Here is a 144179-nt window from a genome sequence, read left to right on the forward strand (position 1 = left end):
AGATCACCTGACTAACTATAGTCATATAAAAAAAATGGGTGTGCTTTAACTTCTTTTGTGTAATATTAATATTAATATATAATTTATATATAATGAAACATCCACCATTGTGAGTCTATGGACAAAGTATGATTGTCATATGAGGTGGCTTTGATGATCGGGTTAGGTTCATTGCATGCCATCGTACCCCAACTGCATGGATCAGTGGATTGTCTGGTCCAGACACAATAACTTACAAGCCTCCGTCAAATGGCTGGAATTTTGAAGAGTGCTTGATTCACCTAACCTTATAGAATTATCCCATATTCTTAGCCTCAACTTGAACAACTTCTTCATACTTGTATATGACTCATTCATTCTACAGGACTTGGCTTCATAAATATGGACAAAATCTTGTGGCTTTTTCCTCTCTGCTGGGGTCTTGGAAAGTGAGAGATTTGTGCAGGTGTGTGTGGGTTATCTCCCCTTGTTGGTGCTATGGAGACAACATGGTGGCGGCCTGCCTATCAGTTATGGTTATTTGTATATATTGTTCCTGCACAGCAGTTATTGAATTATTTTCTGGGTGTTTGCTATGTGATACGAACCCTTCAAGAGGTGCATGATTCAGAGTATTGTATATATGGGAACATGATGATAAAACTTACCAATAAACCATAATCAATATTTCCATGTGTTTTGTTCTTGAGCAGAATCGGCAATCAATGCTTACAATATAGAAATGAGACATAAAAGAAACAAATGGTCGAACAGATTTATTACGTTCCACTTTCTGTGGTACAAACAAGCATATTGTGGACAGGAATTCACGTTCTTTTAGAGACCAGATGCTTTTGGAGTGAGTGAGGTTTTAGCATCATTACAGCCTGTCACCACAAGGCTACATCACTGCATCATGCTTTTGGACCTTTTAGTAGTTGATCATATACACTAGGAAAGATAAAAAAAAAATTCTGTTTTTAATTTTTTTTCACATAAATGATGATATACTGTTAACAGGCTTTCAAAATCAAGTATACTACCCAAAAGAAATATAGAACACCCGAGTTTTGCATCTGGCTATAGTTAATCTGCCATGGCTGTGGGTACTGCAACACAAAGTCTTCCAGTAGTGAGTGTTCCTTAACTTGTTTTGAGTAGTATAAATCTATTAAGAACACAAGTTTAGTCGACAAAGATATAATTGTCACACCAACATACATGTGACCAGAAGATCGGTTCTGTCCTGATGTCCGTACCAGCATCACTACCGACTAGTCTGGCCAGTCAGATCATGTGTAAGCAAGACCTGTTGTGTCCTGATGTCCGTACCGGCATAACTACCGACTTGTCTGGCCAGTCAGATCATGTGTCAGCAAGACCTGTTCTGTCCTGATGTCCGTACTGGCATAACTACCGACTAGTCTGGCCAGTCAGATTATGTGTCAGCAAGACCTGTTGTGTCCTGATGTCCGTACCGGCATAACTACCGACTAGTCTGGCCAGTCAGATTATGTGTCAGCAAGACATTATGATTATTTCTTAATGTCACAATTGCATGCTTTCAGGAGCTCCCATCTACTGAACTCTCCATGTCTGGTTCATCTGTCTTGTCTTCTTTTAGAATCTGCAACAACCAGTCCATCAGTGCAATGCCTTACATGACCACTGGCAGGTACATGTAGGTATTGTTACCACTGTCATGGCAAAACGTAGGGTAGTCATTCTGAATAATTTGGCAACAGCATCTGCACGGATCCAATCATCTTGGGTGGCTGACTGGAGAGGTTCGGGTCGTGCTATTTATCAACTGCAGCCATTTTGACCACTGGAACCTGTTTTGGGTCTGTGTCTTCAGATCCTATGCCTCGGGCAATATCCTCACCTTGATTGACGTGTCTTGCTGAAACAGGGACAATGAATCAATCTAAAATCAGATAACTTCTTTCATAGGCATTTAGAAGTTGGAGTACTAAGTAAGGATAAGAATTTATGGATGAACAACTTCTTTATTACAATTATGAGAGACGTTTCGGTGTAGGTTCTAACACCGTTATCAAGCAAGTGACACTTGCTTGATAACGGTGTTAGAACCTACACCGAAATGTGACACTTGCTTCATAACGGTGTTAGAACCTACACTGAAATGTGACACTTGCTTAATAATGGTGTTAGAACCTACACCGAAATGTTGCTCATAATTGTAATAAAGAACTAATTGTACTAAAATCAGATCTAAGTTCTCGCTAGCACTAAACAAAGTTCTGAGGACATCCCATTCAGGTCGCATAAGAACGACCGTTCATCCGACTAATCAGAGCGTCTCTTACCAGATCAGGACATGACTGTTAGGATGAGCTTTGTAATCATGCAACCTAGAAAAGATTAAAACAGGGTGACAGTCTGTATGGCTGATGATGTCAATCTTGTGTCAATCTCTTGTTTCAATATTGTTACAAACATTTGAAACGGAGGAGACTTTCCATCTCCAGTGGGAAGCTCTGCCATAGAATCTCAGCCATCGATAAGATATTACAGAATTTCCTCTTCAGTTTTCAAATTTTGAATCAATATCTTTCAAAGTGCTGTCTGGAACAGAAGTTGGCTGTTTGAAACTAGTGCTGCAGAGCTAGAGAAAGCTGCTTCTGATTGGCTATTATTTACTTCTTGCTACAGTCATTTCATTGATCGGTCAAAGTTTGCGTAATGTCGTTCTGACAAGGGATGCCTTCATATCTTTGTGTAGCAGTAGGGAGAACTAAGTTCTGACTAAAATGATATGGATGATGTTATGTAACATTGTTACATTTTGTTAAGGAATGACCATTTAATATTTGCGTGGGTTATGGTGCTGTGATTTTATTTCAAATGCTGTTTCCAGATTACAATTTTATTCTCTGAATGGAGGAACCATTTTTGTGTCAAACCAACAACACTTTTTTTTAAAGAAATCCAGTGTTAATTTAACTAAGGCAAAATTATACTTTCTCAGGGAATTCTTTCTTTCTCTCTTTCTCACTCAGTCCCTCTTCCATATTATCAAATGGTCTAAAAAAACCTGCTCAGCAGATTAGAGGCCATCTAAAAACTTGCTCTTCATTGTGAATCACATACAATGAAATGGTGGTCAGATATCAGCACGCACAAATGACAGGAACATTGAGGCTGCCCTGGGAATTGCCTGATTTACATAGAGATTACGACACGAGAGTCTTGTCACTAAGGGTGAAACGATACACCGATATTCCGATGCATCGCGATACTTGACCCACGATACGATATACGATAAACGTGGGCCCATTTATCGATACGCCACGATACGGAACGCAACTCTCAAGTACAGCGTTTCCTCGCTATTGTGCCTTTCAATAAACCGCAAACTTGGTTATAGCGCGCGGTAACGCATGGCTCCCCAAAACATACTTACATTTTTAATAAGCTCAGGTTTTAAACCGACAGATGTTTTTCCCCATCTCATTAAACATTATCAGCTGATCCCCGCAAGCACATAACAATGGAAATACAAGTCAGCAAATCCGAACTGAAGTACGCAATTCAATACCATTATTATACTATCTTGTTATTAAAACGTGTTCATTATATATCTGGACTTGTGTTTGTAGTATATTTTATTAATTTTACTCAAAATTTCATTTAATATTGTTTTCATTAAGTTAGGTGAAATCGTGTGTGAAGAGATACAGCAACCACGGTCAGATTACCGCTTTTGACGCATTGAAACGAAATTTATTTGCTAGAGAATGGATACATATATGAAAAAATGCCCTACTTTGACTCGTCAATCGTCATATTTGTGGCAATTTGGCTAATATATGTCAACATAACGTTTTCGCAATCGAAATACATGTAGCACGGGAAGTCCCTAGGATGACTGGTCAAATTGTTCCATACGTAAAAATATCCTGCAACAGCAATCACCAGTTCCAAAATGCTACACTTGTGGTGCTTATAATTTTAAATATATATATAGTAAAAGCTGCAACTAAGGTAACACGATATTGAATATATTATTCCTGATAAAACAAAAAAATCAGATACAATTTCTTCGACCATTGCATCAAAATTCTTTGACGTTGTATCACTGGTGGAGCACATTAATTATTTTCTGGTGTTTGAACTTTGAATTGTTTTTAAGGAAAGTTAGAGAAAGTTCCACTTTGAAGCTGAACAACTTCAGTAATCTTGTTATTATAAAATAATTTTGACTGTTCCAAAATCATGAAAGGTTCAAACTTGACATGCTTTAAGTCTTGTTTTTTTTTTATCATTGCGTATCGAGATACGTATCGTATCGTGACCAGAATATCGAGATGCGTATCGTATCGTGACCTTCCTGTATCGTTGCAGCCCTACTTGTCACATACCATATATCATACCAGTTGTGGGCATGAGTTAATGAACACCCTAGCTCAAGATCAGACTACAGTCTCTACCAAAGAAAATCCTAATGAGTGAGTGAGTATGGTTTTATGCCGCTTTTAGCAATATTCCAGCAATATCACGGCAGGGGACACCAGAAATGGGCTTCACACATTGTACCCATGTCGCGCATCGAACCCGGGTTTTCAGCATGACAAGCAAACACTTTAACCACTACGCTACCCGACCGCCCCTAAAATCCTAATGACAAATTTTGATTGAAATAAATACCTTCATGCTGATGAATGACATCAAATGCTCACTTGCTTCACTTGATGCTTGGAGAGTTAGTACACAACTGAAAGGAAAGAAATATATTCTCATAATGCAGTTGTATAAATTAATCTCTTTACATGGTTAAGCAAGTTACTTGCCCAATATTTCAACCTCCCCTACCTACATTGTATGCAACATAACATCTACAAGTAACACTGACATCTGTCGAGTTTGCAAAGAATGAAGTCATGCATTGAGAATTAACATCTTTCAGGCCTTGTCCAACAAAGCGATCTTGTCCTACAGAAGATGTCTACGTTGATAAACTGTTCAGTTCTTGTAATTTAGTTTAATCATATCTTTACTTAACAAAAAAAAGTTAGCGATCATGAATATTTTTGGGGGCATTTTTTTTGTAGTGAGGTCTACATATATTTCATAAAAAATATCTCTAAAAATATCCATGATCCCTAACTTTTTTGTTCAGTATATATATTGCAGTCTCTTCACTATACCACCATACTCACACCTAAACAATAACAAATGAACACTAAACGTCTGTAACATACAACAAGAGATCAAAGCAGTCACTTACTCCGACTTCTGCATCACAACAAAGTAAGCATGTTTCATGATTAGTTCGTGAGTTCCAAATTAACGTCACATCGGCAATATTTCAGCCATATCGCTCATGATTAAAACATAACATTCAGTATCATACAAATAACTCTCCTTAATTCTTATCGCGCATCATAACTCAATTTTGCTAAGGATATGTGCCGCTCATCACTAAATATACTATTCAAAAAAGTCAAGTGTCACCCATTTCTTTCATTTTACCATAATTAATCTGTCATGGCATGACAGATTAACTACAGTATTATGAAAGGATTGGGGATCCTTAATTTCTTTAAAGTAGTTTATGTCCTCTATAAATCCTGATCTGACAAACATGAGGTCACTCCGTATGTCACAATCAATGTCAAGCGTGTCCTCAATGAGGTCGTCGTGTTCTACGACTATCGTAAGCTGTTGTCAAGACGTAGGAATAATAAGGACACTTAATTTCTTTAAGGAATAGGGGGCACGGGTGGCCCAGTCGTCTAAAGCACCGCGATTCGCTGTGCCAAAGCTGCGTCCCTTGGGCATGCCAGAAACCTATGATTGTGGGTTCAAATCCTTGTTCATCCCGATTATCTTTCTAGGTTTGTCAGCACCATACCCGTGCTCGTGGGTTTCACCGAAGTGGTAAACATCTGAGAAATGCATCAGTTCGGGCTTTCCTCCCATATTAAACTGACAAGCCACGATATAACTGGAATACTGTTAAAAGCGGCATTATACCCAACTCACTCGCTCACTCTTTAAGAAATGCTCAGTTTACAACCCAAGAAAAGTAGGCACAAAAATTGCCATGATTGCCAGACATATCTGATGTTAGAATCACTGAAGATCATAAAAATAGCATCATATTTCCAGCATGAAGTTCCAAGTATGTTTCATTCAATGCTTCAGCTAATTCTGACTGATCTAACATTAATTGATTGGTTATCCTTAGCAAAGATTGAGTAACATGACTGATCTCCTAGTCATCACACAGTATCAATACATCAAGTTTTCCATTATTTCACATGTCACATTTTTCTTGCGAAGAGAGAAATCATCCGACAATACAATGCTGACGTCACAGAACATATTGTTTCTAAAATATAGTTAAGTTATTTGAAGTTTGTACATTTTGCCTATTAAATATCACATTGCTAATCAGCTAATATAATATATAATCAACTTCTGAATGTGTCGCATTGGGACTTTTTGCACATCTGAATTATGCATGTTAATCTAATTAATATAAACAGGGAATAATATTTTGCGAAAATGAATGCATGTCTTTGGTCCTATTGCAGAGGAATTTCAGTTACTGATCATGAAAATAAGGTACAAAGTATCAGAAGGCTACCAAAAGATATAAATATATAGTTAAAGGGATGTCTTCCAAAACTCAGTGTCAGCAGAAAGACGAAGTGTCTTGCTACAGCAAGCAACAATCCACTGTCACTTGCTCACAATTTCTCTCCCCAACAAGAAAATTCCCTGAGTGAAACAACACATGGACTACCCGTGAAGCAGTCAGTTACTCGGTCGTCCTCCGTGTTGTCCTGCTGCTGATGTCAGTTGCTCCTTGTCCTCGCTGTCAGTAACACCGTCGTCAACATCTTCTCGCGTTACACGTACTTCTATATCTATACGATTTAACAGGTACTTTCTGCTGATGGTAGCATAAAGTCAATACATGTTTTCAACATGCTGACTTTAAGAGGAACTACATTTTCTTCACTGGAACACTAATGACTATGATGACATTTGACTTGTCTTCAAACCTATGTCTACATTCCTAGATTTATCAAGGCAAACTGATAAACTAACAGCTAATGTCTTACACTTACACAGTGCCATTTAAAGGACATTTATCCCAAGAGGAAATTTGACTGTGATTTGTGAACCAGTACTATTGTACAGCGACTGGTTCAGTGATCTTTCCTGTGGGACAGTTCTATTGTACAACTACTGGTCCAGTGATCTGTGGGACAGTACTATGGTACAGCTACTGGTCCAGTAATCTGTGGGACAGTTCTAGTGTACAACTACTGGTCCAGTGATCTGTGGGACAGTACTATTGTACAACTACTGGTCCAGTAATCTGTGGGACAGTACTATTGTACAACTACTGGTCCAGTAATCTGTGGGACAGTTCTATTATACAGCTATTCGTCCAGTGATCTTTCCAATGGGACAGTACTATTGTACAACTACTGGTCTACTGATCTGTGGGACAGTTCTATTGTACAGCTACTGGTCCAGTGATCTGTGGGACAGTACTATTGTACAGCTACTGGTCCAGTGATCTGTGGGATAGTTCTATTGTACAACTACTGGTCCACTGATCTGTGGGACAGTTCTATTGTACAACTACTGGTCCAGTGATCTGTGGGACAGTACTATTGTACAACTACTGGTCCAGTGATCTGTGGGACAGTTCTATTGTACAGCTACTGGTCCAGTGATCTGTGGGACAGTTCTATTGTACAGCTATTAGTCCAGTGATCTTTACTGTGGGACAGTACTATTGTACAGCTACTGGTCCAGTGATTTGTGGTACAGTACTATTGTACAGCTACTGGTCCAGTGATATGTGGGATAGTTCTATTGTACAACTACTGGTCCACTGATCTGTGGGACAGTACTATTGTACAGCTACTGGTCCAGTGATCTGTGGGACAGTTCTATTGTACAACTACTGGTCCAGTAATCTGTGGGACAGTTCTAGTGTACAACTACTGGTCCAGTAATCTGTGGGACAGTTCTATTATACAGCTACTGGTCCAGTGATCTGTGGGACAGTACTATTGTACAGCTACTGGTCCAGTGATCTGTGGGACAGTTCTATTGTACAGCTACTGGTCCAGTGACCTGTGGGACAGTACTATAGTACAGCTACTGGTTCAGTGATCTGTGGGACAGTACTATTATACAGCTACTGGTCCAGTGATTTCTGGGACAGTTCTATTGTACAGCTACTGGTCCAGTGATCTGTGGGACAGTTCTATTGTACAGCTACTGGTCCAGTGACCTGTGGGACAGTTCTATTGTACAACTACTGGTCCAGCGATTTTTACTGTGAGACAGTTCTATTGTACAGCTACTGGTCCAGTGATCTTTACTGTGGGACAGTTCTATTATACAGCTACTGGTCCAGTGACCTTTGGGACAGTTCTATTATACAGATACTGGTCCAGTGACCTTTGGGACAGTTCTATTATACAGATACTGGTCCAGTGACCTTTGGGACAGTTCTATTGTACAGCTACCGGTCCAGTGATCTTTACTGTGGGACAGTTCTATTATACAGCTACTGGTCCAGTGATCTTTACTGTGGGACAAGGCCCCGTTTCACAAAGCCACCATTACGCTACGACTGTCAAATGTCTGTTAAAGATAATAACATACAGTCACAGTGGTACAGCGGTACACAAGTTGTCTGTGCTGGTGATTTATTCTGCCCTGTAATATCCAAGAGATTTTGTACTGTGATATGGACAGAGGGAGACAAGCATGTGGTACTAGGGACCTATTCTGCCATGGGCTCTCCAACTGTTGTAAATCTGTTAAAGTCTACATGACAGTCGTAGCGGTACAATCGGTTGTGAAATGGAGCCCTGCACTACCATACAGCTGGTGACCCACTGATCTTTACTGAGGGACAGTATCACTCTACAGCTAATGTCTTTTACCCAAAGATCTTACACTGTCCTGGCAACACACGTCAAGAAAGGTCAGCCATATTCCAGCTATATGACGGTGGTCTGTAAATAATCGAGTCTGGACCAGACAATCCAGTGATTGATATCATGAGCATCAATCCACGCAATTGGGATATGATGACATGCATCAACCAAGTCAGCAAGCCTGACCACCCAATCCCGTTAGTCGCCTCTTATGACAAGCATTGTCCCGTCAAGAAAGGAGTCAAGTTAAGATGTCACTGAAGCAGTCAGATTCTTTATCACATTTATTATCTCTTTAGAAAGGATTTTACATGACAATAGTTTAACATGCGACAACACTATGCCAAGTATGCATGATAAGATGACTTCTACATTAAGACAAACTGGACAAAGGGCGAGGTGTGCGGCTCTAAAACTCATGTATTGATAAACAATAAAAGCAATGAGGCATTAAGTGAGACAGAAAATAGCTGTTAGTACCTCCAGCCCCAAAACAACATTCCTACACAGAACAATTAACACCATAATGAAAAACAATGATTTATGAATAAAAGTATATGTCAACACTGTTCTTGTTGTAAATCCCTTTGCTTCTAGGACACAACCAGAGCAATCCTGGTGGGACAATGAGAACTTAGACTTCCAAAAACTCATTATTTGTTGTGATCATGTCCACCTGACGTAATAGGTTTAGCTGTCAAATGGGTAGAAAATTACAAATATGTTCAACATGTTCAATGTCTGAGCTGTTATTAACCTACAACTCAGGGTGAAAACAACCAAAATAACGTTTGAACAAGAACGGGTTCACAGATGTTAAACAGTCAACCAAACACGTGAATGTCACAACTATTGACAAAGGTGATCTCGGGCTATTTGTCGAAAATGTTCACAGTTATCAGGTCAGTACTGTGATTGGTCAATTGTTTTCCGTTTTCACTGTCAAGTGTTCTGTGATTGGTCGACTTCTCAAAGTCACAGGCGCATGTCTGTTCGTTGGTGACGTCCGTTTCAAGGTCAGTCAACTGTTAAGAAATTGACATGGTATTAACATTGACATACTTGTTCACAGATCATGAAAATGGCCACTGCAAGGCTGAAGAAAAACATTATTTTCACGTACCAGGTAATCAGAGAAAGCAGCCAGCATTAAAGCAGTTTTACTTATTTCTAAAATTTGACATCCATGTAGGATATTAGGCGCGAAATAGCGCCACAAAAAATTTAGAAGTCACTACATGTGATCCAATTGTTGTAATTTCCTTAGCCTTATCATTAGATTTTCATCCCATCTCGCATGGTCAGAGCCGTCTGAACCTGGCTACCAGTGCAGTTGCTTTCTTGTGGACATTCAGCACCAGACCTGCACGCATGGGCATTAATATAAGAGGTGATTGTCTACGGCCTGCGTCAGTGTGGGTTTCAAGTTTTAACCTGTGAAGCTGACCCGTTGTGTCAAGATGTAAATGAATTAAAAACACCACATACAAGCTGGGAAATCTATTCTACCTCGGGATCTCCATGGGATTCACTTAGCATCACACTTCCTCAATAGAGGGACATTTTCAGAACTGGGACCTTTTCAGTTTTGGGATCTCCATTGGATTCATTTTGCATCACACTTCCTCAATAGAGGGACATTTTCAGTAGTGGGGACCTTTTCAGTCTCTGGATCTCCATGGGATTCACTTTGCATTCACTTCCTCGACAGAGTGACATTTTCAGTACTGGGGACCTATTGTACCTCGGGATCTCCATAGGATTCACTTTGCACTACACTTCCTCGACAGCTGGACACACATTTTCAGTACTGGGAACCTATTCTGCCCTGTAATATATATGTGACTGCCATTATGGTATGTAGCCTGGACCAAGGGAGACAAGCATGTGATATGGGACCTATACTACCCTGGGACCTATACTACCCTGGGACCTATTCTACCCCGTGACCTTATGGGATTCAACATGACCTGACTGGCGGAAAAAGTCCCCCTAACAGATATCTCACAACACTTTAAACAATAGTGGTTGAAACCAGATCCCACAATTCCATTCAATAGTTCTAATAATTTTATCCCAATCCAATCAATAAGCAGTGTAGTTTTCAAATATCTAACTATGTCAAGAGGAGTGAGTGAGTGATGACAGCTAAATGCTCATGAGAAATGTCCCAGCTATTCACAGAGAGACCTATGAAGATAGATGAAAATCTAATGACCTCCTCCCACTGGCCGACAGATCAACAAGGCAAACACTGCTAGTGAGGCTCGGGACTGGGAGACAGGGAGTGAGGGAACCTGCCACCAATGTCCTCACACTAGTTACCAGTCATCATCACCAAGAAAACATGTTAGGAAAGTTCAATAGAAAATCCTTTCAGACACACAAAAGAAGATTTTAATTATTGTTTTGTTGAAGACATGAACTTGAAAGACAAAGATCAAAGTGTCTGTGGTAATTGTTAAGTCACACGTCAAGGCTAGACATTGCTCCCAGGGATTCAAAAATGCTTGTAAATATCATTGTTGACCGTCATCAAAGTTTTGCCAGTACAAACATGCCAACAGCTGTAATAACCTACATCCATATTTCTCAAATGCACATTTTGTATTTACCCTGAAAACCAGCAATTTCAACGAAAGTTTCTGTCAATTTTACCCTCTAACTGTTTGATTGGCATTCTAGACGTAGGCGAGTTTGTATCTTAATTTTAGCCCCCATTCAGCATTAACTATCAGTGAGTGTGTGAGTTTGACTTTACGCCGCTTTCAGCAATATTCCAGCAATATCACAGCAGGGACACCGGAAATGGCCTTCACACATTGTACCCATGTCGGGAATCGAACCCGAGTCTTCAGCGTGACAAGTGAACACTTTAACCACTAGGCTAACTATCAGTAGAGGAAGCATGTACAGTGTGCAACTTTAGTATGTGTGGCCCATTAGTTCAAAGCCAGGTCTAGTAAACTGTCTTTTAGTTTCGTAAACTAAGCTAATGAAAGTCAATACATCAATGGGATAATCTACCGGCAAAACAATGTCAAGTGACAAATTCCGGGTTTAAGACTCAAAGATTGATGGCACAGAGAGCATCTAACATCATCAAGGACTTTTGAACCCCTGCTGCAATAACCCAGAATGATAGTATCCCTCCAGACTCGCAATAACCCATCCCTCTCACCTTGCAACACGCCCACATCAGTATCTGGCTTTCTTCGCTGGCCCCTCCCCTGCTCCCTCGTTCTTGGGGGGCTCGGCCTCTAGCACCTTGAGCCTCTGTCCAGTGAGGTGCTGACCGTGCAGCACCTGGATAGCCTTCATAGCGGCCTCCTTGCTGCCAAACTTGGCGTAACCATAGTTACGTCCTGATAGAGATACACAGTTTACATTGGTATGGTATAGACAACAACTGTAGCATGGAGCAGCATTCAGATGCACAAATATTACAAGTGAGAGAAATTTATAAAAACTTTTTGTAGCAATAGTTTTGCAAGGTCTCAAACGTCTGTGACAATCTAATGAGTGATTGAGTATGTTTTTTGGCGCTTTTAGCAATAATCCAACAATATCTTGGCGGGGGATACCAGAAATGGGCTTCACAAATTGTACACATGTCAGGCTTCACAAATTGTACCCATGTCGAACCCGGGTCGAACCCGGGTCTTCGGCGTGATGAGCGGACAGTGTGCGTGGCTCATCACACAAATGAGCACAACATTCAGTCCAGTGTTTGAATTCAGCACCCGCCTGTAGATAGATCCATAGATCGTAGGCCCATAGTATGAGGGTGATATATGGTTCCTAATGTACAGCCTCTTAACATACTTCACAACTTACACATTAATTTCTATAGCTAGCACAATCACTCCCTGTCGATATTTTACATAACCACTCTACACTTCAAGCTAGTTTCTGTGTAGTTTGAAGGATTGCACTAGCATACGTTCTAAGAACATGCAGGGCCGAGGTCATCATAAAGCAACATGTGGCGATACATGGAAGGCGTCACATCTCAACAAAAACAATAACAATCAACCGAAGATATTTTGCAGAAAGGCTGCAGCTTCTAAAGTCTGTGGTTCCTGATAGCGTCCTGGCAATTTGAATTGTTGAGCAAGTGATTACCACTTGAATTAGTCATGAGTGAGTGAGTATGGTTTACGCCACTTTTAGCAATATTCCAGCAATATCAGAGCGGAGGACACCAGGAATGGGCTTCACATATTGTACCCACATCGGGAATCGAACCCGCGTCTTTAGCGTGACGAGCAAACGCTTTAACCACTAGGCTACCCGAACGCCCCGAATTAGTCATGAAGAAACAGTGCAAGCTAAGGACTGGTACATAACAAAATCATTTTTTGAAAACTGAAAGAGACCACCTACCTGCCAGCAAGTAAACATCAATCAGATTGCCAAATCTGCAGAAGGCATCTCGCAGAATCTTCTCAGATACAGACGAGGGCTGACATACGATGAACAGCCTCTGTGCTACGGGCGTGTCTTCTGGTTGGAGGGGTTTGGGAGGGGGAAGGGCGATGTTGCAGTACCCCACCCTCTCCATGGAGCTCTCGGCATTGAGGACCTGGTGTGGGTTGATCCCGGCCTTCTCCAGCAACATGGCCGCCTACAATAGTCAGTGTTACCATGGTAACATTATGCTCACATGATATAGTACCAATACACAGATGTTATGCAGCACTGGTCGTACAAAACAACCTTAGCGCTACGACTGTGGTCAGTCTATGTGAAGGTATGAGAGTTACCATCACCTTAGCGCTAAGATCGCTTTGTACAACAGCACCCTTGCATATAAAATTATCAGTTTTCAAGGGTAAGATCCACAGACCAGAGTGAGTGAGTGAGTGAGTGAGTGAGTGAGTAATGAGTGAGGTGAGGTGAAATTGGGTTTAACATCGCGTCCAAGATGAGGAGTGAGTGAGTGAGTGAGTGAGTGAGTGAGTGAGTGAGTGAGTTGGGTTTATCGCCACTTGTAACAGCATTCCAGTCATGTAATGGAGTGTCAGGTTGTTGGAGGAAAGCCTGAAATGATGCAGGTCTCCAACGTTTACCACTTTGGTGGAACCCACGAGAACAGGTGTGGTGCTGACAGACATGGAAACCTCATCAGGGCGAACCAGGTTTTGAACACACTATCATGGGTTTCTGTCGTGTGCAAGGAATGCAACTCTACACAGGAAAATGCAGTGCCTAACGACTGGGTCTCTCATGCCCCAAGAGCAAATACTGGTAGATCTTTACTACTGCCATATGTGTTGTGTGTCGAGTCATATCTCTCATGTCGTAGGTAGTCTAATACTGACCTGATGTCGGACATCGGGGCCATCTCTTGACCTTGACCTAAAGGAACAGAAACGAATATGAGGAGAATGTTTTGGAGGACAAATCGTGTTTCACTGATACAACACCAACAGGGAGGGATTGTTATTAGCCGGTATGTTTGGTAACTTGGTATTTTTATCATACCTGTATCAACGTTTTTCTTGTCAACTGACTCACCCTGAAAAACTGTTTCCTGGGGATCCCCCTCCATCAGCAAAGGACACTCGGAGCTGACTGCCAATAGGGTACTCGAAGCCGTCCAGCTTGTCCCGGGCGTAGGATGCACACTGGGGGTTGGAGTAGCGTGCATACCCAATACCTGCAACACAGGGATATATAGTACCGTACAGTACCTGCGACACTGGGATATTTAGTAGTGTACAGTATCTGCAACAGAGATGTATAGTACTGTACACTATCTGCAACACAGGGATATATGGTATGGTTTTGTACCATGTACCTGCAACACTGGGATATATAGTACCGTACAGTACCTGTGACACAGGGATACATAATACTGTACAATGCCTCCAACACAGGTGATATATAGTACTGTGCAACACCTGCAACACAGGATATATGGATGTATTCAATACGTCTACATTTGAAATGTTTTACCTGTTGCAAAAAGTTATAGTAATCAAAACCAGGGAGGCTCCCAAAATATCGCAATTTGCAGAACAACGATTGCCCTACCTGTTGACTCATTGAAGTCACAGTACTCCAGTCCGGGGACAAGGCTGAAGAGCACGGACAGGTAGCGCTGGGGCAGACCTATCGCAGCAACGATCTGCAGCTTGACGCACGGTGATGAGATGGGGTAGTTGTCCAGGATGTCAAGCGGACCCATCTGATTTGGCGTCATCGTGACTGCGGAGGAAAGATTCTGTCTAAGCTAGTCCATTTTGGCATGTTTGGTGGGAGTACCAATATCAAAGCACCGGGTAATTGGCATCCCACATTTAACCCTAGGCAGAGTCTAAATTGGGCACTATTAAATATGGTTCGAGATGGGTGGCACTTGGAACATAATACAAACAGTTATTTCAAATAATTCTTCACATCCTAACATCTGCGCAATACAGTGAAATTTTCATGTTCAAGTCTGCAGATTAAGAATATCTAATTGTAATTTCATGCTTAGATGTTTCAATCAATTAGTCAATAAAAGATGTTATATCCTAAAAACTGGGCAATGAGAGAACTAAATTACACTAATATTATACCAAATTTAGACTAGTAACAAAGTTCCCGAGGTCATTTACTGACATAATATGCAACTCCACCCAAAGGGAAAAGCCCATCTACTCACAGTCTCGTCCTCCAAGAGGTCCACCAAGACCACCACCGAGACCACCTCCAAGACCACCGCCAACACCACCTCCAAGACCACCGCCTAGACCACCGCCTAGACCTCCGCCTAGACCGCCTAGACCACCCATACCGCCGCCATGCCCGCCTCCATGCCCACCTCCATGACCGCCGCCATGACCTCCGCCGTGCCCACCATGATCTCGATGGTCACGATGGCCTCCACCACCGCCATGTCGGTTGTAGCTGCCGCCACCATAGTCATCATCGTACGACCTCTTCGACCCTGCCATAAGAAAAAATACATGTGAAAACTACTTTTATCGTTCCACCATGGTGATCATTGTAAGGCTCTATTAACCCAGAAATACAACAAACAGTTCTAAGAAGTCTTACTTCATATATATATCATGCCACATTGTGGCTATCAGAGAGTGGGTGAATAGTGCCACAGCAAGCAATGTTTCAGCTATATCACAGCAGTCTGCATATAATCAAATCTGCACCAGACAAATCATATCATGGCACAAGCATCAAGATCCGCATCATCAGGGTACATGGACAAGCATCAAGATCCACATCATCAGGGTATATAGACAAGCATCAAGATCCACATCATCAGGGTACATGATCAAGCACTGAGATCCACATCATCAGGGTATATAGACAAGCATCAAGATCCACATCATCAGGGTATATAGACAAGCATCAAGATCCACATCATCAGGGTACATGATCAAGCATCAAGATCCACATCATCAGGGTATATAGACAAGCATCAAGATCCACATCATCAGGGTACATGAACAAGCATCAAGATCCACATCATCAGGGTACATGAACAAGCATCAAGATCCACATCATCAGGGTATATAGACAAGCATCAAGATCCACATCATCAGGGTATATAGACAAGCATCAAGATCCACATCAACAGGGTATATAGACAAGCATCAAGATCCACATCATCAGGGTATATGGACAAGCATCAAGATCCACATCATCAGGGTACATGAACAAGCATCAAGATCCACATCATTTGGATACATGAACAAACATCAAGATCCATGTAATAACGGTACATGAACAAGCATCAAGATCCATGTAATAACGGTACATGAACAAGCATCAAGATCCACATCATCAGGGTACATGGACAAGCATCAAGATCTGACTTTAATGTGATTGGCCAGCAGATATATGACATATGAAAGGCAGGTGGCTACATTGTCCATACATGAGTTTGTTCATTGTTTAAACAACCCACTCAGCAATATTCCAGCTGTATGACTGTGACCTGTATATCATCCAGTCTGGACCAGAAAATCCAGTCACTGATTTAATGAGCACCAGGGTATGTTGAAGTCAATGAGCCTGATTACTGGATCCACACAGTAGCCTATAATTCCAGGCACAGGTTGTAGGAGACCAACTCTAACACGGAATCCCCACGGGGCTTCTTCAAGCATGCTGATACCATATTTTTTGAGTATAGTTTAAAAAAAAAACAGCTGGGTAGAAAAGGGGTGTTCATAATACACGCCATAATGAGTTTTGAAGTTTCTTTCCCCAAACGCAAAGTCATTACCATGAGCATGTAACACCGGCAATAGGTCAACAAATCCATACTGAAGTACGCAAATCAATCGCATAATTACACTGTCTGGTTATAAAAAGTGTTCACTGCATATCTGGACTAACGTTTGTAACTTATTTCATTAATTTTATTCAAAATTCCTTTTAATATTGTTAAAATTAATTTAGGCGAAATCGTGTGTGAAGCAATTGGAAAATCGCACAACTCACTATTATTAACCACAACCACGGTCAGATTACAGCTATTGATGCCTTGAAACAAACTTCAGTTGACAGTGAATAAATACATATATCATAAATGCCATACTTCCACTCGTTAAAAAGTGATATTTGTTGTAGTTTGATGATTCTATGTCAACATGTAGTCCTCGCGATAACGTGCGCGGGAACCTCGATGGTGACTGGTCAGATTGTTCCATGAAAAAAAAAAATAACTAGCAAAAGCGATCAGCTATGCTGACGGTTATCATTATTTGGAATATATTCAGTAAAAGCCGCAACTAAAATAACAAGATACTGGAATCTTAATCCCTGGATGTAAAACAATGCCTAGCAGAAAAAAAATACAATTTAAACGGTAAATCAACATGTCTGGTGATATTTTATCTCAAATTTCAAATTTGTACCGACCAAGTTTCTTATCACCCGTTCGCTTACAGGAATTCGCTAAAGGGGTACGATGTAATTTTTTTTCTGTGCATAAGAAATTTGTTTTCCAAAATACTGAATCCACTAGAGGGGGGTGCGCATAACAGTTGGGTACACACATTACTCAAGAAAATACGGTATTTGACACAAGCAATGCAAGTGTTTGTGATAACCCACCTCTGTTCTGGTCATAGTAGAATTCTGGGTCGTCCATCTCTCGGACGCCTTTGGGGCGGGGAGGTTCTGCAAACATTGCCTTGTAACCTACACATGAAAATGTTCAAAATGAGTTTTGTTTGTTTGCTGTTTAACGCCAATCATGCCAACATTCAAATATGCTAAATTACACAATGACAAATTCAGAAATTGCAAAAAATTCTAATCTTAATCAAATTCCCATTTTTATAATGTTAAACATATACCCATAACATACACAATGGGTAAATTGACCACAATAGACACATACCCTATCTGGAACATGCTACAAGCATGCTTACATGTGATAAATAGAGTGCAACTGCAACCTGTATTATCATTATAATAATCATTATCATTCTCAGTCATATTATGATAAAGTAAGAATCTTCTGATTGGCATTTGAAAATGTGGGCCCACTTCCACAAAGCAATCTTAGCACTACGACTATTGTAAGCCTATGTTAAAGTATGGGAGTTACAATCATCTTCGCGCTAAGATCGCTTTGTGCACGTGGGCCCTGGACTGTGCCTTCTGTACTGTGTATGTGTCATGGGAATTATCTCCCTTTGGATATGTAAAAAGATGTGGGAGAATAACTCAGTTATTCTTAATTATGTTTAAAGAAATGCAAGTTAATTATCAGTGATGAGGGTGTAACCCAGGTCTTACTCTTGTCACATTCCTCGAAGGCCTTGGCTGCATGATAGGGACGGAAATACTTGACATAGCCAAAACCTTTACTTTCACCGCCCTTGTTCCGGAGAACATTCACATAGTCAATGTCTCCATATTGCTGAAACAAAACAGGAAAGTTTACAATCTGAGTGAGTGAGTGAGTGAGTGAGTGAGTGAGTGAGTGAGTGAGTGAGTGAGTCATAACCACAGCACTTGCAATATATACTTGTAATATAGCAGTTTGGACAAGTGGTCAAACGTGTGATCACACAGAGGTATGATGTCACACTATCAGACAGGTTACGATGTCAAGCATGTCAGCATTGCATTCAATGCAATAATGTTAAACTAAGGCCTCTCTCTACCATTTATCTACATATTGGTCCTGTTATTAGTGAACTGCAAGTCACCTCCGCCATAAGTTATAACTACAATGACTTGAATTGGGAAATGTTTAATTCCTATTTGGGAATTTGTAATGACATTTGCTGCATACAAGGACCTAACATGGCCTCTGATTAGATCCAGATAATTCCCTGGATCCGCATCACTGTGGTATGATGACACTCAATCAACAAGGACACATTTTGCAATGGTAACCTATTCTGCCCCAGAATCCCAACAGGGAGACAAGCATGATGTAATGGGGACCTATTCTGCCCCAGTATCCCAACAGGAAGACAAGCATGACGTAATGGGGACCTATTCTGCCCCAGAATCCCAACAGGAAGACAAGCATGACGTAATGGGGACCTATTCTGCCCAGAATCCCAACAGGAAGACAAGCATGACGTAATGGGGACCTATTCTGCCCCAGAATCCAAACAGGAAGACAAGCATGACGTAACGGGGACCTATTCTGCCCCAGAATCCCAACAGGGAGACAAGTATGACGTAATGGGGACCTATTCTGTACCAGAATCCCAACAGGGTGACCCGCATGGCGTAATGGGGACCTATTCTGCACCAGAATCCCAACAGGGAGACAAGTATGACGTAATGGGGACCTATTCTGCTCCAGAATCCCAACAGGAAGACAAGCATGACGTAATGGGGACCTATTCTGCCCCAGAATCCCAACAGGGAGACAAGTATGACGTAATGGGGACCTATTCTGCACCAAAATCCCAACAGGGAGACCCGCATGGCGTAATGGGGACCTATTCTACCAGGGAGACAAGTGTTGGGTTTGAGGGATCCATCCTACTCAGGAATCCCCAACTCTCCCTCCTACATCATGATGTGACCAAGTGTATGCAACCCTGCCAACTCACGCTGAACTCTGTCCGCAGGTCATCTTCTTTGAAGGATTTTGGAATAACAACAAATAATCGAAGAATTCTCTCCTCCTCTTTGGGGTCGCGAATAGATCCTTCTCTTTTACTATTTGCAATGACAACCTGAAAGATAAGAAAACAAAGTAAACATCTTGAAAACTGGACATATTATGACATAGGTAACTAGAACATTGAAAACATCTCGAGCTCACAAAGAAACCTACAGCAAAGAGATGCAAATATCTCGTTGCAGCACCTTGAACTGGTGGGCCATCAATAGCATCTGAGTCCTTCAGACAAGATTCCCTAAGAAAAACTGCATAACTTATTAGCTTGACTATGTAACAACAATCATAAGATATGTTCTTCCTTATAGCTTTATTTATCAATTATGAAAGATAGTAAGTATGGTAAGTAAAGTGAGTGAGTGGGTCAGTTGGGTTACTCAGGGTTAGAAACTAACAGTTTTTATCCTCTAGTCCTTATAATGATAACATATAGCAAAACCCTTAAAATGGGCCAATTCCTACTAGTCCTTAGGATACCTTTACTAATGGGTAGTTTGGTAAGGACTACAGGACTAGTGCCAATTTCTAACGCTGGTTACTATTGCTTTGAACAGTATTTTATGTTCTATCACTGCATGTCAGTTTGACAAGGGAGGAAAGCCCGAAGTGATCCAAACCACTTTGATGAAACCCACAAGCACCTAGAAACAGAATCAGGGCGAACTAGGATACAAACCGACGACCATAGGTTTCTGGCGTTCCCAAGGGATGCAACTCTGAACAGCATATTGCTGCACTTAAGACGACTGGGTCACCATTGCCACCTGGGCCCCGTTCCACAAAGGGATCTTAGCACTACAATTGTAGTAAGTCAGTGTTAAAGAATGGGAGTTACGATCGACTTAGCGCTAAAATCACATTGTGGAACGGGGCCCTGGTAAGTAAAGACAATATTTTGTATTTCCTACCTTGAGTGGTCGAGGCTGCCCCTCTATGTTTCTTCCATTCATCTCCTCCATCGCCAAGGCTGCTTCCGAAGTACGACTGAATGTGATGTAGGCAATTCCTGCAGACAAGAGTGAGTGAGTATGGTTTTACGCCGCTTTTAGCAATATTCCAGCAATATCACGGCGGGGGACACCAGAAATGGGCTTCACACATTGTACCCATGTCGGGAATCAAACCCGGACGATCGAACGCTTTAACCACTAGGCTACCCGACCGTCCCTTGCAGATAAGAAAAACATTACCGGTACTCCTTTACTTCTAGTTCTAGTAATAATGCATAATTTTTATAAAAAGGTGAAACCATGATAAACATTGCCTTGGAGGCTGACGAGAGTTTTATACAGAGTACTTGTTAACCACTGTTAACTACCTTTTATGTTCATAAAACCAATAAGAATTTGACGAGGTATATTTGGTATTAAAGGTCATGGAATGTCCGGTTATCTAAGATATTTGTGATCCTAACTAAAGTAACTGAACCTGACCACCCGATCCATTTGGTCACCTCATACGATCAGCATAGGTTGCAGAGCTCCAGATAAGCTGCGTATCTGCGTAAAATACGCATCAGAAATGCAGATATACGCAGTAAATAAAATCCAAGTGTATCAAATACATAACGAATATTACAGGAAGGCTACAAAAATAAAACTTGTTCGTATCATCAAAATATTGTGAAGTAACCCTGCATATTCGATTAGCGAATCAGCAAATTATGAAATCATAAACGGGCATTCCGTCAACCTTGCCAAACTCCACGATGACAGTTACATCATAATCATTTGCCATCACACTTTCTTGTGGAAGTATCGTGGTATTTTTGAGTCCTATAAAGCTCTCTAACCCACATGACACCAGTTTGCAGGGACTAGATAAATAGTGTTGTTAAATATTTTACTTAAATACCCACATGTGTAAAAACTAGTGGGTAACAGAAATTTGAATACCCAGATAGAATTACTAATACCCAATGATTTTAAAATGCATGGGTAAAATACCCACAACACCGAAATCTTATCTGGAGCTCTGGGTTGGTAGGGACCAATTCTAACCCGGAATTCCCACAGACACAATGGAAAGGAAATACTTGTGTGAAGTTAAAAAACTAAAAGTTGTGAAAACATAATTTGAAAACTACAAGTATTGTGTATGCCTACAATGTTGGTACATACCCAAAGGTTCCACTGGATATTACAACCAAAGAATTCCCAAGGTATCCAATTTATGCTCTAGTGGCCCCAGTTGTTTTTTTTGACGTTTTCCCAATGTAAGGGTAAATTGACGTTTTGGTGTTTTTGTCAATGTATATAATAAAACTACACTATATTTTATCTCATTTTTATGAGATTGCAAATCTGATAACAAACATGACAAAAGCTCACAATTGGAATACCTACAGGGGTTCCTTTTACGCATCATTAGTTTTTACAATGATATATTATGACCATTTGATGATTTCGTGATAGCACAGTACATATGTAAACAGGATAAGATATGGTCTTATTTTTGGATATTTAACATAAAAGAGAGGGGTGTTGTTCTTCTTACACCATGTTTAGGTATTCTAACTTTGAAATGCAAACAGTGAAGCTAAACTTTTCCACATATCAAAGTCATCATGGTCATATCATGCATATGGCACAAATATAAACATAAAATCTCCATACCCTCATCAAAATCACATTACACTTGTAAATTTGGAGGACTTTAGAACATGTTAACATTAGTGAAATTCATATTAAAAGTCTGTTTCCATATCATCTGACTCATAATTACTAAATTAGACTGACATCATATTAAGGCAAGTCAAAACTATCATTATTATTAGTTTGTTGTTTAACGCCTCACTCAGCAATATTACACCTTTATGACGGAGATCTGTAAATAATGGAGTCTGGACCAGACATTCCAGATATTGTCATCATGAGCATCAATCTACACAATCGGTATACGATGACATGCATCAACCAAGTCAGCGAGCCTGACCATCCAATCCCGTTAGTCGCCTCTTACGACAAGCATAGTTGCCTTTTATGGGAAGCATGGGTTGCTGAAGACCTATTCTACTCCAGATCTTCACGGAACGCAAGTCAATACATCTAGGTACTTAGTGAGTGAATCATGTTCCGGGGTGTGAAACCACACAGAGTGAGTGACTTCTAGTTCTAAGGAAAATAAAAGTGTAATCGTAACATTTTAACGCATGCTGGACAGATTACATTTTCACTCAAGCTACCGACATAGAAGGTGTACACACCTTCAGCATGTTCAGAATATCAATTTGTGAAGAGATACAAACATCACACTTTTTGATAATTATGTGTGATACTTTGTGTAGCCAGGTCCACTTTATAGTCACAACACACATCACTTGAATTCAATGTCTGTTTTTTTAGTAGAATTACTTATAAGAATTTGTGAATTACAGGGTTAGATAAGGGCGGCAGTTCACTAGCCTGCCTCTGACAAGAAGACTTGGAATATCTTGAGGCAGAAAGTAATTCAAGCGGCGTGCTTGGTGAGGGATGTTTTATCAAAAAAAACTCGGCCAGGCAATAACAACCGAAATGTGAATCTTAGTTTGTGGGAAACGGAATAAGGAAAATATGATGAAAACTTAGATTCCACTTGCTCACACAGTCAACCTTGCCTGCAACATATCATAACCAATGTTTCATGAGATTTACCAGATAATGATTTGCAGCAGCATTAACTTACATGCTAAGCTGGTAGTGAACCATTAAATATATAATTTTACTGCAATGCATGTACCAGTACTTTAATTAGAAAGGAAATCTGTCAAATACACTTAACAATATTAAAATATTCAAGTATCTGTACGATAACATAACAGCCAACATGTTCCATAATGAAAACTAAGCATTAACATGATTAAAGCTTCTTGAAGTCTTCTTCTTTATGGGTCCTGGTTTCAGTGAAATAAGTCAACACATTAGCTCCAACTATATTAACCAGGTTAACCATGATAATGTTAATGAAATAGGAACATATAAATTTCAATTTGGGATTTTTTTAATGTACATTTGATGTAGACTTAGGGCCAAAACAGGCCTAGATAAATCCCTGTCTTCTCCACTTTCATTATCCAACATCTATACTGGCTGATACAACAAGGATACAATCATGACAATAGAACCTTGGGAACAAGGTGTTATAAAGATGTCCACGATATTCTGTAAATTGCAATTGCACTGACGAAGGTAGGAAAGTATTTTTAAGAACGTTAAGAAGGCGTGAATAGTAGAAAATTTGTAGCTGCCATTGGATATCAAATAGTGAAAGTGAAGCACTAGGCCTGCATGATCATGACGATATCGCAGCTATTTCTTACGATCGATGCCGATACAATGAACCCATTCTTTCTGCAATTCGTCTTCAAATTCTAGTGCAAGGAAGAACGCAGAAAAAACCATATGACTTCTAAATGACACATTCATAGATATGGAAACTGAGAAAATGTTTATTTCCAGGGAATTATCATTTTAGCATAAAGATTTATCTTCTATTAATGGTTTGACGGAGTTATCTGCCCTTTGTCGTGGTCTCATGCGAAGTGTTTTCTGCAGTTTCATACCTTTTTCTTCATTTGTGCGCCTATCTTTCACGATCCAAAGGTCCTTGATAGTTCCATATGTAGCAAAAGTTTTCTTAAGCATTTCATCTGTGGCGCCTTTGCCACACATGATAAACAAACGCGTATTTGGTGCATCTTCGTGGTTGTACGCCATCTTGGACATTTAGTGGCTTGAGTAATGTGTAACGGTAATTACCAATAACAAAATATCTGGAAGGTTTAGATAATAAAGCACAATACCGTAGTCTATAAAGCGTTATTATTTTTATTCGAAGAGCTATCGTCTCTTGAGTGTATCTTTTAATTATATAAACAAACAATGATAGCAAAAATATATTTTAAACAAGAGCACAAACAGATTACTCCCAACCACGTGATCTATTAGACGCTGAGCTAAAAATAGCCCTAAACACGGAAACGCGTTCATTGATATATAACATCAACAAGATCATCGCATTCTGCTTCTGAACAGGTAGCGTATCTAACTAATTTAGTTTCATTATACATTTTCTCAGGACATTCTCACACTTATTCAGGAAAAATACATTTCTCTCGTTGAATATGTCATAGATCTAGTCAGTAACCAGGAATTGATCGTGTTCCCAGGAATACGTTGCTGTGCACGACAATTTTTTTTTATCCCATCAAAGATGTAGATCTATATAGATCTATATACGTCTTTGGACCCCTGTATCCCATTTCGGCCGTGTAGGATACACCATCGGCCTATAAAAAATATTTGGGATGTGTTTGTGCCGTCACCAACATGTTTTCTGATATGCATAACGGGTTAATGCTCCAAGAAAATCTCCGCCCTTAGGAGTACTTGGATCGATTAAGTTTCTGGGATGGACTGTCTTTTTCGTTTGTTTGTTTAGAATGGTCACGTCACCCGGAATGGGGACAATTTTGATATTGCTGACTGGTTTTCGTCTTGGGAGAAATGTGAGCATGCATTCACGTTTCTCCCAAAGAAACAAGCAAACAGACTCACAGTTTAAGATAAATATACATACACACACATATAGTGTAATAACAATGTGTAATCACACATATTAAAAAAAAACCCAAAGAAACACACACAAAAATATATATATTTATATATATATATTCATTTTTTATAAGGTCACGATATAGTTGTAAGTAGAAATGCTCGTCCACCTCATTTACATATACGACTGATGAACTGACTGAATAAAGATTGAAATGATATTATAGACCGTGTATAGATCAACAATGTTGATAAATATATGTGTGAATGCGGAGATGAATTGCGTGCTTACACATGCGAATGTAGGGACACTGATAGTGTTTATGTGGATAACAATATGTGAATATTGTCTGTTTATGTGATCAATTATTGTTAGTTTTCATCATTCTTTTTTCTGTATGTATCATGCACATGGTGTCAACGAAATATTGTGCCGTTTAAGCCAGTTTGGTGGCCTTTTGACGCCGTGCCGGTTTTGTCAGATCCATTTATAGCATACAGTTTAGTGAATTTCGCACTCTGAATGTTCTTATTTGAATTATTATACGGACAGTGTGAAACACTGTACTGTGAATATTGCACTTCATCGTTTCTAAATTATTCAATTTTTTTCATCCATGAATTCAATTTATTGTTTCTGAAGCAAATTTTGCTTCAAGACCCTGATAAGGAACTCTTTGTCCTTGAATTTAAAACTTTGTATTAATTGTGCTTCCTGGCCCGCTTTGGTTGAAAGTCACATGGAGACCGAGACGATTTAGAGATTTGTTTGTTTCACGAAATGTTTCACCTACATGTATATAGTTTGTCGTTCATGGTCTACGTTTTCAAAGTAACACAGGCTCGCTGACTTGGTTGATACATGTCATCGATCCCAATTGCGTGGATCGATGCTCATGCTATCAATCACTGGAGTGTCTGATCCAGACTCGATTACTTACAGACCGCCTTCATATAGCTGGAATAATGCTGAGTGCGGCGTTAAACAACAAACAAACAAACGTTGGACGACCTATGATGTAGGCGACTTTGGTAGTATTGGCACATTCGTGTAAGATAAGTAAATATCTATATCATATCATCCTAAGTTATTCAGTGTATTATGGCTACATTCTGTTATGATAAATACAATGGACCTAATAGCTATGCTAAAATGGATTGGACGTCTATTTTTAGCGTCTTTCCATTCCAATGGGGCAGAAAACCAAGAAAGGGTAGCGTATCGGCCCAGGGTATATATAGCAAAATAGAATCGAGATGTGTATATGACATGCTTGAAGCTATGTCTATCAAAATAGAATCGAGATATTTATATGACGTGATCGAAGGTATATATATATATAATATATTGAATCGGGATATGTGTATCACATGTTTGTAGCAATGTATATCAAAATAGAATCGAGCTATGTGTATCACATGCTTGTAGCAATGTATATCAAAATAGAATCGAGATATTTATTTGGCCTGGTTATAGATATTATGACTTGTTCCCGTCGGTGTATGTCTGAAGAAGTGTCGAGGTGACGTTAAATCATGACTGACTCTCAAACTCTCATGGATAATAAAACGAGGATGATGTCATATTAATGTGTTTATTTTGTTCAGGTCCAATGGCGTCGCTGACGGAGCAACTAAGAAACTGCAAGCTAAAGAAAGTAACAGAACCCATTAAAGATTTCTCCAGTCCCAAAACAGCCGGCTACATTACTCAAGAGGAGATAACTCTCTACCAAAACTCTGTCCTTGATGTTAATACTGAGAAATGGATGCACATTCTTAAAGAGCTGACCTTTCCGACAGAGTTATGTCCCTTGAAAATCGAAGAAGCGAGACTCTTTGTACAAATATTTGAAGACTGCTACAGGAATCTTGATTCTGAACAGATCTGTGACGTCAACTGGAGAGATACGTTAACGCCAGACGGAAAAATAATAATTGAAGACGTCACTCAGCGTTTGGAATCGGTCATGAACAAATTTACAGCAAGAGATGGTTTTGCGTTTGTGAAGACGTCAAGCAGAAGCGCCAAGGATGCACCGATGGTCCAACGACGATTCAAAGATGTGTATCATAAGTATTTAATGGAATTACCAGAAGACGAACAGAAAAATGAAAATATCCAAATCACGTGCCTTCTCAAAGCTGGATTTGAAGGCCTCAAAGTTAAAACTGCAGAAGAAGTGGTTGATATGATCTTGAGGAGTGAACGTATCTACCAAGATATGTTGCTAGCTCTGGAAATCAAAGGCAGATTTGAAGAGAACTTTGTCGTGAGGAAATTCGTTGATATTGATGTTGATATGGAGTTTAGGGGTTTTGTGTTCGGGGGAGAGCTTGTAGCCTTGTCGCAGTACAACTATCTGATTTTCTCGCAGAGGCTCCTAGACACGAGGGACCATCTCAAGGATATTCTTTGCAAATATTTTAATGACAAGGTACGCCCGATGATGAAAGAAGGGGAATTTCCAACAGCATACATAATCGATTTTGCAGTTTGTGATAACGGTAAGCACTCACACATATACAAACGCTGTTCGGTCTTGCATTATCGGTTCATGTCCGGATCAACCTATTGTGAGATGGAATACCGGATTCCCATCTAATATGCTAAGCGCCCATGGTCTTTGTCACTTTCGGTGTTCCTCCCACCTGAAGACGAAACGCTGTGATATAATTGTTATAGTGTTCAATGCAGCGTTGATATTATATTACACCGAAAAGTGTTGTCGAAGGATGTATTAGAGCCCAAGGGATGAATGTGGTTGAAATTCTGGCAAAACGATCAAGGCAACCACCAGCAGATCATTTTAAGTCTAAGGGACGCAACTCTGCTTAGAGAATTGCGAAATTAGACCATTTATCCATCCGTGATCGCTGGTTCAAACCGGACCACTGGGATCAATAGGGTTGTCACATTCTGTCGGTGGCGTGAGGTAATATGGGTGAAACATCGCTTTCAAGACTGCTTCCCTTATACAGCGACTTGGATACCCGTGAACATCCGGGTTAGAATAGGTCTTCAGCAACCCATGCTTGCCGTAAAACGACTATGCTTGTCGTAATAGGCGCTTAACGGGTGGTCAGGCTCGCTGACTTGATTGGTGCGTGTCATATCCCAATTGCGTGGATCGATGCTCATGATGTCAATCACTGGATTGCCTGGCCCAGATTCGATAATTTACAGCTTATTTACGTCATATAGCTCGAATACTGCTGAGTGCGGCATTAAACAACAAAGAACAAAAACACACAAACACGTATATGGCGCTGTTGCGGCTTCTTGTCATTGTCCGGATAAATTACGGCTTAATAGAGCTTGTCCACTGAGATACCATGCTGCATTTTAACATGGATGCCCTAATCAGACACAATATAAGGACTCCGAGACGGCCTGTCCTCTTTTTATTCCGTTAATGCCAGACAGATGAACAACTAACAAGTACCATCAATTAACGTCTTTTGGTATGACGCGGCCAGTGCCGGGGGCAGTGGACAGAGCCTCCGATCGTTCGCTTTCCAGAAAGACGGTCTATCCATGACACCCAGGAGGCGGTCTCATTCTGTCAGTGAATCTAGCCGGGTGTATAAATAGTGTGTGTGTTTTTTTATCTTACCTTCATTAAGATACTTGTTTCTGTTGGTTATTGAATGGACATTTTTTCCCATGTACCCCGCTAACAGATAAGGTTTTACTTTCATATACCCCGCTAGGAAATGCCGAAGCTCTTACTTTTGCGAATACAGTAATATCATTCAATTATCTGACAAGTGAACACCTATCAAATGCAGTATAGCGGATCTAATCGAGAATATCTGATTGTAATGCAAGGGCGATAACTATGGTCGTGTTTACATCGTTTGCTAGATATCAACGGTTCGCGAACAATACTGACGAAGACATGTTAGATACATGGGCGACAATTATGCCGTTAAGTCCACACAGGCCCTTCTGTTGCTTAAATAATTCTAGATCAATTAATATGGCGAGTGTCAGAATTGCAGTATCTTAATATATCTTGCGTAAAGATAATTTGGAGAGTGCATTTCTGACACTCATACTATATTAATTGATCTAGAAATCCACTGTACCAGACACTACACACCCACTAAAGTACACCATGCTATGACTGTTTTCTGTGTTATCCAGGTGACAAGCTGTGGGTGATCGAGATTAACCCTTTCGCCGAGACGACGGACGGCGGCTTGTTCAGTTGGCAGCACGAGCGCCATCTGTTGGAGGGAAAAGAAGGATTTCAGTTCCGGATTGTGGAGCGACCTAAACCTGGGGCCAAGGCTATGTTACCCCAGAGCGTCAAGGCGTTGTTAAAATAGAGGGAGGGTGTGGAACTGGGACCAAGGCGTTGTTGAAATAGAGGGAGGGGTGTGGAACTGGGGCCAAGGCTATGTTACCCCAGAAAGTCAAGGCGTTGTTGAAATAGAGGGAGGGTGTAGAACTGGGACCAAGGCGTTGTTGAAATAGAGGGAGGGTGTAGAACTGGGACCAAGGCGTTGCTGAAATAGAGGGAGGGTGTAGAACTGGGACCAAGGCGTTGTTGAAATAGAGGGAGGGTGTAGAACTGGGACCACGGCGTTGTTGAAATAGAGGGAGGGGTGTGGAACTGGGACAAAGGCTATGTTACCCCAGAAAGTCAAGGCGTTGTTGAAATAGAGGGAGGGTGTAGAACTGGGACCACGGCGTTGTTGAAATAGAGGGAGGGGTGTGGAACTCGGACCAAGGCGTTGTTGAAATAGAGGGAGGGGTGTGGAACTCGTACCAAGGCGTTGTTGAAATATAGGGAGGGGTGTGGAACTCGGACTAATGTGTTGTTACACCAGAATGTCAAGGCGTTGATGAAATGGGGGGAGGGGTGTGGAACTGGGGCTAAGTCCACGTTACCACCGGAGCATCAAGGCGTTGCTAAAGCGCAGGTGGGTGTGGTCAATGGGGCCAAGACTATGCTACCCCAAGGCAATGTTGAAGTGAACATTGTATGGATTGCTGACTGTAGTATTGTGTTAATGTTTCATGGTATATTTTGTATCTTTTGTACATCTGATGTAACTCCACCGTCCCAGCTTCCAGCTCTGTGTGTTTGCCAGTATATTGTCCTGCACTTTTCACGAATATTAACCAATTATTCAGATCTGAAATATTAGTTTTATATTTCCTTTATGAGATGACAATAAAACGGGTATTTTCACAGACTGTAGCCTTGTTATAATTCAATAAGTCAATTAATTAAGGAAGTGATTTTTTTAACGCTCCGGTCAGTAATATTCCACTTACCTTATTCGACGTAATAAGCGCCCACGGCGATATTTGTTAATATATTGGCTAGTGAACAATCCCAATTAGCATCCCTTCCGATTGATCAATGTACACAAGACTTATTTATTCGTGTATAATACGCACTTGTGTGTTATATGCACCCTTACTTATGGGCAATTAAATTCTGGGAAAATATATCTGTCGTATATAAACATTTCAGGCTGTCGGCATAAACCGCGAAATTTATCTTTCAACTCTATTCTAATAAGAGCCCCAAATATCTAATTTTGAGAGCGTCCTGGGCGCATATTACGTCGAATACGGTATATCAAAACGATCTGTATCGTAAAGATCCAGATGAGATTGTGTCTTTCAGCACCCCATGCTTGTCTAAGAAGTGACTAACGGTGGTGGTCAGGCACGCTGACTTGGTTGATGCATGTCATCGTATCCTATATAATCCGTAGATCGATGCTCATGATGTCAATATTGCTGCAATATTGCCAAGCACGGCGTAAAACAAAACACAAATTATTTGATGTATGTATGTGGGCGTGCGTGCGTGCATAAATACTCGCGCGCAGACAGCACCAAAAGGTGGATCGAACCAGTGTAGTTTATTCATCGCGGTGGTTGGTGCATATGCCCCGTTCGACATGTCAACCACCGGGTCACATGACCTTTCAAAGGTTTCGTGGGCGGATATTAAAGACTAGGCTTCGGAGCTTTACACCTCTATCGTATGCTTGTCGTAAGACATTCGTCACCACTCGCCTCTTTCCGTAACCTGCAAGAATCGCTATTCGGCTTGTCCCGGAATAACACGAGTTGGTCACGAATGGTCATAAGAGACGACTAACGGGATCGGGTGGTCAGACCCGCTGGTTGATGCATGTCATCGTATCCTAATTGTGTGGATCGATGCTCATTATGTCACTGTACAATCACTATATTGTCTGGTCCAGATTCGATTATTTACAGACCGCCGTCATACAATTGTAATATTGCTGAATTCGGCGTTAAACAACAAACAAACAAACAAACAAACAAAACAAACAACAATTTTCTTTTACCGGGCAGTTTAAATGCGGTATACATTATTTATCTAAACAAGAAATTCAAACGAGAAACAAATCTCTACTTGAACCACTATGCGAATATTACTGTAAATACCGGTGAATGTGTTAGCCGACAGCGAGGACTACCGACACACGCTGTATCGATCTCAAGAACCGCTCCGTTCCATGCAGACTTGGTTGATGCCACGAGAACGATGTTGCCTGTGTGGAATTCGCCGCGATACAAGCTGCTCCTTGCACACATTGACTGTAGAAGTTACACATAGAGATGTAGGAGCATGTCTCGCATATGGGAGCGGACATTATATTGTATATATTTATCGATTGTAAAATCAAATAACTGAAATTTCTCATTGTGACAGAACCGTCACGCCATTCTTTGGATCAGGCAGCAGTCGGTGGTGCAGTATGTAGAGGGGGGTAACTTTCCATTCCTGAATAATAATAGAGAGAGAGAGAATAATGTTTATCATAGTGTCACATGTTATATACACTTAATACTAAAACACGTACACGAACAATACAATATGACATCCGACCAGGTATGGCCTACGAGACACTTAGACATAAAAGCAAATTATAACGTCATGATCTGGATAAGGTAAAATAAGACATATACTAACACAATGTTTAAAATTAAGGTTGGGTTATGAACACGCACGCACGCTCGCACGCACACGCCAAATTACTTATAAAGTCACGCACGCAATCATACACAAACACGTAGATACCCCCACACACATCACACACACAAATACATGCACACACAAACGCACACACACACACACACACATACCATACGTACATTATACCACACACACCATACGTACATTATACCACACACACTCACGCACACCATACGTACATTATACGCACCCCACACACACGCACGCACACACCCACACGTACACATACACCATACGTACATTATAGGGGGGGGGGGGGGGGTCTTACACAAGCATTGGCAAGTTTACATGGAATATGTTCTTGGTAGTGCACCTCCACACACACACATGTTTGCACTGCATGTATGGTTCATATGCTGAGTGAGTGAGTATGGTTTTACGCCGCTTTTAGCAATATTCCAGCAATATCACGGCGGGGGACACCAGTAATGGGTTTCACTTATTGTACCCATGTCGGGAATCGAACCCGGGTGTTCGGCGTGACGAGCGAACGCTTTAACCACTAGGCTACCCGAACGCCCCTCATATGCTATGATCTTACGTCCCTATTGTATCGTTGCATGGTCCTAAATGGGACCTATAAACATGTGTTTACTACTTGTAGTTAAAGAAGCCGATGTTGTGTTTACATAAATTCATCTCGGTATGCGAAAAAGCTTAAAGTGTTCATTCATATGAGCTAATTTATCTTTAAGTTAGACTAACATCTAGTCTCTGAAATGAGTTGTTAAATTATCTTTAAATAAATATCATAAAAAGTAGCCTATGAGACTTTCTTCGTTTTCAGTACTGATGCTGCAGTAATCTAGACTTGCCCACTATTACTTGCATGAAACACGGAGACTGTCTTTATATTTGGCTGTTTTGACTTATATTTCCATAACTCTTTTGACAAGTTCCCTTGAATTAATCCTGCTTCGCGGAAAGTGATTTTCTCAATGGTCTTGTTTTGGGGTTCAGACCGATCTTCTGTGTAACATCCTTCAGACTTGTATATTCATGTATATAGTTGGCATATATCAGTTGGTCAGGTATAGAGTTGTTCATGGAAACATCCAGAATTGGGCGATTGATAGTGAAAACATATTAATGAAAAGGTTTTAATGTTTTTAACCAAAACATTTAAACCATTATAAACCATTATCATCTAACAAGCAATAGGGGCTTAACTTTGGAAAACAATTTGGGAAAAACGATAAGAATTTGTCTTATTGTCCAATAATATTTATCACGTGCCAGTTCAACACCGCAGATGGATTTGATTTTGAAAATTTCCCATTTGTTTCATTCATACCATGGATAATTATTTTCTGAAAGATTTCTCAGACACAATGGTACCTGACCACGATGACATGTTTACGGTACCATTGTTATCAAACTAACTGTAAATGCATGTGAAATAAACATGTGTAAGAAAAATACTTCAATTTTGCGAATAAGACAAGAGAAAAATCCGTCGTTTCGTTTCTCGCCATGATGTAATCTGAGGGGCAACAGAAAGTATATCGATTTTGTTTTTCATTTAATTTGAATTTGAATTTGAAAATAATCTATGGCCGGGGAATTTGGTGTAAAAATATGTTGGTTCAATAAAGACGGGGGTAAGAAATGAACTTACAAGCCTATGACCTATACACTGTTGGTAATGTAAACTTGCACCGAAAAAGCAAATTTATTGATTTTAAAAGATAAGATGTCTACGATACCCACCAGTAGCTGTGTATAATGCGAAAACATATTTTTTAATTTTTATTTTTTTAATCAAATTATATTTTTTTAAATAAACCATCTATAAGTTTTTTTGAGTGCTCTCTAAGCGCCAGTACAGTTAAATTCTTGGATGACTAAGATATTTTCAACTGAAAATGAAACATAAGATAAAATCAGCTGACAGGTAGAGTTTATTTGGCTCCTCAGTCTATATACTCACCCGATCCAGGAAATATTACCTACTACTAGCACAGAGTTGTTAGCAACTATGACCTGCTACTAGTAGGTACAAAGACGGTCTCTACGTCTCTGGAGACTAACATTTACTGCTAGTACTAGCTAACGGCAAAGGAGCATGTCTAAAATGATTTTCATTGGTCAACGAGTCTACGTCGACGGTATGCAGGCCAGGCTCTGTCTCAACAGAAAAATAAATAGATTACCGCAGAGCAACTTCAGCCTGTAACCAGCTAGCTTTCTAGATGTAGAAGTAGCTTCGTAATGGTGAAATGCGCCATGCAAACCTTTCGACCACCATTCCAGTATGTTCCCAGTCACCAGGAATTACAAATAGAATCTACATTATCATGAAGAAAATTATACAGTAACCATTGACAATTACATCACCAGCTTTTCACATGACCTCGTCATGCATCATCATCCGCCGCCATTTTGTGTAAGGTCACGTCATTTGTTCCACTCAACCTAGGCCAAGTTTAGACTAGTTAATTGTGTCTTTTCTCTAAATAGAGCACAACAAACGTGGGTGTTTTCATAACAATAAATACTCTTCAATATTCCTACCATTGCCACAAATGGGAACGTAATGTCGTGCGTGTTTTCTACAGGTAGCCTTGCATTCTTTGCGTCCCTAGAAACAACGTCGACGTGCACAAGCAAGGTCACGCATCATAAATGCCGTTTATTCTAAAAGAAAGAGTGCTTTACCGAAACAGTATGTCCTACAGTACCACCTATCGTATATTGTATTGGAGTTGTTGCCTGGTATCAAGCGCCCATGTTTTGACGCGAATCACTTGCATCCAAAGACGATTGGGTCACGTTCCTTTTCAGAATCGCTCGTTTCTTCTAGTCCAACTGGTAGTAATTACTAGTAATTAGTACTTACATATATATACTATTATATGTCGTATTTTGTTTACATTTCAGCAGTATGCATCGGAGGCAGGAAATTTATTCAAGCTCTGAAGTCCCAAACAACTGAAAATGCTCCAAAACACCATCACGTGACCCTGGTATTCTCAAAGTGCTGATGAAAGTGTTTGTTTTGTAGGCCTAAATTTTTGTTGATAGTAGAGAGGCTGATTGATAGACTTTATAACAAGTCATGATCAACATTCCCCAACTGTTAGTTAATTACACTGGTCAGTCTACATCTGTATTGTTTCTTTGCAACCTCTGTCAACAAACTCAAATTTATCCATTTATACCTGAATAATTGTGTTGTCATATTTTAAGATTATGACTAGGCCTACAGCATCTAACTAACTGTAATCCTCTGATAACTAAATGTCTGAAGGCAAAATACCATTTTATTGATGAATATACCTCCATTTAACTCATACAATTTAGTGTAGGGTGTAATGTTGGAATGTTTTTGTTGACAGTAGCAGACACTACATCTGCCTATGAACAATGGACAGAACTGAGAATACCATATCATGAACCGTAGTGAACACTGCTGGCAACATCCTGTTTTAGTAAGTATAATTGAATCCCCAATTATAATGTCATTGTACATACAAAAAATGACATAGTGTTGTTTTTAAATAGTGATCTGTTTGGCAGTGTTTTATATATTGTATATTTTTCATTTCACTTTGTCTACTGGCCTGCATTTGTCCTTGTCATTTTCCTGTTATTTCTGATACATTCCAAAATAAGATTTGTCTGTACAGTACCAGTACACTTTAATAAGGACTAAGAGCAAATGTGCCTATTTCTCAGTGTTTTAGACAATTTGTGTTGTACCCAAATAGAGGGAATATTGTTACTGTAGTTCTTGTTATTGTCTTGGTGGCAAGTGCCACATGATCATGGGCACTACTTCAGCATGTTTAGTTATACACATTTACCAGTGAAGATCAGGGTCAGAATTGGTCTTCAGCAAACCATGCTTGCTTTAAGAGGCGACTATCCTTGTCATAAGAGGCGACTAACGTGATTGAGGGGTCAGGCTCAGAGACCATGTTGATGCATGTCATCGTATCCCATTGGCATGGATTGATGCCCACGATGTCATTTACTGGATTGTCAGGTCCAGATTTGATTATTTACAGGCAGCTGTCAAAGCACGAATATTGCTTAGTACAGCATTAAACAACAAACAAACAAAGTTATACAGTTCAATTTTTAAATAATCTTATACTCTAGTATTATAATGTGCTATTTTTATTGATTATTATGAATACAGACTGTTTGTATCAGTTTGTAAGAGACACAAACCAAGGTTCCCACAACTATCTGCACATGCTTTGTCGTAACACAATTAATACGGTATCTTCAGGTTATGTATGTTTGTAAAATGTGCTAGAAAGTGTCCACTTTAGTTGTAAAATCAGTATCTTCCTCACAACAGAGCTAATGTGCACTACCTTGTTGTGGTATTTTCTGTTGAACTCGTCTCTGTCTTTCTCAAGTTATGTTTGTGCAAGGTGCCTACCTGGTGTATTGATAATATTACCTGACAAGAGTCAAGTTTGCTCATCATATTCTGAAATACGTGTCTCCAATCTAATAGAAATGGGAAAAGTAATACAAGCGAGTCACCATCATTTTAACCGATGCTAGGGTTGTCAGCATAAAGTATATGTTTTTTTATTAATATTATAAATATTAAAACTCTTTGCACCTGAATTGGAAGAATTGAACATTATAAGAAAACTGCTATGTTCCTTTTCAGCTGACAGGCTGTTTGTGGAAGATGTAAGGTCAAGTGCTAGGGCCCCCTGTTTAGTTTAGACCTACATTGTAAATGTTTGCACTAGACCATGCACTACAGGGCTTACCCAAACCTCTTAAAACTGGGGACAAATTTACTTTCTAATCTTAAAAATATCATCTTGATTCTCTAATCATACTGTTAAAATTATGTTTTACGTACTTATCTAATCTCTCTGGAATTCCTAATCCAATTAGATAGTAATGTCCAATATTTTTTAATATATTTGCAGATAACAAATTGCTATAGACTAATAAGGCAACTGCTATATTATATTCTGACTCTTTACTGGACTCACCAGACTCTGCACTGTATACTACTGAACACAATGAAGTATCAACGTCTTTTGCACGAGGTTCTGTTGTGTGTATTTCAATAACTTGCACATTTATGAACTTTAACCTTAATGTAATCCTTGAATCCATTGATGCTTTATTTTTACATTTCTTTAATAACCTACAATTGTTATGAAGCTGTCATTTTTTGTGTGGTTCCAGGAATAAAGTCACCAGAAATGTATTCAAAATTTTTATCTGAGTTTGAGTATGACCAACATGGCAGATATGTTTAAAATGTTGTTTTCTTCCACTTCTCAGACATATAAGTTATTGTACCGTAAGTCATCTATAGTGTAAAAACATGTTGATTCATTTGTTTGCATATTTAGCTATTCCAGAACTGTTAGATGATATTAAATTGCTGTAGAAGGAATTTATTTCCATCTATAATGTCATTATGGTATACCAGTGTGTATGACAATTGTTTTGAAATTCATCAATATCTTCAAATATGATCTATTGTATCCAGTGACTGACATGTTAGAAAGAAGGAAGTTAGGCAGCACCCAATCAGAGAGAGTACCATTAGACACATGTGATCAAGTCCAATTCAACACATTGCCCTTATGTATGATGGTCACTGTCAAATGTTTTTCATGGATCTCTGTGTTTGAAAACCAACTCATCCTGATAATAGGTTTCTGATTATATTGCCTATTAACTTACACAAGATACACAATTTTGAGTAATAAACAGTTGAATGTAGAAATCTGTTAATGTTGACAGGAAGAGAACAGTCATTATCTTAGGGTTATGTTGAATATCATTAACATGATTAAGGCTTTAATGACTTATTGATAAATAAGAAATATACACAGCAAATTCTGTCATTGTCATTGTAGTATTTGTCTATACTATTACTTAAACACTACATTAATAGCCATAATCACATTCAATTACAGGGATCGATTTCTCTACATACAAGCCCCACCAGTGCAGGTAAACACATTGCTGGGTCCACTTGCACAGAACAATTTTAGCACTTCAATTATTGTAAATCCTTAAGATCACGATCTTAGGCTTCGGCTACAATCACTGTCCAACTGATCAAAGGGATTGTAGGCTATGATCATTGTAAGCTACAAGCGAAACTTACAATTGGTCCAAACCAGTCTTAAGTAGCTAAGATCGTTGTGGTCCCTGAATAAACTTGACAAAATGGCGTGCAGGACCTCATCTAATTCACATAAATATTCTGCCTTATGTTCAAATATTGCCTCGTTATTTTGTTAACTTTATGATTCAAATCAACACTTTAATTTAAGATTTAACGTCAGAAATATCGTTAATTGCAATGGTGAACCACTTAACTATTGAATCGATAGCTAAAAGTAAAAGTACTCTACCCACCGGACTCAATGCTGAAAGAAGTGGGAAACAACATACCTTTTCACTAATCAAGGGAAGGATAAAAAGTTGTATGCAAGCGATTAGTAACGTCCGTGACCTTTTCGATAACTCAAGGGCAGCTAATCATAGTTTATACTCTAGATGAGAGTGGTTTTCCTTTGTGTAAGCATGTAGCGTAGAATCTACCTTGCCCAGTGTATTAATGTTGTAGAATCGCTGAGCTCCCCCTGTTATTCTTTTCGGTCCCATTCGTGTCAGTTATTTTGTCTTTAGTTCATCATTAAATTAATCTACAAATAAATATTAGATGAAGTCAAACATGTTTAAATCTAAAATCGAGTTGGCAGGGGACGAGGGATTTTAAAATCTGAATTAAAAAGAAAAGAAAAGTATTTATTAAACAAGCAAATACACATGATGAGACATTTGAAATTTGTGTAAAATTTCCCATAAATAGCAAAAGTAAAATTTACACCTTCTTAAAATAATTATCAATATAATTAATACCAAGTGAATGTATATTAAACAACTGCTTTCTCGAAACATTATTCATTATTATTATTTCCCATGCATTCTTGAAATCCTGCGTCTTCCTGTGTTTTGAAAAGGTACTCATAACATCCTTTGTCACAGCAACGAAATGAAAGCATGAAGGATATATTTAGGATTTTACGAAAAGCTCCCCCATGTTATGTTATTAGGAAATATTTTTAGTATTATTTATTTTAATTTTCATAATGATTGTGTCACTAAATAATATATTTATTCGTATTTCAATACTTTTGATAAAAAAACATGAGTAGGTATTTCTCAAGTTGAAACAGATAACAATTCCTAAATCATGACACTATTAATGCCAACAAAAATATATGCCATCATTCTAGTAATCGTTTCCTTCAAATTATTGGCACCTTTCTTGAAACTGTGCAAGGTGCCATGGAGGGAGGTACATGTTGTGTCGTGAACAGTTCCACTTATTGTATACGCAGGCAACTGTAGACAGGAGTCAAGTTTAAGATATTTGTACCTCCACCGTTGAAGATTTCAATCTTAGATGAGCCGTCTTACAATCACACTAAGATGGGTTTGTGCAAGTGGAATAGGACAATTGTATGGTGATTGTAAAATTGATTGTAGCCGCCTAAGATCGATTGTAACTAAGATTGTTCTGTGCAAGTAGGCCCAGGTGTCGGTAACTATTAGGTGAGGTTAGGTCGCACCCAGTGCAGGTAACATTTCCAACCATAAGTGGAAAACTGAATTCTTTTAGAACTGGCTGCAAGTCTTTTCGAATCCAGGAAACAAAAGTTCATGAAAATAGTGAAATACACAGGTGGTCTGAATGCATTGAACTTGCAGGACTCTTCACAATTACCACTAGAACAGTCACTCATGAGGTTACAATCACAACAGACACTTTGAGACTTCTGTTTAAGGTTGTTTACTCGATATCATGATATGAAAAGGCATGTACAGATTCACGTCAAAATAAATTCTAGAGCACATTCTCAAGGGTTTTTTTTCTTTGAATTTATTTAAAATTCAAAATAACAGAAAATTTTGGTGGTGCAACCTGCTTAGTTCACTTTGTTGCACCTGGTGCAGGTGGTAAGACAGAAAAAAATGAAATCGTACCCTGAATTATAGACCAAGGCCCCGATGACTATGACTATGGAGTAGCATTGATTATCATCGTCATATTTTTTATTTCAGTTGGCTGACAACAGCATCTCTCCTGATCAAGTGAAAAGGAATCCTATGACACCGCTTGATCTTTGTCTGACATGGAAATCTGCAAATCAAATAAGGTGGAAGAATAACATCTGGTTAAAAAATTTATGTGGAAAAGTAAGTTGTTCTTTTACATTTTGGGTAAGATTAAACTTCCAAATTTCATCAGGGGTTTGAAAATTAAAGGATGATAAATTCCTCATGGCTTGTTGTGTGTTATTTATCCACTGTTTCCTTTTTTTGGACTTTTATTTTTATAAAATATACATTAAATGTAAAACTAGGCAAAAAGTCAGCAAAATCAGTCAAAATCAAGAAGGTCCGAAATCGCAAACATAACTGCATTGAGGTGGGTGTCTGAGTTGAAGCAAATATTGATCTGAACAATAATCTGTCAGCAGGTCAAAAATCACCCACGTAACTGCTGTTATCTGAACACAGTTCAGGTTTGAGATTCACCATGAACTTTTCAGGTATTGAGGGGTTGTGGGGTCCAAAAGTCATCTGAAAATGATTGAACACATGAATAATGGACAAGAAATTTAAATTACAACATAAAATAGAATGGTCATGTGTGTAAAGACATATCATGTTCAATGGTCACTTTCAAATTTATCTTCCTTTTAAGGTGGTCGAAAATAACATGGCTGCGGATATAACGACACATAACATAGACCAATGTTGATATATGTTGGTTAGTTGCTTGTTATTGTAACAAGATGACAGTGATAATATCTAGATTCTAAATATGGCCACCATGTCAACCATATTGAATTTGTCGTCCATGCTAAATTATATTACATTGTACTTTGGGGCATAGTATTATTTTTTTAACTGCTGTTACTTTAACTGCACATACTTCACATGTGCCCCCTTATCTACATTTACTGCATTTTCGTTTAGTCCTTTTGGTTTTATGCATATACCGGTAAATTGGAGTGATGAATGGAAAATATCAACACTGTAAATGGTGACACAGGAGTGTATTAAATGTAATGAATTGATCTAAGTGTTAAAATGAAAATGATATTGAGAAAACAGCCACATAATAAAATATATAAGTACCCTTTATCAGAGCGGCAAATCAGTTCTAGAAATGTGAATTTTATTGGGATTCCAAACTGTATATTTGTTCAAGATAAGGATTTGAAATATCTGATGTTGGTTCTTTTTGTAATGTTGCAACATAAACATAAATACAGTCATCCCTTGCTAAAACACCCTTCATGAAATACCACAGATTGGCTTAAACTTCAGGTAAAATACATGGGTCCCATACATTTAAATACTTCCCCCACAAACACATTTATAGGTCATCGGAAATAGCATATCAACAAATCTGCTCTGAAATTATGCAAGTTAGTCCTGTTGTAAGGATGCACAGATGTTCTTGAGAAGTGTTCATTGTATACATCTAGACTTAGGACATGTGTTTGCAATCTATTTGATTAAGTTTAGTCATATTTTTTATTTGAAACACTATGTGCTTCTTAAAACACTTGCCTTCAACTATTTGTTCTTATGTTTTTGATCATGCAACTTTCTATGTACTTATTGGGTTGGAATTATCAAAAGGGTAGCAGTTTTGGGGCACCATTGTTGAGAAATATGCCAGAAAATAAATCTTGAAAGTGTGCTTTCACTAATTGTTGTTAATAAAGTGTATAAATGGGCTGAGAAATGTGTGAATTTGAAATATTTGAAATATTTTATTTAAGGTTTGAGATAAAATGCAAATTTTACAGTATTTTAACAGAGCTCCAGATAAGATTTTTGATTCAGTTTTTTGTGGTTTCAGATATCTGCTTTAAAGTGATGTCATGAACTGGATGCTGCACTCTTGATTCCAACACTAATATTGTCATGACCAAATGTTAAAGTTCATATTCAGCAAGTTGAAGATAACTGACACCATCTTTAAGTATAAGTTTCACAAATATGATATTCAGAAGTTTTTTGTTTTCACTACTGATGTATATATAGTATAAAAAAATGGATTTCTGTATAGAATAGAATAAAGTATTGGAATACATGTGATACTAGTTGTGTTTCCGTCACCACAATCTCACTAAAATCAGACCTTAGTTCTCGCTACCACTAAACAAAGACCTGAAGAAATCCCATTAGGAGTCACGTCAGAACGACCTTTCATTCGACCAATCAGAGCGTCGCTTACCAGATCATGAAAGTGACAGTCAGAATGTGATTTCTAATCATACAACCTCGAAAACTTTATCACAGGGTATTCCGAAAGATAGTTACAGGTTTAACGACTGATCATATTCTGGATTTGAACCCATGACCAGTACATCAAGTTCCATCAACCATGACAATTGGGACACCTGTGCACCCAAGTTTCTCTCACTCTACTTCAGCAAAATTGCAGTACCATAAAGGCAGAAATTAATAAGTAGGGTCTGTGTGACTAATAAAGCAGTTTCTTGTCACTTTTCGGCCCAGTTTTATATCACAATTAGATATATATTGGGTAGGAACACTAACCCTACAACCTTACGATTCTTGTTCTTTTGAGATTCCTGCTGCGTCTGATTCAAGAATAATCCAGTTTTACATCACTGTCGGACATACATTGGGAAGAAGCCCAAACCCAAGCACCTCACGATTCATGTTTCTGTTGAGATACGATAACATCAGCGTCTGTATCAGAAATAACCCAGTTTTACATCACTGTCGGACATATATTAAGTAGAAACCTTAACCCTAGCACCTTATCATTCATGTCACTGTCGGACATATACTGAGTAGAAAACCTAACCCTAGCACCTTATCATTCATGTTTCTGTTAAGATACGAGAACATCAGCGTCTGTATCAGGAATAATCCAGTTTTACATCACTGTCGGACATATATTGGGTAGAAACCTTAACCCTAGAACCTCATGATAAATATTTGTTGAGATTTCATAACATCAGCGTCTGTATCGGGAATAATCCAGTTTTACATCACTGTCGGACATATATTGGGTAGAAACCTTGACCCTAGAACCTCATGATAAATATTTGTTGAGATTTCATAACATCAGCGTCTGATTCAAGAATAATCCAGTTTTACATCACTGTCGGACATGTATTGAGTGGAAACCCTAACCCTTGAACCTCATGATTCTTGTTTCTGTAGAAATTTCGTGACATCTGCGTCTGATTCAAGAATAATCCAGTTTTACATCACTGTCGGACATGTATTGAGTGGAAACCCTAACCCTTGAACCTCGTGATTCTTGTTTCTGTAGAAATTTCGTGACATCTGCGTCTGATTCAAGAATAATCCAGTTTTACATCACTGTCGGACATGTATTGAGTGGAAACCCTAACCCTTGAACCTCATGATTCTTGTTTCTGTAGAAATTTCGTGACATCTGCGTCTGATTCAAGAATAATCCAGTTTTACATCACTGTCGGACATGTATTGAGTGGAAACCCTAACCCTTGAACCTCATGATTCTTGTTTCTGTAGAAATTTCGTGACATCTGCGTCTGATTCAAGAATAATCCAGTTTTACATCACTGTCGGACATGTATTGAGTGGAAACCCTAACCCTTGAACCTCATGATTCTTGTTTCTGTAGAAATTTCGTGACATCTGCGTCTGATTCAAGAATAATCCAGTTTTACATCACTGTCGGACATGTATTGGGTAGAAACTCTAACCCTAGCACCTCATGATTCATGAAATACGATAACATCAGCGTCTGTATCAGGAATAACCCAGTTTAACATCACCGTCGGACATATATTGGGCAGAAACCCTAACCCTAGAACCATGTGATTCATGTTTCTGTTTATATTTAGCGACAATAGCGTCTGATTCAAGAATAATCCAGTTTTACATCACTGTCGGACATGTATTGGGTAGAAACTCTAACCCTAGCACCTCATGATTCATGAAATACGATAACATCAGAGTCTGTATCAGGAATAACCCAGTTTAACATCACCGTCGGACATATATTGGGCAGAAACCCTAACCCTAGAACCATGTGATTCATGTTTCTGTTTATATTTAGCGACAATAGCGTCTGATTCAAGAATAACGCAGCTTTATGTCACTGTCGGATATATATTGGGTAGTAACCATTACCAAAGCACCTCGCGATTCATGTTTCTGTTGAGATAATATGGTGACATCATAATTTGGGACTGTCTAACTTACCATCTGTTTTGATGTAAAATCATAATCTGTAGCATTGATTGCCAGGATTGTAATGTAAGCTGTATCAAGGCCGCTGGTAAATGTATTGTGGACAAGGCAAATCAGTGGCTGACAAGATCAGCAAAACCCATGCCATTGGGCACATTAACACAATCAGCCATTTGACATGTCGTTCGGTGATGAATACATGACCACATTCATGCCTACATAATACTGTTTATCCTTGTCATAATCAATCAACTACAAACAAAATTCATCATTTTGCTAGTTCTTTATTGTTGAGGAAACAATAAACATAAATGTAACACATGAAAAGAGTTTTGCCTCAAAATGCTGAAAACAGTGTAAGTGAAGAAATTCCATGCACAGTATATTTGTAAGATGCTAAAATCACCATATATGATAATTGATATTATGAATGAAAAAAACACACCTCACATTATGAAACAATATATAATATGAATCATATGTTTAGATGTACAGTACTGTCCATGAGTATAGGGAGAAACACTGTCCCTCCACACAGTAGCGAACTGATGCTACTCCCTGCTGATCTTTTCACTACTCAGGATGTCAATGCTGACTTCAACACAGAACTCTTCTTCTCAACACTTCTTCTTTCCAGAAACGTACAGGGCATAGTTGCTCTCCCTTCTCAAAGCACACTGTATTGGGAGCTGTATATGTAGTTTAGCGTTGGTGTAAACTGATACCATCAAGTTTCATTACAGCATGGTAGTTGCCCTGAAAAGGTTGAAAATATTCACATAAGTGATGTCATCACCATTGATTGAACATTTTTCATGGAAAAATAACTTATGATTTAACTTCAATATAAATAAATCCACATAGTACACCTTATTTTTACATTTACATAAATCAGTGACATTGTTAAACCCAATATAATGAAAAACAAGCCCCTCCCATTCTATTATCAGCCAATCAGGAAACAGTTGACCGTTTGTGGGTATAGCATACATTTATTTTAGGTTCATGGCAACATCAAGTTAAGTTCCATTTAAAATGCCTGTAAAGATATTATAGTTTAATATCATGTTGTCTCACTTAAATTCAAAACTTAATGGGAAGTTATAATTTGCAGTTATCTCAACTGGCAAGGAATGTTTCTCAAGCCAGTTAAATGTGTCCAGGATACAAAATTAAGATGGTGTTTTTACCACAAATATTTTCTTGAAGAAAAATGAAAATATCTGATGATAATTTGTGTACTTTTTGTAATTCACATCCAGAAACTGATATGCATTTATTTTTTGGTAAAAGATTTCTGGCTTCTGGACACAGACTCATAATTTGTATCTGGATATTCGTGTGAAGGAAAATGTGATAACAGATGATAATTTGATCTGATTTTGTTATTTTCAAAGTATGTAAGTGTAAGGTTCTTAAAATACAACCAACATTTTGTGAGGGAGATAACTGATACAGTTAGACATGAATTTCGAAAAAATATATACTTCAACAAAAACCTGCAAAACAAATTTTATACACAGTATACTGACTCCGAGTGGACCATTCCTTCTTTTAGCCCTTACTACCGAGAGCAAGACAGGGTAACAACAAGTACCATCCTTTAACGTCTTTTGGAATGATGCTTCAAGGGATCAAATTTCTGACCTTCCGCTCTCCGAGCAGACACTCTACTAGTACACCATAGAGGCAGTCAATCAGACTTGGAATTTGATGAATTTCAATGAGTTAAGGTAACTAAGTTGACAATCCATCAGTTTATTGTTATTTTCTGAGAACTAACAATCAACAGTACTTTTCTTATGTTCACCATTTTGTTACTTATGTTCATTAGTGTAGAAAATTCTGGACGGGAAGCATTTTATCTGGACAGGAATATTTGCAAAGTTGCCCTTGCGGGAATTTTATACGCTGCTGTTACATAGCGACACACTTAACATCAAATCACAATTCTGACATCATTGCTGGGATGATTCATGCCAAGTTTCAGCTTCACAGGCTTTGTCGCTCTAGAGGAGATGTTGAAAGTGTAATCGTTAACGACATACATACCAGCAGAAAAAGGTAACTTTTCTTAATAAAAAGTCCAACAAAACTCAATCTCATCAAAATCAGATCTTAGTTCTCGCTACCGCTAAAAAATGATCTGAGGACATCCCATTATGGGTCACGTCAGCATGACCTTTCATCCAACCAATCAGAGCGTCACTTACCAGATCCTGAAAGTGACAGTCAAAATGTGTTTTCTAATCATGAATCCTCGAAATATTTAACAGAGGGTATTCCGAACGACAGTTACAGGTTTTATGATTATATCCATAGAATTTAGGCCATCTATAAGTCATTCCAGAATGTTGTTTTGGTCAGTTTTAAATTTATTTAATCGAGAATACGTCAAAATATGTTTCGAGGCGTAGTCGCCAGTTTGAAACTAGTGCAGTAAAGCTCGAGATAGCTACCTTCTGATTGGCAAATGTCAATTTCAGTCATTTCATTGGTCGGTCAATGATCGCGAAAGGTCGTTCCTACGTGACCCGTAATGGGATGTCCTCAGATCTTTGGTTAGCGGTAGCGAAAACTAAGATCAGATTTTAATGAGATTGGACAAAACTAAGTTTAATCTGAAATTAAATAATGCATCTTTCAATATGCATATTGATGAAGACATCTCCTCAGTTTTAAGGTCGTGATTCACAATTTGCATGCAAATGTTTATGGACTGCACATAATTTGTGTGTTTGCATGTTAGTTGGGAGCAAGGTATTTACACACGATTTCATAATGTAAACAGCAAACAATGATTGTTTAGCTCTCTGGGTCTAATAAAATCTTTTTTCTTTTTGTTCAACTGTAATTAAAAATGCTGTCACGGCTTGATGACATGTTGCAAACACGAAATGCGCAAAACGAAGTTGCCAAACATTTTTAATGTTCATCGAATCAAAAATAACATCTGCCACATTAATAATCGGACAATTCTTGGGTTAAGACGAATTAGTGGCAGAACTGTACATTACCGGTTGAGAGAGCACAACATCCGGTCCCAACATTCAGCAATATGCCTAATTTTGCTTACACAGGACTATCAGTCACACTTGGTGTAGACAGCATCTGAGGTTCAGAAGAAAAACAGGGACAGTACACTGTTCACAAATGAGTGAGGGTTTCATCTGAACAGCTCTGATGGTCGTGCAAAGGTCTACATGCATACTGGAGAATGTTTTAGCAACTCTTGCATTACTTATCATAATCAGTTTTGGGGTGGAACTGAAATGGTATGGGGTGGCATCACAACTCATGGGAAAACACGACTCATCATTGTTATGAGGACATCGATTGAGATCATGTTCTTGCCTTTGTGCACATGCAGGGACGTAATGTCATGTTGCAGCAGGATAGTGCCCGCCTACAAGTTGCACCCCTCTTTAGGGCGTATCTCTCCATCTCCAATTACCAGGAATGGATCTTGTCAATGAATTTGTTATGATAAAACATTGATGAGACAAAAGACCAAATATTATGTTGTAATTTACAATAACATAACATTTACACTACTTAATACACAGCAGTTACTTTTTTCCATTAGTATAGATGAACACAGCCATGACATAAGTTTATTTGAACCTTCGCTTTGTGTACCGGTAAGCTACAAGTGATCATCATCATTTCTACAAAGTTAAGTTTCAGCTTCTTGGAGAGTGTAGTTTCTCTTTTTTTAATTTCATTCTTAATTGTTTTTCAAAAAGCAATTTCAGCCCCTCCATTTCTCCAATTTGAATCCCCACCATTGGAGAATTGATTCCAACCAAATATGGTTGATATCTATCTCTTAGTTCCAGAGAGGAAGTCGTTTAAAGCAATATAGCCAAATTACTCCTATTTGGCCCCGCCACCCAGCCCTTTGGGGGGTCAGCCCTCTCCATTTGTACAATTTTTAATCCCCAGCATTGGAGAATTCTTCCAACCAAATATGGTTGATATCTATCTCTTAGTTCCAATAAAGAAGTTGTTTAAAGCAATATAGCCAAATTACTCCTATTCCGCCTTGCCACCCAGCCCTTTGGGAGGTCAGCCCCACCATTTGTACAATTTTGAATCCTCACCACCAAGGGATGCTTCCAGTCAAATTTCGTTAATTGTCAATTTGTGGTCAAATGAAGAAGTTTTTAGAAAAAATCGTTGACATACGGACGACGGACCCCACAGTATGGCATAAGCTCACCTTGGTGAGCTAATAGTTGTGTCAGGATGACAAACATCAGACAAGCAGGCCATGTTGTTTGTATTCAAAAAGTATTTTGTTTTATTTTGTATATTTGTCTTATCTGGAAAAATAGTCTATGCTATATTACAACCAGTTTGTTTAACGTTTCGAGGCGATCAATGTTACCTTTGTTGGGTGCAACTGGACCAAACAAGCTATTTACACCAGGCTTCTTGTAACTGGACAGTGAAACCTGTGAACATGGTATGCGAAGAATGAAAATCTTCATAAGAATAAACACAACACATGACACCACAGAACTGAATGAACAAATTGTAAAATAAAACACTGGGACAACCATATAACTTAATCCGAGTCCCATTTTGGTGCTACACATGCCAGGTGTCATTAAGTTTTAGTTTCCTTGGTTTCTGAGAAGAAAGTTCTTAAAGTTGAACAAATCAGAATTGGAAGCTACAAAAATACCTTTGCAAATGAAGGTTAAAAAAGTGTAATAAACATCCATCAACCTCTCCATGACAACATTGCTAAGGTTATCTAGGATAAACAAAAATATGCCTCACTACGAACCGTTTAAATGGGCCTGAAACTGATCAGAATTTATTTTTAGGGAATTAAATACTGGTAAAGGTCATCATAAATAGATTAACAAGATTATGCAGAAATAAGTAACAAATGTTCAGATACACCAAATGATATGAATATTTAATAATGATTGACAAATGAGGAAAAACGAGTGAATTGTTTATGACCACTTAAATTAATGGTGCTTGGTCCAGGCAGGCAAGAGGTTGATAGCACTAACAGCTATCCATGTAATTGGGGTGTCATGTCACCAAATCAGCCAAAACTGACATTCCATATAGTTGCCCTTTGGGAATGTTAAGAATCAAATTCTGTGACTACGTTTTTGAGACTGAATTACTTGGATCATGTCCGTAACAATCCAAACAGTGTTAGTATACCTGTAATCTAGATACAAGGGTGCATGCAAAGGGTATGACCATGGCATGATAATCTGAATCTGAAATCTGAAAAGAACAGTAGATCTATTTTATACCATTGTTGGAGTGCATAATAACATACATATATAACCAATCATAGCTTCACTTCCCAAAAGATTCATAGGAAACATTGCAAGTACAAGGTTATTACACTGACTGGTACATTCCATTATTAGGACACAAAAAGGTGAAAGATGATGGCATGACCAAATGGAACATATGATCACTGAAACATAGCACATTGGAGATTGCAATATAGTATTACAGCCTGTTAAATGAATAACACTATGATACATGAGTACCTGGTCAAAATAACATTCAATATGGCTGCAATGTCGTCACCCCAAAAAATCACAGACACAGTTTACCAGATTCAACCTAATGGAGGCCAGATGTGCCCATTGTATTGGTGCCATTAAACTGACTCATGTAACGGAGCTCCAGATAACTTTTTGAGCAATTCAGTTTTTACTTTAGGGTTTCTATTTTAATTGGGTTATTACATTTTTCATTGGGTAACCAATATTTTTTCACTCATGTATTCATCACTCTCTTGGGTCTTTCCCAAAATTAGTGAACATTTTAAGATTTCAAAAAATGAAATAATGTTCTAAATACATAGGTTTGACTCAGAAAGTAAATTAGCTTGTAATTGTGTTTCAGCAATTAGCTCCTTTGTATGCATGCTGAAAAAGCTTCGTTGGGTATTTATGCGAGCTGTTTTAATAATTTGAGTTTTTCATTTAATGCATGCATTTCTGTACACAAGTTAATGGAAAGTAATTGGGTTTAAATAATTTTGGGGGGTATTTTACACAAATACGCTGCTTATCTGTAGCTCTGATGTAATAAATTTCCCTTCATTACCTTTTGGCTGTCTCCTCACATGACTGACAGAAATACTGTTCGAACAAACTACCCTGGGTATAGGTGTTAAAATTGCATCTGTAGCTTCCCTGTACTTTTTCACGGAATATATTATTACAACAAAAAGGCAATACAAGGGTATAGAAAATAAGCAAAAGAAACAAAACTATTTATCTACAGAACAGACTTTCTCACAGCATCTTGACCAATTAAAAGGATGACAGTATATGCAAGAAGACAAATTCACCATTATCCCCTAAATACTAAATACTTGCTATGGAAACTAAATATCCCAAATTATCAAAAGGCACCAGTTCAACAATAGACCTATCTATGTGCCATCCTTGTTAAGGAAATATTGTAAGTTTTTTTTAATCTGCCCAGAAAGAAGCACTACCCTCATTTTCAGTATGAGTCAAAGTTGTGGCATCTCAAAATATCAATTTTTAAAATGTCCTAAACTACCAAAAGGCACCAGTTCAACACTAGACCTATCTATGTTCCATGCTTGTTAAGGAAATATTGTTAAAAAAAATTAATCTGCATAGAAAGGAGCACTACCCTCATTTTCAGTATGAGTCAAAGTTGTGGCATCTCAAAATATTAATTTTTTTAAAATCCTAAACTATCAAAAGGCACCAGTTCACCACTAGACCGATCTGTGTGTCAAGTTTGGTGAAGAAATATTGTAGATTTTTAAGGTATGTTCCAAGAACGATCACTACCCTCATATTTCAGTCAAAGTTGTTGCCATGGAAACTAAAAAGATACATTTTACAAAAATCCAAAACTATCAACAGGCACCAGGTCACCACTAGGCCTATCCATGTACCATGATTGGTGAAGAAAATAGTAATTTTTTTTCAAAATCTTACACAGAAGTATGAATGCAAGGACTGACCATGTCCATTTTAATACCCCCGCAAAACATGTTGTGGGGGATAATAATTGGTAATGAAATGAGTCAAAGAACACATTCATCATGGCTGCAGCAGCACATGAAGACAAAATGTTGCAGTTCCAAATATAAGAATAACTTGCAAAATATGACCCTGTTGTTGGGTTTACCAAATAATTACTGTATATCAAATTTCATAACGTAAATGCAGAAGTGGCTTTCTAAAGGGTGAAAAGTATATGTTCAATATGGTTGCCATGTCTAGACAGCTTGAAGTTGTACTGGCATCATGTTAGTGGGATCAAATACACAAAATCTCAGCTTATTGAAAATATGATTTTCAGAGAAGATATTGAAAACACAAACAAACTTCATAAGGTATGTGAAAGTTTAAGGCCATAGAAGGCACAGGTAATACAGTCATCCAAGAAGCCACCTCAATTTGCTGGGCAGAGTTGCATCCCTGTCTGTCTCACAGTCCTTGAACCATATTATTTTCCCTTCCGCCCAGCCCATCTCACTGGGTCTACTTTTAAACAAAAATGAAAATAAAATGTTTCTATCAATATTTTACATTTTCAGAGACTAAGCTGCATCCCTTTCATATGCCAGAAATCTATGACAATGGGTTCAAATCCAATAATTACCATGATTATTTTCCTTGGTTTGTGAGCACCATTTCCACGCAGGTGGGTCTCATCAAGTGGTAAATATCTAAGATGTTCCTCCCAGATCAAGCAAAAAATACACCAATGTAAACCCCATAACACATATCAAGTTTCATAATGCCACATCTGAATTTGCTGTGTAATATGCAAAAGTGATATTTTGTAAATGGCCTCATGTTTTAGAATATCATTGCTGAGATTTCAGTTTCATATGCCTTGTAGATTCAGAGGAGGTTTTGAAAGTGTACAAGTTAGTTATGGACAGATGACAGATAATGCACCATGACATAAGCTCATTTGACTTCAAATTGGATATTCCTGTATTCATGATAGCCTGTAGTTTGATTACAGTATACCAACTCACACCTCATAACTTAATAAATGGCCTAAGGTCTGAGGGAAAGTAATACTTTCACAATTGCCATAATCAGGTCAGCGAGTTTGCATAGTGAATGGTTGTAATAATATAAATTCCCAACATGTATAGGGGTAGAATACAACATACCTGATTTCCTACAAGGGTTGCACCTCAAATGTCCTGAATGTGGCAGGACACAGCCCACTTGGATACCCTGGGAATAAAAAAATGAGTAAATTGGTACTGATATCTTGACATATTGGTTGCAAAGGGAGGTAATCAATGATACATGTATAGTTTACTATAAATTTGCCGGATGCACAATAATCTTTATGATCCTTTATTAACCTCATATGTCTACATATTCCCTCAGTGTTCATCATAACAACAATAACAACAACAACAAACAAAAAAGAGGGCATGTAGACTAGTGAATTAGAGCGTGGGCCTTATCTCACAATGGAGCGAACGCCAGAAATGGACCTCACTTTGAACCCAGAACCCAGACCTTTCAGCAAAACAAGTTAATTAACACTAATAATCTAGATGAGATTTGATGCTTCCCAGTTGATATATCTATGTTAGTCCTACACTCATTCTGGGCCTACAGACATAGGATACAAACATGCGTCATGTGCAGGGTCAGCAGGCACGTTGACGTTCTCCATCTCAGTATCTGAAAATAAAAAGTACCATAGTGAATGGTTGTAGACTGTAAATAATGTTTGCACAAAGACTAGATAACATTATGACCAACGAACAAGTAAGAACAGATAAACAAAAAGCAAGATCTAACCGATAAATGTTTGATCGAAAACCGATCGCTATGCCGGCCAAGGGGGATAACTCTTTCTGACCACGTCGGGACGAATTTTCCAAAGACAAACTTTAACCTTGTTTGCCAATATATTTTGTAACGATCAGTTCTTATAAATATGTGTAGTTCTATCAAACAAATACACATACAATGGCATGTATGAATGAAAACCGTAACGATCTTCTATTAAGACCAGATTGATATATCTATAGATCTATCTATTGGTTGTTAAAATTGTAATTAGGTGATGTATAAAATATATATACCGTATGAAGATACTAAATCTAAGTCTAGCCTATCTAGACCGGAGATAAAAACAACAACAAAATGATGACATCCTACCATCTGCTGAATGCTGTGTTCGACACTGCATGTTCCAATATGGCGTGAAATGCGCCCCTGTGAACATACATCCTAATATGGTTATGCTATTTAATTGTTACTGTTAGTTAGTACTAGCAGTAAATGTTAGTCTCCAGAGACGTAGAGACCGTCTTTGTACCTACTAGTAACAGGTCATATTTGCTAACAACTCTGTGCTAGTAGTAGGTAATATTTCCTGGATCGGGTGATATACTTGTCCTCTGGAAACGGTCGATTGTATATTTTATATTTTCTAACAATGTCTCTGGTTGTTTCGTTTGAGTGCTGTCTTTGTTACATTTTATCAAAAGTACTGATCAGGTCTTCATATTTGCATGGAAGACTTTTCTCCCCACATATTTTTGCTTGAATGATTTCATAACTCGATGGAAAGATTCAATTCAAACATGAAATGCGATGCAGACAAAAACTGATACAAATTAACCTTCGTGACACTGTTTAAATGTTTATGCTTGTGAGGGGGCCGCCACAATTAGTCAGCTTCTCCAGTGACTTGGGAGATAACAGAGGCTTGTGAAGCACCTACCCTCTTCAGCCCAGTACCCCCGGGCGTGGTTAAGCGCGGCATCCGGCTCCCCCCACCCCCGCTTCCCCCAACGACCGCCTTGCACTACCGTCACATAGCCTGTTCGGATACAATACTGTTACTTGGTGTTTTTTATTGTTTGCATTTACTCCTACGCCTTCCGAATATTTGGATTTTTAAAACTTTTTAAACTTTATTTGTATTTTATTATCTTGGTTGTTTTATCCATCGTATTCCTTTTTTTATTAGTTTAATTTTATTTTTACATCTTTGAATAATTATTTATGCGGGGGTAAGTCGATTCATTTAAAGAAATTGAGTCATTTCACCACTTAACAAAAACAAAACCCAAAACAGTATGCAATAAAAGGACTTTATGAGGTTTATTTGAGTCGAGAAAATACGCCGTGCAATATGAACCCTGGGATGAACCGGAGAGAGTGATACCAACCCACCCCTAACCCTCCTTCCCCCATAAAAAAACATACAACAAAACAAAACCTGATATGCTCAGTAGAATATCTTTGTGTGTTTGTTGTGTGCGAACACCTTTGATTGTTTGTGCCCGAATGTTTTTGTTTGTGTGCGAATATCTTTGTTGTGTACAAATATCTTTGCTGTGTGCGAATTTCTTTGTTTGTTTGTGTGCGAATTTCTTTGTTTGTTTGTGTGCGAATATCTTTGTTGTGTGCGAATTTCTTTGTTTGTGTGCAAATATCTTTGTTTGTGTGTTTGTTGTGTGCGAATATCTTTGTTGTGTGGGAATATCTCTATTTTGTGAGAATTTCTTTGTTTGTGTGTTTGTTGTGTGCGAGTATCTTTGCTTGTTGTGTGAGAGTATCTTTGCTTGTTGTGTGCGAATATCTTTGTTTGGGTGTGAATATTTGTGTTTGTTTATGTGTGAATATCTTTGTGTGCGAATATCTTCTTTTTTTCAAGTGAGAATATTTTGTTTGTTTCTGTGCGACTATCTTTGTTGTGTGCGACTATCTTTGTTGTTTACGAATGTCTTTGTTGTGTGCGAATTTCTTTGTTTGTGTGCGACTATCTGTTTGTTGGGTGCGAATATCTTTGTTTTTGTGTTTGTTGTGTGCGAATATTTTTGTTTGTTTGTGTGCAAATATCTTTGTTGTGTGCGAATTTCTTTGTTTATTTGTGTGCGAATATCTTTGTGTGTTTGTTGTGTGCGAATATCTGTTTGTTGTGTGCGAATATCTTTGTTTGTGTGCGAATATCTTTGTTTGTTTGTGTGCAAATATCTTTGTTGTGCGGGAATATATTTGTTTGTATGCGAATATCTGTTTGTTGTGTGCGAAAATCTTTGTTTGTTTGTGTGCAAATATCTTTGTTTGTTGTTAGGGAATATATTTGTTGTATCTTTGATGAATGGGATTTAACGTCGCGTTCAAGAGAATACCCAACTCAGACACAGTATACTGACTCCTTGTTTTAGCCTCTTAGCCTCCCTGCAATATATATCTGCAACAGGGAGATCACAAAGATATCCCTACCACGTTCTGGGATCCGTGAAGATGCGGGGTAGAATAGGTCTTCAGCAACCCATGCTTGTCGTAAAAGGCGACTATGCTTGTCGTAAGAGGCGATTAACGGGATCGGGTGGTCAGGCTCGCTGACTTGGTTGATGCATCGTATCCCAGTTGCGTTGATCGATGCTCATGATGTCAATTACTGGATTGTCTGGTCCAGACTCGATTATTTACAGACCGCCGTCATATAGCTGGAATATTGCTGAGTGTGGTGTTAAACGAAAAACAAACAAATAATAAACCTTCTCGCATTTCGGCACATAAGCTCGGCACATAGAATGTATACTAGTCAAAAGAAGTTAAAGAACATCCGATTCTCTCATATGAATATGGTTAATCTGTCATGCAATATAGAATTTACGAAAATTTGCATCTGTTTCAATAAATCGTTCATGGATGTAAATTGTATTGATATTCATCATCATGTTCTTGTATAGTTATGCAACTGGTACGCTGACGTTGTGAGAATCAGGCAGTTCAATAAAGATGTAAGATACGTTTCTTTATAAATCATTTTCGTCATCTGTAAGAGACGACCGTTTAATCATCAAAGCGCGGGTTTAAATGTTTTTTTGAAACTAAGCTCGGTCTACCTAATTTGCCAAATCCCAGTTTCTTGTCAGGCACTGGTGCTACCTATAATCTAAAATGCTGGGCATTGGATTTAATTTAAAAAATAAAAACGTTATGAAAAGCAACTAGGCTGGCTTGTCGTCAGATACTCTTTGATAGATGTATGTAATAGCTCCTATGATCAAACACAAAAGCATCGAATAACCATTTCATGTGGGTTTTTTAAAAAAAAATTAGCCACTAGCAAACATGGGTGCATATTTTCTTTTGCCTGGCAGTATATAACGATGTGGTTGACTGTTAATACTGAGATGTCCAACACGAAATGAGACTTTGCATTACCTTAACGCCGATTTGATCAATGATATTGGCATGTCTGTATTGCATAATCATATTTTGTCAATGCCGTCTTAATTAAGTGTCAGATTGCCATGTTGCCGTATCATTGTCATATAACAATATTCCCTCGTAAGAGAGGAGGCGTCCTTCACAGGATCCCGTGATAATCATATCGCCCCCACCGGCACGCCCCCAACTGTCACACACATTGGTCAAGGCACGTGGCGCTGCTTGACCTTCGCCACCATGATGCGATGTAAGGAGCTGTCTCGTTATCGCTAACAAAACAGCGACATGAGCGTCGAGTGTCATATATTGTTCCGTGCAATGGTTGTGACATCTTCACAATAAAGGTGAAGGTTAACGCGTTGTTCGCGTTAATTGAGGACGTAACGGTACTATTGAGGTGTCCTTACTTGACGATGTCAATACGTAGATACGATGCACAGTGGACTGGTTTTAGATGATGTTGTTAGAAGAAAAGTATTAAACAATTCGAGATAAAAAAAATAATATTTTGGACTTTAATTTGGAATTTATCTTGAGGGAAAAGCTAGATTGATGCAACTATGTCAGGCAGATGACTAAAACCCTCTGTTTCAGAACAAGCCAACACTTGGTCGAACATGAAATATTATCTGTGTGCGTCACCAAGAAATATTCTGACGTGAAACTAGTAATGGGAAGATTTTGCTATTGGTTGGACCAGGACTGATTGTTAAAGTTATATGTTGAACACCAGTGTCTAACTGCCATTGCTGCAATAGTGACCATACCATAATCTTTTACACACTCACTCTGACATCTGTGCGTATAAAGATATGGCAGTATCTACACATTTTTAATAAAACAATAGTTTTTATATCAAACTATAACTTAATTTGTTTTAGAAAAGAATAGGTATAGCAAGCAAAAGAACGTCAATATAGTATCGGCAGTAATTTTAGCTTCGTGTTGCTAGTATTGGAACTGATTGACTGGTGCTAATTAGCTTGGTACCAACATTACTGGTGTTCGTAACTTTGTTCTGTTAACGCTGGCTATGCCTGAAAGTCATGCCACTGCACTGTAAACTCCGGGGCTCCTAATCTAAAGTCGATTTCTTTTCGGGTCAGAAGATCGACCCCCCCAAAAAAACAAAACAACCAAACCCCCCCCCAAAAAAACAACAACAACAACAAAAACAACAACAAAGCAACAACAACAAAACAACAACAAACAAGCAACAAGAAACAAAACAAGGAAACTAAAAAAAACAAAATACGATTTTATGATATACACAACTTCGTTTGGTGCCCAGTGATGGATATAGAGAATCTCACACGAGTTGATAAAAGTGGAAAAAAATCCGAGGCTTGCCGAGGATTTTTGCCACTTTTATCAACGAGTGTTGATATATTTGATATCAAAAGACACTCGGGTGAGATTTTATTTATCATCCAACATCATTCTTTCAACTTTTTCAATTTGTAGACAGTAATTAGCAGTGTCTTCAGTGTAAAAAGTACTGCAAAAAGCTTCAGTAGCAGAGCCATTAGTGATGTCATTTGATTGTGACGTCATGGTAACCAGTGACGTCACAATGGTCTGCAAAGCATTGTGATGTAATTTCATTGCAGCGATATCTACAGTGTAGATATCGCTTCATCTCATCCAAGCGATATCTCCTGTGGGAGCCAGTTTTGGATGATAAATATACTAGCCACACAAAGAAACTGTGCATACAACAAAATCATATTCACAGTTTCTTTTGGGCCCGTTATTTGTTGCAGGTAGGACAATGTTTGCTATGCATAAATAATATTGTCTGCAATAAATGATATGACATGACATAACATCAAGTATGACTAAAATCAATGACAGTTAGAGGGATTGTGTTCAGTAACAACAAATATCCGTTTCATCACTTTGATGAAACCCACGAACACAGGTATGGTTCTGACAAACCTAGAAACATAATCAGGCTGAATCTGGGATTCGAACCAGGAAAAGTTGCAGCTGGAAAGAATGTGTATAACACTAAGAGACGGGCCACATAAATATACTCATTTGTTTCTCAAAACTTTCTAAATAAATCGGTATAGGTTGGTTGAATTTTACTTTGATTATTCCCCAGCCACCTCATCTTCAAAACTGTATTGTAAGATAACAATGGCATGCAATGAAGATCCTGATTTGCAAAATCACGCCAGTTTTTCCGGTTATGATAACGTGTCTCGGCTGAGTGCAGGCTGAGCTGAGGGGGACTGTGAGTGAGTGAGTTGGGATTAACGCCGCTTTTAACAGTATTCCAGTTATGTCACAGCATGCAAGCTTAATGTGGCAGGAAAGCCCGAAGTGATGCAGGTCTCAAACGTTTACCACTTCGGTGAAACCCACGAGCACGGTATAGTGCTGACAAACCTAGAAACATAATCGGGGCGAACCGGGATATGAACCCACAATCATAGGATTCTGGCGTGCCCAAGGGACGCAACTCTGCACAGCGAATCGCGGCGCCTTAGACGACTGGGCCACCCGTGCCCCCGGAGGGCCTTAGAATGAAATGGGGCTGACAGTTTTATTACATACATGCTCTTGGGTTTGGAAGAAAGGGGCGGATCTTTTGTCACACACTTTGGAAACTGTACTTACGAGACATTTGGATCCAGCAAACAAATCTGTAAATGAATGAGTGAATGAATGTTGATTTACGCCGCAGTCAGCAATAATTCGTCTTTATCACAGCGTCCTGTCAATAATAAAGTCTGGACCAAACAAACCATCAATTGTATCATCATCCTTTATTGTCCAGTGTAACATATCACATTATATCAGTATGTGTGTGTACCCCTTAATGTCGACGATACTGCAATACTGGCTAGAAATAAGGAAGATTTACTAAAGACGCTAAATGCCTTTGAACAATTACTGTAACTTACATGTATGGAAACGTAGAATAAATAAGGCAAATTGTAAAATACTTATATTTGTTGGACGCAAGACGGATTATTAATCTTCTTTTTTTTACGAACAACATATGTCTGGAAAACATATATTCGTGTAACTATATCTAGGTATTATTTAGACAGTTTATTCAGTAATTTAGGCATCAAGGCCAATAGTACAATGCAGATTGGATATTAACATTTGTCACGTGATGTACATGATTAGATTATAAATCAAGTTACACATTTCTCATTTTAAAGAGATGTTTTAAGAATACAGAAACAGCATGGATTATATCAGGATTTTCAGAGTTTAGCAGATTTATCATTAACTGACGGTCTTTAAAAGTACCTTGCAACATAGGGAGGAATTTACACCTTAAATGGGAACTCGTTTCACATATAAGTAAGACATGGTACCCATCCTCTACTTCTCCGGATGAAAAATTTGTACAAATAGAGTTCACAATATCAGTACATAGTTGTGATGAACAGAGTTATCAGCTTTTGGTCAAGGATTCTATCAGCTTTTGGTCAAGGATTCTATCAGCTTTAAGTCAAGGATTCTACCAGCTTTTGGTCAAGGTTTCTATCAGCTTTAAGTCAAGGATTCTATCAGCTTTTGGTCAAGGATTCTATCAGCTTTTGGTCAAGGATTCTATCAGCTTTTGGTCAAGGATTCTTACTGATAATTATTGGCAACTGTCATCCATTGTTTTTTAGATGCTATTTAAACATCCCCATATTCATTACATCAATAATAAATGACTAAATATCACCAAACATATTGCATTGTCTGTAAATCCTCTGCAATGGCGGGTCAAAGAGGGTGGGGGCGCTTTTTAACAAATGTACCCCCACCCCACCCCACCCAAACAGTCTTGCTTGACAACGGCATAAGGATCTGTACCGAAACGTCGCCTTTACAGTATTAAAGAAGTTGTTATCCATAAATTGTGTCTACTTTGTCCCACCCAAACAATTAAAAAATGTTACCTACCATGATAACATATTGAATGTGTTGTTAAAGTAAATTAATAATGGTTTTCATATGGTGTTTGTGATTTTTTCCCGCACCTCTCAGTGTGTTATCACGTATAGCCTTGCGGTGAATAAGCGCTACGTTCTGCCATTCTTTTATGATATTTATTAAAACATAATGGAGATAAGGTGCATTGGTAGTCGAGGATGTGGTAGCCTGAACAACGATGTGGTGGCACGAGGACGTGCAGTCAGCCACGTGACACATTGTGACAACATGATCTCGTCATTTCTTTAAAAAAAAATTATTATTATTTTTTTAAATCTGCTCTGCTGGAAACTACAACTTTAAAACACAATTTGTTACACGAAAAAAAATGAGAAAAACCGCTAATTTTTTAACACCATGAGTCAGGTCGTTAGAGGGGAGGATCTCTCTAAGTACTTGATAACAGTACTGAAAACACATACGTTTCCTTATTATTCCATGCAAATGCTTCCAACAGATTTTCTGGCGCGTGCCATAAAGAAAATTTCCTGTCAAATTTCGGCTGACCAGATTATCTCAATACCAAGGTGACACCATGCCAGCGCGAACGTAGCGCGTGGCCATCTCAGAGCGAGGCGCATCCGTAGTCCCTCAGCGGTTTGCCCCCACCCCGGGGTCCCCACGCCCTACCGTTTGTAAGAGGATTTGGCTGAAAAGTGTTGTAACAAAATGGGGGACAATTGTCCTCGTGTTTAGGAACACTAGTAGACACCTTGGGGCGAGCGATAAAGACCTTTTCATACACAGAACATCTTGATCGGACAGAGGGGATTTGAAAGCCGTCGGGCAGGGATTGGCGGCATAATTAGCATCCAGTTGGTATTGACATGTTGTGATGGGGAGAGAGTGCATCTGTATATAAAGCAGACTCGGGCTGCTTGATCAATTACAAGGAATATTGGTTTGTTGGCATTTAAGTCCATTACAGGGCTCAATAGCTTTGAGAAGACCTGGAATTAGTGCGAGTCAGCTGATCGTCACACACAGATCCACTGTTTGGAAGGAAGTCTTTGATAGGCATAGGGAGGCTTGGAAGGAGTAAAGCTTTGAAAGTAGATACTGAATTTTTTTTTTCATCTGAACTTTTACATTTCTACCTGCACATCTGAACAGTTTGGGTTTGGACACAGTGGTGAACCAGCTTTAATTATTTTGTAGTTATATTTCGAGACTTTCTTAATCCAAGTACCATGATGGCTCAGTCGTGTTCGTACTACGTGCAACCCGAGGTGAACGCCCTCGACGGCGAGGACAACTACAACAACTACAGCTACGACGATGGTTACACCCAGTACAACCCCGACACCCCCGACTACCCAGCATGCGCTTACGCCGCGCGTAACCCCCGGGAGATTGGCGAGGGGGGATACGATGATGAAAATATGTGTCTCTCCCAGGGGCCGGGGATGCAGCCCGATTCACCCCCCTTCCAGAGATATGCGGCCAATGTACGCGAACGCAAACGCATGTTGAATATCAACTCTGCTTTTGAGGAACTCAGACTGCACGTTCCGACATTTCCGTTCGAGAAGCGCCTGTCTAAGATAGACACCCTCCGACTCGCCATTGCCTACATAGCCCTACTTAGGGACATCCTAATGTCACGTGCGGACCCCCTGGAGTTCGTCGAGAAAAGTCTGAGACAAGGGACGGACGGACACAGCGAGGCAATATGGAACACGAGCGGTAAATACAGTTTTAACTTACATAATTCAAATTAATGGCATATAATTAGAGTGAGTGAGTGAGTATGGTTTTACGCCGCTTTAGCAATATTCCAGCAATATCACGGCGGGGGACACCAGAAATGGGCTTCACACATTGTACCCATGTCGAGAATCGAACCCCGGTCTTCGTCGTGACGAGCGAACGCTTAAACCACTAGGCTACCCGACCGCCCCCGCCTATAATAGAGAGTTTACTTTGTTACTTAATAGTTAAATTTAGTAAACTATAATATGGTTTATTGAAGTGTTTCTTAATCTGTAAATTTGAAGAGCGATGGGGCCAAGTGATTACAAAGTTTGCTCGTTACGCCGAATGCCCGGGTTGGAATCTCATAATGGCAAAAATGGTGATGCCCATTTCTGATGTGATAGTGATGTAATATTACCAAAAGCGGCGTAAAACAATTCTCACTCAGTCTGTATTGGTTCGTTATATAAATAGACCTGAATAAGAAATCGGAACCTCTTTCAATGCTATTACAAAATATCACTGTCACCTACAGTAGCATATGTATACTAAACTTCAGGACAAAAGAAAATATACACCCATGTTTGAAGGTGGCTTAAATGAAACAATGAGGACATGGTTATTCGATGGAAATGTATGTGATACAGGTATCGTAGTTGTTTTAGAACTTAAGTCTGCAGTGTTTCGGCGACAGTTTTCAGCCACGTATAACGTTTTTATAACGTTTGTAATTTCTTTTGTAAAATCCAATTTTCAAATGCAGATTTTCTTTAGTAATTGCCAGGCAGTTTTAAGAAATATCGCTTTCACCGCAAGTAGCATTTCTATATTACTCCATTAGAATGTTTTTTGAATATTGAAAGATACCTTTGGTAAAGGATCGATAACACCTTCATGAATATACTTTTTTTTCAAAATGTAGTTAAACAAAAACTAAATAACTTTACTTACATTGCACGAGACGATTGCCCATATAGTGTTTTGTTTCTGCATTTATCTTAGTATTTCATCAGCGTTTATATTCTCATATGCTATTTCAGTTATACGAGGTATTACCCCTGCTGATCATTGGTCATGTTAAATGTCAACACTGTATACGTAAATCTTTAAAATATGTTCGTATGTATAAGTCAATTAATTTAATACATGTTTATACATGCTGATAATGCCCATGTTTACCTGTGTTCTACATAAATCAGAAATGAGACTTGTTGTTTGTGGTATCCCCCGTGAGGTCATTGACACACGTGACAGGGAAGTAAACAAATTATCTCACTCACAATAATACTTATTAATTTTTCTCAAATATATCTCTATAAAAATTACTGATATTACAAATGGTAAAATCAAAGCACCTACTCTATTAAGCTTAAATTACCAGTATCCTTAAAACTCAAACTTATTTTCTTTTCTTGTAAAAACGTTTCACCACTTTACTCTATCCAAAATACATGGATAAAATCGAATAAAAATAAAAATGAAGATTCTAAACACACACGGAAATGGAGCACATTCTGATTTCTCTTGCATTCGGTAGTAGAGAATTACATCCCTCAATGGTAGTCTACATCTGATAATGTTTATATCCATTTTATCAAGTGAAAGGGATATGTATTACTACATATTCAAAATTAATTAAGATTTTTTCCTACCATTAAAACGCCAAATAGAGCATCTCAAGCACACCTGTACATTCGGTTGTTTCTGTGTTAAACAGCTTTAAATATATCTTTTTTGATCAATTATAACAAAATATTTAAGTAAGTAAGTTAACTAGGCAAAATGGGCGATTTTATTAAGTGAAAGGTATATGTATTGCTACAGATACAAACTTGATTAAGTTTTTGTCCTATCATTTATACACTGCATAAATATGGTAATAAATGAAGTACTTAGATTACATTATGTACTTTATGTCTTCATCGAGTGAATATAATTACATAAAATTAACACATGATAGGGCAACAGCAATCTTCTAAGATGCTTTAAAAAATCGACACGTATATCTTCTAAACGAGTCACTATATACCACGCTAAAAAAATAACGAAAATCCTTCTCCTGCCCCTGAAGTGTATAGAATATATCCCCTATGTCGTGCACATTACTCTCTTGTGCAACAGCTCTATATATGCAGTGGAAAATTCGTATTTCAGCAATTTTAATAATAGGAATCTGTAGATGTGTATTGTGTTTCGTAAGACATTCAACAAACAGGCAGTGAATGATTTAGTCAAACTATTTGAAGAAGATCGGTGTAATACCTGAACATTAAATATACAAAAAACGCGTCTAAACTGTATACATGTGACTGTTTTAGATCAAACATACACCTTCAGTAAACATATAATTTTAAATTATATAGCTAAGTTATTTTATTACTGGGTTTGCGGATTGGCCGATGCACAATTTTCCAAATGTGGCATAAAATTAATATTTTGTGTTTTTTGTCGGGCCGAATGTGTTCACATATTTCAGTCATGAAAAAACTTCAAAGCACATGGGTACAGGAAGGAACATGGCGTTTTTTATGCGATCACTTACAATAATATCTGAATTATTTCTTTTTTATATTTCAGTCACCGAATAATATTATTTGTTAACTATAACATTTTTAAAAAGTAATAGAAAAGGAATCCATAGGATATCAAAATCATATTAAATATATATATTAAAGGTTTCATTTACTTCTACTAACAAAAATATATTCAGGGTTTTACACGACCAAGAAATGTGCGTCCAGACAAAAAACTTTTGTGCGTGTCAAGGTATCGACGCACAATAATACTGCTTGTACCAATTTTTTACACGATATATAAAGGTCATGTAATCACAATAATTATCAAATGTCACAGTACTCTTCACCAATTCATTACTTTACAAGACCCTAACATATGTATTTTCTGTAACTAAGGACTCTTGAAATGTATTATCGGGGGTCCTCTGGACCTCTAGTTTTGTAAGGTAAAAACACATGATATTATTTTTGCTTTTTATTTATTTATTGATTACCCAAATCGATAAGTATCGTTTAATATGGTTCAGTTTTATGTTTTTCAAATTTAACATTTAAATATTAAAAGTGTCTCCAAATAAAATTTTATAAAATCAGTTGTTATAGTGACATAGCTTATGTTTTATTCATCATCCGGTTTGAATTATAATCGTGTGTTTCCTTGTTGTTTAACGCCGCACTCAGCAATATTCCAGCTAAATGTATATAACGCGTTCCAATCAATAAATATATCAACGACAGACATCTATGCACTAAAATAATAAGGAGAATTGTGACCAGATGAAAATTAAGTTTTCATCATAAACGAATATTACATACGACTGAATTTGTCTGACCTCGAAGTTATTTGTTAGTACAGACCCGTGTTTCAATTATATCCTTCTGTTTGAAGAGAAGTGAGACGAAAGTGAGACAAAATATGTGATCAATGTTCTACGGTGGCCCAAACGGGACATGGAGTCTGTTTTTCCATATTTTGATATTTCACTTACTTTTATCGTAACCTTTAGCAAATTAACACAATTTGTCATACAAATATGTAATAAATCATGTTTAAAAACAACCGAAAACATGGAAAATGTACTTTCAAGTAGCTATTGAGTTGCTGAAATGTGTAGCGAAAATGTCAAAAACTAAATTGGAAATGTCAAAAACCAAAACGAAAATGTCAAAAACTAAAATGAAACCACAGAAAACTATTTCCACCGCGGTGATAATATTTCCACCGCAGTGTAAATAGTTTCCACCGCGGTGATAATATTTACACCGCAGTGTAAATAGTTTTCACCGCGGTGGAAATAGTTTTCTGTATTTTCATTTTAGTTTTTGACATTTTCGTTTTTGTTTTTTGACATTTTCATTTTAGTTTTTGACATTTTCGTTTCACTTTTCTGCGATTCAATATCTTCTTTACACATGATTTGTCACATATTTGTAAGACAAATCGTGTTAATTTGCAAAAGGTAACGACAAAAGTAAGTGAAATATCAAAATATGGAAAAACAGACTCCATGTCCCTTATGGGCCACCGTAATGTGCCATGCTTTGCACACAATCCATGTATGTCCGTGGTAGAAAACAATAAAGGCTTATGAAACAATCTACCTTTTATTCAACCTTTATTCTCATAGTGACCACACACGGTGATACAATAGCACAGATAACATACCCGCTATGTGTTACATAAACCAGATGACAAGGCGGTATGACGGAAAACACGAGGAACTGTTTCGTTTCGACAGTATTAAATTGCAAGTGTATAGATTTAGAAAAAAAATTCAGTGCCTTTTAATTACGGTGAACACAAAAATTGTTTTTATTTTCATAATAACATTTTTTTAAATATACTGATCTTTCACTTTCGAGGGCGTTAGATTTAAACAGAGAATGAAATTCGTCTCCAATATGTGTTGAATTGCAGGGACGGCACGTTCTCTCCTCACGGGAGAAACCATGCATTCTGTCAGATTCCAGCTGGATTAAGGTTTGGTGTTCTAAAAGTGAAATACAGGAAATGAAATCATTTTTGGGAGATGTGAATATTTTTCGAGGGCTGCGAATTGTTAAAGAAGAATTGACCGTCAAGTACTGTTCCACGTTTGGAAGAACTGGTCTTTCAATGCTATATCTATATTTGATGAAATCCATGAGGTGTTTAAGTCCTGGGGCGTATGGAATATGAATGGATAAATATTAAATCAACGACATCCATCTACACTTCATTGTAATTGGCCGGGTGAAAATGTATTTTTTAACCATAGACGAACATTTTCATAACATATTCATATACGTATAATGTATTAGATATTGATATCTTTATCTTTTCGTACATGGATAGGCCACCTGTCTATTTTAAATACAAAATTATATTAATGTGCTGTGCTGTGCACACGATATGCATGTACAATGGCTGTCCGGAAACCACGCCTACAGGTCAATAGTTACGTGAAACGAAATATATACTTGATAAAAGCTTCATTTATCCGGAAATTCGGATTCGGATCCGGATCCGGATCCGGACACTGAATTTCAATAACCATCAGTGAGAAATACACATTATTGTGTCCGACTTTCCGGACAACGGCCACGCTGGTAGGAGGCTTCTGATACAAAACACAGCTTATCCCAACACACTAAAATCAGGCATATAAACATAAACTGGTATATATCATGCATTATATATACACTGTATTTATATATCGACCGTTAAACCCTGAAATAGGTAGTGGTATTAAGTACATTATATATTCATGTTTTAACATTGTACAGTGGAGACATCAGAGTGGGCAAGTACACCGCCGGGTCACACTTGAAAACTGCATCTGACATTATCAAACATTACATTCGGCTGAAAACAGTCACCGATACACTGCAAACTTAAGGCCCTAAACGGGAAATCGTCTCATGCAATATAAACAAAGTTATTTTGCTTTTGTTTAACTGCATTTTGAAAAAAATATATATATTCAAAGTCAAAGTCAAAAGTAGTTTTATTTTTACAAAGGTCTACGGCCCATATACGAGAGATATTTGCGCATGTAGACACAATCATAAATGTTACACATTGGGATATACACGTTGTTTGATTAATTCATTTCTTTTGGCTAATGCATGTTTAATATATAGAGAAAGATTTAATATATGAGATTCATTCTTTGTCGTCAGAATAACTACAAAGGCGTGTATGGGTGACATTGCTATAAAATAATCTTTCATATATTTCTTTCGGAGATCATTGTAAAATTTCATGAAGGCGTTATCGATCCTTTACCAAAGGTATCGTTCAAAATTTTAAAAACCGCGTTTTTATGGAGTAATATAGATATGCTACTTGCGGTGACAGCGATATTTTGTTTTAAACTGCCTGGCAATAACTAAATAAAGTATACCTATGAAAATTGGACTTGACCAAAAAAATTACAGCCGTTATAAAAACGTTAAACTAGGCTTAAAACAGTCGCCGAAACACTGCAGACTTTAGTTCCAAAACAACTATGAAACCCATGTCAAATACATCACAATCGAATTACCATTTCCTCTGTGTTTCATTTTTAGCCACCATGAAACATGAGTTGAAATAAGAATAAAAATAAAATGATATCTTTAGCTGTCAGTCTAATGAAAGAGAGAAAAGAAATCAAAAACGTTATTTTTTAATGAAAGCCAAAGTCTCTTCCTTTTCTATTATGAACTGCTTAGAAGGGAATTTTATAATTGAAATAAGTACCAACAAAAAACAATATTCTCATTATTTTTAACGTATACGTCATTTTGGGTTGGCTGATCTGTAAAGTAACTAAACGCCTTTTCATAAATATTACAAAAAATCATATCCCACGTTTCCTTTGATTGATTTACAAGTGGCTTTAGTATATAATAACTGGTAAGATAATATTTTAAATAAAGAATTTGTCTCAGGTTTTGATTTCTCCACGCAACAGAGATTTTTAATTTATTGCTTGGGCATCCAAATATTCAAGCACCTCCTTCGTGGATAACACTGTGTGTGTCAGTACACTGTGACGGGTACGGTTTTCACGTTAAAACTGCGGAAGGTATATCTCAGGGGGGCTAGCACGTCGCTGTATGAGTGCAACAACCTTGAACGCGACGTAAACTCTATTTCACCTTACCTCCAAATCCAAGATATTCCTTCTTCCATTCACTCATACACCATTTCTCTCCTCAGATCTCACCGCGCGGCTGTCGTGGGTGAAGTGGGAGAGCCTTGGAGTGCGACGCCGGCCCTTCCTTTCGTCCCTCCCCTCAACAGCTCGAGGCACCCCCGGGGAGGACTGATGACTGCCAGGGTACAATACTGAGGGGTGTGCGTGGGAAGACATGATACTGGGAACAAAGTCGCTGCAACGTGTGGAGAGATTCTCCACTGAAACCTCATAGCTCTTGTTTTCATGATACAATTGTATATATACTCACCGCCAAAAGAAACGCGAACCATAGAAACATATAGAGAAGTATGATCGTTAAGACTGAGTTAGTGAGTGAGTGTTTATGCCGCTTTTAGCAATATTCCAGCAATATCACGGCGGGGGACACCAGAAATGGGCTTCATACATTGTTCCCATGTCGGGAATCGAACCCGGGTCTTCGGCGTGACGAGCGAACGCTTTAACCACTAGGCTACCCGACCGCCCCTGAACGTTAAGAAGTGATGTTTCCAATGTGTAACAATTGATGACAAAACTAACAATCAGTCACCTGTTACTACAGTGTCTTTATTCTTATCGCGATATGATGCACGTGATTTCCAAACTTTACACGCTAATCCTGCACCAGACAAATAGAGCATCTCGAGTCATGGTTCAATGACGTCACACGTGACGCGTTCGTGACGTCGGTTCACACAACACACATCGCTTGTGCGTCGAACCAATCTAATATCTCTTGAATATGAGTAATTCTTCATATATTATCCAACATGTATGGTATTCGCGTTTCTTTTGTCGGTGAGTATATATCAACTTGCTCTCGTCGCTACATGGCTGAAATAATACCGATGCGACGTTAACTTTTAACTCACTCACTCACTTCTCATAGCTCCTTTAAACATATGAATCCTGACGGGGTTTAGCTTGGAGGAAAAGCTATGTACTGAAAAGAAGAGGTTGAATTCAACAAAATTCAAAATGTAAAATCACATACCGTGTTTATGTGTGTGTGTGCGCGCGTGCGTGTGTGATTGTGTAAGAACTGCTGGTGTACCGTCAACAACACGTGCGTGGAACAAACAAGAGGTTCTCGTTGCCAGCACGATCAAATATAAGTGCCAAAGACCCATGGATTCTCTAGAACTCTTCGAGGCCTCCACGCCATGACCTGCGCGTGCAACACGTGACATCCGTGACCAACTCGTGTCATTCCGAGACATGCCGTCTTGCAGATTACGGAAAGGTGCACGTTTTGACGAATGATCATGTATTTCATTTTTTTTAAAACATTCTTATGTGGTTGCAGAATATGCACACACCCCTCTCGTCCCTTGTTGCCGGGGAGCATTGTGGCGATGGGAAAATAATTAACTTGCGTGTGTTCTCAGTGTCTTCGACACTAGTTTCAGTCTGACTTTGTTATTTTTTGAATGAAAGGACGGAAAATTACGAAAATAATGCCGCTGATTTTGATCCGAACTGAGTCTCGGTTCAACCGTCAGCCAAAGCCAGAGACCGTTCACGCATCGTTCTTATAGGTCGGTCCTAACTGGGACCCGCTGAGGATTTGAGACAGTCCTAGCGCTATCACTTCGTTGAACTGGAGCCGGAAATGAAGATGTCAGGTTGAGAGAATGTTTATCAGTGATCTCAATTAACAAGTGCAATATATTTTGAATTAAGTGTTCTTTTTTTAATTATTATTTTATTTTTATTTGTTTCCCAGTACACAAAATGTTCATTCAATTTGTTGATGCATGTGGATATTTATTGCAATTGTTAAATAAATACTTACAATGATTGTGCGTCCCAACTTGATTCGTGTGTAAGAGTGTGTGACAGTGTTGTCACTACCCTGAGTGTACAGTACATTCACCCTGTGCACCCACTCATCCGACAGTAGGAGACCAGATGGGGAAAACACATATACCCAAAATATGTGGTGTCACCCTGGGCAAGTGACTTAGTTCAAGTGTGCATCTGTTCACCCACACTTTGTCCTGAACCACGCCTTGTCTGGACCCTCACACTTTGTCCTAACCCCCACACCTTGACCTGACCACAACCTTGTCCTGGCCCCTACACTTTGTCCTGACCCCTACACCTTGTCCTGGCCCCCATATCTTGTCCTGACCCCCACATCTTGTCCTGACCCCCACACCTTGTCCTGACCACAACCTTATTCTGACCACACCTTGTCCTGGCCCCCACACCTTGTCCTGGCCCCAATATCTTGTCCTGACACCCACACCTTGTCCTGACCCCTAGGAGAATCACACCTAACAATGAGGCTAGTTGTGTGTTATCACACCCCATCCAAACAGAACATTGATATGTTTGTTGTTTATTTGAAACTTGTTTGAAGCTGCACACAGCAATATCTCTGCTATATGACAAATAATTAAGACTGGACCAGACAATCCGGTGACTGACATCATGATTCAAGCTATTGGAATAGATGACATGCAATCAACCGAGTCGCCAAACCTGATCCATTCAGTTGCCTGTAACAAGCATAGGTTGTTGAGGTTGGTTGGTTGGTTTGTTGTTTTACACGCACTCAGCAATATTCCAGCTATATGATGGTGGTCTGTAAATAATCGAGTCTGGACCCTTGTCCTGGCCCCTACACTTTGTCCTGACCCCTACACCTTGTCCTGGCCCCCATATCTTGTCCTGACCCCCACATCTTGTCCTGACCCCCACACCTTGTCCTGACCACAACCACAATCCAGTCATTGACATCATGAGCTTCGATCCACACAATTAGGATATGATGACGTGCATCAACCAAGTCACCGAGTCTGACCATCCGATTCCAGTTCGTCACCTCTTACGACAAGCACAGTTGCCTTTATCGGCAAGCAGAGTCGTCTCTTACGACAAGCATAATCGCCGTTTACGGCCAGCACAGTCGCCTTTTATGTCAAGCATGGGTTGCTGAAGGCCACTGCTTTAGTCTGGCCCATTTTATTTACAGGAAAATGGTGATACTGGTATATCTGGAATATTGGTTACTACAGCATTAAAGTGTGTGTTTCTAGTTGTCTAAAGCCTCACTCAGCAATATTCCAGCTAGATGACAGTGGCTTTTCACACCAACAATGTGGAAGTTAACAAAAACAATAACAATGCAGAATAATAATTGTTATTCTTTATTTACAAGGTTTTATTTATCAGAATAAATATCACATTTTCACACATAGAAGTATTCATACCTTCATTGAAATATCAAGCAGGACATATTCCCACAGTAACATTGTGCTCCATATATCAGTCCCAGACGATTGTTCCGGATCGCACGGAAACGATTTGCAAACTACGTGACTTACCACAGAATTGCAGAAAACTCTCGGAATGCCTTTTTTTAAAATCAATCAATACACTATTTTTCATTATTTTCAACCTTTTCTACAGAATTTTGCACTCGAGTGATGCCCAACCGTGCGATTGATACACAGAAAAATATGAATCCTACAATACAAATTTGTTTATAAATATTTCTCACTTTTAAACGTTCTTATGACTACATAAAGTTGACATATTAAACCAAACCTGAATGTCTAAAAGCAAGAGATTAACATTTGAAAATAGAATAAACAATTTCGTATTAACTTTTTTTATGGGAAATGGTTGTTTTTTTGGCAGAAATTTGATAAATTTACTGTAGAATTTGTCTGGGACTGATATACAACAAAAGAAGACCTTTGTTTCCATCAACACAATTCTGCACAACAAGTTGTGTAACATAGATACAGGTAATATCACTTAAGTGGTATCAAACAAGGATCTAAAATCAAAAATAGAAACACTGATATGTGAAAACAATGTGTCTCACCATAGTACATTCTCGAATATCCAGTTATATGATGGCGGTCTGTATATAATAGAGTCTGGGCCAGACAATCCAGTGATTGGCATGATGAGCATTGATCTATGCAATTGCGATATGATGACATGCTTCAACCAAGTCAGCGAGTCTGACCACCCGATCCCTTTAATCGCCTCTTACAGCAGCATTGGTTGGTGTGAATAGGTCCAGGTGAGGTGAGGTGAAATTGGGTTTAACGTCGCGTCCAAGATTATTGCACTTATATTGCGACGTGCATGCATGTGTTGTGGCTGCTTGTACTAGTCCGGACTGATGCCAATTTATAGTGCTAGCACACTGAGATACCATGCCGCAGTTTAACATGAATACCCCACTCAGACACAGTATATTGTCTCAGAGCCGACCAATTCTTGTTTTAGCCCCTTAATGCTGAGCGCCAGACAGGGTAGCAACAAGTACCATCTTTTAACGTCTTTAGGAATGACGCGGCCGGGGAACAAACCCCAACCTTCTGCTCTCTGGGCAGGCGCTCTACCACTAGACCACGGAGGCGGTCGAATAGGTCCAGGTATTGATAGAGATACAACATACAGGACAATAGAGGGTGATGATAGTTTGGGCACAAAATGACCATCAATACCTAAAATAATGTATCAAAACAAAAATAAATTAGACAATACCTTTTCAACCACATGTTCTGTTGTTTGTCAACAATGGTAACATAGTAATACAAAATCCATAATAATATTCAGTTAGAAACTAGATTAAATTTGTTGTCAGTGTACAACCATTCAAAAGACATATCAGGCATGTTTTTTATCATTTAGTTAAAAGAAAATAACACTAAAGAAAAAAGCCCAAATGGTAAGTGGAGGGGATTAACCCCTTGACTCGACATGTCATCCTTCTACATACTCACTTCAATTTTTCAACAATGTGACATATTTTCAAGAGATCACACATTAAATGTCCTAACATACTGACACACTTTGAAAATGCATATTTACTTTTTTGTCATATTTAGCCAAATGTCCCTCGTTCAATGTGTTTCGAGATGTACTGCCAAATTGTTTTCTTGTCATTAAATTGAGTTAAAAGTCAGTGTGTTTCATGATATTCGTCCTTATGGTTTTGGAAACTTTTCAGGGCAACAAACAGCATGGCTGATAACAGCACAAACATGTGTTCTTGCAAAAAGTCGCAAAGAAAATCATAGACGAGGCCAAATTGAAACGAGGGACATTTTGCTAAATATGACAAAAAAGTAAATATACATTTTCAAAGTGAATTGGCCTCGTCTATGATTTTTTTTGCGACTTTTTTATATTTTATTGTTACATGGTCCTGTGGTTCTTGTAAGATGGAATACCAAGAATAGACCTGTCAAATATCAAAGAGAAATATCAAGATGCAGAAATAATATGTATTTGACAATTTAGCATCCAAAATAGTCCTATTCATGTTTTGGATGAGCTTAACATGACATTTCAGTCAGTAGTACTAGTCCTATCAATATCTAACGATGAGAAAATAACCTCATACATGACCCTCTATTAAAACTGTGCTTGAGACTCTTCAAAAAGTAAGCAGTGAGTCGTGATCTCTCCGGGTTTCAACAGCCAAGTGAGACCCTGCAGATAATCAAGGTCACTATTTGTGTTAACGCCAGAATATAACACCACACCACAGAGGGAGGGATGTTCCTCGCATGCACCTTACATCTTTCATCTAGAACTCACTCTCAGCACCAGAGGTACCTGGCAGCCCAGAAATAAGGTGACGGTTGTTCTTAATCTCCAAGCATACATATCAAAGTACCTGTCTCCCATCTTCCCGAGGCAAGAGAGTTAACTGACTTTAAAAGTCCAGTTTCCACCCTTGCTGAACTAGGCTGGAATTCCTAGGCTCGATTGTAGTGCCACCAGTGGCTATTACGAGTTATGTCCATTCTATGCCTCTCCCATATGGACCAATCAGATTCCACCTCTCGTATCACATGCATTTGCTTCAAACAAAATGGTGGCGCCCAGTCAAGACGAGCTGATCGACCATCAAGATCTGTTTTGTGATAAAACGGTTCTTATTTCGCGACGTACATCAAATCACGTGAGCACCTTGATTAAAAACATGAAAAGATTTGGAAAATATCTGTTGACGAGTTGGCGATGCACATGCTTTGCAAATCCTGCAATCGACCGAACTCTGCATGACAGTTTACGAACCAGATTTTGATTTCGGTTCGCGATTTTGATTGGACTATGCATAGACTCGTTAGTCCAGCCAAAATCTAACTCCATAATCCCAGCCTAGTTTGGGAAGATGCTCGTCTCCTGGCATTGTGCAAGGTTTGTTCCCACTGTGCCGGCACATAATTCAGATTAACAAAAATTAATCAAGTTAATCCGGATTATCCGTCATGCCTTTCTGCACTGCCGGCACCAGCCAGGTACTTATTAGTTATGATGAAAAGTGTTCACGAAATCTGTTCACAAATGTCAAGGATGAACTTACGTGATATGATTTAATGTGTCATCTGTAATTGTGAAAAATTAATTTACTTGAAGGAATTCTTTTTTTCAAACATGTGTAAAGGAGTAAGAACATCAAGAAGTACATCATTGCTTCATTTCATAATGGCAAATGTACAGGTGAATGTTCAGTTTATTCCAAATTCTCAAGGTGGTCAGAGCCTTTGTTACCAAGGTCATAGATTTAGGGTTAAAAGTAGACGAGCTGCCAAGGTACACTGGAGATGTTGCAAGGCCTCACAATCCTCCAACAGAAAGTTGAAGCTCTCGACCTAGAACTTCGGCCCAGATCTGTGTTTACAGACTTTGAGAAGGCAGCACTGAATGCTGTGAAACATGTGTTTGCCTGTGAACTTATAGGTTGCTTTTTTCATTTCCGACAGGCAGTTTGGCGCAATGCTCGGAGCTGTGGTCTGCAAACTGCCTTTGTAAACAGTCCCGATGTTAACCTTTTGGTGAGACGAGCATCAGCCCTCCCTCTCCTCAGACCTGGTGCTATAGATGACAATTGGTGTCATGCCTTAGAATCAGCCAACACCAAACATGCTACCATCCTGTAATTTGCTGATTATGTTCATCGACTGAACAGTGGGTCGAGGGAGAGGATAGAAATATTTGGAACCATTTCGACAACTTGGGTCCAAGAACCACTAACCATGTAGAGGGGTGGCACTCCAGAATCAACAAAATGAAAACCAACCGTCCCGACTTTTACTGATTAATCAGTTTGATTCAATCTGAACAAACGATGACGGAAACCAATTGGTTTATCCTAACTTCCGTCATCGTTTGTTCAGAAAACAACCCAAAAAGAAGCAGTACCGCCAACTGGAACATGAACTTGATCGTCTAAAAATGTGCCTGGTTTCTGGGAATTTTAAGAAATTCATAAATTGTGTTCAGTGCTCCTTTTCCATTGGACCAGAACTTGCCGGCACGATAATCCTCATTTTAATCCTTCTATTGTTAAAGGGTAGATCAGCTAAAATGAAAAGGGAAAAGATAGGACCGCAAGACAACAAAAACGGAATGATCTAGAATATTCTCAGAAAAAAACTGTGAGAGATAACTTCTAGGAAGCACAAAACTGAATGATCCAGAATATTCTCAGAAAGAAACTGTGAGAGAGACAACTTTTCATTGCAAATCCTACTTGTGGTGGATACTAAGGTAACTTGATAACTACTCTGTAACTTTCCAAAAACAAGTCGTGCAAAATTATCCGTGAAACTAGCATTCGTTTCCTTGTCCAATTTCTTTTCAAAAAGATTTTTAAAAATAATTTCTTTTTAAATTACAAAATATCAAAAGGCACCACTTCAGTATGTGACTGATAGATTCGCCAAGTTTCGATCATATACACTGATGCCCCAGAAAAGGAAATGATTACGGACAGACAGACGGACAGACAGACTGGCTGATCACTATATCCCCCCGCATTATATGCCGGGGGGATAAAATGGTAAATTTATAACATTTTTCACTAATATGATTTTATTTCACTTAATATACTTAAATCCTTGCCAATTTGTACATGCATATTGTTTTACTAGGTAACCAGCATGTATAATGACTACAAGTTCCTGGTACAGCACTACAGAAACTCCATACAGGGGTGAAAGGAGGAGTGAGTAGAGGAGTGAGACGGATCTCATCTGAGGGTCAGGCAGATCTAAACAGAGGAGGAAGGAATTGGTGAACCGAGACATGACTTGACCCAGATGAGGCGGATCTTGTCTACCGGCGAAGTAAATATCAACAGTGGCTTGATAAGAAGTGACTTGACCCAGATGAGGCAGATCCTGTCTGGATTTACTGCAAATACGACACTTCCAATAAAAAATAACACTATTTTTATTTTATTTCAGTACCATTATATATCATTGGGTGTGTCTTGACCAAATCACCAGTCGATTCCAAGAAAACGTGTGTACAGCTGATTGCTGTTTCCAGCTTAGTTTACGAGAAAATACACAAGGTAATCTTAATCCCTGGACATAAAACAATGCCTAGCAGAACAAAACATACTATTAAACGGTAAATCAACACGTCCGGTGATTTTTTATCTCAAATTCACCCGTTCGTTTGACGGACTTCGCTGAAGGGGTACGGTGTATTTTCGAGTTACGCAAACAACTGGCAGAACGGGGCGTGAGGGTACCAAATAATTGGCCAAGGAAAAGCTTGCTGCAGTTGTTACAAGAAAATCAACAACAACGGCCAGTAGCAGCGATGGTGACCTCGTCTGACAGTTACGGTCCGAGTGCCATTTCGTCTCCGGCGGCTACACTTCCAGGGGTGGTCGAAGCCAGCATATATCACAACAGTAATCCAGATGCCCTCGTTAGTGGGACCACGCTACCCAACAGTGTCGTGTCGGACTTCGTGGATAATGGTACCAATTCCGTGTCGCCTGTACCTGTTAGTGTTGCCAGTTTACAACGTGAACGTGCCGAGTTAAAAAACATGATAGCGAGCATGACCAGTCATCACACAGTGCCAACCGATCACGTGGCTACAAGCCTACCGGATCACCACAGCCATGATGTGCCATCGGATTCTTTGCCCCACATTCACTCTGTCGCTCCCGCGCTCAAGAAGAAGATCAAAGACGGCAAGTATTGCAACCTGGCTTTGTTATTGATACCCAACCAAGACACTCTAGATGCAAGAATGGCCGAATATGATGGCAATGTATAGCAATTAACAGAGGATGCTAGGCTAAATCGCACTCTTACTCTAGCAGAATTCATCCAGGCCTTTGGCATTCATAAGGACATTCTTTGCAACACCAATAATGCAAAACGTAAATAATTGGACGGACATGAACAAACTGTCATTGAACTGGCCATCCAGTTACACCTACATGTTAAAACTACAATAGATGGCATTATTACAATGTCAGTTCCTATACCATGTACATTGTACAATATCTGGAATCATGGCTTCCTTTATCAAGAGAAAAAGCTGTGAAGACTGTGGAAAGCGACACAAAGGCACTTGTCCGAGTACAGAACCTGAACCTCCATCTCAAGACAGCTCTGACAATAATGAGGAGGTATACTTTGATGAAGATGAGATCGACGATATGCTTCAGAGTTTTCAGCCGAGAAAACCTCAGCAAGCTGAATCCTCTCAACCTGCCTCACCGGAAGTGAAACCATTTTTTAAGGCACTCATCTTATGGACATGATTCTTCCTCTGCATTTGGCAGTCTGTATTTTACATTTCCTCAAATGCCACCGCAGTCCTTCTGCAATAACTTCATGCCCTTCTCACATTACAAGTTCCTTGCTGTTGTAGTACCGATGTTCCCAAGTACTATTTTCCTGTTCAAGAAATTACTCAGAATTGACGACAATAACTTTTCCCACTATGTTGTATGCCCAGCATGCTATAGCATATATAGATATTCTGAGTGTGTTTCTGTTTTCGAAGGAGAAGAAGTCAGTATGACTTGTCCAAACGTCTCCCAACCTAATCACCCAATGAGACATTATCGCCAGCCTTGTGGTGCACGACTGTTACAAAGTATATGACCCTTTCCTCTGGCAAGAAGAAGCTTGTACCACATAAGAACTATTATTTTAAATCTCTGAAAGATTCACTTTTTAACTTTTTATCAAGACCTGGTTTTGAGGAGAAATGTGAACAATGGCGTGACAGGGTCGTTAGTGATGGTACTTTGTATGATGTGTATGACGGTCGTATCTGGAAGAGATTCAGTGAGAAGAGAAACTATGGCCTTATGCTTAATTTAGACTGGTTTCAGCCATTCAAACACGTCAAATACTCTGTAGGTGTAATGTATTTAGTCATCCTCAATCTACCTCGAGAAGAACGTTACAAACGTGAGAATGTCATCATTGTTGGTATTATACCGCACATGAAGAAAGAACCCCCTACAAACAGTTTTGTACAACCTTTAGTTGATGAGCTTCTTGAAGCATGGACAGTAGGTTTTTCATTCAACTCTAAGATATTTCGCTTGGCCTTAATGTGCATTGGATGTGATATCCCTGCTTGCCAAAAGTTATGTGGCTTTCTGGGACATGCAGCCGTCAAAGGGTGTTCTCGGTGCAAGAAGTTCGGCAAAAGAGAATACAGCTGTTTTGACAGAACTCAGTGGATACCTCGCACCCATGAACAGCATATACGAGAAATCAGACACATCACAAGTGCCAGAACCAAGACAGATAGAGAAGCACTTGCGAGTTCGTATGGAACAAGATACTCCGTCTTGTCTGAGCTACCATACCTTGATCTGATCAAAATGTCTGTTGTGGACCCTATGCACAATTTGTATCTGGGGACATCAAAACATTTTGCATGTATGGAGAGACACTGGTGTACTCACTGACTAGGACTTGGAGGCTATCCAAGCAAAGGTGGATGCAGTTAACTGTCCAAGTGACATTTGTCGCATCCCACATAAGATTTCCTCCGGTTTTGCAGGGTTTAGTGCAGACCAGTTTAAAAACTGGACTTTACTGTTTTCTGTGTATGCACTGAAGGATGTTATTTCTGACGATCATTTAGAATGTTTGAGAAATTTTGTATTGACCTGTAGATATTTGTGTTGCCGAGTATTAACTTAAAATGACATAAAAATGGCAGATTTATTACTGATGTGCTTCAGTGAGAATTTTGAGCGATTATATGGCAGCGACAGAGTTACCCCTAACATGCACTTGCATGGTCATCTCATTGAGTGTGTTCAGGACCCATTTACTCGTTTTGGCTGTTCAGTTTTGAACGGTTTAATGGTATGCTGGGCGACTATACAACTAACATGAAAAGCGTAGAACTGCAGCTGATGAGACGATTCGTAAGCCATTCACATCTCCTTGGATTGGTCTTAGATGACGAGTTTCACTTTGGAGACAGCCTTGAGCGGATCATCACCACTGTTACAGCTAACATGAAAGTGGGTACTCTTGGCAAGATTAATTCAAGTGAATGCTTGCAGCTTCGACAGATGTCATCCTGACTTCATCACATTGAAACCCTTCAGTGGACTCACATTGACAGGTTCATGTATTCAAAATACAAAGTCCTTGGCCTCACTGAAAATGATGAACACTGCCTTCAAGAAAAGTACAAAGCCCTCTATGGCGAAACAGTTGAGACTTTGCCGGCCGTTAGGGAAATAAAAACTCTGTATCTTGGATCAGAAGTCTTTGGATCTGCCAAGTCTCAAAGTGTGAGATCTTCTTCCACACTGCCTACTGGACAGACGGGGATGGGAATATTGGTTGGGGGGTTTCTCCGAGACCTGGAAAGGTATTGAGATACCTTCAGCACTCAGCAAAAGATGACGGCATGGAAAGGAGACACATCCTTGCAGAAGTTCAATCGTATCGAGAACTTGAAGAAAAACTAAAAAACCATTGTGGTCGACCAGTGGAAGACTGGCACTCTTCGATGTATGTTGACTCTGGTCCATCTTCGTTTATGCCGATTCAACAAATTAATCCCCCCGACAAAATGTATGGTAACGGCTGAACGTAGAAAAGTAACTAAAGATGGATCCTTGTCAAAATGTATGGTAAAGGCTGAACATGAATTTTTAGCAAGAGACAATGTTTCCCGACTTCGGACATGCTCTCTGTGAGAACAAAACATGTATTGCTGAAGCCCTGTGCAAACATGAGAGTATATACCCCTCTTTAAAAAGTAGAAGAACATGAAACAGTGACTAAGTGATAGATCAAAGCTAAGTGTTGAAGACCGACATCGTTAGCAAGATTATTTGTTTGTAAAACTTCACACCACAACACTTCCTATAGTTTGCATGTGACTCACACACTAGCGCCACACACGAGCAAAGCGTGTCATTCCTGACTTCCTGACACATTCAAGGAAGGTTGATTAATCTCTGTGGACCATTATTTCTGTCAATGTTATTGATTCCGCTTATCATACAGTTATCTTACTCCATTGTTTGTGTATGTACTAGAAATTGGGGGGTCTACAATAAGCAGAGCATCTACGGTCTATTAGCATGATGGAAACTGGCAGAAGTCAGCGTGCTGTGGCCCAAACCACACATACTTCCATCATCCTGGCAAACACAGGCAATATGTTATCCTTGATGTGAGCAAAGTGCAATCTATATTTAATAACATTTTCCTCATTCCATTTCCACACAAACTAATTTGCGCATTTTGGTTGTTATTACCTAACTCTGTAATTCACCAACCCTTCATGTCAATATTCTATGAATAAACAGACATTAAATGGAAGTGATGTGTGTGTTCTAACTATAAGGTGGACTTGGCTACATTGACATCAAGACACAAGCATAATTATTCCAATACACTGCGATATAGAAGACAGGCCAATACCCATCACTATTGATCACAATAATACATTTTGACACCCTACAAAGTCTAACATATAATTTTGATATCAGATACACTTTATTCCATACAATTACAGTGGTCACCGTTTGTGACGTCAAAGGAAACAGCTGATCACGTTTTTGCAAATGGCGAACGGAATAACTCGCCGTTACAGTTGTTTATTTGCCTCTTTCAATAAAGGTAGATACTTGTTCACGATCAATTTATGAACTTTGCAAAACGTACGTAATAACTACTGGCGATTTCATCTGTGGATTATATATTATAGCTGTGGATTCCATATATTGTTACATGTAAAGATTGTGGAGTTTATGAAGAACGATAAACTTTGAACATTCAATTGAAAACTTATTATCGAAGTATTTACATGCATAACATTTTTTTAATAACAACATTGGCGTATAATAATAACTTTATTGATAATTAATAACAAAAATGGCTCTAGTCGTGGCAACTTCGAAACTTTTGGGAAGTTGTAATCTATCGGACCGTCATTCAGGTGATGTTTCTGACAGATCACGATCTGAAAATACTATCATGAAAGTGTATCCCGTGGATAAGCCGACCCCTTTCTACAGAATCTTTTTTCTGGTCCTCAAAATTCAGCTTATCTGCGGACATCTACGGTAATAGTTGCTGTTATATATAACAGCCAAAGCAAAATGTCGCATTTTTGCACTTCATCATGTTCCACCTGGGCCAACTGGCACAAAGCAATCTTAGCGCTACGATGATCTTAAGCCTATGCTTAAGTACGGCATTTACGATCACCTTAGCGCTAAGATCCCTTTGCGGAACAGGCCCCTGGATATTATGGAGCCTGTAGCCCTGTTAAATAAAAAAGAATGCAAAGCAATGGAAAACAGCGAGGTTCAAACTGCTGAGGAGGATGAAAAAGAGGAGCAGGAAATAACAAAATACAGGCTGTCAAAGCAGAAAATTACGTAAGTTTGACTTCAGTTCTGAGGGGTAGGGGTATGCTCAGTGGTATCATTTGTTTGCAACTTTAGAGTTTTCTTTGTCCTCAAGTTCAATCTAATCTATGTATATGTTGCTTTAATAATGTCAACTTTGTCAAATTAACAACATCTAGATGAGGTCAGCTCTTTTAAGTCTCAAGCTGACATTATACTTTAGGTTAGTAGTGACTTGTTTAGCTTTACATAGTCACTTTTACAATTTATAGATGTTCCTAGTCACTTATACAATTTATAGATGTTCCTAGTCACTTTTACATTTAATAGATGTTCCTAGTCACTTTTACAATTTATAGATATTCCTAGTCACTTTTTACAATTTATAGATGTTCCTAGTCACTTCTACAATTAATAGATGTTCCTAGTCACTTTTACAATTTATAGATATTCCTAGTCACTTTTTACAATTTATAGATGTTCCTAGTCACTTTTACAATTTATGGATGTTCCTAGTCACTTTTACAATTAATAGATGTTCCTAGTCACTAGTCACTTTTGCAATTTATAGATATTCCTAGTCACTTTTACAATTAATAGATGTTCCTAGTCACTTTTACAATTAATAGATGTTCCTAGTCACTAGTCACTTTTGCAATTTATAGATATTCCTAGTCACTTTTACAATTTATAGATGTTCCTAGTCACTTTTACAATTTATAGATGTTCCTAGTCACTTTTACAATTAATAGATGTTCCTAGACACTTTTACAATTTATAGATATTCCTAGTCACTTTTACAATTTATAGATGTTCCTAGTCACTTTTACAATTTATGGATGTTCCTAATCACCCAGTTTTTTTCAACAGGCTACCATCTCGGTTTGAAGTAGGCGAGGAGGACCAAGGGCCACTTGCCAAGCGTTTAATGCCGGACATGTCAGATGACACAGACACTGGAGCTTCGCAGTCCAAGCAGTCTTTGCAGAGACCGTCACATTCACAAGAACTAGAACTCCCAACACCCCCACCAAAGACAGTTCCTGGACCATCCTCTTTACAGACTTTCAGGTCGCCATCAAGAGCTCTACTGGCATCACCATCAAGAGCTCTACTGGCGCCACCATCAAGAGCTCTACTGGCATCACCATCACAAGCTCAATCCCCATCAATGTCGACATCAAGAGCTCTACTGGCATCACCATCAAGAGCTCTACTGGCATCACCATCAAGAGCTCTACTGGCGCCACCATCAAGAGCTCTACTGGCATCACCATCACAAGCTCAATCCCCATCAATGTCGACATCAAGAGCTCTACTGGCATCACCATCAAGATCACTACTGGCATCACCATCAAGAGCTCTACTGGCATCACCATCAAGAGCTCTACTGGCATCACCATCAAGAGCTCTACTGGCATCACCATCAAGAGCTCTACTGGCATCATCATCAAGAGCTCTACTGGCATCATCATCAAGAGCTCTACTGGCATCATCATCAAGAGCTCTACTGGCATCATCATCAGCACGAGCTCAATCCCCATCAATGTCGACATCAAGAGCTCTACTGGCATCACCATCAGCACGAGCTCAATCCCCATCAATGTCGACATCAAGAGCTCTACTGGCATCATCATCAGCACGAGCTCAATCCCCATCAATGTCGCCATCAAGAGCTCTACTGGCATCACCATCAACACGAGCTCAATCCCCATCAATGTCGCCATCAAGAGCTCTACTGGCATCACCATCAGCATGAGCTCAATCCCCACCAATGTCTCCATCAAGAGCTCTACTGGCATCACCATCAGCACGAGCTCAATCTCCACCAATGTCTCCATCAAGAGCTCTACTGGCATCACCATCAGCACGAGCTCAATCCCGACCAATGTCTCCATCAAGAGCTCTACTGGCATCACCATCAGCATGAGCTCAATCCCCACCAATGTCTCCATCAAGAGCTCTACTGGCATCACCATCAGCATGAGCTCAATCCCCACCAATGTCTCCATCAAGAGCTCTACTGGCATCACCATCAGCACGAGCTCAATCCCCATCAATGTCGACATCAAGAGCTCTACTGGCATCACCATCAGCACGAGCTCAATCCCCATCAATGTCGACATCAAGAGCTCTACTGGCATCACCATCAGCACGAGCTCAATCCCCATCAATGTCGACATCAAGAGCTCTACTGGCATCACCATCAGCACGAGCTCAATCCCCATCAATGTCGACATCAAGAGCTCTACTGGCATCACCATCAGCATGAGCTCAATCCCCATCAATGTCGACATCAAGAGCTCTACTGGCATCACTATCAGCACAAGCTCAATCCCCATCAATGTCGCCATCAAGAGCTCTACTGGCATCACCATCAAGAGCTCTACTGGCATCACCATCAAGAGCTCTACTGGCATCACCATCAAGAGCACTACTGGCATCACCATCAAGAGCTCTACTGGCATCACCATCAAGAGCTCTACTGGCATCACCATCAAGAGCTCTACTGGCATCACCATCAAGAGCACTACTGGCATCACCATCAAGAGCTCTACTGGCATCACCATCAAGAGCACTACTGGCATCACCATCAAGAGCTCTACTGGCATCACCATCAAGAGCTCTACTGGCATCACCATCAAGAGCTCTACTGGCATCACCATCAAGAGCTCTACTGGCATCATAACAAAGAGCACTACTGGCATCACCATCAAGAGCTCTACTGGCATCACCATCAAGAGCTCTACTGGCATCACCATCAAGAGCTCTACTGGCATCACCATCAAGAGCTCTACTGGCATCACCATCAAGAGCTCTACTAGCATCATAACAAAGAGCACTACTGGCATCACCATCAGCACGAGCTCAATCCCCATCAATGTCACCATCAAGATCACATTCACCATCTTCATTGCCAGAGATAGCATCTACTACATTCAGAGAGAGGACGTCAATACAGCGATCTTGCCAAACACAATCCACTGTCACTGGCAAGTATTACTTGTTTTCAGCATATCACCAGTACATGTATATACAATAAAACAATGAAGAAACCACTGACCTTTCTAAAAGTGAACATACAACAACAATGACGTGAAGTAATATTATTGCCATAGTATCTATATTGCAGTGCAAGTGCATTAATTTTTAAACTATGACTTGTATTTTTCAGAAATATTAGTTAAATGCAAAAACATTTATTGAACTGTTAGGAGTGCCTAGTAATCTGAGTTTGTTCATAGTGTAGTTAACATGGTTAACAAAGGTGGACAAGGTTGATCACAAAATAAATCAAGTTCTCATGCGTTTTGATACTGAGGCTTTAAAAGAAGATGTTCCCATTCCGAAAGGTGTGGTCTTGATGGTGTCCACAATGGAAGAGCTTAATGTATTGGAAGATTTCATAGAGAAGCATTCCAATCAGAATCACTTGTAAGTGTCTTGAAACATACTCAGTGGTAGTCGTGTAACATCAACAATCTTGAATCTACTCGTGTTACCAATTATGGAACATCAGATTTCACACTCATGACACATGGAAAGATTCCATCATTATAGTTACTTTCTTTGCATTCTTCCTGTTTCACAAGAAAGTAAAAATTTACAATGTGAACTTTTTTATCTGTCATGTTTTATCATTGTCAACTATATTATCTAACTTTTGGTTAAAATGTGAACATAGTATTTTTAGGTGAGATAGCTGTCAACCATCGGTGGAGTACACCTTCAGAATGCTGTCAGGAGGAGTCTGAAGGAGACCTGGTCTGATTAACTGTCTCTGCTGCAATTTAAGGTGTAAATGTTAATTTGTCTTATCATTTTGGATGGTTAATTAATCATCACTTCAATCATGTTCTATGTCCCTAACTTTTCACCATACCTCATAATAATCTTTGTTGGCTTGAACAGCCCACCATACTTTTGGTCTGCCAAGTACATCCTGGGTCCTGGCCCATGCAGTCACATGACTGTCTTCTATAAAAAGAGCCATGTGCTGTGGCCCCAGCACACACCATGCCGGACAATCTAGCTGCCATGTAACATATCATTTGTTGTATTCACATGTATATGGAGTGAATGCTGAACTGTGATATAAATGTTGGTATCGCATGGGCAATATGGCTGCCATATCGAGATAAGATCAACAGAGAACAAAGCACAGCACTATGGCTTTAAAACTATAATAAAAGGTTTCATGTCCATGCAAGCGTGAAATTTCAAAAGCAAGGTCCACTTATTTACCATGTTTTTCCTGAATCTTCTTAACCACATTATTGTCAAAAGAGACCGAGAATTCAATGACAAATGATTTCATTGGATTTATCAAAAAGGACAAGATCAGGTTTGTTGCCCTGGATACGTCTGAGGCTGTATACGGGCACAGAAAACAATATGGTGGATGATCAAGTTTCAATATATACGATCCTTTTACCTGGCAGAACATCATCTGCAAATCCTCATTGCATGTTAACCAAGTGAAAGTCGTCAATCACGACTTACAAATTGATCATCCAGACTTGGTTGATGGTTTGGCACATCCGCTCGACTGATCTGCATCGGTCAACTGCCTGTCATCGAGCTTTCGCTTCTTGTCTGAGGTTACGTATCTTAGCATTGTGAGGATAAATCAGAATGTGCAGAAATCATTCTGCTTTACTATCACATCCAAAGACAGGAGAAGCACCAAGAAGGGCTACACAGCCATCACAATATGATGGAGGATTTCTGTAGGGAAACTGGTCTAAAACTGAATGTAAGGAAATCACTCTGCTTTACTATCACATCCAAAGACAGGAGAAGGACCAAGAAGGGCTACACAGCCATCACAATATGATGTGTGGCATAACCCAAGGGAATAAATCTGAATGTGAGGAAATCATTCTGCTTTACTATCACATCCAAAGACAGGAGAAGGACCAAGAAGGGCTACACAGCCATCACAATATGATGCGTGGCATAACCCAAGAGAGGAAATCTGAATGCGCGGAAATCATTCTGCTTTACTATCACATCCAAAGACAGGAGAAGGACCAAGAAGGGCTACACAGCCATCACAATGTGATGGTGGATTTCTGTCGGGAGACTGGTCTAAAACTGAATGTGAAGAAATCATTCTGCTTTACCATCATATATATACTATACTATATTTCGCTTGGCCTTAATGTGCATTGGATGTGATATCCCTGCTTGCCAAAAGTTATGTGGCTTTCTGGGACATGCAGCCGTCAAAGGGTGTTCTCGGTGCAAGAAGTTCGGCAAAAGAGAATACAGCTGTTTTGACAGAACTCAGTGGATACCTCGCACCCATGAACAGCATATACAAGAAATCAGACACATCACAAGTGCCAGAACCAAGACAGATAGAGAAGCACTTGCGAGTTCGTATGGAACAAGATACTCCGTCTTGTCTGAGCTGCCATACCTTGATCTGATCAAAATGTCTGTTGTGGACCCTATGCACAATTTGTATCTGGGGACATCAAAACATTTTGCATGTATGGAGAGACACTGGTGTACTCACTGACTAGGACTTGGAGGCTATACAAGCAAAGGTGGATGCAGTTAACTGTCCAAGTGACATTTGTCGCGTCCCACATAAGATTTCCTCCGGTTTTGCAGGGTTTAGTGCAGACCAGTTTAAAAACTGGACTTTACTGTTTTCTGTGTATGCACTGAAGGATGTTATTTCTGACGATCATTTAGAATGTTTGAGAAATTTTGTATTGGCCTGTAGATATTTGTGTTGCCGAGTATTAACTTAAAATGACATAAAAATGGCAGATTTATTACTGATGTGCTTCAGTGAGAATTTTGAGCGATTATATGGCAGCGACAGAGTTACCCCTAACATGCACTTGCATGGTCATCTCATTGAGTGTGTTCAGGACCCATTTACTCGTTTTGGCTGTTCAGTTTTGAACGGTTTAATGGTATGCTGGGCGACTATACAACTAACATGAAAAGCGTAGAACTGCAGCTGATGAGACGATTCGTAAGCCATTCACATCTCCTTGGATTGGTCTTAGATGACGAGTTTCACTTTGGAGACAGCCTTGAGCAGATCATCACCAGTGTTACAGCTAACATGAAAGTGGGTACTCTTGGCAAGATTAATTCAAGTGAATGCTTGCAGCTTCGACAGATGTCATCCTGACTTCATCACATTGAAAACCTTCAGTGGACTCACATTGACAGGTTCATGTATTCAAAATACAAAGTCCTTGGCCTCACTGAAAATGATGAACACTGCCTTCAAGAAAAGTACAAAGCCCTCTATGGCGAAACAGTTGAGACTTTGCCGGCCGTTAGGGAAATAAAAACTCTGTATCTTGGATCAGAAGTCTTTGGATCTGCCAAGTCTCAAAGTGTGAGATCTTCTTCCACACTGCCTACTGGACAGACGGGGATGGGAATATTGGTTGGGGGGTTTCTCCGAGACCTGGAAAGGTATTGAGATACCTTCAGCACTCAGCAAAAGTTGACGGCATGGAAAGGAGACACATCCTTGCAGAAGTTCAATGGTATCGAGAACTTGAAGAAAAACTAAAAAAACATTGTGGTCGACCAGTGGGAGCCTGGCACTCTTCGATGTATGTTGACTCTGGTCCATCTTCGTTTATGCCGATTCAACAAATTAATCCCCCTGACAAAATGTATGGTAACGGCTGAACGTAGAAAAGTAACTAAAGATGGATCCTTGTCAAAATGTATGGTAAAGGCTGAACATGAATTTTTAGCAAGAGACAATGTATCCCGACTTCGGACATGCTCTCTGTGAGAAATAAACATGTATTGCTGAAGCCCTGTGCATACATGACAGTATATATCCTCTTTAAAAAGTAGGGGAACATGAAACAGTGACTAAGTGATAGATCAAAGCTAAGTGTTGAAGACCGACATCGTTAGCAAGATTATTTGTTTGTAAAATTTCACACCACAACACTTCCTATAGTTTGCATGTGACTCACACACTAGCGCCACACACGAGCGGAGGGTGTCATTCCTGACACATTCAAGCAAGGTTGATTAATCTCTGTGGACCATTATTTCTGTCAATGTTATTGATTCTGCTTATCATACAGTTGTGACTTACTCCATTGTTTGTGTATGTACTAGAAATTGGGGGGTCTACAATAAGCAGAGTATCTACGGTCTATTAGCATGATGGAAACTGGCAGAAGTCAGCGTGCTGTGGCCCAAACCACACATACTTCCATCATCCTGGCAAACACAGGCAATATGTTATCCTTGATGTGAGCAAAGTGCAATCTATATTTAATAATATTTTCCTCATTCCATTTCCACACAAACTAATTTGCGCATTTCAGTTGTTATTACCTAACCCTGTAATTCACCAACCCTTCATGTCAATATTCTATGAATAAACAGACATTAAATGGAAGTGATGTGTGTGTTCTAACTATAAGGTGGACTTGGCTACATTGATATCAAAACACAAGCATAATTATTCCAATACACTGTGATATAGAAGACAGGCCAATACCCATCACTAATGATCACAATATCACATTTTGACACCCTACAAAGTCTAACATATAATTTTGATATCAGATACACTTTATTCCATACAATTACAGTGGTCACCGTTTGTGACGTCACAGGAAACAGCTGACCACATATTTTTGCAAATGGCGAACGGAATAACTCGCCGTTACAGTTGTTTATTTGACTCTTTCAATAAAGGTAGATACTTGTTCACTATCAATTTATGAACTTTGCAAATCGGACGTAATAGCGCTAAGATCCCTTTGCGGAACAGGCTCCTGGAAATAATGGAGCCTGTAGTCCTGTTTAATAAAAAAAGATAAAGAATGCAAAGCAATGGAAAACAGCAAAGTTCAAACTGCTGAGGAGGATGAAAAAGAGGAGCAGGAAATAACAAAATACAGGCAGTCAAAGCAGAAAATTACGTAAGTTTGACTTCAGTTCTGAGGGGCAGGGGTATGCTCTGTGGTATCTTATATTTGCAACTTTAGAGTTTTCTTTGTCCTCAAGTTCAGTCTAATCTATGTATATGTTGCTTTAATAATGTCAACTTTGTCAAATTAACATCATCTGGATGAGGTGAGCTCTTTTAAGTCTCAAGCTGACATTATACTTTAGGTTAGTAGTGACTTGTTTAGCTTTACAAAGTCACTTTTACAATTTATAGATGTTCCTAGTCACTTTTACAATTTATAGATGTTCCTAGTCACTTTTACAAATAATAGATGTTCCTAGTCACTTTTACAATTTATAGATGTTCCTAGTCACTTTTACAATTTATGGATGTTCCTAGTCACTTTTACAATTCATAGATGTTCCTAGTCACTTTTACAATTTATAGATATTCCTTGTCACTTTTACAATTAATAGATGTTCCTAGTCACTTTTACAATTTATAGATGTTCCTAGTCACTTTTACGATTTATGGATGTTTCTAATCACTTTTACAATTTATAGATGTTCCTAGTCACTTTTACAATTTATAGATGTTCCTAGTCACTTTTACAATTTATGGATGTTCCTAATCACCCAGTTTTTTTCAACAGGCTACCATCTCGGTTTGAAGTAGGCGAGGAGGACCAAGGGCCACTTGCCAAGCGTTTAATGCCGGACATGTCAGATAACACAGACACTGGAGCTTCGCAGTCCAAGCAGTCTTTGCCGAGACCGTCACATTCACAAGAACTAGAACTCCCAACACCCCCACCAAAGACAGTTCCTGGACCATCCTCTTTACAGACTTTCAGGTTGCCATCAAGAGCACTACTGGCATCACCATCACAAGCTCAATCCCCATCAATGTCTCCATCAAGAGCTCTACTGGCATCACCATCACAAGCTCAATCCCCATCAATGTCTCCATCAAGAGCTCTACTGGCATCACCATCAAGAGCTCTACTGGCATCACCATCAGCACGAGCTCAATCCCCATCAATGTCTCCATCAAGAGCTCTACTGGCATCACCATCAAGAGCTCTACTGGCATCACCATCAAGAGCTCTACTGGCATCACCATCAAGAGCTCTACTGGCATCACCATCAAGAGCTCTACTGGCATCACCATCAGCACGAGCTCAATCCCCATCAATGTCGACATCAAGAGCTCTACTGGCATCACCATCAGCATATGAGCTCAATCCCCATCAATGTCGACATCAAGAGCTCTACTGGCATCACCATCAGCACAAGCTCAATCCCCATCAATGTCGCCATCAAGAGCTCTACTGGCATCACCATCAGCATGACCTCAATCCCCATCAATGTCACCATCAAGAGCTCTACTGGCACCACCATCAGCACGAGCTCAATACCCATCAATGTCACCATCAAGAGCTCTACTGGCATCACCATCAGCATGAGCTCAATCCCCATCAATGTCGCCATCAAGAGCTCTACTGGCATCACCATCAGCACGAGCTCAATCCCCATCAATGTCGCCATCAAGAGCTCTACTGGCACCACCATCAGCACGAGCTCAATCCCCATCAATGTCGCCATCAAGAGCTCTACTGGCATCACCATCAGCATGAGCTCAATCCCCATCAATGTCGCCATCAAGAGCTCTACTGGCATCACCATCAGCACGAGCTCAATCCCCATCAATGTCGCCATCAAGAGCTCTACTGGCACCGCCATCAGCACGAGCTCAATCCCCATCAATGTCGACATCAAGAGCTCTACTGGCACCACCATCAGCACGAGCTCAATCCCCATCAATGTCGCCATCAAGAGCTCTACTGGCATCACCATCAGCATGAGCTCAATCCCCATCAATGTCGCCATCAAGAGCTCTACTGGCACCACCATCAGCACGAGCTCAATCCCCATCAATGTCGCCATCAAGAGCTCTACTGGCACCACCATCAGCACGAGCTCAATCCCCATCAATGTGCCATCAAGAGCTCTACTGGCATCACCATCAGCATGAGCTCAGTCCCCATCAATGTCGACATCAAGAGCTCTACTGGCATCACCATCAGCACGAGCTCAATCCCCATCAATGTCGACATCAAGAGCTCTACTGGCATCACCATCAAGAGCTCTACTGGCATCACCATCAAGAGCTCTACTGGCATCACCATCAAGAGCTCTACTGGCATCACCATCAAGAGCTCTACTGGCATCATAACAAAGAGCACTACTGGCATCACCATCAGCACGAGCTCAATCCCCATCAATGTCACCATCAAGATCACATTCACCATCTTCATTGCCAGAGATAGTATCTACTACATTCAGAGAGAGTACGGCAATACAGCGATCTTGCCAAACACAATCCACTGTCACTGGCAAGTATTACTTGTTTTCAGCATATCACCAGTACATGTATATACAATAAAACAATGAAGAAACCACTGACCTTTCTAAAAGTGCACATACAACAACAATGACATGAAGTAATATTATTGCCATAGTATCTATATTGAAGTTCAAGTGCATTAATTTTTAAACTATTGACTTGTATTTTTCAGAAATATTAGTTAAATGCAAAAACATTTATAGAACTGTTAGGACTGCCTTGTAATCTAAGTTTGTTCATAGTGTAGTTAACATGGCTAACAAAGATGGACAAGGTTGATCACAAAATAAATCAAGTTCTCATGCGTTTTGATACTGACGCTTTAAAAGAAGATGTTCCCCTTCCAGAAGGTGTGGTCTTGACGGTGTCCACAATGGAAGAGCTTAATGTATTGGAAGATTTCATAGAGAAGCCATCCAATCAGACTCACTTGTAAGTGTCTTAAAACATACTCAGTGGGAGTCGTGTAATATCAACAAAAGTCTTGAATCTAATCGTGTTACCAATTATGGAACATCATATTTCACACTCATGACACATGGAAAGATTCCATCATTATAGTTACTTTCTTTGCATTCTTCCTGTTTCACAAGAAAGTAAAAATTTACAATGTGAACTTTTTTATCTGTCATGTTTTATCATTGTCTACTATATTATCTAACTTTTGGTTAAAATGTGAACTTAGTATTTTTAGGTGAGATAGCTGTCAACCATCGGTGGAGTACACCTTCAGAATGCTGTCAGGAGGATGTTAATTTGTCTTATCATTTTGGATGGTTAATTAATCATCACTTCAATCATGTTCTATGTCCCTAACTTTTCACCATACCTCATAATAATCTTTGTTGGCTTGAACAGCCCACCATACTTTTGGTCTGCCAAGTACATCCTGGGTCCTGGCCCATGCAGTCACATGACTGTCTTCTATAAAAAGAGCCATGTGCTGTGGCCCCAGCACACACCATGCCGGACAATCTAGCTGCCATGTAACATATCATTTGTTGTATTCACATGTATATGGAGTGAATGCTGAATTGTGGTATAAATGTTGGTATCGCATGGGCAATATGGCTGCCATATCGAGATAAGATCAACAGAGAACAAAGCACAGCACTATGGCTTTAAAACTATAATAAAAGGTTTCATGTCCATGCAAGCGTGAAATTTCAAAAGCAAGGTCCACTTATTTACCATGTTTTTCCTGAATCTTCTTAACCACATTATTGTCAAAAGAGACAGAGAATTCAATGACAAATGATTTCATTGGATTTATCAAAAAGGACAAGATCAGGTTTGTTGCCCTGGATACGTCTGAGGCTGTATACGGGCACAGAAAACAATATGGTGGACGATCAAGTTTCAATATATACGATCCTTTTACCTGGCAGAACATCATCTGCAAATCCTCATTGCATGTTAACCAAGTGAAAGTCGTCAATCACGACTTACAAATTGATCATCCAGACTTGGTTGATGGTTTGGCACATCCGCTCGACTGATCTGCATCGGTCAACTGCCTCTCATCGAGCTTTCGCTTCTTGTCTGAGGTTACGTATCTTAGCATTGTGAGGATAAATCAGAATGTGCAGAAATCATTCTGCTTTACTATCACATCCAAAGACAGGAGAAGCACCAAGAAAGGCTACACAGCCATCACAATATGATGGAGGATTTCTGTAGGAAAACTGGTCTAAAACTGAATGTAAGGAAATCATTCTGCTTTACTATCACATCCAAAGACAGGAGAAGGACCAAGAAGGGCTACACAGCCATCACAATATGTTGTGTGGCATAACCCAAGGGAATAAATCTGAATGTGAGGAAATCATTCTGCTTTACTATCACATCCAAAGACAGGAGAAGGACCAAGAAGGGCTACACAGCCATCACAATATGATGTGTGGCATAACCCAAGAGAGGAAATCTGAATGCGCGGAAATCATTCTGCTTTACTATCACATCAAAAGACAGGAGAAGGACCAAGAAGGGCTACACAGCCATCACAATGTGATGGAGGATATCTTTCGGGAGACTGGTCTAAAACTGAATGTGAGGAAATCATTCTGCTTTACTATCACATCCAAAGACGGGAGAAGGACCAAGAAGGGCTACACAGCCATCACAATGTGATGGAGGATTTGTGTCGGGAGACTGGTCTTAAACTAAATGTGAGGAAATCATTCTGCTTTACTATCACATCCAAAGACAGGAGAAGGACCAAGAAGGGCTACACAGCCATCACAATATGATGTGTGGCATAACCCAAGAGAGGAAATCTGAATGTGAGGAAATCATTCTGCTTTACTATCACATCCAAAGACAGGAGAAGGACCAAGAAGGGCTACACCGCCATCACAATGTGATGAAGGATTTCTGTCGGGAGACTGGTCTAAACTGAATGTGAGGAAATCATTCTGCTTTACTATCACATCCAAAGACAGGAGAGGCACCAAGAAGGGCTACACAGCCATCACAATGTGATGGAGGATTTTTGTCGGGAGACTGGTCTTAAACTGAATGTGAAGAAATCATTCTGCTTTACTATCACATCCAAAGACGGGAGAAGGACCAAGAAGGGCTACAGAGCCATCACAATATGATGGAGGATTTCTGTAGGAAAACTGGTCTAAAACTGAATGTAAGGAAATCATTCTGCTTTACTATCACATCCAAAGACAGGAGAAGGACCAAGAAGGGCTACACAGCCATCACAATATGTTGTGTGGCATAACCCAAGGGAATAAATCTGAATGTGAGGAAATCATTCTGCTTTACTATCACATCCAAAGACAGGAGAAGGACTAAGAAGGGCTACACAGCCATCACAATATGATGTGTGGCATAACCCAAGAGAGGAAATCTGAATGCGCGGAAATCATTCTGCTTTACTATCACATCCAAAGACAGGAGAAGGACCAAGAAGGGCTACACAGCCATCACAATGTGATGGAGGATTTCTGTCGGGAGACTGGTCTAAAACTGAATGTGAAGAAATCATTCTGCTTTACTATCACATCCAAAGACAGGAGAAGGACCAAGAAGGGCTACACAGCCATCACAATGTGATGGAGGATTTCTGTCGGGAGACTGGTCTAAAACTGAATGTGAGGAAATCATTCTGCTTTACTATCACATCCAAAGACAGGAGAAGGACCAAGAAGGGCTACACAGCCATCACAATGTGATGGAGGATTTGTGTCGGGAGACTGGTCTTAAACTAAATGTGAGGAAATCATTCTGCTTTACTATCACATCCAAAGACAGGAGAAGGACCAAGAAGGGCTACACAGCCATCACAATATGATGTGTGGCATAACCCAAGAGAGGAAATCTGAATGTGAGGAAATCATTCTGCTTTACTATCACATCCAAAGACAGGAGAAGGACCAAGAAGGGCTACACCGCCATCACAATGTGATGAAGGATTTCTGTCGGGAGACTGGTCTAAACTGAATGTGAGGAAATCATTCTGCTTTACTATCACATCCAAAGACAGGACAGGCACCAAGAAGGGCTACACAGCCATCACAATATGATGTGTGGCATAACCCAAGAGAGGAAAGCTGAATGTGAGGAAATCATTCTGCTTTACTATCACATCCAAAGACAGGAGAAGGACCAAGAAGGGCTACACAGCCATCACAATGTGATGAAGGATTTCTGTCGGGAGACTGGTCTAAACTGAATGTGAGGAAATCATTCTGCTTTACTATCACATCCAAAGACAGGACAGGCACCAAGAAGGGCTACACAGCCATCACAATGTGATGGAGGATTTGTGTCGGGAGACTGGTCTAAAACTGAATGTGAGGAAATCATTCTGCTTTACTATCACATCCAAAGACGGGAGAAGGACCAAGAAGGGCTACACAGCCATCACAATGTGATGGAGGATTTGTGTCGGGAGACTGGTCTAAAACTAAATGTGAGGAAATCATTCTGCTTTACTATCACATCAAGAGACAGGAGGTGGACCAAGAAGGGCTACACAGCCATCACAATATGATGTGTGGCATAACCCAAGGGAGGAAATCTGAATGTGAGGAAATCATTCTGCTTTACTATCACATCCAAAGACAGGAGAAGGACCAAGAAGGGCTACACAGCCATCACAATATGATGGAGGATTTCTGTCGGGAAACTGGTCTAAACTGAATGTGAGGAAATCATTCTGCTTTACTATCACATCCAAAGACAGGAGAAGGACCAAGAAGGGCTACACAGCCATCACAATGTGATGGAGGATTTGTGTCGGGAGACTGGTCTTAAACTAAATGTGAGGAAATCATTCTGCTTTACTATCACATCCAAAGACAGGAGAAGGACCAAGAAGGGCTACACAGCCATCACAATATGATGTGTGGCATAACCCAAGAGAGGAAATCTGAATGTGAGGAAATCATTCTGCTTTACTATCACATCCAAAGACAGGAGAAGGACCAAGAAGGGCTACACCGCCATCACAATGTGATGAAGGATTTCTGTCGGGAGACTGGTCTAAACTGAATGTGAGGAAATCATTCTGCTTTACTATCACATCCAAAGACAGGAGAGGCACCAAGAAGGGCTACACAGCCATCACAATGTGATGGAGGATTTTTGTCGGGAGACTGGTCTTAAACTGAATGTGAAGAAATCATTCTGCTTTACTATCACATCCAAAGACGGGAGAAGGACCAAGAAGGGCTACACAGCCATCACAATGTGATGGAGTTTTTGTGTCGAGAGACTGGTCTTAAACTAAATGTGAGGAAATCATTCTGCTTTACTATCACATCCAAAGACAGGAGAAGGACCAAGAAGGGCTACACAGCCATCACAATATGATGTGTGGCATAACCCAAGAGAGGAAAGCAGAATGTGAGGAAATCATTCTGCTTTACTATCACATCCAAAGACAGGAGAAGGACCAAGAAGGGCTACACAGCCATCACAATGTGATGGAGGATTTCTGTCGGGAAACTGGTCTAAACTGAATGTGAGGAAATCATTCTGCTTTACTATCACATCCAAAGACAGGACAGGCACCAAGAAGGGCTACACAGCCATCACAATGTGATGGAGGATTTGTGTCGGGAGACTGGTCTAAAACTGAATGTGAGGAAATCATTCTGCTTTACTATCACATCCAAAGACGGGAGAAGGACCAAGAAGGGCTACACAGCCATCACAATGTGATGGAGGATTTGTGTCGGGAGACTGGTCTAAAACTAAATGTGAGGAAATCATTCTGCTTTACTATCACATCAAGAGACAGGAGGTGGACCAAGAAGGGCTATACAGCCATCACAATATGATGTGTGACATAACCCAAGGGAGGAAATCTGAATGTGAGGAAATCATTCTGCTTTACTATCACATCCAAAGACAGGAGAAGGACCAAGAAGGGCTACACAGCCATCACAATATGATGTGTGGCATAGCCCAAGAGAGGAAATCTGAATGTGAGGAAATCATTCTGCTTTACTATCACATCCAAAGACAGGAGAAGGACCAAGAAGGGCTACACAGCCATCAAATGTGATGGAGGATTTTTGTCGGGGAACTGGTCTAAAACTGAATGTAAGGAAATCATTCTGCTTTACTATCACATCCAAAGACAGGACAGGCACCAAGAAGGGCTACACAGCCATCACAATGTGATGGAGGATTTGTGTCGGGAGACTGGTCTAAAACTAAATGTGAGGAAATCATTCTGCTTTACTATCACATCCAAAGATAGGAGAAGGACCAAGAAGGGCTACACAGCCATCACAACATGATGTGTGGCATAACCCAAGAGAGGAAATCTGAATGTGAGGAAATCATTCTGCTTTACTATCACATCCAAAGACAGGAGAAGGACCAAGAAGGGCTACACAGCCATCACAATATGATGTGTGGCATAACCCAAGAGAGGAAATCTGAATGTGAGGAAATCATTCTGCTTTACTATCACATCCAAAGTAAGGAGAAGGACCAAGAAGGGCTACACAGCCATCAAATGTGATGGAGGATTTCTGTCGGGGAACTGGTCTAAAACTGAATGTAAGGAAATCATTCTGCTTTACTATCACATCCAAAGACAGGACAGGCACCAAGAAGGGCTACACAGCCATCACAATGTGATGGAGGATTTGTGTCGGGAGACTGGTCTAAAACTAAATGTGAGGAAATCATTCTGCTTTACTATCACATCCAAAGACAGGAGAAGGACCAAGAAGGGCTACACAGCCATCACAACATGATGTGTGGCATAACCCAAGAGAGGAAATCTGAATGTGAGGAAATCATTCTGCTTTACTATCACATCCAAAGACAGGAGAAGGACCAAGAAGGGCTACACAGCCATCACAATGTGATGAAGGATTTCTGTCGGGAGACTGGTCTAAACTGAATGTGAGGAGATCATTCTGCTTTACTATCACATCCAAAGACAGGAGAGGCACCAAGAAGGGCTACACAGCCATCACAATGTGATGGAGTTTTTGTGTCGAGAGACTGGTCTTAAACTAAATGTGAGGAAATCATTCTGCTTTACTATCACATCCAAAGACAGGAGAAGGACCAAGAAGGGCTACACAGCCATCACAATATGATGTGTGGCATAACCCAAGAGAGGAAAGCTGAATGTGAGGAAATCATTCTGCTTTACTATCACATCCAAAGACAGGAGAAGGACCAAGAAGGGCTACACAGCCATCACAATGTGATGGAGGATTTCTGTCGGGAAACTGGTCTAAACTGAATGTGAGGAAATCATTCTGCTTTACTATCACATCCAAAGACAGGACAGGCACCAAGAAGGGCTACACAGCCATCACAATGTGATGGAGGATTTCTGTCGGGAGACTGGTCTAAAACTGAATGTGAGGAAATCATTCTGCTTTACTATCACATCCAAAGACGGGAGAAGGACCAAGAAGGGCTACACAGCCATCACAATGTGATGGAGGATTTGTGTCGGGAGACTGGTCTAAAACTAAATGTGAGGAAATCATTCTGCTTTACTATCACATCAAGAGACAGGAGGTGGACCAAGAAGGGCTATACAGCCATCACAATATGATGTGTGACATAACCCAAGGGAGGAAATCTGAATGTGAGGAAATCATTCTGCTTTACTATCACATCCAAAGACAGGAGAAGGACCAAGAAGGGCTACACAGCCATCACAATATGATGTGTGGCATAGCCCAAGAGAGGAAATCTGAATGTGAGGAAATCATTCTGCTTTACTATCACATCCAAAGACAGGAGAAGGACCAAGAAGGGCTACACAGCCATCAAATGTGATGGAGGATTTTTGTCGGGGAACTGGTCTAAAACTGAATGTAAGGAAATCATTCTGCTTTACTATCACATCCAAAGACAGGACAGGCACCAAGAAGGGCTACACAGCCATCACAATGTGATGGAGGATTTGTGTCGGGAGACTGGTCTAAAACTAAATGTGAGGAAATCATTCTGCTTTACTATCACATCCAAAGATAGGAGAAGGACCAAGAAGGGCTACACAGCCATCACAACATGATGTGTGGCATAACCCAAGAGAGGAAATCTGAATGTGAGGAAATCATTCTGCTTTACTATCACATCCAAAGACAGGAGAAGGACCAAGAAGGGCTACACAGCCATCACAATATGATGTGTGGCATAACCCAAGAGAGGAAATCTGAATGTGAGGAAATCATTCTGCTTTACTATCACATCCAAAGTAAGGAGAAGGACCAAGAAGGGCTACACAGCCATCAAATGTGATGGAGGATTTCTGTCGGGGAACTGGTCTAAAACTGAATGTAAGGAAATCATTCTGCTTTACTATCACATCCAAAGACAGGACAGGCACCAAGAAGGGCTACACAGCCATCACAATGTGATGGAGGATTTGTGTCGGGAGACTGGTCTAAAACTAAATGTGAGGAAATCATTCTGCTTTACTATCACATCCAAAGACAGGAGAAGGACCAAGAAGGGCTACACAGCCATCACAACATGATGTGTGGCATAACCCAAGAGAGGAAATCTGAATGTGAGGAAATCATTCTGCTTTACTATCACATCCAAAGACAGGAGAAGGACCAAGAAGGGCTACACAGCCATCACAATGTGATGAAGGATTTCTGTCGGGAAACTGGTCTAAAACTGAATGTAAGGAAATCATTCTGCTTTACTATCACATCCAAAGACAGGACAGGCAACAAGAAGGGCTACACAGCCATCAAATGTGATGGAGGATTTCTGTTGGGAAACTGGTCTAAAACTGAATGTAAGGAAATCATTCTGCTTTACTATCACATCCAAAGACAGGACAGGCAACAAGAAGGGCTACACAGCCATCACAATGTGATGGAGGATTTTTGTCGGGAGACTGGTCTAAAACTGAATGTGAAGAAATCATTCTGCTTTACTATCACATCCAAAGACGGGAGAAGGACCAAGAAGGGCTACACAGCCATCACAATGTGATGGAGGATTTGTGTCGGGAGACTAGTCTAAAACTAAATGTGAGGAAATCATTCTGCTTTACTATCACATCCAAAGACAGGAGAAGGACCAAGAAGGGCTATACAGCCATCACAATATGATGTGTGGCATAACCCAAGGGAGGAAATCTGAATGTGAGGAAATCATTCTGCTTTACTATCACATCCAATGACAGGAGAAGGACCAAGAAGGGCTACACAGCCATCACAATTTGATGTGTGGCATAAACCAAGAGAGGAAATCTGAATGTGCGGAAATCATTCTGCTTTACTATCACATCCAAAGTAAGGAGAAGCACCAGGAAGGGCTACACAGATGTGTGGCATAACCCAGAGGAGGATTTCTGTCGGGAAACTGGTCTAAAACTGAAGATGAGGAAATCATTCTGCTTCACTATCACATCAAAAGACAGGAGAAGGACCAAGAAGGGCTGCACAGCCATCACAATGTGATGGAGGATATCTTTCGGGAAACTGGTCTAAAACTGAATGTGAGAAAATCATTCTGCTTTACTATCACATCCAAAGACAGGAGAAGCACCAAGAAGGGCTGCACAGCCATCACAATATGATGTATAATATTATTTTTTTATTAGGGCTCTAAGCGTAAAAGCCTGAAGAGCCTTATTGTTATCCTTGTTTTATCCCCTTAATTCTGAGCGCCAGACAGGGTAACAACAAGTACCATCTTTTAATGTCTTTTGGTACGACACGGCTGGGGATCGTACCCTGGACCTTCCGCTCTCGGGGCGGACACTCTGCCACTAGACCATGAAGGTGGTCCTTCTTAGCTAGAACATTACCAACCTGTGAGATATATGGAATAACACTGATTACTTCATATGATACACTGAGATATGTGATTGGTAATGTGTTATGATAAGAGGGCGCATGCACGAGCAAACGAGCAGGTAGATAGGGTAGTGATTGTTAGAGCCCATTGTCTTAATCCTAGGAAAGCCGGATACCCTATCATCGCTAATTTCATGAAATCGACAGATAAGAGCCAAGTGTTCCTACTTGCACGACAACAACTACGAGGTGGAGAGGAAGTGAGGGTCACTGAAGACTTCACGAAGAAGATACGGGAAGAGCGCCGTCTGCTATCACACTGGTATACCCAAGCCAGGGACTCCGGAAAAAATGTTAAAATGAGACAAACAAACTCATAGTTGAGGGGGCGACTTTTATCTATGATCATTCAAAAGGATCCATTTCACTAATCGGTGGTAAACCCACCCGTCAAGAGCATACAAGAGGCACTAGGTGCAGCGACCAAATCAAGAATTTCAATAAAAGGAAAAGTCATCTCGGTACGTAATATTAGACACTGTCTGACAGTAATATAATGCTCTAAGTGTCTTCACTTCCCAAACTCCTTATAATTGACTTAAATACATATATTGCTTTTAAAAGACCTGCTTACATAATCTGTGTTTACAACAAAGACATTCATGTAAAATTCTGTGAAATAAGGTTTTAAGTCAACAATTATTTTATTTTTTAATTGTGTATTCATAGATATTTGCATAATTGCAAGTCCTATCCAGTCTACCATTCACCATTGAAAATGGGGTTGTTGAAAAGTACACCCCCCACCCCACCCCACCTGTCACAAGCATTCAACATGCACTAGGTGCACCCTTGTATTCTGTGAAATAAGGTTTAAAGTCAACACTGATTTTATCATCATGGTATTGTGTATGTATAGTTACTATTTTTACATAATTGCAGGTCCTATCCAATCTTCCCTTCGACACTGAAAACTAAAAAAACAAGCATGAAATACTCATATCCCCCGGCCGTATGACATGTCTGGTTGTGTGCAATGCATTAGCTCCTGTGAACTATGTTCAATGGGCCTTTTTGTAAATGGCCAAATTGCAGCACTAACAAGTCCAACTTGTTGCAATGGAAACGTAAAAAATAAAAATTTCTTAAATTCCTTAATAGCAAAAGGCAGTTCAGTATGTGTCTGGTAAACATGCAAAGTTTTATACTGGCTTGCCCTCATCTGGCCTACACCTTATATCGCCTACACCTTATATCGCCTACACCTCATATGGCCTTCACTAAAAACAAATGGTTACTTCCACACCCCTGTTGTGTAGAATGGTACTGTCCATTAACCCATTAATGATTTCATTCATTAATTTGAATTAATGACCTGAGTACATTCAAGGGGATGTTGTGCTGGCAATGTAAGTACACGAATAACATTCATATTTCAAATGATGTTAATACATAAATTATATGTCAACGACAGGTATTATGAAACAGATATCTATATTGGTAAGCAACTATGCATAGCCTAGCCGCACATTGTCCTAAATGGTGATCCCAAGAAGTGATACACACATAAATATACCAAAATTACTTTATTATCTCATTCTAATTACCATAGCCTATTCAATTATCCAATTGTCAATGTCATCACCTCCGATGATGTCCTTCAGTCACAAGGACAGGCACACAACCATGTAGAACAGCCCTTCATCATGCACGTTGATGCCTTCAAACCGAAACTAGTTCATCGTACCAAGACCGAGGTCTGACGACAACAATGGACTACACTGACGATGTGGCAGATCTACTGCACTGGGAATGAACTGAATTATTACATAAATGATAAAATGTATGTCTATATACATCTTCAAATACATGCATGATATATGATATGTTATACTATACTTGTTATATATATAGAGAATCTCACCCGAGTGTCTTTTGATATCAAATATAACAACACGAGTTGATAAAAGTGGAAAAATTCCGAGGCTTGCTGAGGATTTTTGCCACTTTTATCAACGAGTGTTGATATGTTTGATATCAAAAGACACAAGGGTGAGATTTTATTTATCATTCAATATCATTCTTCCAACTTTTTCAATTTGTAGACAGTAATTAGCAGGGTCTTCAGTGTAAAAAGTACTGCTATCAGCTTCAGTAGCAGAGCCATTAATGATGTCATTTGATTGTGACGTCATGGTAACCAGTGACGTCACAATGGTCTGCAAAGCATTGTGATGTAATTTCATTGCAGCGATATCTACAGTGTAGATATCGCTTGATCTAATCCAAGCGATATCTCCCGTGGGAGCCAGTTTTGGATGATAAATGCTTTGTTGCCCAGATTAGATAGTGTCCTCATTTCATTGGTGTTTTCTTTGTAATTAACAAGTACCGGGAAGGCGATCATCTGCCATAATAAGAATTTCTGTGATGACCGGGAAGGCGAACGTAATTTCTAACTCTGAGGGATTGATTTTCGCCTTCCCTGCCCATAACCGTCAATGTATCAAGAAAAAGAATATTATCTCTACACAGGTGTATATACCACTAGATTAACTTTTACAAATGGATTAAGTTGTGGACATCAACAACTTAATCCAACTCCCATCAACAAAAAAGTGTTTATAGCAGCTGTTCTTAGTTATGTACTTGAAACACAAGTTTTGCAATATTTAACTGACAAAAACGCTGATGTACTTTAAGTAGTAAGTTAATATGAAACATATAAGTGACGACTGCTACCAGGTGAATAAATAGTAAACAGGTGAAGATAAATAGTAAATTATGTAATTTCTTTTGAAATGAAATCTATTTCGAAATTTTTTTTAATGATGGCTAAGAACTTTTGCATATTTTGCCTTGATGTGTGACATGTGTTACGTGCTTCCGGTTTCAGAAATGACCGATAAAATTGCATGTACATGTATTTTGATTAGTTTTCATAATTTGCATTATTTTACTATCGAATTGTTTACCTAGAATGTATACCAGTTCAGATTTAGCGCATCATCCAATATTTTTTATGATTTGCAGTGTTTGCTGACGTTGTTCAACTCAACAAATCGCCAGTTACTTCGCTTATCAACAGCATGTGAATATCCGAAAGTTTATCACACGAAATCATTTGCAAACTCGATAAAAATGAGATATTTTTTACAAAGATTTATACATTCTAATAAGAAATCAATTTAGATGTATAAAAAAAGAGTTGTTTGTTTACCGCCATTGCAATGGTCGTACAACTTTCATCCAATTGATGATGTTACGATTCAGATTGTTTTTGTTCATAATTAATTATACCGCAAGTTGCTAATTTTTAGAAATTAAGGAACTTGAGTGCTTTCTTTTCACCAGGTGACACAAAAGTATGATCAAATGTGAATAATGATGAAATGATAAAGAAAATATCGGACTGCATGCCGACCAACGTGAAGTGCCAAAAGTCAACAATGACCGTCTCTGGTAGTTGTGTGCCGAGAAATTAAGCAGATACTTTTTTAACTTGCGACTTATGGGGGTGGAATGCCCGACCTTCTGCTCTCCTGGCAGATGCTCTACCACTAGACCATGGAGGTAGTCCAGCCTTCAATTTTGCAACTAATTTGGTCGCCATGGTGATCTATTTTTGTATGCTGTACCGATCTTCCAGAAAGGTTACCTCTTCCATAGGTATAAAAAGCGTTCACCAAGTTTTAAAAGAATCTGTTAGTTTTTAAGTTATAGGTCACATACAAAAAACAGACGGACAGAATTCCTTGGTTTAACTATATACCTCCACCCTTTTAGGTTGGGGGTAAAATAAGAACTGCTGTTTGTCGACTGATTGGCTATCCACCTCAGTACATGTTTCTGTCACAGCGGCACATGTGACATCTTGGATTAGCGTCAAGTAGGCAAGAACAGACGAGTAAAATCTAGATATTTTTTTATCTGTATACATATTCTGTTTCACTCTTTAATCCATTTACTGCATGTTTTTTTACAGAGAAGGAGTTGTGTGAGGTCTTGCTGAAGCAGAAGTTGTTCCCACATTTTGAGTGGCTAACCCTATAATCACACAGCTCCGTGACCACAGAAGGAGGGCCATCCATCTCAGTACACGTTTCTGTTACAGAAGTATGGACCAAGTCCCAAGCAGACGACGAGCCCCAGACAGATCTTGTCTGAGGATAGGAGTAAATAGTTGACAGCGATATCATCCCTGCTGTTTGAAAATGTGGCAACAAATCAGGAATGAGCATTGGACAATATTATTGCAAAGAGTATTCAAGAGCAAAGTTCAAGACGTCTGTTCAGCACTGGGCAAAGATCAAGATGTCTGTTCAGCACTGGGCAAAGATCAAGAAGACTTCAGCACTGGGCAAAGATCAAGAAGTCTGTTCAGCACTGGGCAAAGATCAAGACATCTCTTCAGCACTGGGCAAAGATAAAGAAGACTTCAGCATTGGGCTAAGATCACGAAGACTTCAGCACTGGGCAAAGATAAAGAAGTCTCTTCAGCACTGGGCAAAGATCAAGAAGACTTCAGCACTGGGCAAAGATCAAGAAGTCTTCAGCACTGGGCAAAGATCAAGAAGTCTCTTCAGCACTGGGCAAAGATCAAGAAGTCTCTTCAGCACTTGGCAAAGTTCAAGAAGACTTCAGCACTTGGCAAAGTTCAAGAAGACTTCAGCACTTGGCAAAGTTCAAGAAGACTTCAGCACTTGGCAAAGTTCAAGAAGACTTCAGCATTTGGCAAAGTTCAAGAAGTCTCTTTAGCACTGGGCAGTTGTTCACAAGGATCTTCTACAGACATTTACAGCATACATAATCATACCTCCATGTCACAATGATGAGATCTGATTGGTCCAAGTGATAAGATACGGTGTAAGTTGTAACCCGCCTTAGAGGGGAGTAAATTTCTCAGTGAGGGAATAAATCTCTTATACCCAGTCACAGGCAATACCCCAACACTTCATATCAGTCGATTAATGGGTACCTTACTTTACATGTGAAAATTGCTTCACAGACAGGTGCTGGAGGGAGGACAATGCTGATTATTTACCAAAGGCAGACAACCACGTTGCTCGAGGATTACCAAAGGCGGTCCATGGCAGAGAACTGTACTGCATATTCTCTTTTTGAGGACAGGGAATATGCAGGACAGTTCTTTGTTGACTGTACTTTACATCATGTATATTTTCCAAATATTAGTCCAATGTAAATATTTTTTTACATTTGTATACTTATCCTGCATTTGTTAATAAGGAATAATGCAAGATAAGTTAAAAATATGCAAGGATAAAGTTTTTGAGATTTCACACTAATCATGTTGAAATATATAATTCTTGATATACTATAAAGGTAACTTAGCTCAAATGTTTCCAAATATTTGTAAAAAAATATTTGTGAGGAACTGCCTGATTACTTTGAGTTGGTACAGAGGGCAAAGAATGAACAGATACTAAGCTTGTACGCTTATGCACAAAATACACCCTAATGAGCAGTGAAAAATGACTTCATATCTGAGAAATAAACCAAAATTTGGGACCAATATTGTTTTTTCCCGCTCAAACCACCACATCAGTTATGTGCTGTTAACTTTTTAAATAAAAAAAAGACTGACAATTCCAGTAGACTGGCAGGTCCAGACAAACCCCATATTCTGGAGTAGCAGCACCAGATCCAAGTACGACCAAGCCAGGGTTTTAGCTATGAAAGCCTGAGAGTCATCGCATTTCACAGACACTTTTTGAGAGACTCACATCAGAGAGTCATGCCATGGAGTAAGTTTTAGTCTACAAGATACTGATAACAAAAGTACCGTGAAAGTTGACTGAAACATGCCATAATGAAAAGAACTAAACAATTCTTGTCACCAAGGTTACAGTCCCTTGGAGGTTTTTGTAGGAACTAGTACTGACAATGTTGGGAAAAATGTGTGTAAATTTCTGGTGTGTGTGTGTGTGTCGAGGCAAACTGATCTGACGCAACAATCAAAGCACCTAAACTGCATCAATTGAAAACAACATTTGTTGGTAGTACAATCTGATAAATATTCACTTGGTTTGCAGACAGCCCATCGTTCTCGTCCATGGCTTCCTGGAGTAGTTTTGTTGTAAATATCAGCCCTCAAGACCTGCTGCAGACCACAGATCTCGCCTTCCAAGTCATGCAGAGACCACGGATCTCTACCATCACACTCTCCTGCTAGAGACCACAGATCTCTGCCATCACACTGTCCTGCTAGAGACCACAGATCTCTGCCATCAAACTGTCCTGCTAGAGACCATGGATCTGCCATCACACTGTCCTGCTAGAGACCATGGATCTGCCATCACACTGTCCTGCAGGAAACCACGGATCTCTGCCATCACACTGTCCTGCTAGAGACCACAGATCTCTACCATCACATTGTCCTGCTAGAGACCACAGATCTCTGCAATCACACTGTCCTGCTAGAGACCATGAATCTGCCATCACACTGTCCTGCTAGAGACCATGGATCTGCCATCACACTGTCCTGCAGGAAACCACGGATCTCTGCCATCACAATGCCCTGCAGGAGGCCACGGATCTCTGCCATCACACTGTCCTGCAGGAAACCACGGATCTCTGCCATCACACTGCCCTGCAGGAGGCCACGGATCTCTGCCATCACACTGTCCTGCAGGAGACCACGGATCTGCCATCACACTGTCCTGCAGGAGGCCACGGATCTCTGCCATCACACTGTCCTGCAGGAGACCACGGATCTCTACCATCATAAAAGTCCTGCTAGAGACCATGGATCTGCCATCACACTGTCCTGCTAGAGACCACGTATCTCTACCATCAAGTCCTGCTAGAGACCATGGATCTCTGCTATCAAGTCCTTCAGGAGGCCACGGATCTCTGGTATCACACTCTAATGCAGAAACCACAGATCTCAGCCATAAAGTCCTGCAGGAGACCCCGGATCTTGCCTTCAAGTCCTGCAGGAGACCCCGGATCTTACCTTCAAGTCCTGCAGGAGACCCCGGATCTTGCCTTCAAGTCCTGCAGGAGACTCCGGATCTTGCCTTCAAGTCCTGCAGGAGACCCCGGATCTCTGCCATCACTGTCCTGTCAATCAAACTGCTTTATGTGGCCAGGTGTGTCAGGGTGTGTCGTAGTTGTGGAGAAACACGAGTCGGTGTGGAGAAAACTGGTCTCTGCACAGAGGGCACTCGGCCTGCAACACCAGAGTTCATCGTCAGCACACAAACAAATGTCACAGAGCCTAACTACCCGATCCATTAAGTTGCCTCTTACAAACCACCATCAGTTGCTGGGAACCTATTCTAACTTCTAACGACAGACAAGATGGGCGATGTTTTATCAATGAGGCTACCCTAACCAACCTATAGCCACATACTTTGTAAGAGTAAACCATACCTTCGTCTGACACCATTCATGAATACACTTCCAGCAGAACAGATGGCCACACGGAGTGACTGTGGAGAATTGCCTCCCCTCCAAACACAGAGGGCACTTCCTGTCTGGCGTCACCAACTCGACCACACCCTCCTCAGACGACATGCTGCAAATGACAGAAAAAAGATGATTTACAAAATGTATGACGGCAGTCAGTAAATAATCTAGTCTGGACCAGATAATCCAGTGATTGATATTGTGAGGAATGATCCATGCCATCAGGTCCACCCGATCCACTAAAACACCTCCTACTACCAGCATAGGTTGCTGCATGTGCTCGGGACCTCTTCTAACCCAGAATCTTCACATGGCGTTCTAACCTGGTACTCTTGGGCAGCCTTCATTATTCACAGGTGGGTGAGCTGCAATTGGGTTTAATGTCGCGTCCAAGATTATTGCACTTATATGGCGACGTGCATCTACGTGTGTGTATGTGTGGCTGCTTGTACTAGTCCGGACTGATGCCGATTTATAGAGCTAGCTCACTGGGATACCATGCTGCAGTTTAACATGAATAGACACTCAGACACAGTGTACTGACTCCGAGCCGACCAGTCCTTGTTGTAGCCCCTTAATGCCAAGCACCAGACAGGGTAACAACAAGTACCATCTTTAAACGTCTTTTGCTATGACGCGGCCGGGTATTGAACCCCGGACCTTCGACTCTCGAGGCGGACGCTCTACCACTAGACACCGGAGGCGGTCTCACTATTCACAGTAGTCCACTAGCCCCGATTACTGGGGACAGTGTTGAGGACCAGTAAAAATCAAAATATGGTAGGTAGTCCTCATTGATTTGTAGCATTTGAGAGCTATAATTCTGAACCAGTTTCGCAATGCTTAAATTTTGCTAGAAATTGGAATTGAAAAGTACAAAATGTAAACACATCAAACATTTTTGTGTCATCCAAGCACTACTAGCTACAAACTCAGGACTAGTGAGTAAATATTTTACATCGCATCAGCAATATTTCAGCCACATAGGGATGATACAATAACAATTGGTTGGCTTGTTGTTTAATTCAGCAATATTCCAGCTTTATGACGGCGGCCTTTAAATAATCGTGTCTGGACCAGACAATCCAGTGATTGATATGAGCACCGATCCACGCAATTTGGATCCATGACATGCTTTAACCAAGTCAGCGAGCCTGACCACCCAATCCCATTAATCGCCTCTTACGACAAGCATAACACATTCAGAAAGGCTGAGTGAACTAAGGTTGACACTAGTCCTCTAGACTAGTCATAAAAACCTTAAATTTCTAGGGAGTACAATATTAGGAGACATCACCTGTCGTGTCGGTGTGAGAGGGTTGTGTCAGGGCTGTTCCTCCACAGACAGTACAGCTGCACCCCCACACTGCCCGCCAGCTGCAGCAGCGACACCCAGCCGAGGATGCGGAACGTGGGGTCTGTGCCGGTGTCATCAGTCTTCTTCGCCATGTACTGAACCTGCACAAGCAGCACACACAACTGCAGGAACGCATTCAGCATTGTGGCTGGATGCCAGTTATGAACCATCTTCCCGAGGCAAGAGAGTTAACTGACTATAAAAGTCCAGTTCCCACCCTTGCCGAACTAGGCTGGTATTATGGAGTTACATTTTGGCTGGACTAACGAGTCTATGCATAGTCCAATCGAAATCGCGCACCGAAATCAAAATCCGGTTCGTTAACTTTCGTGCAGATTTCGGTCGATTGCAGGATTTGCAAAGCATGTGCACCACAAACTCGTTGTCAGCAGATATTTTCCAAATCTTTTCATGTTTTTAATCAAGATGCTCACGTGATTTGATGCATTTCGCGATGTAAGACCTCGGGAAGATGGTTATGAACAGGCCTCAAAAGTTTACAGGTGTGGAAAAAATGAACATGGGACATGTTACACAATTTAGGCAGAAACCTTAGGAAAGCAATGAAAGAGTTCCTATCAAAATAAGCCTGTAGACTATTCGACATCACAGCACATTTGCTGAAGAGTACACACTATTTTGAAGAAAATCATAATGTTATTTTAATCACTACAGCACATTAGAAATAGGACACATAAAACAAAATAATTCCCACTTGCTTAGTGTGTGATTATCTCCCTAAAATTCCTCAACGTCAAAGGTGTGACACCTTCATTACACTGTCGGTGTGGGGGCAGCCATTACAAGAATCTTGAAACTTGCCCTCTAACTCCCAATCTCATTAAAATTGGATCTTAGTTCTCGCTTTCGCTAAACAAAAATCTGAGGACATCCCATTACGGGTCACGTAAGATAAGATTTTAATAAGATTGTCTAACCCCAAATGTAATAACGGTTATACTTTTGTTTGTCTTTGGGAATGCCATTGTAGTTGATTTTGGAAAGGTTTATGACTGACCACATTTCCCAGATGAATTTAACTTTTTTTTTTTGTTTGATCATATTGGTTCAAGATTGCAGACGAATGGAAAATCACTTAACTTTCCCCTTACAATCTTACTATACCAATTACATGATAGTTGAAATGAAATTCAAATTGAAAAAGAAAGAAAATAACTGAGCAGGTGTAAGAGTATTCGACGTCACAGCAGTCATCACTTGTTTGTAAACATAACAGTCAGTTGGTTGCAAGTTAAACTCCAAACATGGTTGTGGCCAGTGGGGAGCTTTGATTGGTGGCAGCGATAGTACAGAGAGCCCCGTGAACGGGCTATCGCTGTGAGGAGCTTGCCTCATTGTATTCTAAAGTTATCTCCCTTACATCACTTGTCCTCCAGTTATTTCCCATGTCATAACCTGCAAGAAGACTCGTCCCCCTATCGATGAATGTTATGTGCGAAAACACGACAAACCAATCAGAATGCGTGTATGAATTCAAGTTCTTCGTCAAAGAATCCCTCAGGATTAATTTTTGATTTTACATATGTCTTGCATCTAAAAATATACCCAAGATACAGTTAAATGTGTTCAATCATACTGTATAATTCAGCATGTCCTGATGTGCTATCAATTGCATCTGAAATATATATAACATATGGGGAAATACATGTGAACCATTATGCAACGAATTGACAATTGTTTTAGGTATGCCTGTTTTCGCTAAGACGGAACCCGGTCGCAAAACCGTCCATGAGAGGGACACAAGTTGCTATTCGGCTTGTCCCGGAATAACACGAGTTGGTAACGAATGTTCCCTTATATTGCACACTGTACAGTGACTTATCTCCCCTTCACCACTTACATAGTGTACCCCACTGACACGTTTCGCCAGCTGATAGAACATCCCCTCCAGGTAGAAGATTGCAAGGTGACATCTGTGGAGAACCAGGATAATTTGACGGAATGTCGGCAGTGACTGAATGAGGAACTCTCTCATCTTGGGAGACACGTTCGGTGAGGAAGTGTTTCGCAGATTCTTCTCCAGAGTTTCCAGACTTTTCCGGAGAGCATACGGGGCGACCACTTGAAGCACGACCATGAGAACTCTTCGCTGTGAAAACAATATAACATACAGAACTATTTCAACAATGATCAACACAAGCATAACTCACCATGGTCAACTAGAGCTTATTCCCTCACCATGGTCAACTAGAGCTTATTTTCCTCCTCATGCTCAACAAGAGCTTATTTCCCTCACCATGGTCAACTAGAGCTTATTTCCCTCACCATGGTCAACAAGAGCTTATCTCCCTCCTCATGCTCAACTAGAGCTTATTTCCCTCCTCATGCTCAACTAGAGCTTATTTCCCTCACCATGGTCAACTAGAGCTTATTTCCCTCACCATGGTCAACAAGAGCTTATTTCCCTCACCATGGTCAACAAGAGCTTATTTCCCTCACCATGGTCAACTAGAGCTTATTTCCCTCACCATGGTCAACAAGAGCTTATTTCCCTCACCATGGTCAACAAGAGCTTATTTCCCTCCTCATGGACAACAAGAGCTTATTTCCCTCACCATGGTCAACAAGAGCTTATTTCCCTCACCATGGTCAACTAGAGCTTATTTCCCTCACCATGGTCAACAAGAGCTTATTTCCTCACCATGGTCAACAAGAGCTTATTTCCCTCACCATGGTCAACAAGAGCTTATTTCCCTCACCATGGTCAAAAAGAGCTTATTCCCCTCACCATGGTCAAAAAGAGCTTATTTCCCTCACCATGGTCAACTAGAGCTTATTTCCCTCACCATGGTCAACAAGAGCTTATTTCCCTCACCATGGTCAACAAGAGCTTATTCCCCTCACCATGGTCAACAAGAGCTTATTTCCCTCACCATGGTCAACAAGAGCTTATTTCCCTCCTCATGGTCAACAAGAGCTTATTTCCTCACCATGGTCAACAAGAGCTTATTTCCCTCACCATGGTCAACTAGAGCTTATTTCCCTCACCATGGTCAACAAGAGCTTATTTCCTCACCATGGTCAACAAGAGCTAATTTCCCTCCTCATGGTCAACAAGAGCTAATTTCCTCACCATAGTCAACAAGAGCTAATTTCCCTCACCATGGTCAACTAGAGCTTATTTCCCTCACCATGGTCAACAAGAGCTTATTTCCTCACCATGCTCAAAAAGAGCTTATTTCCCTCACCATGGTCAACAAGAGCTAATTTCCCTCACCATGGTCAACAAGAGCTAATTTCCCTCCTCATGGTCAACAAGAGCTAATTTCCCTCACCATGGTCAACAAGAACTTATTTCCCTCACCATGGTCAACAAGAGCTAATTTCCCTCCTCGTGGTCAACAAGAGCTAATTTCCCTCCTCATGGTCAACAAGAGCTAATTTCCCTCACCATGGTCAACTAGAGCTTATTTCCTCACCATGGTCAACAAGAGCTAATTTCCCTCCTCATGGTCAACAAGAGCTAATTTCCTCACCATAGTCAACAAGAGCTAATTTCCCTCACCATGGTCAACTAGTGCTTATTTCCCTCCTCATGGTCAACAAGAGCTTATTTCCTCACCATGCTCAAAAAGAGCTTATTCCCCTCACCATGGTCAACAAGAGCTTATTTCCCTCACCATGGTCAACAAGAGCTTATTTCCCTCACCATGGTCAACACGAGCTAATTTCCCTCACCATGGTCAACTAGAGCTTATTTCCCTCCTCATGGTCAACTAGAGCTTATTTCCTTCCTCATGGTCAACTAGAGCTTATTTCCCTCACCATGGTCAACAAGAGCTTATTGCCCTCCTCATGGTCAACTAGAGCTTATTTCCCTCACCATGGTTAACAAGAGCTTATTTCCTCACCATGGTCAACTAGAGCTTATTTCCCTCCTCATGGTTAACTAGAGCTTATTTCCCTCCTCATGGTCAACAAGAGCTTATTTCCCTCCTCATGGTCAACTAGAGCTTATTTCCTCCTCATGGTCAACACACTTACACCTCATCAACAAGAGCATAATTACTGTATCAAGTCAACAAGAGCTTTTTACCTCCCCGTGGTCAACAAGACCTTTCACAGAGTGGTATTGTACTATTCATTTTTGAGTTTGTTCATGTGCATGTGTACGCAAGCAACTCAAAATTAATTTGGGGAATGGTCATTTATTTGCCTTGTTTAAAGCACATACACAGCTAATCTCGAGCTCTGGTGAACGTAGTCTATAGTTTGATAAAGAAAATCCCATCATGGTGCATAACAGGCCTCAAAGTTGCGACCTTATTTTAATTTATCTTCTGTCTAAACTTCAGAGGTAGCTACATGACTACCTTAAAAAAATATCTTGTGACGACTAAATTCTATTGCTACACATATGTAGACACAAAAATAAACGTGTCTTCTACTACCGTATTCGACGTAATAAGCGCCCAGGGCGCTCTCAAAATTAAAAATAGTGGGCTCTTATTAGAATATTATTTTGGTGAAAATGAGAAGAGTTAAAAGATAAATTTCATGGTTTATGCTGACAGCCTGAAATGTTTATATACGAGATATACATTTTTCCAGAATTTAATTGTCCATAATTAAGAGTGCATATAACACACGAGTGTGTATAATTCGCGAATAAATAAGTGTTGTGTACATTGATCTATCGGAAGGGGTGCCAATTGGTATTGTTCACAAGCCAATATATTAGCAAATATCACCGTGGGCGCTCATTAGAGCGGGGCGCTTATTACGTCGAATACGGTAATTGTACTCCTAAAGTCAACAATGAACCGAAATATATAAATATCAATGTAATTAGTATTTTATTTTAGTTGATAGTTTATTGGATAAGCAAGGATATACCTAAATAATCTAGCAACATAAATTGCATCATTGTTCGAGTCATAAATAACAAAACTCATGTACAATTCCAAGACTACTGCTATGATTTGTACATTTTAATAGTTATTTGATAAAAGATCATTTCAGATGCTTTTGGCTACTTAGAATATTGGCTTGACCTCTTTATTTTACCACCGGCTACCTGGAAAAAATACTTGTAGCCATATGGCTACGTGGTAAAAATTTAAACTTTGAGGCCGGTGCACAGTATTACTATTGCAAGATGTCCCCAGGACATAGGGCTGGTCCTCACCCACTGTGCCGGCAGAGCACGCAGCGTCCGGTCCGTCTGGATGATGTTCACATACTCCTCTCCCACCGTCTGGCAGCCTTCACAAATACAACATACAGTCATAATCACACAACCAAATTAGGAAAAAGTTGTTTGTTTTCATTAAAAAGTTATTTGCCAAACTTTCAACACTGCATACAATGCAAAAATATTAAACTGAGCATGATCCGGGGTAAAATAGGTCTTCAGCAACCTATGCTTGCCGTAAAAGGTGACCATGCTTGTCATAAGGCGACTGATGGGTGGTCAGGCTCGCTGACTTGGTTTATACATGTCAGTGTATGCCAATTGCGTAGATCGATGCTCATGATATCAATCACTGAATTGTCTGGTCCAGACTTGATAATTTACAAGCCGCCGCCATAGAGCTAAAATATTGCTGAGTGCGGCATTAAACAACAAACAAAGAAACATAATATCAAACACTGCCTATGCTTTATCTGGTTTAGACTGAATGCGTTCAGGCCAATGTCATACAGCTGGAATATTGCTGGAGTGGTTCAATAAGTGAGTAAGTGAGTTGGGTTTAACGCCGCTTTTAACAGTATTCCAGTAATATCACGGCGTGTCAGCTTAATGTGGGAGGAAAGCCCAAAGTGATGCAGGTCTCAGATGTTTACAACTTCTGTGAAACTCACGAGCACGGGTATGGTGCTGACAAACCTAGAAACATAATCAGGGCGAACCGGGACTGGAACCCACAATCATAGGTTTCTGGCGTGCCCCAGGGACGCAACTCTGCACAGCGAATCGCGGCGACTTAGACGACTGGGCCACCCGTGCCTCCCAGTGGTTCAATAAGGACACAAGTGGAACAAATAAACAATAAGCATCAAATATGAATTAGTAGTTTTCCTGTTTCCATGGTATCACCTGAGAGAGTTGTGAGCAGGAAGTAGCCAGTATCCGAGAGAAGGTCAAGTTCCTTCCTCCAGTGCATCCATCTCCTCGCCCCTGGAACAAACACAAACTTCCTAGTCAAGTGAGGTGATGTGAAATGGGTTTGACATTGTTTCCAAGATTATTGCACTTAGTGACACGCATGTGCCGCGTGGCTGATAATGCTAGTACCAGTCCAGACGAATGCTGATTGTAAAGTGCTAGCCCACTGCAGTACCATGCCAGAATTTAACATGAATACCCCACTCAGACACAGTATACTGACTCCTAGCCAACCTGGGCCTCCTTACACAAAGCAATCTTAGCTCTACGACTTGTAAATCCATGTTAAACTATGGGAGTTACGACTATTGTAGCGATACAATCATTTTGTAAAACAGGGCCCTGGCCTTGTTTTGTACCCTTTATGGAGAGCAAGTTCCATCAATTAATGATTTTTGGTATCTGGTCTGGCATTACGTCAATCATGATAAAGCTAAGTTAAAGTATTCCCCCACTGGCCCGTGTCCGTATGAGTTTCTTTGGTCCATAAAACATTATATTGCCTGGATGAAGGGTCAGTAATTGACAAATATTGGGTGTGACATAATCTACCTGTGCTGTATCATCGACATTCTCGTCACTGTCAAACAGCTGAATATGACATGTAGTGTCATTTTTAAAAATTGCCACGCTGCAATCAGGACCCACAGACTTTAGATTTAAATCCCAGAGCACACGTCGGACGAGATTCAAAGACAGCAGAATGACGTCCGACCAAGGCTGACAACTGCAGCTGAACTGCGTCAGGCGTTCCTCAGTGTGTGGGCTTAAGTGCCTATGGCCTTCATCAACCGCCTCATCCATTACATGTATCGACGTTGCGCAGCAGTCATCATGCACATGGTGGACACACGAGATACCGACTTGTGATGCCATTTTCTCAGAGACTAGTGTTGTTTTTCACTTTAAGAACATTTGACAGTCTAATTTCATCTTTTTAATGTCTCAAAGTATGTTTACAGTCTTTGAACAAATAAGGATTCTCATATATCTATCCATGGTGACGTTTCTTTTGTGGTTCAGTATATATCTCTCGCGTATAATATGCAGAGACTTTTTTTTTAGTATCATTTCAGGCGGTCATATATATGTATGTGACTGTCATGATCCGACATCGGAAATAGAACATCATAATCAACAAATCTGCATTGAGTTATACATGTTAACCCCTTTCCTACAATGTTTAAGTGTTCATTGTATACCTGGACTTATGTTTGTAATCTATTTTTTTAACATGATTAATTAGATTCAAAATTTCATTCAAGAATGTTTACATAATAAATTCGGTGAAATTGTGTCCCTACAATACTTAGAAGATTCGTTCACCCTATTCCATGGAACCCACTTTACCACATACCACGACAGCACCAACTCATATTTATCAATGCAACAATGATCTTATTTTCTTCTGTTTCATTGTTTTTACAAGTCTTTACATCAAGATAAACATTTGTCATGGTTAACTTTCAGTGAGAAAATATCTCAAAACATGGAACTATTTCCATTTGCGTAGTTTTCTTTTGTTTACATCACATGTTGTCATCGAAGCCATACAGAGAGGTAGCGATATGGTCACTTTGATGCATAAATATATATTGTCATGCATCTCACTGTTGTAGTTTTAGTAGCAAATGATTACTCAAAAACAATATGCAAAGTGTCAGTCTGCTCTGATTACAGTGTTTGTTTACAAAAGAGAGAAAAGTCTTGTCACATGATATGCAAATTAGCCTGTGGCAGTGCTGTTATGTGAAGTTATTTTACTTCTGAAAACGATGATTAATTAAAACCTAGATATACTCTTTGGGATATTTGTAAATATAAGTTAATCTTGGTCGGTGTTTGTAGTATTTTCATTCACAAGCAGAAGATCGATTATCAAACTGGTAACCTGTCATGACCTCCACCATAGCCGACACAATAACAACAATTAAACACGTTTTGAGAAAAGAATATTCAAGTTGAATTTACAAAAAAAGGTTGCTGAAAAAGAAGTGGCCATCAACATTATCAAATACACCATCATTCTCACCGAAAAATAAGGCTTATAATTGAAAATTACAAACATCAAAGCGGATGTTTATTGTTTTTATTCAACATTACCTGCTGATTACCGGTACTCCCTGTTTGGAACAATGGGCGTCAACAATCATTTTAAATCGTCATTAATGTGGAGTTTAATTATCATAAATTACATAGATCTGTAAGTTAATATGTACAAGCATGCAGGTAGCATTATTTGTAAGCAAGTGAGTGAGTTTGGTTTTACACAGCTTTAAGCAATATTCCAGCAATATCACGTCGGGGACACCAGAAATGAGCTTCACACATTGTACCCATGTCGGGAATCGAACCCGGGTCTTTGGTGTGACGAGCTAACGCTTTAACTACTAGGCTACCCGACCGTCCCCATAATTTGTAAGAGACATATATATCTGAAGGGGTAAAATACTGAGAGCGGTGGTTTTCTGCGTTTGCCAAACCACGTAATTTACGATCCTTCAATTCTGTTCTTTTTTCACCAAAATTATATTCCAATAAGCGGCCCCTATTTCTAATTTTGAGAACGCCCTGGGCGCATTTTACGTCCAATACAGTAGTCATATATTGTAGATGTAATATGCGGCGACAACAAACTCGCGTGCCAGTAAATAAGTATGCAGGATTTGACTTTTGAATTAGTTGCCTTTGGACATTTGATCTACCTGTGGTAGACATGCGTATATATAGCGACTAGCGTGGCAAGGTATGCTAATCTAGTAGGCCTATTTCAAAACCAGTCGCAGGAGGTTGTGTGAAATTACCTGCAATTGTCTGAACGACATCGGCAATTAATTTCCTCAGGTACGACAGGTGATAATCGTCTTTTTGATGCGACCGCAAAATTTCAGCCGTGCCTGAGCGTCGAAACATATTGCTAACATGCGCGTTCAATTACACATGCAAGAGTCGTGGACGCACTGCGCCGTGCCAAGCTCCTCGCAGCGATAGTCCGGTCGCGGAGTACTCCCTAGACAAGCTCCTTCCCAGCGCCTGACACCTTCGTTTCACTCTCGGTAAAGAGAGCTCCGCGAACAGACTATCGCTGTGAGGAGCTTGGCGCCATACTTGCAAAGGGACGTAAATTTGATGAGCCGAGTGGTAAAACTACTCAATCGGCTCCACTCGTTTAATTCCGCTAAATGGGATGTTACATTCGTCACCAATCGCCTCTTTACGTAATCTGTATTCAGCTTGTCCAGGAATGATAATTGTTGTTCACGAATGCATGATTGTTAGATTCATGTTAGAGCCGAGTAGAGTACTAGTCAAAACAGCCACATGTCAAACCGGCCATGGGAAGTTCAAACCGGCTAACGCATAGAGAGAGGCTATATTCCATGTGCACGCTCCGAGTGGAAATATCTCCTTTATCCCATCACGAGATGAGAGACACATGCCATTTCACGAGACACATGGAATGTCTTATTTATCATATACTTTCTGTGTAGCTGTCTACAGGAAAATTAAATTATTTCATTACAAAATTAATGTGAATTTAAGCCTTGAACGCAGGGTCGTTTCACCATCCCTTGTAATTGCGACTTAAAAGCAGTTCCATGTTAAATTTGCAAAATCGTAAGAAATTAAAAATGAATAAAAATATTAGAGGTCAATAAAATTCTTTATCATTCATTTGGATATGATTATATTCCATATCAACTTCAACAAGATATAGGGGCGGTCAGGTAGCCTTATGGTTAAAGCATTCACTCGTCACGCCGAAGACCCAGGTTCGATTCCCGACATGGGTACAATGTGTGAAGCCCATTTCTTGTGTCCCCCGCTGTGATATTTCTGGAATATTGCTAAAAAGCGGAGTAAAACCACACTCACTCAACAAAATATATTCTTGAAATCTACGACACCTGCCCATATCCGTTTTAAAACTTTGTGTTGTCTGAATTCAAACGTATCTGCTCAGCGGCAGTTAACGATCCATCAGCCTTGCAGTTGTGAGCTGACTGGTCGACCGCCTCCGTGGTCTAGTGGTAGGTGAGGTGAAATTGGGTTTAACGTCGCGTCCAACATTATTGCACTTATATAGGGACGTGCATGTACGTATGTGTGTGTTTGTGGCTGCTTGTACTAGTCCGGACTGATGCCGATTTATAGTGCTAGCTCACTGAGATACCATGCCGCAGTTTAACATGAATACCCCACTCAGACACAGTATACTGACTCCAAGCCGACCAGTCCTTGTTTCAGCCCCTTAATGCCGAGCGCCAGACAGGGTAACAACAAGTACCATCCTTTAACGTCTTTTGGTATGACGCGGCCGGGGATCGAACCCCGGACCTTCCGCTCTCCGGGCGAACGCTCTCTAGTGGTAGAGTCCGCCCGGAGATGGGAAGGTCAGGAGTTCGATACCAAAAGACGTTAAAAGATGGTACTTGACGTTACCCTGCCTGACGCTGGGCATAAGAGGCTAAAAAAGGACTGGTCGGCTTGGAGTCAGTATAATGTGTCTGAGTTGGGCATTCATGTAAAACTGCGGCATGGTATCTCAGTGGGCTAGCACTATAAATCGGCATCAGTCCGGACTAGTACAAGCAGCCACACACACGTGTAAACTTCAAGATGTAGTTGGTGGCGAGGTGCATGCTGGTTTAAAGGCAATGCAATCTTTCTGGCATACCCGGTGCAGAGGACCAATTCCGGCGAAACGTTGCTATATTATCTTTGCCAAGAGGTGAAAATGATGGGGTTGGAGTGAGTGAGTGAGTATGGTTTTACGCCGCTTTTAGCAATATTCCAGCAATATCACGGCGGGGGACACCAGAAATGGGCTTCACACTTTTTACCCATGTCGGGAATCGAACCCGGGTCTTCAGTGTGACGAGTGAACGCATTACCACTAGGCTACCCGACCGCCCCGATTTGGTTGGAGAGGCAATATTTGCTTTGGTGCCACGGACTATCATGTCTGCTTCTGATACTGATTCACGGGTATCTGATTTGGTGTTTTCGGAAACAGATCTGGAAACTTCATTATCTCTAAAATCTGAAATTAAAGTTTGGCAAAGAAAATGGAAATCCCATCTCGGGGTCAGACTGTCTGAAAGTAACTTCAGCAATCGGCTCATTGTCGGTTGAACTCACCCCACGAGTAGTGCAGAACCAGAGAGATCTTCAGCTCTGAGGCCAAACGTACCTCAGGACAGAATGGGAGGAGATTGTCTGACAGGTCTTGTCCTGACGCGCATTCACTTTGATGTGTGCGTTAAGAGAAGGAAGATTAGATGTGTGCGTTAAGTGAGTGAGTGAGTATGGTTTTACGCCGCTTTTAGCAATATTCCAGCAATATCACGGCGGGGGACACCAGAAATGGGCTTCACACATTGTACCCATGTCGGGAATCGAACCCGGGTCTTCGGCGTGACGAGCGAACGCTTTAACCACTAGGCTACCCGACCGCCCCATGTGCGTTAAGAGAAGGAAGATTAGAGAGACATAAATTGTTAAAGCAGATAGATTATGATTGATAACACAACACAACATACGCACGCACACACGAACACGCACTAGAGACAAGTTTGATTATTTTGATCCACCTTTAGATGACGTCATAATTTTGCGATTATCGCTCTCTTTAAAAAAAGGCGACTTCCACAAGTTGGGTAAAAGTGTCACTTTCTAAAGTTGCTTTATGTACATAATGAGGTTTGAGATAACGTACACCAGGTACTACAGTTTGAAATGAAGTGTCAGTCATGTCAATTTAAACAAATTAGGTGGGATAACCCGGCCTTGACTCTTTCAGCAAAAAGCGCTAAAACAGCATCCATTTTTCCACGCCACGCTGTATGAAGCGCCCCATAAATATATATGGTTTGTCCACACAGGGCGTGCCTGGTCTTTTGGCTACAGCATGTTGATAATTTGCTCTTGTTATCCGTTTTGCCAATACCTTTTCAGAGGTTTTCTGACCAGCATACGTTACGATATATTTAGGTTATTACCAAAAAGGGGCTTGCTATATGTGTTAAGGCAAGCCCTACCTCTCATATACGCTGGGAATTAAGACTGACTCGAACTGTGATAACATGGAACATGGAATACCAGGAATATGCCGAGTCTTCCTGACGGCTGGCTGACTTGGTTGACGCATGTCATCGTATCCCTATCGCGTGGATCATTGCTCATGATGACAATCACTGGATTGTCTGGTCCAGGCGCGATTATTTACAGATCGCCGTGATATTGCTAAGTGCGGCGTTCAAAACACACACACACACACACACACACACACACACACAAAGTATGCTTAAAGATGCTCTTAATATCCCTCACTGATGATAAATGCTCATAATATCACTCACTGATGATAAATGCTCATAATATCACTCACTGATGATAAATGCTCATAATATCCCTCACTGATGATAAATGCTCATAATATCACTCACTGAATTGTTGTCTGGTCCTGACTCGATTATGCACAGACCGCCCTCACATAGCTGGAATATTTCCAAGAGCGGCGTTAAAGAACACACAAACAAACAAATAAACAAAATTAACCGCCTGTGCCTACACGCATCCCTCGTAGAGGTAGAGGGAGGTTTAATGACGCTTCACGTGGTCTGGTAAGGTTAAAGTTTGCACATGAAGAGCCTGAGAAATATTATTTGCCAAAACGAAAGTTTAGTTAACATGATCAAATTACACTTACAGTTTGAAGACTCCACACATAGTTATGTAGAATATATTTATCTCCGTAGAACAATCTGTTTGTATAGACATTTGTTACTTGATATCACTGGAGGAGATCGTCTTTCACAGACACTTTTATTTCGATTTGTATACCCACACAAACTTAAAAATCGAAGAAGCAACTCACCTTGATATTTAGAATATATGAGGTTTAGAATATATGAGGTATAGAAATAACGCTTCTGCCTTTGCTTGGTTGACTCAAAGTATCGGCTATCAGACATATTAAACGATCTTAGTATGAAATGTCATTCCTTAGTTTTAGCTCACCCTGGCCAATTCAGTGTGACTGACCTATGTCATGAAAAGGTTTACGACGGCAGTCCACGTGTCCGTCTATCCACCCTCCCGTTAGCCCTGAGCTAAAAACTCTTCTTCTAAAACAATGCTGAACATGTCAAAATCTTTTTCATAAAATCATGTTTATTTAAAAAAAGAAGATTTCGTTACACTCTCTTCATCACAGAACAGACAGGACGAATTGTTTTCAGATGAATAGAGGATGTACATGAAGTCCTTTTTTACAATGAGATTTACTTTGGATTATGACAAAATCAAAATGGTTGTCATCTGACGCGAATCTGTACAGCGAAATGCAGCGCCTTTGACGCCCTAGACACCCGTATTTGGCCAGACAAGACTGTTGCTAATCATCAAATTATAAAATACATAAATCAGAAATTGGTCTTTTGGTGGCAATGTTTATTACTTTTTTGATCTATAAGTACGATTTCGTTAATGATGTTGTTGAGTGTTCCTTATCAAATCTATTTTCTGCAAATATTCCAAGAAAGAATTTGCAGGTCAGCCTTTGTACTATCACCATCTGTCCCTACAGGTCAGACCGCCTCCGTGGTCTAGTGGTAGAGCGTCCGCCCGGAGAGCGGAAGGTCCGGAGAACGATCCCCGGCCGCGTCATACCAAAAGACGTTAAAAGATGGTACTTGTTGTTACCCTGTCTGGCGCTCGTCATTAAGGGGCTAAAACAAGGACTGGCCGGCTCGGAGTCAGTATAGTGTCAGAGTGGGGTATTCATGTTAAACTGCAGCATGGTATCTCAGTGAGCTGGCACTATAAAATCGGCATCAGTCCGGACTAGTACAAGCAGCAATACCCTGTCTGGCGCTCGGCATTAAGGGTTCTATAGGTGCCACACCACCCACACACATGTGCATGCACGTCGCTATATAAGTGCAATAATCTTGGACGCGACGTTAAACCCAATTTCACCTAACCTCACCATAAAGGTAACATCAGATATGTCACAACTGGACATTGGAATTTAAGTCGCTTCTGCATGGTGGAAGGCATTATGAAGTTTGACTTTGAGGATTAAAAAATGTTCACTAAATGCCACTTTCACTACCACTTGCGGATCCTGCAGGACTCGACCATTGCCTAAAGACAAACAGTTTTGGTTTTTACAAACTAATGTTCCAGGACATCCATTATGCCCAGCGAATAGTTTGTTGTCGTAACACTGGGGTGACGTCATGAACTGCCGGATAAAAGCAAGTAAACACCCACGTTTGATTGTGGCTAAAATGAAACAAGGTATAAATAGCTTTTAGATGGTGATGTATTTTATACAGCTGTGATAGATGTGTTTTGGACCTTAAGTTTGCAGTGATTCAGCGACTGTTTTCAGCCTAGTGACGTTTTGAAAACGTTTCTAATGTTTTGGTCAAATCCAATTTTCAAGTATATACTCTCTTTTCCCGGCAGTGTGTGTGACCATTTTATTGTCTGGAACCACCCCTATTCAAAACCCTCTTTGTTTGTCTTTAAATTCAAATTTTATGATGTTTGTCAATTTAGTAGGTGGTACATACCTGATTTACACATGGACGGGGACGAGGTATTATCACGTGACAACTATTTGCTGTGAGGTGTTTGGTGTAAGATTATCGTAGACTGGTTCCCGTTCGTTCCTGCGACAGACTGGGACAGACTGGAACTTTGATTGGAAAGCGGAACAAGTGCAGCGACACCAAGCGGAGGATCCGGGAACCAGTCTAAAGATTATCGTAGAAGTAGATTCTGTGCATGCGTGCGATGCGCCGACGCTAGATTTGTCTAACACCGCTCTCTGTTAAACAAGCCATCATATATTTGCAGCTATTTATGGCAATACAATTACACCAGTGAGCGATCGAAAAAGGTTTAGTTGATTAAAACGTTTCGGCGTTTTTGTCAAAAGATACCTACAGAGGTCGTTTCTACATGAACGCTTTCCGTGTTATGACATGTAGCCTTTGAAGTTAACACGTTAGTGAACATCAGAAGAGTGATTACATTGTGATGAAGCATCGCAAGGATAGACGTGTGATGAATCTTCATCCTGAATGTCCATCGACGTGTGGCTGGAGCTTGATGTGCAGATTCACAGAGTCTAGTACGTTGTCTGTGCGTGCGTTTGATTAGTATGATTTGAGTGACCAGGATACGTAGGTTGACTGGATTCAACCGGAGTCAACCAGTGTTAATAAAAAACCAAAAAAACTCCCAGTGTTAATCAATGATAACTTAGGGCAGCATCCGAAATGAAACCCTTAAAATGCAACCTTAGACATGATGATGGCTGCAAGGAGACGAGAAACACCATGTGCTGTAACACACAACTACAAGAGGTGAACATGTTCTTAATTTCTTGTCAAAGCTGCCATTGTACCATTTCCTTTTAATGAATTTCAAATGATAAGAAACTTCAAAGTAACGCTTATAACATTGAAAATCGTCTTCAAAGTTGCATTATTAATTCTAAGGTATTTATATCAACAATCGAAAGATAAATTTCCATGACGCATATCAGAATAAACATACACTATCAATACATAGACTAAGTTTATTATATTCATTAAAATGCTTTTATATTCATGATTGAATCAATAAATGAAACTAATTGGGATGAGTAATAGTTTGAAAGATCGCACATGTATAACGATTTGTGTTATATACGAAATACATAAATAATTATTCCAGCTAATAGCACACTCAATCATCAGGCGTTTATTCCAGCTAATAGCACACTCAATCATCAGGCGTTAATTCCAGCTAATAGCACACTCAATCATCAGGCGTTTATTCCAGCTAATAGCACAAACAATTATCAGGCGTTTATTCCAGCTAATAGCACACTCAATCATCAGGCGTTTATTCCAGTTATTAGCACACTCAATCATCAGGCGTAAGTATTACATTGTATCATGCTCCACCCTTCATCACCTTAACGTGTATATCAGCCAATCAGCAGGCGTCTATATTAGCTTGTACCACGCTCCATCATCCATCTGACGTCTATACATGTGTTTGTCATACTCATTCAATCTTCAGGCGTCTGTTTACGTTTATTGCACACTCAATCTCTCACCAGGCGTCTATTCAAGATTATAGCACACTCAATCAATCATAGAGCGTCTGTTCATGCTAATAGCATACACAATCAATCTTCAGGCGTCTATTCGAAGTTTATAGCAGACTAAATCCAACATAAGGAGTCTATTCAAGCTGAAAGCCGCTCAATCAATTACCATGCATCTATTCAAGCATATAGCACACTCCATCAATTGTATGACGTCTATTCATGCTTATAGCATACTCAGTCAATAACCAGGCGTTTATATTGGCTTATATCACGCTGTATCCTTCGTGAGTCGTCTATACAAGTGTATATCAATCTCAATATATAAATCAATCATCAGGCGTCCATTCAAGCTTATATCACAATCACTCAATCATCAGGCGTCCATTCAAGCTTATTGCACACTCAATCAATCAGCAGGCGTCTCTCCGAGCTTATAACACACTCAATCAATCATCAGGCGTCACTTCAAGCTCATAGCACATACAATCAATTATCTGACGTCTATTCGTTTTTATAGCATACTCCATCAATCATTTGGCGCCTATTCATGTTTATTGCATACTCAATCTATTAGGCGTCTATACACAAGTTGTGATCACACTCTATCAATAAATAATAAGGCGTCTCAATTATCATACTATCAATCATCAGGCGTCTGTCTATATACATGTTTATACACCACTTATCAATCGTGGGTGTCTATACTAGATTGTATCGCGTTCTATCTTTCAACAGGTGTACACACAAACTTATATGACACTAGCAATCATCAGGTGCTGTGAAGGCTTATATCACGCTGAATCAACCATTGGTCGTCAAAACAATCTTAAGCACACGATCAATCATCAGGCCCTTTCCGGTTAGCGTCTTTTGTGTAGAGAACAGGCGAGATCATATTTCGAAGTATGTTCAATGCAATCGATTCCCATAGAGTTGGTTCCACTAAAGAGCGATGTGAATGATAAAAGGATGCCCTTTTACGGACACTCGTTAAGTATTATTTTTTCCAGCTTGCCGCCCTGAACTGGTATAAATACCTCAGACTTCTGGCTGATGAAACATCTCACCTGAAGGATCAAACAGGTACTATTATGAGAAATATGATACTTTGAAAAATGACATTTAGTACGGTGTTGGTGAGATGATTCAATTACATCGGAATTCTTAGATCGAAATTCAACGAAGTCATTGCTTGGATGAGCTACGTCAAGGTATGCGATTACGAACAGACAGAGATTTCATTTCAGTCTCACATTATGTACTTACATAAATATTTTGCAGTACATAAGACCTTATGGAATTACAAGATGTGAGGTAAATTGGGTTTAACGTCGTGTTTGTGTGTGTGTGTGTGTGAGTGAGTGAGTCTGCGCGCGCGCGCGCGTGTGTGTGTGGCAGCTTGGACTAGTCCGGACTTATGCTGGTTTTATAGTGCTAGCCCTATAAATATTACTCCTAGATACCGTTCCGCAGTATAACATGTATTTTCTACTCAGTATACTGACTCCGAGTCGACCCGTCCTTTTTTTATCCCCTTAATGCCGAGCGCCAAGCAGGGAGGGAAACAACAAGTACCATCTTTTAACGTCTTTTGGTATGACGCGGACGGGGATCGAACCACTGACCTTCTGTTTTCCGGGCGGACGCTCTATCCACTAGACCACGAAGGCGGTTGGACATGTGTAAAAGACTATTACATTCTATATCATGTGTGATGGTGTGGCATTTTCGTGAATTGTGGTGTCAAACAGGGTTGTATTCTGCTGCCGCATTTATTTTAATATGGCTTTGTATCTTTACGCTTTAGAAATAGGTTCCTTGTAAAGGATGCAAGATATAGGTACATCTGTATCTTCAAAGATTCAGGACAAGTTGTCAAATATGAAAGCAAACATCCTTTGAAGTTTACTGAGAAAACAATATGTGACATACTGGTCTTAATCATTGGTAAGATCATTGTGTAATTTGGGTACAAGCTTAAGTCTTTTAGGCAATAAGTGCATCCCCATGGGCACTTATTGTGCTCCCCTACTTACTGATCTCTTATTCCCGCACACGAGTCAGAATGATTGCTCACAATGACAAAATTAAAACAAGGGAATTTGACCAAGAAGTGTAACTTGAGCTTCAGGTGTATCGATGATCTGGTATCGTTTAATAAAGGTCAAATATTCCCTTCCACTCATTTACCCACCTGAGCTAAAGATAAGAGACCAATGAAGTAGTTTCATGAGTTTCGGATTTAGAAATACCCATACAGGTTCAGACAAAATACCGTCCGCAAGACTGTATGACAAGAGGGGGGACTAAACCTTTCCAATAGTGAACGTTACCGTTATGTCCAACACTATTCCTGCAGCTCCAGTCACACTACTCTTGGTCACAAGTTGTTTGACGAGGATTACAGTCCTACAGCCTTAGTTAGACCTTCAAATCAGTGACAATAGTGATATCTGATACAATTCCCTATTTGGACTTGTACCATATGTTAACGTGTTTTTTTCAGCTGCACGTGTGTGTGTGTGCGTGCGTGCGTGCGTGCGTGCGTGTGTGTGTGTGTGTGTGTGTGAGAGAGAGAGAGAGAGTGTTTGGCTGCTTGTACTTGTCCGGACGGCTGCCGATTCATCGTGTCTTCAGCTGAGATACTGATTTGCCTTTAGCATCTGTTTGTAACGGGTCTCGCCGGTGGGGCAGGATACGCTCACCTATTCGCGAACACTTGATATCAACACTATTTGGTAGTGATTTTTATATACAGTAAACTTCGTTTATAACGAACACGCTTATAATGAACTAACGGATATAACGAACTGTTTTTTAGGTGCCGGACATTTACTGTCTATTTTAGTTGAAATGCTTATAATGAACTACGTTTATAACGAACTAAAATTAGTGGTTCCTTTGAGTTCGTTATAACCATAGTTTAATGTACATGGTTATGCTATGGTTGGAATCGTACAATGGCTTCTGCTTTGGCAGATTTCTTATGATTTTGGAAAGGGTTTGGTCGATTGTGTTTACCTGTTATTCCACTTGGTGCTCTATACGGAATATGCAGTCAACAAGATTCAGAACCAAGAGTGTAGATGTTTCCTCGGTGTTGGTAAATATACTTCAAATTAGAACATATTTAGTAAGAGGCTGGAACCCTTGAATATCGGACAACGAAAAAGTAGATTTTGTCACTGGAGAAGACCGGTAAAAGTGACTGATTCAACATTATAAACTGCCTATATGAGGTATCCGTTTTAACGTGCAGCGTAGTATCTCAGTGAGCTACCTCTATATAACCGGCATTAGTCCGGACTAGTGTAAGGAGCCACACCGGTGCATCTTGAACGCGACGTTGTTCCCCATTTCACCTAACCATATGGCCTGACCTCAGCCGGTGTACAGGTTGCACACAACCTAATGTTTTCCCATAGATTTCTATAGTAACGTTATTTTTTTTTTAAAAATAACTAAGCATTCAACAGCTATTACCTGTACGTGTGTGCACAGTTTGGCCTTAGAGCAGCAATGCAAAAATAGAAAATGACTGGCTTAGTCAGCTCCTTTTCCGAGTACCGGAAGCTAAACACAACACCCCCAGTTTCGCACCAAATGCCACCTACTTGAAAATAGCTGTGGTCACATTCAGCATAAGTCATCATAAAGACAGTACTAAATATAGAAAAACATAGTCAGTTTTAATAACTGGATGGATGTACATTTGAAAGACATACAAATCTTACAGAATATCCTCCAATCACAGCCTGCAGATATCTCTCGATGGGCACTGAAGGCTCCCTACGAAAACCGCACTGTCCAAACTGGTACTGATTTGGTGTAGTAGAACCTGTAGGCAATATGAGGTGTAGGCGTGTATGGCTGGCTGCGTGTATGTGGACTGTGTATTATACACCGTAACATCTGCTACCGGACTGTCAGAATTTACATGATCTAATCATGGTGTACGGTGACATGCCCTCTTTATCGAGGTTTCTAACTGTGCTGCCCGGACAGAAGGGTTTCCGGACTAACAGGACACCATTGTGCCTACCTGTACACACGCGCATGCCCGGGTCTTCAGCAACCTTTGCATGCCGTGAAAAGGTGACTATGCTTGTAACGGGATCGGATGGTCAAGCTCGCTGACTTGGTTGATGAATGTCATCGTCTCCCAGTTGTGTGGATCGATGCTCATGTTGTCAATCACTGGATTATCTGGTCCAGATTCGACTATTTACAGATCGCCGTCATATAGCTGGAATATCGCTGAGTGTGACGCTAAACAACAAACCCGAAAGAAACCAAAACAAACACCAACGGTTGTAGTTTCATCTTCCCGAGGCAGGGGAGTTAACAGACTCTAAAAGTCCAGTTTCCACCCTTGTCAATTACTGGATTATTTACAGACCGCTGAGTGCGGCGTTAAAACAAGAAACAAACAAAGGCATGCCTGCGTGAGTGTGCATCTATATATTTAGCGGGCAGATTCAACAGTTGAGTCTGTTCATATGTTGTAGCATTTCTAATACAGAACAGATTCCTGCCAGTGACAAAACATTTCTTTCAAAATAATTATTTCCATGGACTTTTAAAACAATTTCAGGAGGCACCCATTCTGATGTCCAAGTACCATCCCCCCACGACCCCAAGCTAACCCCACGCCAATTCAGATTGTCTTTCTTTATATAGAAAGCGAGTATTATCTAACACACGAAGCCCAATATTTGTTTTAGACCTGTGATTCATCCATCACTAGTAGTATTGCCGACTGTGTACCATTCAACCGGGCCCAGCATATAGCATCAGTCAAATGGCCAAAGCATCTTACAGTGGTTCCAGGCCAAACAGGTAATGTGTTTTCGGCTATAGTCTATAATCCCTCTTTGAGTAAAACGTTTGCTGTGCGTTATTATATATTACAGAATAATTAGATTTGCTACGGATATTTGCCAACAGTCATCCTGCCGCTGAAAAATAGGCTCCATTGAATGATAGAATGAACACATTCAAGAATTCAATTTTGAACCAAACGAAAATCCAACAACCAGCATCCCAAACCCCCCCCCCCCCCCCCCCAACCCCAACCCCACCACCCCCACCCCACACACACCCCAACCACCACTCAAACTAGACTTTGTTAACCACCTTTGACTTTCTTCAAGGCAACACGACATTTAAGGTATCACATTGATTATTTCTATTCCTATCTCGAATGACCGTCTGAATGGCTTGTCGAGGTAGAATTTCAGACGTTTCCGAGAGAAGGGGCAGACGACAGCTGTTTAAACTGTCAAGATTGAATGTTTGCTTTTTAAGTGGACATATGACTCTTACACATAAACAATAGGGTAATTCCTAGTTGATCGCTTAAGCTTTTTATTTTGGCACTTTGAAAAGTATTTGAGCAATGTTACGACGGAGGGCATGATTAAATCGAAGACAGTCCACCTTTGTCACCCGTAAGGATTCCGCATACGAATATACGCCCCTAGCAATCTATGCGTGTCGTAAGAGGCGACAACGTGGGTTGGTTGGTCAGACTCAGTTGACTGCATGTCATTATATCCCAATGGCGTGGATCGAAGTAGCTGATGTCAGTCACTGGATTGCATGGTCCAGGCTCGAGTGCGGCGTTTAACAACATACAACCAGGAAATCAAAGAGTATGTGTATTAGTTAGATTTAAATAGTACTGAAGGCAGCTAGCACGCTTATCTCGTCGAGCCAGACCACCCGACCCTTTATAGCCGATTCTTATGACAAGCATAGGTAATGAGGTCCACTTCTCAGTCGGATAAAGGGGCGTTCGGGTAGCCTAGTTGGTTAAAGCGTTCGCTCGTCACGCCGAAGACCCGGGTTCGATTCCCGACATGGGTACAATGTTTGAAGCCCATTTCTGGTGTCCCCCGCCGTGATATTGCTGGAATATTGCTAAAAGCGGCGTAAAACCATACTCACTCACTCGTTCTAAGTCAGATATACACGGGATGCTCCATCATTCATCAGGTGTTGATACAAGTGTATATCAAACTCAGCCAATCCCCAGACGACGTCTATTAAGCATATATCACACTTAATCAATCATCTGACGTCTATTCATGCTAATAGCATACACAATCAATCTTCAGGCGTCTATTCGAAGTTTATAGCAGACTAAACCCAACTTAAGGAGTCTATTCAAGCTAAAAGCCGCTCAATCAAATACCATGCGTCTATTCAAGCATATAGCACACTCAATCAATCGTATGACGTCTATTCATATTTTTAGCATACTCAGTCAATCACCAGGCGTCTATGTATACTACTCAAAAGAAGTTAAGGATCACCCGATTCTTTCATATTGGTAATGTTAATCTGTCATGGCATGAGAGATTAACTATTGTAATATGAAAGAATCAGGGGATCCTTAACTTCTTTTGAGTAGTATATATGGTTGAATGCTCCATCCTGTTCTTCGGTTCGCAACAGGGGAGGGATATTATGAAACGAGTGTTGGTTTAAAGATCGCTCGCTTCGATATTCGACACGCCAGTTTGTGAAATGTGATGTGATTATACAGAAGCTTCTTGAAATTCCAACCCCCCCCCCCCCCCCCCCCCCACTGCTTATAAAAAAACAGGTGACCCTAAAAGATTTCCGTACGATTACATGGAGTCAGCGTTATTTGTTTTTAGTCCGGTCCCGACACCCCCGCTCAGGGATAATGGTACCCACTGACATTATTAACAGTGCATGGAAAATAAGATTCCTCATATACAATAATAACGAGATAGTAATGACGAGATTGAAGTGATACTGCACTGCGATCTGAAGCTTTAGTAGACATTTTATTGTAATATATGTCACGATTTCATACTTACACAGCTTACTTTCGCTCATAATCATTTGAAAACACATAGAAATAAATCACGGATGATAATGTTTGCAAATAAATGGCCTACTTATCCCTCAACTGAATAGATCTGTACAACGCAACTAATATATACTCTTCAAAAAAAAAATGTTACATTCAGAAAAATCAGTCCAAAATTATTGTGAGTGAATAAAGTCTTGAAAATATGATGCATATTTAGAAAGCAGGCCATTTCCTGCACAGTAGTACTCAAAAGAATGAACATGTCGCCCAAACGAAGCACTTACGAGACACGGTCGACAAAATGTTCCACATATGCCCAATGTTTGCACGTGCAACTGAACTTGACTCTGTTGCACGTGCAGTCAGTGTGTGACAAAGGGATATAAAGCTGCAGGGTTTTCAATCCCGTCACTTCACCTGTTTGTCTGTATTGCTTGATGAAAGAATGCCACGTCTGACTCAAGAGCAACGTCACAACGCAATAGGCCGTCTGGAGGCAGGACAGACTCAACAAACTGTTGCCACAGCCATGAATGTGTCCCGCGCAACCATCAACAGGCTATGGATACGGTACCCAACGACAAGAAAAGTTAATGATCGACCTAGAGCAGGCAGACCAAGAGTTACCACCCCTGTACAAGATCGCTACATCCGACTTCAGCATCTTCGCGATCGCTTTAGAAGTGCTTCACAAACAGTAAACAGCGTACCTGGGTTGAGACGCATCTCCGATCAGACAGTTCGCAACCGATTGAGAGAAGCAGAAATCCGTGCACGTAGACCTGTTAGACGCAACGTCTTGACCCCCACGTCATTACGCTGAACGCCTTCAGTGAAGTAATCGTCATCGTGTTCGACCACGTGCATGGTGGAGAACAGTTCTCTTCAGTGACGACTCCCGTTTCATGTTTAACAGGGCTGATGGAAGAGCCAGGGTTTACAGGAGGCGTAATGAACGTTACGCTGCCAACTGTGTTCAACAGGCCGACCGTTTTGGAGGCGGAAGTGTGATGTGTGGGCCGGTATCACTCACAATGGCCGAACAGATCTAGTGCAAGTTGCAGGTGCAATGACAGGCGTACGATACAGGGATGAGATCTTGCAACGTCATGTTGTGCCATTTCTGCACCGTCATGGAGGGATTTTCCAGCATGATAATGCCAGACCGCATGTTGCACGTGTGTGTCAGGAGTACCTGCAAAGAAACAACATCAATGTGCTACCCTGGCCTGCCCGATCACCAGATCTCTCACCGATTGAACATTTGTGGGATGTTCTTGACAGGCGAGTTCGACAACGTTTTCCACCTCCAGGAACACTCCAAGAACTGTTCCAGGTCCTACACCAGGAATGGCAGAATATCCCACAACACACAGTGCAACATCTCATTGCTTCTATGGGTAGGAGATGTCAGGCAGTGATAGACGCTAATGGTGGACATACCCGGTATTAACAATCTGACACCACCTCGTGCTGTTCATTATCATAGGCTGTTTCATTTTGTGATCAAGGTATCAGTCTTATTGGACACATGATTCGCTTATGACCTCAGACCATGTATTTGTTATTGTTCTTTGTAATACTGCCTTTCAAAGTAAAATATATCCCCTTGGAACTTGATGTGACATTTCTTTGTTTGAAGAGTATGATTAAAGGAAGTCAGTCTTTTTGAGAATATGTTCACCGCCCAACTCGCTCTGTTACGTATTTGGTGAATTTTAGAGAATCTCCCTGGAGTGTCTTTTCATATCCAATATATCAACACGAGGCGAATAAAGTTTAAAATTCCGAGGCTTGGTGAGTGTTGATATATTTGGGTGAAGAGACACGAGGGTAAGATTCTATTAACATACAAAATTATTCGTCCAACGTTTTCATTTTGTAAACAGTAATAACCAGTGTCTTGGATATGAAAAGTACAACCAGCTAATCTTATGTTCGGCTATTTCCGTCAAGCCTGGGAATAAAAGACACTGGTTATGCCCATTCGTCACCACTCGCCCCTTTCCGTAACCTGCAAGAAGACTCGTCTCCCTATGTGCGAAAATACGACAAACCAATCAGAATGCGCGTATGAATTCAAGTTCTTCGTCAAAGAAACCCTCAGAAATAATTTTTAATTTTACATATGTCTTGCATCTAAAAATATACCCAAGACACAGTTAAATGTGTGCAACCATACTGTGTAATTCCGCACGTCCTGATGTGCTTTTAGTTGTCCCGTAATAACACGAGTTGGTCACGAATATTCAAGTTTCACGACAGGTTGTGTTTTCTTTATGCGAACGTGAATACGGACCCGTATAGCAGCAGGGTTCTGTTATCTATAATGTCAGTGCACTGCAACATCGATGCGTGACGCCACAGCACTTTGTGACGTTAATAATGGAATATAACTTCACGTTAGAAATTGAGGGAAATGCGTCAGTGCAGACGTATTTGTCCATTTATTTAAAAAAAGAATGCACACTGAACGTTTCATTCATATGTGGTTAACGTATTTTAATAAATTAAATACAAATGACTATACTTTTTTGCAAAACTATTAATAGTGAGAGATTTCTTTACATGCGGCCATGGAAAAGTATACTCAACAACAAAAGTTCCTGTGACACCAATATTTAGTGTTTTTTTCAAACAAGTAAAGTTTGGTTTTCAATATTGTAGTACATTTATGGAATGCAAAAGTTGACTTTTATTCAAGCCCCATGCATTTCACTACCCAAGAATGGGTATGAAAACATGTGCGTTAACAGGATTCCATATGCATTGTTTAGCATCGTGCTAACAACAACCACTCAGAAAAACAACAGAATTACGCAATTATTCAACATTACGAAATGCCACGCCTGACCGAAAATGAGCGTCTGCGAGCCAATTGTATGCTTGAAGCAGGATCGAGTCAACGTGATGTTCCAAGACAATTTAACGTCCACAGAAACACCATTTGGTCTTTATGGCAACGTTGGCAACAGACGAATGCAGTCAGAGACCATCCTCGGAGTGGCAGGCCACGCGTAACCAATAATCGACAAGACAACTGTATTCGAACAACACACCTACGAAATCGATTCCAGCCAGCAACAGTGACTGCAAGAAGCATCCCTGGCCTTCGACGAATATCTTAACAAACCGTACGTCGTCGCTTCAGATGTGCAGGTACTGTCGCCAGAAGACCCGCCAGACGTCCCATTTTGACAGGAAACCACCGTCAAGCACGTCTACAGTGGTGCAGACAGCGTCTACGCTGGACGGCCATGCAGTGGGGACAAGTTTTATTCACTGACGAGTCTCGTTTTCACCCCAGCCACAGCGATGGGCGGATTCGAGTGTACCGACGGCGAGGTGAACGTTACGTCAATCATTGTGTCATGGAAGAAGATCGGTTCGGGGGCGGCAGTGTTATGGTAGGGGCATAACCTTTCAACATGACAACGCCCGGCCTTTTATTACTCGACTTGTTCAGGATTTTCTTCAACAAAACAACGCGAATGTCATACCCTGGCCGGCTCGCTCCCCTGATCTCTCTCACCAATCGAGCACATTTGGGATGAGATGGATCGGCACCTTCGACGTCAACCACGTGTTCCACAGACACTCAAGGAACTTCGAAACATGCTCCAGCAGGTATGGACAGATATCCCACAGAACTTAGTGCGACGCCTGGTCCATTCCATGGGACAAAGATGTGTTGCTTGCATCGCAACCAGAGGTGGACACACGCGCTATTATGTAAATTGACATTTTGTCTTGTTCATGTTGTTTTTTAATGAAATCACGCATTTTCTGAAGTCAGTATGGCAAATTCATCTGTTGCAAACCGAAATTGTTTCAGATTTGGTACAAAACATAACTTTGAATTCAATCTTATTCAATGTCACAGGAACTTTTGTTGTTCAGTATATATGGCGAGCGTATTAGCGCGTTTGTCAAAACAGATGCACAATGGCCCTCTGACATCATTAGATCGACTAAGAACTATGGCCATGTGCCACAATTAGGGACAGCCAAACCCCTGGGGATAAATTGTGGCCATTATCTCCCATGCTCCAGCGCAACACCCAGTCCAAGCATCAGCCACTTCTGTCTGAACACCCCAGGCCAGCAGCCGACTGCGAGTAGACGAGCTAGTCCTGCGATTCCGTAAGATGGACGAAAAACTCACTAAAGAAGATGTTGTGTTCAGTAGAAGTACGGGTTATGTTAATTAGTTGTTAGGTGTATAGTGTCGTTAACCGGAAGTCTTGTATTGTACCTCGTTTTGACCTCGTTGTCCAGCTAGGAGTGTGTCGTCTGGTGTCTTTGTTCGTCGCATTGATCTCCTAGTCTAGTCTTTCGTCCAGTATCGCGTCTTGTCCAAATGACAAATACTTAGAACCTAAACACTACAGTAGACAAGAAATAGTCTGATCTGCATGTGCTTAGCTATCGCGTAGACTCGCCTGAGTTGAAGACAATGAATCAATTGGGGTTAACGCCCTTTCGAACAGTGGTGAAAGCCGGAAGTAATGCAGGTCTCAGACGTTTACCACTTTGTTGAAATCCACGAGCATGTGTATGGTGCGGACAAACCTAGAAAAATGGGGCGAACCGGGAATCGCACCACCCAGGATAGTTTCTTTGCTTGCCAGAATGCTGTGATATGAAGGTTGGTACGCAACTCTGCACAGTGAATTGCACGTATTGGATGACTGGGCCACCCGTGCCCCATGAATACAATGCATCCTACTCCACTGGGTTTACGGGAGAGTTGGCTGTTCAAGGAACAAGAACAGTCCGTGGTGAGGAACACCATCATCTCCAATTGCAAACAGACAGAATTACCGAAGAAAGCGTGTTTTGGAGTAAGAAAAAAACCTTGCAAAAATCAAGTTGGAGTGTAGATACATGTCCTGCGATAGGAAATCCTCTATGCAAATTATTGTTCCACGAGAGACAATCTTATATGTGTGGGTTTACAGAAGAACAAGGAAGAAGAGGTTGAGAAGGTCCTTCAATGATTCCCGAATACAGAACACAGGGTCAAGGGTGAAATAGATTTCGAGACAGTTCACTGCATGGGAAATCCCGATTCAAAGAGAGACCGACGTCCCAGACCAAAAGTAGAGACGTTTGGTAACTATAAGGATATAGCCCTTTTTAGACAGGCCTCCTTCACATACCAAAAGTTCACGAAGGAGACTGAGGGCCGCAGGAGACGCATGTAGTCAGTGCACCGTGCTGCATACAGATCTGGAGACAAGGCCGTATTGACGATAGATAAACTGTATATTAACGACCAGCCATACGTACCTACGTACCTACGTACCTGGAAAGCATGCCCACAGTTTGCGAAATGGCATTCTGATACGAACACACAAGCTCAAAGTGCCGATGTGCTTCGTGTTACCAAGTTTATCGAATCGTGATACCAAGTTTATCGGACCGTGTTACCAAGTTAACGAATCGTGTTACCAAGTTTATCGGATTGTGTTACCAAGTTTATTGAATCATGTTACCAAGTTTATCGGATCGTTTTACCAAGTTTATCAGATTGTATTACCAAGTTTATCGGATCGTGTTACCAAGTTTATCAAATCTTGTTACCAAGTTTATCGAATCGTGTTACCAAGTTTATCGAATCGTGATACCAAGTTTATCGGATTGTGTTACCAAGTTTATCGGATTGTGTTACCAAGTTTATTGGATCGTGTTACCAAGTTTATCGGATCGTGATACCAAGTTTATCGGATCGTGATACCAAGTTTATCAGATTGTGTTACCAAGTTTATCGGATCGTGATACCAAGTTTACCAGATTGGTTTATCGCATTGATAACACTGTCCATCACATGATCAATCATTTTCACTTCTGTTTGATGCCTTCCTCTTTGCGACAGCATGCCAATGTTGGTACGTGCCTCATTTATGGTGGAGCAGACACGGGGATATCGTGAGTATTTGTTTGTTTGGTCTATAAATAATCAAATCTGAACCAGACAATCCAGTGATTGACAACATGAGCATCGATCCACGCAATTGCGATACGATAACATGTACTGATAGCGTGTTGGGTTACAGTGAAAGTAGCTTGAGGCCACTAAGTAGATAGAGTCAACTAACAGACGTGGTTGGTAGCCATTACTGTATTACAACAACAGAGTTACATGGAAAACTGGAATTCACAGGAGCACATGTGAAAGTAGGAGGCGGAAAGAAACACATTTTAGTATTACAGTTAAACCAATATTATCAACATCGTTTTCTTTTAAAATAAGAAAAGAAAAAAGAGTCTTTTTGACCTAAAATGGAAAAGTAGCATTCAGTAACACAAAATTAAAGTCGATTTCACTTCAGCATGAATCTCTGGAATCTTCGGAATAGTCGCTGTTAAACATCACATCATTTACTAATCTGCATAAAAAGTCTTTCAGATGTTGGGGCGTTCTTCTGTTGCGAATCGGACGTTCTTTTCGTGGTGATGGTTGGGGCTTGCGAGGTGTTCCGACTGGTTCTGGTGGATCGACAAGGATGTTGGGAGTAAAATTGTCATTGTTGACGTCAGGCTTGTTGCTTTGAAACTGTTTACTGTTTTCAGCAGTGTTCTATTGAGGAGCACTCTGGTTGCTTGGAGTACTTGACTTTGGAGTCGTATGTTTTACAGGTGTGGGACTGGATTCCAAACATCCTTTCTGTATGTTTGACGTTCTCGCTCTGGAGACTTGTCACAGTTAACAGCTTCCACTTTCGTTGGATGGATATGAATCCTGCTTCGTCTGAATTAAGAAGCATCCTGTGCTTGAACTCTGTAAGCATCATTTTCAAGACAGTCTATCACTTTACCCAGAACCCATCCCCCATTCACTTTTCTCTGGAAATATACATATGTCTAACTGACAGGAATGGCAAGTCACGAGCTGTTTTGTTGTAGTATTTACGTACACTCTCCTTTCTCCATTGCCGTTTATTCATCCTTGCTGCTGTCGACCTGGATAACAAGTTCTTTGTTAGGGTCATAATATGCCTGGACTGGAGTGTTAGTGAGAGCACTTTTCACATGTTGAAAAGTACTTTTATGTGCAGGTGTCCATCTGAAATCCGCATCCTTTCGAGTTGGGTGTTCCATCATAGTAGAGAGAGATGGAAGAAATATTGACATATAATGGACCATGCCACAAAATCTTCGAACACCACATGCATCCGTAGAACTAGACATCTTCACGATCGCCTCGACTATAGACTGATCAGACTGATGGAATGAGATTTCCTTCAGGCTAGTTACAGCTTCAGCTTCATCCAAGATGATATGTCTCTCACGACATCTGTGGTTCCTGTCATATTTTCAGTCAGCAGTAGTTCCCTGACCAGCAACAATGATGTCATCAGCTATAGGAAATCGAGACCTTCCAACGCCTCATTCAGCTTACGTTGACCCCTCACGTGATCTTTCACCTTTAGATCGAATGGGAGTCTCGCCCATCTGAATCTTCCAAAGGGAGTTATCATTGTGGTGTACTCACTGCATTTTACTACAGGAAAGAGCTTTTGGCTTCATATCTGGGTTGAGTTGCCACCCCTAGATCACCAAGTTGGCCTTCATCCCAGTGACTTCATACGTGTTCACTGTTATTAGTCCGAGGCCTTGAATTGCTTTCAAGCCCGACAGATTTTGGAGTTTGTTTGAAACAACCACAAACTCACCAGACTTAGGCTCTCTGACTAACAGGTCAATTTCACCTTTTGTCTTGATCATGGTATCGTTGAACATGTGCAGGGTTGTATTTGTACGTCAGACTTGGCATTTACGTACAAACTTCTTGTTGATGCGGCTCCACTGACAAGTTGAAATCGAACGTCACAGGCATTCACATTCATGAGCACAGTGACCATGTTCCTCCGAGACTTGAGAGAGTTGAGCATATTCAACAAGGCTTCATCAGAGGAATCATCCATGTTGTCCCTAACTTCCGCACCGACAGTTCTTGTATTCTTGTTTTTGCAACAGTTTGCAAAATGGTTCTGTCCTGTACATTTCTAAAAGGTCTGTCCCCAGTCAGGGCACTTTTCTTTCTTCATGTTTGCACAGAATTTGCAAGTTTTCCCATTTTCCTTCCTTTCATATGATTTAGTTTTAGGTGGCTTAATTTTGTTCAGGTCACTGTCTTTATTTGGTTCTTTCATGGCACTTACTCGCTTCATTGCCTGTTCATAGGACTGACATATTTTAATAGCTTTCTTCAGATCAAGGTTGTCAGCTCGCAAGAGAAGTTGTTGAATTTTTCCAGACATGCTGAACACTAGTACTATCTTGTCCCGGATCATTCGTTATTCTTGATCACCATAGTTACACTCTGTCCCCATAGATCGAAGTTAAGTGACGAATTGATCGAAAGTATCAAAATATGGAATTGTCAGGAACTTGTAGGACTCTACCACTTCGTTACAATAGTCCTTAATCATTGCAAACACATCTCTTTCAACCCATTCAAACTGTTCATAAGCTTTCGTGAGAGCCTCACCCCCAAGACTGATAATAGTTCCCACTTGAACTTCAGGTGCAGTTTCAGCACAGCCAGATGCTATCATACAGAATGTGATCCTAAAGGCTGATTACCAACATGCAGGTTCAGTTCAGAAGGTAGCCTGAGATTGGTATTAATAACCAGTGGTGCAGGCGGAGCTTGTGCCATATTTGGACCATTTACGGTAGGAGGTTGTACAAGAGGAATGTCTTCAGCATCAGACATATCAGTAATGCGGAGAGAGTGTCAACTCAGTCAGCAGACACAGTGTACAGGCCACAGTTCACTCCAAACAGAAAAGCGATCCAGTTCGAGTTCATCAGTTGCATAAACTGGAGCAACTGGCACTGTTTCTCACATATACAGAAAGAGGAGTGCTTCTTACCGCCGCCACCATCGTTGATAGCGTGTTAGGTTACAGTTAAAATAGCTTTAGGCCACTAAGTAGATAGAGACAACTAACAGACGTGTGGCTGGACTTATGGAACCGGCACATTTTGTCTTTTGATCCTCAATAGCTACAATTTGGAGAATTTTACTGGGTTGAGGTGAGGACGTACGGGCTTGTCAGGTTGTTTGATGTCCTATCCATACCATCAGTTTTGAAGATATTATATTTAAACCGGATTTAATAGAAAACTCTAACGAATAATAACATTCTATAGAAATCTTTGCTCGTTTTTGTTGTTAGTTATTATGTTTGATAGGTAATATATCGAGCTAACTGCAAGATGAATATTAAGTTAAAGATCAGCATCACGTTTAGAATATTAATTTCTACAAATTCTATTTTTTATTCAATTAATCTACTTAATCTACTTAAAGAGGGTAATTACGATGCGCAAAGAGGTTATTGCTGCAATGTAATTATTATATACTCTTCATGAACGTAGGAGATACTCTTGAAATTTCCAAAATTGTAAGATAATAGTTTCTGGTTATAGTTGTCTGAAAATAATGAACGAATTGGGAACACATTACAACCGGGAGTGAATTAGGAAAGTAGATGTTGCAACCGCCAACGATTTTAAAGGACGATAGTGATAAGATGGGACATTTCAAAGTTGACGTTTGTGGGTCAGTCGTGCGCAATACCGCCACGATTTGTCAAACAATCATTCACTTAACGAGACATAGTGCGCATGGGTCTCTCAGTGGCGATTTGAGGGAGTCTGTCCCACTCCTCTTGCAGCGC

The 144179-nt window shown here is 40.1% G+C and overlaps 6 protein-coding genes, 1 long non-coding RNA gene and 2 pseudogenes across 14 annotated transcripts; 6 read left to right on the forward strand and 3 right to left on the reverse strand.

The window, feature by feature from the left end:
* Positions 1-749: 749 nt before the first annotated feature.
* LOC139464869 (RNA-binding protein 45-like) lies at positions 750-24743 on the reverse strand. Of its 5 annotated transcripts, XR_011653129.1 has the most exons (15): positions 24581-24743; positions 20946-21043; positions 19967-20092; positions 18687-18810; positions 17997-18083; positions 15577-15861; positions 14961-15134; positions 14442-14583; positions 14246-14282; positions 13308-13548; positions 12103-12286; positions 4651-4717; positions 2310-2354; positions 1865-1882; positions 750-930 (listed from the first exon to the last, which is right to left on the reverse strand). XR_011653129.1 is itself a non-coding variant. In XM_071246428.1 (12 exons), exons 1-11 carry the CDS (start codon positions 24741-24743, stop codon positions 12120-12122), a joined length of 1644 nt encoding a protein of 547 aa, XP_071102529.1. In that variant the 3' UTR covers positions 9180-9946; positions 12103-12119. The 5 variants fall into 5 exon arrangements, 1 of the variants encoding a protein (XP_071102529.1); XR_011653128.1 differs by lacking the exon at positions 750-930 and having other exon boundaries at positions 1370-1882; XR_011653130.1 differs by lacking the exons at positions 750-930; positions 2310-2354 and having other exon boundaries at positions 1370-1878.
* A 229-nt stretch (positions 24744-24972) lies between these two features.
* On the forward strand, positions 24973-29948 carry LOC139464311 (uncharacterized). Of its 2 annotated transcripts, none has more exons than XM_071245831.1 (3): positions 24973-25052; positions 27180-28079; positions 29722-29948. In XM_071245831.1, the coding sequence occupies exons 2-3, from the start codon at positions 27185-27187 to the stop codon at positions 29904-29906; spliced, it is 1080 nt and encodes a 359-aa protein (XP_071101932.1). In that variant the 5' UTR covers positions 24973-25052; positions 27180-27184; the 3' UTR covers positions 29907-29948. The 2 variants fall into 2 exon arrangements, with proteins under 2 accessions (XP_071101932.1, XP_071101934.1); XM_071245833.1 differs by lacking the exon at positions 24973-25052 and adding an exon at positions 26529-26590.
* Positions 29949-34575: 4627 nt separating this feature from the next.
* Positions 34576-42698, forward strand: LOC139464312 (uncharacterized). 3 transcript variants are annotated; one of them, XR_011653103.1, is made up of 5 exons: positions 34576-34994; positions 35489-35608; positions 35947-36039; positions 40682-40816; positions 42498-42698. It is a non-coding gene; the product is annotated as an uncharacterized lncRNA (long non-coding RNA). The 3 variants fall into 3 exon arrangements; XR_011653101.1 differs by having other exon boundaries at positions 35489-35574; XR_011653102.1 differs by having other exon boundaries at positions 35492-35574.
* A 2677-nt stretch (positions 42699-45375) lies between these two features.
* Positions 45376-54238, reverse strand: LOC139464313 (uncharacterized; annotated as a pseudogene).
* A 7877-nt stretch (positions 54239-62115) lies between these two features.
* LOC139464314 (helix-loop-helix protein 13-like) lies at positions 62116-69527 on the forward strand. The gene is made up of 2 exons (XM_071245834.1): positions 62116-62706; positions 69418-69527. The coding sequence occupies exons 1-2, from the start codon at positions 62211-62213 to the stop codon at positions 69525-69527; spliced, it is 606 nt and encodes a 201-aa protein (XP_071101935.1). The 5' UTR covers positions 62116-62210.
* Positions 69528-78698: 9171 nt separating this feature from the next.
* Positions 78699-81262, forward strand: LOC139465148 (uncharacterized; annotated as a pseudogene).
* A 9619-nt stretch (positions 81263-90881) lies between these two features.
* On the forward strand, positions 90882-92176 carry LOC139465149 (uncharacterized). The gene is made up of 2 exons (XM_071246839.1): positions 90882-90970; positions 91729-92176. Exons 1-2 carry the CDS (start codon positions 90882-90884, stop codon positions 92174-92176), a joined length of 537 nt encoding a protein of 178 aa, XP_071102940.1.
* On the forward strand, positions 92173-92973 carry LOC139465150 (uncharacterized). Its single transcript, XM_071246840.1, has one exon. The coding sequence runs from the start codon at positions 92173-92175 to the stop codon at positions 92971-92973; it is 801 nt and encodes a 266-aa protein (XP_071102941.1).
* A 16746-nt stretch (positions 92974-109719) lies between these two features.
* LOC139464315 (peroxisome biogenesis factor 10-like) lies at positions 109720-120436 on the reverse strand. The gene is made up of 7 exons (XM_071245835.1): positions 120325-120436; positions 117452-117532; positions 116540-116616; positions 113252-113500; positions 111331-111491; positions 109998-110142; positions 109720-109794 (listed from the first exon to the last, which is right to left on the reverse strand). Exons 1-7 carry the CDS (start codon positions 120431-120433, stop codon positions 109720-109722), a joined length of 897 nt encoding a protein of 298 aa, XP_071101936.1. The 5' UTR covers positions 120434-120436.
* Positions 120437-144179: the final 23743 nt, after the last annotated feature.

This window comes from Haliotis cracherodii, unplaced genomic scaffold, assembly GCF_022045235.1.
Source record: "Haliotis cracherodii isolate W230 unplaced genomic scaffold, xgHalCrac1.p SCAF_17, whole genome shotgun sequence".
NCBI classification, from domain to species: Eukaryota; Metazoa; Mollusca; class Gastropoda; order Lepetellida; family Haliotidae; genus Haliotis; species Haliotis cracherodii.

What these genes read in the sequence shown, in the direction of transcription:
- LOC139464314 (XM_071245834.1), top strand. Translation starts at nt 62,211, where the DNA reads ATGATGGCTCAGTCGTGTTCGTACTACGTGCAACCCGAGGTGAACGCC. An exon ending in GGCAATATGGAACACGAGCG is followed by an intron (nt 62,707 to 69,417) that starts GTAAATACAGTT and finishes TTCTCTCCTCAG; the next exon opens with ATCTCACCGCGCGGCTGTCG.
- LOC139464869 (XM_071246428.1), bottom strand. Translation starts at nt 24,743, where the DNA reads ATGTCCAAGATGGCGTACAACCACGAAGATGCACCAAATACGCGTTTG. An exon ending in ACCTGCGGACAGAGTTCAGC is followed by an intron (nt 18,811 to 19,966) that starts GTGAGTTGGCAG and finishes GTTTTGTTTCAG; the next exon opens with CAATATGGAGACATTGACTA. An exon ending in GCCCCGATGTCCGACATCAG is followed by an intron (nt 13,549 to 14,245) that starts GTCAGTATTAGA and finishes TGACTATTGTAG; the next exon opens with GCGGCCATGTTGCTGGAGAA.
- LOC139465150 (XM_071246840.1), top strand. Translation starts at nt 92,173, where the DNA reads ATGAGCTCAATCCCCATCAATGTCGACATCAAGAGCTCTACTGGCATC.
- LOC139464315 (XM_071245835.1), bottom strand. Translation starts at nt 120,433, where the DNA reads ATGTTTCGACGCTCAGGCACGGCTGAAATTTTGCGGTCGCATCAAAAA. An exon ending in TGTCGTTCAGACAATTGCAG is followed by an intron (nt 117,533 to 120,324) that starts GTAATTTCACAC and finishes TGTTTGTTCCAG; the next exon opens with GGGCGAGGAGATGGATGCAC. An exon ending in GTGCTCTGCCGGCACAGTGG is followed by an intron (nt 113,501 to 116,539) that starts GTGAGGACCAGC and finishes TTGTTTTCACAG; the next exon opens with CGAAGAGTTCTCATGGTCGT.
- LOC139465149 (XM_071246839.1), top strand. Translation starts at nt 90,882, where the DNA reads ATGGAAAACAGCAAAGTTCAAACTGCTGAGGAGGATGAAAAAGAGGAG. An exon ending in CAGTCAAAGCAGAAAATTAC is followed by an intron (nt 90,971 to 91,728) that starts GTAAGTTTGACT and finishes CACATTCACAAG; the next exon opens with AACTAGAACTCCCAACACCC.
- LOC139464311 (XM_071245831.1), top strand. Translation starts at nt 27,185, where the DNA reads ATGGCGTCGCTGACGGAGCAACTAAGAAACTGCAAGCTAAAGAAAGTA. An exon ending in TTTTGCAGTTTGTGATAACG is followed by an intron (nt 28,080 to 29,721) that starts GTAAGCACTCAC and finishes TGTGTTATCCAG; the next exon opens with GTGACAAGCTGTGGGTGATC.